Source organism: Dipteris shenzhenensis, chromosome 30 (genome assembly GCF_047967505.1).
Source record: "Dipteris shenzhenensis isolate YYH24624 ecotype China chromosome 30, Dip_SZ_1.0, whole genome shotgun sequence".
NCBI classification, from domain to species: domain Eukaryota; kingdom Viridiplantae; phylum Streptophyta; class Polypodiopsida; order Gleicheniales; family Dipteridaceae; genus Dipteris; species Dipteris shenzhenensis.
In genome coordinates this window covers 2963623-3107801 of record NC_141625.1, presented here as the reverse complement: position 1 = coordinate 3107801, position 144179 = coordinate 2963623, and the positions used below count along the sequence as shown (strand labels likewise).

The window sequence follows — 144179 nt, the reverse complement described above, 5'->3', positions numbered from 1 at the left end:
GGAGTGGGAACTAGTCGAGTGCTTTTTAGGTAAGTTTACTGCCATTCATGAGGATTTAGGAAGGCAAATGCGTGCTGGAGAGAAGTCTTCTTCTTTGAAATAGAGAAATATCTATTGGTATAATGCCAAGTACATTACTCCAAGGACAGCATCAGGCTATGGCCATCTTCAATGCATTGCAACACCACAACTTGAAGACATGGATTGCAACATGGTGGACACAAGAACAGTGCAATCATATAAGGAAAAGATTGCAACAGATGTGGGCATGGCCATGAAGTTTACATTTGGCTCTAAATGGGTAAGGTTGTCTTGGTTTATGCCTCTGCACATTTTTTCTTCTTGTTTTGAGAATATCCAGATGCACAAAACAAAAACCATGTGGTCATGCAAGTGCCTACATGAGAATGCCCTTGAGGAATTGCTTGCAGTGAATTGGGGAAGCAGGTCAGGTGAACAAAAGGGTGATTTGTTTCAATGCCATGTATGTAAGGACAATGTGGTTGTCAAGTACCACATCTCTCACCAAATGTTATATTTTGCTTTCCAATATAGGCGCTAGAAGAAAACAGGTGGCAATTGGCTCCCCCTTGACTCTAACGATGATGATAATATAGGGATAAGTTTATGTATTGGTTCTCATTTAGGAGATGTCAAGAATGTGAATGTCACATCACTGTGGACTCTCAGGGACGTGCGTGAACCCCTATTAGTCATGGAGGATGGCATGTCTGAGTCCTTTCACTTTACCTTAAATGGCAAAAAGGTAGGAAAGCGTGCAGAGAAGCTCGTGCATAGTGCCACTTTTATCCCTCGTGCAATATTGAAGATTGCAAACAATGTGGGGTGAAATTACAATTGTGGATTTGGACATTTTCCAATTAATAGTGGTGCAATTAATTTTGATGTTTTGAATGGTTTTGTTTCATGTCAATGTCAAGTTTTTCCCAAAAAATTTAAAATTCCTTTTATTTTTTATATTTAGAACATTTGGGTATATATAGGTTATAAAGTTACTTTAGTTTCAAAGTTTCACTATCATAGCCATAGTTCTCCTAGCTCTACCAAACTACCATGGATTCTACTAGGTCTACCTTCCACGATTTCATCTCCCGTACTCCATTAATTGATAGAGAGGAGAACTTATTTCTAGTATTTGATAAGAGCATAGATGTCGTAGGCACCTACTTGGGAGCCCGAGATGATTTTGAAGACCTCATCAAGTACATGCAAGAACACATCGTGAGTTTTGCATATCAACTTGTTGAGTCTACAAAAAGATAGGTCCCAATTGATTATTTGAAGTACTTGTTCAATCAAGAACCCAGGTTCATGAAGCGTTTAGATCACTTTCGAGCCCAAATCACACCCCTAGGGTTTAGGGAGGTGGACACTGATGACCTTCTAGCATGCGGAGTCATCGAAAACATAGGAAATAGGTTCCTATCTTGGGAAATTACCTTTATTTTCCTTCTCCAAGAGGGACAAATGGAAGAGGAGGCCTCGACCTCAAGCCCTGACCTTACCCTTGCCCTTTCCGATCCTCTTATTTCTATAGATGAGCCCAATATCTACAATGAAGAGCCCATAGATGAAGAAGCTGAGGAGCAGGAAGCTACATTGGCCCTGGAAGTGCTCCAGCGACCTCTTGAACCCCATTCTACTTCTCAAATTCCACCCACATCGGGCACCACCTCTGTTGACCCTACAACAATGATATGGTTTCTCGCTCCCCTTCTTGTCGATGGAGAACAATATCTCTCTCTCCATGACATAGAGGTTATGTTTGGTCTTCGGGAGGATGAAGCTCTTGGTGTCCTATGTGGATACGAGGTGGACACGACCATGCAAGAACTTGGGTTTTTGGAAGTAGATGATTCAATAGAAGAGGTTCTTGCTTTAACACTAGCCCAAATCAAAGAGGCAGAGACATCAATCTACTCTGACCTACCTGATGTTCTAGAAGAATTCTCCACATCTCACTCCAGTTAGCAGGATGCCTCTGGATCCATCCTCATTGACAAAGAGGAAGGGATTGAGCATAATGATTGTATAGTGGTAAGAAACTATGAGCTTTGAATTTCTTCTCTCTTGGTATACTTTTGCTTTAACAGAATTCTAATGTAATGTTGGACTGTTGCAGGAGGCATTTGAGGTCGACCTATTCTCATCTCGGCAACGCCTTGTTTGCAGTAGCTTCGGCCGAGATCACTCATTGGCACATTACCTTAGCCAAGCAAAAGGGTGTTTTGTGGTTATCCACAAAATGTTTTCTCCACATGGCACTGATGACCTCTTGAAGTGCAAGGCCTTGTCATGAGTGATTGGTCATGGAATGTGATGGGGGGTGGGGGGGATCATATATGAAAAAAGGGCAGGGGGGATGGTGTGCCAAGGGGCTTGGGATGTATCACATCTCCACATCTTGGGAAGGGAGGGGTTAGGGCAAGATGTGACACATGCCACATCTTGTTGTGTGCCACATCTTTCCCCCTCTCTAAGATATGTTACACAACACGTGTTCCCCCTCCCCAATATATTGTGTAGGCCACATGTTGGGGGCACCTTTCTCTTTTTCCCATTGAAACTTTCATTTGGAATATTAGAATATAGGCAAGTTTGTAGTCAAAACAAACAGAAAAGGACCAATGAAATCGTTTTTTATGTTAAATGTGCAAAATTTTATACTAGAAATATTTCCACTTCCCCTCACATTCGCTTCTCCAACCAAACATCCATTTTTGGTGTGGAAGTGAATATATGTAGTGATGCAAAAACACCCTTTTTTAGTGTACTAGTTGAATATCAAGGGGAGGTGACAAGTTTAGGAAAAAAGTCCAAAATAAGAGAAAAAGTCCAAGTTATGCAAATCTCTACCTTGAGGTCTATGACAAGTTCAAGCCAAAGAAGGACCTTTTTTAGGATGTCCTCCAAAGGCAATCCTTTTCCACCACCTAACTGAGAGATAATTGTGAATAGTCACCTTTCACACTAATATACCAATAGAAAGAGTAAATTCCATCATTAAAACTCTACAAATGAGAGATGTACCCACAATGCATCTATAAACTGAGAACCTTTTAAGCCATAATTCCCCCTTCACTACACTAGATTGCATTTTTATCCATAGGTTGCATTTTATTTTCCATGTATGTACTACCCAAGTGCCACCTATAGACAAACAATCTGAAGAAGATCAAGCATAGAAGATGAGAAAAACATAAGATTAACACAAAGACAAACCCCAAAGAAGCCCCAACAATGCCTCTAAAATGTGCATGTGGCCAAGTACTCAAAGCTAGAATGAGCTTATAAATACTCCACCCTCCACAATCAAAAAGTCAACCAAATCCCTAGATTAGGGATCAAGACTATACCCAATGCCACATCAAAGACCAAGATTCAATTGGACAACTCCCCAAATGTCATATCTTCAAGCCCAAGTGGGTACAACCGCATCCTCAAGCCAAGTTTGCAAGAAGGTCATATCTAGTTGTTCCAATGGCAAAGGCCAAACATCATAGTCAAACTATTGCTTGCAAATCCCATTCACCTTCCACTAATCAAGACCCAATAGTTGAGAGATGGAATATAACACCGTATTCAAAAAATTTAGAGTTTACTTAAGTCTAATTTCAAAACTTAACTAAATAAAAGTCAAAAAATTTTGGATATCATAGCCCCATGGTTTTTTTGCCACATATATTTGAAAACAAATATTGCAATACTGCTTGAAACTTTACACACCCACTTGCATAGAGTAATTTTGACCATTGGGCACATGAGACAATAAGAGTTATGTGAGAGAGAGGTGTGGTGTACATGTACACATTCGTGAAACTTAATATTCATCATTCAATATCAAAACAAAATAATTAAGCCAATACTTTACACACCCACTTACATAGAGTACTTTTGATCATTACACACATGACAAGATAAGAGTTCTCTTAGAGTGGTAGTATACAAATATACATATTCACCAACAAGTTATTTAACATAAACACCATCTTCATGTTAATATTTACCAATTAAAATAGTAAAACAAACTATTGAAGAATTTTGATCCTAATTTTAGATTCAAATTCATATATATGAAAGTCTCTCTATTTTACATTCTCTTCTTCTTCACCGTTTTGAAGCTTCACTACCATGGATTTCTTTTAGTCCCTCTACATCTAGAAAATCTTGAACTATTATAGATTATTTATCATGAGGCTTGTCTTCTAGAAACATGGCCTTCATTGGTGTAGTAAGTACTTGACTTGTGTGTTGACTATAGGGATTAACTACCATGTTGCTGACTAATACGTTGCTCTAGATCAATCTAGGAGGTTGACTACAGGGATTAACTACCATGTTGTTGACTAATACATTGCTCTAGATCAATCTAGGAGGTTTGAGTTGCAAGCTCATCATTGCATGCCATAGATCTAGCTTCCTTGCTTGCCCTACCTTCTGCATTAACAAGCTCGTTTAAAACATTTTGCAAGATTTTGGGTGCAGCCTATGAGTACACCTACTTCTTTGATTGGTGCTACAACCTTCACTACTCCACTTCCTTGTCTCATGAAAATGATCTCCTTTCATGGTTAGATGCTCTGGATTTGGGCATCCACTCCCTTTCCTTTTTCTTCCACTGCAATACTTTTAATTGCATTCTTGCTACTACTTTTCCTTATGAAAGGTGGACCCTGAAAGGTTATTTGCAACCTTTCATCCATTAGCCTCTTAGTGCATTGTTTCAGATTTGTGTCCTCTGATGAAGATCTACCATCCTCAATTTTAATAGATGCAAAGCTGTCGTCCTTAGATTCAAGAGGTGTTGAGTCCTCTATGACTTCTTCACTCTTGTCCATGTTAGAGCTCTCTTCCTCTACACCTTTGAAGGTAGGTATGCAACTGAAGTACGTATCAAAGTACTCAATCCAATGTGGAGCATTAATGATAATCATATCAAGACCCTTCCACAATAGAGCCTCTATAGCTAACCCTATTCCAAACAATACTACATTTCAACCTTTCATACACTAAGCTTTCTACCACATTTTCTATCAGGAGTATGCTTTGGACGCTGACAAAAAGAAAAGAGGATTTCAATTTTAACATTTCTTTCTCTTGGAAAAAGAGCCCCCATTTCTTTTGAAGAATTTGGAATGGTGGGCCATCGCCTCTATGCATAACCATTATAGGTTGCAAGATCTAGATGCCAAATGCCACCTACATAATTATGCTCGTTCTACAACACCATACCATGTAGCACCATTCCAATCACCCCCCTAAATGTAGATGTCAAATCCACAAACAATGCATCCTATTGTGCACTTGTCGATGAATAGGACCAATGTTGCTCTTTCTTGCCGTTCCATAAGATCTTGTATCATAACTCGTATAAGCTCAACAATTTCTGACACTAGAAGATACTATAGTTCATCAAAGAAGAACACACATGGGTTCTCCTAAGAATCATTACCCATTGCCTCTAGTTTTTTTGTATCAAGTCCCTTGACGATGACAAAATTTGAGCTGTCTATTGATAAACCAATGTCATAGAAGAACTTGAAATTCACATGGCAGGCTTCAAATTGCATTGCATTTTTCATGCATATACCACGCAGATAGGCATCTTCACTCGTACATCCTTTGTGGTGCTGCATCACTATCCCAGGATTTCATTCACCTCGTGGCCCAACTCTTGTCAACTATTTTGCCTAGCCCACGTGCCTTTTTATTGTCCCACTATATATTCCCGATCCACCAACTCTTCATCTAAATGCAACAAAAACATCAATGTCCCATACACCATTTCAGCCATCACTACTTGGTTGACCATTTCTTTAAGGCTCCCCTAATTTTTCCAAAGAAGCCTTCACCACTTTTTAACTTCTAGAAGATCATCTTTAGTATCTTATCGATAGAGTATCTCAATGGCCAGCCTCTAGAAAATTATAGAAATAATCCTTGTGATTTTTTGTCCCTTACATATTCAAGTGACTCAAATGATGTCATATCAGACTCAAATGCAATGCATACATCAATAATACATTGAAATATTTATTCATCACAAAACACAATGTATGTGTAATCCCTATATCTCATAATGGCTCATTTAAAATTTTTAGGATCTTAGTTGAATACCATTTACCACACCCGTCAAGCATTTGTAAAATCTATACCTTCCTAAGAGCTCTGCATGGGCCTCTTAACCTTTGAAACTTGTCACCTTCCTGCACGGAAACCATAACTCCCTTGCTTTGATAAGATCCTCCAAAATAATTTACTTCTTCTTCTTTTGAATGGTTCATTATTGAGCCTCACAGAGTCCAATGAGCATTTTGAGTCACCTTCAAATAGACAAAGATAAGCAATGATCCTTACAAAGTACTTCTTCATGCTCATAAATACAAACGCATAACTACACCATCGAATTCGCGCCTAGCAATAATAAGGATCTAATGACTATTAATTAACTAAATAATCATTTCTCTTGTCATGACATTTGTCCACAAGCTGCATGCACACTATCTGCACTCTGATAGCAAGAGCTTTAGCAATTAATTTGTAAGAGACATTAAGCATCGTGATTGGCCTCCAATCACCAACTCTTAGCCTGTCTGGACTAAGGGAACAATTTGAGTAACCCAGCATTCATGTCCTAAAAAAGACTACCGTGTTCCACTTAGGCATTCACCATACCCCTGATTGTTACAAAAAGGATCCTAAGTGGGACCCCATTCTACTAATTCCATTGGAGCGGGTACACGTGTGTACTTTGCATTCTGAACTGCGTATACTTGATAAGTTACTCTATCTCCATCTAGTTTATGCTTGGAATTTGAGGCCACAGCAAGTATTTGCACAATGCATTGCAAAAGTTGAAGAACTACTCTCACTAATGGGACTTCACAGAGGTAATGTGAAGCTCAAGCAGGACAAGAAACAATCAAGAAAGACACAAAATCTTCCTGCTAAAGTGTCCATGGGTGGAGGAAAGGCAAGGAGGTCCTTGTCCAACCACAATGCCAATAAAGAAAAACATACATTGGCTCAAAGCACCCTAGGTTGGGAGTACTAGAAAGGTTTGTGTGAGTGCACTACAAATCAAGATTCACATCCATGAATTGCTACTTTGAGAGCAAAATTGTGGACAAAGCTTGATGCATTTATAAAGTTGCTAAGACAAGGTCAAACAGATGAGCTTTATTATGAGAGATTCAGGACAACATTGAGAGAATTCATATCATTGATGGTAGAAGCATGGGGGGAGTCAAATATTACATATTACATGGTAATCCTCCTTAGGTTGAAATTTTGTGCTTTAAACTTGAGTCAGTTTATGTTTCTAATACAATGTTTTTCTTTACAGCATATTCTTTATGCACATGCACCATGGTTTGTGGAGCAATGGGGCCCTCTGTCCATTTGGAATGCTTAAGGAATGGAGAAATCACACTACAAAGAAAAGGCATAATACTTCAAGAATACAAGGCATGGGGATGGTATCACGCGAAGTAATGCACTACACGAAATGTTTGATTAGTTTTATAGATGTCTTGAGGCTAGGACTCTCAAGCGCGATAAGTTAGAGGTCTCAAGTCTTGTAAAAGCGGTTCAACATGTCAAGAAGACAAGAAGATGTGTTTCTTGGAAGTCCTCAATAGGGAGCCAAGGGGTTGCGCTTTGGTTGCTACATAGAGTCAGACAGGGGAGGCGTTGGGTCCTAAGAGAGCCCCAAATGTAAAATGTTTGATGAATATAGTTAACACTATTTTGAGTCAATTATAGATTCCAAAATTCACAAATTTGTTTGGAAATTGCAGAATTGCATGTTCGACATGGTAGGGCGAAGGAGTGAGTGGGTTGGGAGGGAGGGTGGTGAAGATTAAGTATTACTGAATAAGTGAGACAAAAGATTGGGAGGGCAGGGGGTGCACTCAAAAAACCCTAATTTAAAAGAAAAACCCTAAAGTGCACTCAAAACCCTAAAATCCCTCATTTCTATGGCACGAGTTAAACAAACTGCTAGACCCATTGGATGCCATTCAGATGCTACCCATTGTCCTCCTCACAACTCCATGGCCTCCGAACACAGTGCAAGCCCCAGTGGCTAAGAGGGCAATGATCAGCAGGGATCTGAAGGCAGTTCTCATCATCAAGAGTCCAAGGAATGCGAGTCCCCACCATCCGACTCTCATGGGGGATCCTAGGGATCTCAGCACCATGAGGAATCCCAGCATGAGGAAGGATCCAAGCATGATCAATGGTCCTCTCAGTCCTTCCACACAATTAGCCATGAAAGTAGAGAGGTCTCCCAAGAGGAGCAAAATAGTCCAGTCAATCCTGATCAACTGCCCCTCCCTCCTCCGTGGGGTCTTAGCATGGAGCATCTAGAGCAACAAGGGAGGCAAGAAAGGTAAAGACAGGAGATGGAGAGATTACAGGGGCCACAACAAGAGGAAGTATTTGGCAGGCTCATAGATATAATGAACCTTGGCCCCAATCCTCCAACCAAGTAGACCACATGGAAGAGCACCGTCAACCCTCTGTGCCTCAAAATTATCAAATATGAGGAGCCTCTAGTATGAGCTGCGAAAAAGCCTCAACATGCTATCTCACAGCCTCATGAAAAGGAAAAGAGACCAAGGACAAAGCAGACTTCTAGGCATGACAAGCCACCTCGAAGGACCCACCAGACATAAGAAGAGGACTCTGAAGAGGTGGTTGCAAGGGAGGAGAGGTGAAAGAAGTTCAAAGCAGACAAGCGGTCATGGAGCCATGTCCAGAGGCTCAGTGTAGGGTCCCCCAAAGATTAAGAGGTGTAAAAAATCAGGCATGAAGGCCCTTCAGGAGATCCGCAAGTTCCAACCACTGTGGACAACTCATTCCCCATGCACCCTTGCAGCGTGTTGTACGTGAAATAGCACAGCATTACAAGGATGATGTGCATTTCACTTTAGGTGCTATGGGAGCAATTCAGGAGGCAACGGAGCAGATGATAGTAGGTCTTTTTGAAGACATGAACTTATGTGCTATCCATGCCAAAAGAGTAACAGTGATGGACACGGACCTTGCCCTCACCAAGTGCATCTGCTCCGATCCCTCCCTTAGGCCCTAGATGTTCTTTGGATTCATTTGATGTAACTTGAATCATTTTGTAAATCTCTGCCCTTTGAGGCCAATGAATAAAATATATTTTTTTGTTCTATTACTGTTCCCATGTTATTATACATGTTACATGATGCTTTCCATCAGCTTATGCAAGTTCAGTGTGAATTTGAGTGGTCAAATTATGTTTTTTCACCATACAGTAGAAGGCAAATGTGTTCAACATTGTGCGGGGAGCCCTGAAAAGAAAAAACCCGCAATGGCACATATGGGGCAAGTTTGACCAAGTCCTGGGCTCCCCGCACGATGCTGAACACATTTGCCTTCTACCGCACAGTGAGATTCTTATTGGATTGCTCAAAAATGACCATTATAGCACAAATATTTATCTGATAGCATGCTTTTGAATAGAATAGTGAATGAAAATATTAATCCCAACAACAATTAAAGTCACAAAATACAATGACAATATAAAATAAATTTTGTAAAAGAACACAAAATGGGGCACTGTATAAAAAGTATATCTGTATTCATATAAAATAAAATTTCTATACAGTAAGGCTTCAGAGCCTTTCTCTCTTCTCTAAAACACTGAGAAGATCGGGCTTTGAATTCCCAAATACACTCCTAGATCTAAACCTAGTGAATAGAGAGTCAATGCTATTGTCGTTGCTAGCCACGGACATGGCCGTTGCCGTCAATCCCATACCTTGAAAATCGGTTCCAAAGGCATTGAGGGTAGCCGTGCAGTTCACCAAAATGACCTTGTCAGCATTGTGATTGATGGTAAATAAAACCCTCCCTTTCCCCTCCCCAACATGGGGCATGCATGCCCCCCCCCTTCCTCATCTCTGAAGATATGATGTACACTGCATGTTGACTACCCCCTCCCCCTTTGCCCCTACAACCCTCCTCAAGATGTGGCATGCTCCACATCTTCCCCTCCACAGTGCCCCCCCTTTCCCTCCCTTAAATAAGTCCACCCTCTCTTAAATAACCCTTCACATCCTTGAGCTTCCCCTCCCTTTTTATCTTATCGTTGAGCTTCTCAAATCGAGAGCCTTCCATTGTGATAGTAGCTAGCAAGGAAAATGAGGGGAATACCCACTATCTCCAAGGATGATGACCTTGAGAAGCAATAGTTGCGATGGAAAGAAGGAGCACAAAATCTAGGCAAAGAATGGAAAGAGGTTAGTAGTGTGGAGCTATGGCAATGGCAGAGGTGACAAGGAAAGAAAAACCCATTGTCTTTATCAACTAGTGCCACCATAAGGCAATGGCTAGTTTATTGAAGAGGAGAGAAAGAGCTATCGAATATTTTCTACTTATCTCTATCAGTAGTAGGGCAGGTATTATACTAAGTGCCTAAGCCCGACCTCTTCTAGGTAGGGTCAAACTTTGGGGTCATGGCATGCCTGGTAGCATTAGTAGCTATGGTAGGATAAGCAAAAATCTAGATTGAGCTTGTGACAAAAGGAGTAATGACCTTGAAGAGATTATACCCGTTGTTGTCCCCAGGGACAACATATAGAGATGCCATTGGGCTCACCTTGTTTCATTTGGCTGGTTGAGAGGTGGATGCATATCTAGATTCCTATGGGGGGCCTGGGGTTGGGGCTGGGGCTATGGCTCCACAATCAATTCTCTATCTACAATGAGATTTGATAGGGAAAGAGAGATAGATGGAGTTATGAAGGGGGTGGGGATGGCAAAAGTGGGGGGGGTTGTAGCACTAGTAGAGAGAGTGTTTGAGGGGGGTGGTGAGGCTTGGCAAGGTTGGATATTTTCTCATGAGAGGGTCCTACCTCCATTGGGCCAGATGAGTGATAGATCTATAAGAGGTCGATCAAGGAGTCATCTAAACTCTCAAAGCTAGAATACATGCAGATTGAGGTAGCTAGGAAGGCTAGAGATCAGTTTTGGAGGTTGTGGAAAATTTTGAAATTTTTTTGCTAGAGTTTGGGTACAATTGCTAATTCAATGGAATTTTGCCAAGGGGTCCTTTCTTGAGCAATAGGTGCATGAAGCCATCCTTTGTGCACAATGCCACTTCAAAAGAGGACAATAGTCGTGGAAAAACAAAGCCGTAGAAGGGTTTCTGATCCCTTCTTGTCCCACGCCAACATGGGCAATCCCATCAAGGAGCGAGGCTCGATGTCTCCAATTGCCTTGTCTACAAGGATGAATTCCAACACTCCATGAGCAAAAGTTTCACAAGCGTTGGGTTATGACTAGGCTCTTGGAAGCCCAAGGATACTATCAAGGCAAGCGATAAGTTTGGGTTACAAAGCTTCCAACTACACCAAACATGCGACCTCAACTCGTTGGGATTCATAAGGTAGTAACAGAAGAACTTGCGTCAACTCCTGATGCAATCTCACAAGAACCTACCCTCGAGCCCAACATGATGAACAATTTTGCCAGCCTAAGGGAGGCCATGATTCCACATATAGTGCAACTCAATGAGAAAGCTGCTAAGGTCATCGAGGAAGCAACATAAGAACTGACCCCTAAAAGTGAGGTAGTTACACAAGAACCTTCTTCCAGACCCATGTGCATGCTATTAAAAGTCACCTCACTTAGGGGAGCACCCATGGTGTCACCCAAATCTACCCCATCTGCCAAATCCAAGGTCGCAATACCACAAGAAGCCGTGTATCTTATTTTGAGAGAGGTCCATCAAAGTGAATGCCATAGTGCCAATACACACCTGACAACCAAGATGATGCACAAACTGAACACATGCTCTACCTAGCTGATGATGAGGAATGAAGCTATTCGGCATTCAACTCCATTGCATTCCACATAATTGACCCCCCCCCCCAAGGTGCGCATCCACAAGTCCAAGTCTAAGGTCAGTCTGTGTGGTAGGCATATCACACACATGCACCAACAATGCACAAGTTCTAGTTTTTTCACAATGCACCCACTTCATTCCCTATCAGCATTAGGTGAATACACCTAGCACCTTTTTTGCTTCTTCATATTTTGCATCCTTACACGCTGACCTTATGAGTGTATGCATCACCAAGTCTGCTGTCCACCCTGTTTTCCCTTTGGACAACACCCTTAGCATCAGTATCCCCTCTTTCCCTTCTCTACAACTTTGACAATTGTCAACCTGACAACTTGTCGCCTTATAGCTATCTTGCCAGATTGTTTCCTTACAACCATCTCGTCAAATCATTGCCGTATAGCCATCCCGCCGGATCGTTGCCTTATAGCTATCCCATGGAATCATTGCCTTAAAGCCATCTTGTCAAATTGTCGCCTTACAACCATCTCATCAAATTGTCACCTTATAGCCATCCCACCAACTCGTTGCCTTACAACCATCTTGCCATATCATTGCCTTACAACTATCCCACCAGATCGTCGCCTTATAGCCATCCCATTAGATCGTCACCTTATAGCCGTCCCGTTGGATCATCGCCTTATAGCTATCCTGCCAAATCATTGCCTTGTTCCTATCCCATCAACCCATTGCTTTAATGCCATCCCTCGACCATTGGGATACTAAAAACTATAAAAAGGCACCTTATCCCCCCAGATTCGTTGCCTTAGCAAAAACAATCAAACTTGTTATTGCATAACCATGCGGGTTAGCAGTAGCAGTAGTGACTTTGAGGGGTGTACGAGGGTAGGTTAGCCGCAAGGATGCCAAGCAAGTTGAAATTGCGATGGTCTGGTCCATTATGGATTTTTCATGATTGCCGATCGACATCGTTCTATCTTGTGGATTTGCAAGGGCACATACTTCCACATCCAGTTAATGGTTTTTGGCTTCATCCATACCATCATGACGGCAGTTTTCAGTGCCCATTTTCAATATCTAATGAGGCACAAATTTCCTAGGTTGAGGTGGAGGTGGAAGATCTATCACATGAGGACTTGTGGTAGAAGGGTTCGAGACATGATGATAGCAGTATTTTGCGAGGTCCTATCACAGCCACCATGCAACTACCTATTGGCAAGACGAGGTATTGGCAATCTAGATTGCAATTCTTGAACATTTGTTTGCATGTACCAATTGCTTGCTTGTTTTTCCTCATCGCACTTGTAATTCTCTTAAGTTCCTTTACCTTCCAACTTTCATATGCATTCAGTGCCCTTTCAGTCCTTCTACTTTGCATAGCTCTGGGGATGGCTCATGCACACTTTCTTCCTCTTCTTCCATTGGTCTACATTGATTCCCAATTGATTGATGCTCGTCTTCAACTACTATGCCTTTGGAGTTTCAACAACATTGATTGGCAAAGGGTGAATTTTCATCCAGTAGTGTTGGTTCTTTGCTTGCAACTGCCTGTCAATAATGCTATGGAATTTTTGAAGGAGCATCGGGAGCTTACAGTTCAATTGATTTATCAGTGATTATTTTTGCCCATGGATGGAGGAGTGTTTGTGTAGCTAATGTGCTTAGCGGAGGTGATGGTGGATGAGTTTGGAACTCTTACCAGAGGAGGATACAAGCTGAGTGCCTGCCAGGATGCACAGATGTGGGATTTATATCGATGGATTTTGGAGTCTGTGTTGTTGCAAGCCAAGGAATATACAATCACTCCTTGGTCTCGAGGGATGATCGCGATTGCCGAGCACTGAGTTGTGCCATGGGCCCACATTTTGAAGCAGCGCATTCATGCAGAGGTTCAAAGGGTGGCGATAGCCATGGAGAATGAATTCAAAGATTGAGAAAATTCTACAGATCCTGTTTCCCTTGCATCTTGAGTCTACAGCACCTCGACGAAATATGGCTTTGGTACTTACTCTTGAGCCTGAGGGACCTATACAGGGGGAGGGTTCTACTGGAAGAGCACCCAAGAATAGAGAAGACAAGGGCCTCATTTTAGTTAGGAGATGGTTGCTTCTCTTGCACACTTGACTCCTTCTCATGTAGGTGGAATGGGGAGTGTGTTCACCAGTGGGGTGACATCAATGTAGATCAGTGTCATGCCTCCACTTGCACCACCGGTAATGGCAAAGAGGGTGATGACGATGGTGACACTGCGATGGGGGTTTCTGGAGGTAGTCCATTGGTAGGAGGGTCACTCACACAAAGGTGGCTGGAGCAACCTCAGTGTTTAGCAACGACCATGGCGGTGACTCCGACGGTGGTGGTGGTGTCTAAGGCAGTGCGGGTGTCTACACCAGAGACATTGGTAGTGATCCTCGAGCCTCCGATTGTCTCTATGGTGTCCTCGACCGGGTTTTCTTTTTGGGCGCAGCCTCTTAATGTACAGTTGTAGTTTTGTTCTCAATTGCTCACTCAGCTTGCCATGCAATATGGTGCGGGGGGTGATTCAGCAAGGGTGACAAGTTTGGAATCTGATGTCACTCAGTTGCAGATGGACAATGAGTCCTTGTGGAGTCAGCAGGCAAGATTCCAACAACTAGAGGACAAGGTGGCAATTCTTGAAGCACAGGTGCAAGTGGCAGAAGCTCACTCGGAGGCCACTCAACAGTTGCATTCGGAGTATGTTTTGGGCATTCAGGAGGAATTGTTAAGCCGATGTACTACTGATGCACTTGCCGAGTACTTACTGGCTTTTTCGAGGAATGTAAGCGTCATCATGGAGCAGATAGTCACGCTCTTAGAGGCTCTTCAAGGGGATGTTCGGGTGGAGTGGGATAGATTGGTTGCATGCTGGCATGTGGCAATTGTTCCGCAAACATATCAGGAGCTGGTTCCACAACAACATTGACCTAGAATGTCTGGGGATGCAGGTGCTGGTGCAGATTCTAGTCAAGAATGTGGTCCGCAAGTGCAAACGATATCTGGACCAATGGGTTCCAGTACTTCCTCAGGTGGTAGTGGTGGTGAAGATAAGGGTAAAGGAGTCGTCACTCACGGAGTCTATGCAGAGTGGGGAGGATTGGCATGCAAAGTACAAAGAGTTGGTGGATGGCATTGTTGATGCGGTTGCTCGCTCTAGCAAAAGAGTGGATGTGGTGAAGTGGCAAAGGTGTTGCCCATGTCTGTGGTTAGAATTGTGTGCTCATTCCTTTAGTCTATCATTGCCTCCTCATCCTCCTTGGTGGAAAGAAGCGGATAGGTTTTTGAAGAAATTTTATAATAAGCACACTACCTTCCCTAGATTGCCGGATCCTCCTTCCTATGAGCCAATGGTAATTCAGTGACCAGCTATGCCACAGGAGCACTGGCAATAGCAGTTGCCATCCAGTTCTTGGATAGAGGAGGTTTTGCCCACTGAGCAGTGGCTTGAACAACAAGTGGTGGATTGGTCCAAGCTACATCCTTTGTAGTGGTGGTTGTTGAATATGGAGCAGGATCGTAGGCTGAAGATGTGATTGTGCAAGAGGCAGCTGGAGACTGGTGCTGCTAATTCGAGTGGAGTGGAACCGCCAACACAATTGCAGAACGAGTGCCCTGGAAACGGTGATGCATGACTGAGCAAGGTGGTTGTCATTGATGCACTTATTCAGTGTATTTCTAGTTCGGATGAAGAGTAGGGATATGGCGATGGCTGTTGGATAGCCTCACAAAATAAAAGATTGAAGATGTCCAAAATGCGGGATTCTTTTGAACAGGCAAAGTTCAAAAGTGACCGGAATGTGGTATGCTTTTGGACAGGGAAGCTAAAAGCTAACCAAAGTGCAGTGTGCTATCACACAAGCAAGTGAAGACAATAAAGGATGTTCAGACAGGCATTTAGGCTGATGACAGTTGATGTTTTTCTGAATGGATTTAGAAATGAGATGTTTTGTGATTCATGTGTACTGAGTGAAGGATTAGGATTAACTTATTGTACTTGGTTCTCTGCCGAGGCTATGCCCAAAATGATTGTTGCACATGCACTATGTAGGCATCTGACTTCTATTCCGAGGATGTGCATTGTGTGGTTCACATAGTCCATCGTGATTGCCATGTGCTATTGCATAACCATGTGGGTTAGCAATAGTGACTTTGAGGGGTGTGCAAGGGTAGGTTAGCTGCAAGGATTGGCGGTTCAATTCTCCAAGCAGTTGAGTCTTCAACGGCCGCTTTCCTAACCGTCAGACGGTTCTTCTTGTATGCATGCTATTACTAGCATTCTGATGTTGTTCTATACACAATTGTTGTGTGAGCTCTTGCTCTGAAATACAGAGTTCTTTGGTGTGTTATCTCTATTGCATGCTTTGTATTCCTTTTTCATAGAATCTATTGCACGTATCATTTATCTTTATTTCCTATAGCGTCTGTGCATAATTATGACACTACAAAACTCTACCAATTTTCTACTAGAATTTCAATAGCTCCCTTCCTCTTTCCATACTGCCTTCCCGCCACCCTTTAGATGTCCTCAGCCTCATACTCCTCCACCAACTCATTTGTTACCCACTTGCCTTTTTTCTTCCCCATGGATCCCACCAATAAGTTCTTTGAATTCAAAAGGGACCTCAGCCTCCCACCCCCAAATCCATTGCCCACCATCAGCCCATTTGAATCCCAAAGCACACCCTCCAAGACAATCAGAATGCCATTGGACATACCAAAAGCAGAATTACAAACAAAAGAGGAGATCTTGACCCAACAAATCTCTCAAGCACCACCAGCAGGGGCTGCAACCCCTCCCCCCCAATCATCCAAGAAGTGCATGCTAGCTCCAACACAGGGGGAGTACAAGGGTGTCAGGTCACTAACACACTCTTGACTTAGGGAAGCATGGCTCCAACAATTTAATACCTACGTGATCCACTCAAAGTGCATGTATGAGGGGCAAGATTATACCCTCTACTACCACAATGCGGTTGCATACCAAGCACTCAAGGAGTATGACGTACAAGCATCCTTAGTGATGACAGGTCTTAAGCATATACCTTGAAAAATATGCAATATTTTAAGATTTGTATATATTTTTCATAATATGTGAGGCCCAAGGGGGGGGTCTTTTAGATGAGTGGGAGTAAAACAAAAAATACACTAAAATATGAAAACCCATCCCCTTTCAAATGAATGTAACTTTTTCATGCATTACCCAAATTTCAAGGTGTAAAGACATATTTGAAGCTCTTTTAGTGTAGAACACAACTATGTTAATTTGAATAATTTCTATGCATGGCATATTGTTAAATTCATATCATACACAAGATTTTGATAGGTTTCCTTACTAAAGGGAGTTGGCGCCCCAGGAGGAGCTCTAACAAAAGGATCCCAATATTATATACTTCTTGAAGTACAACTTCCCCAAGGAAATGACATAGGAAGAATTTTGCATTGATGGCCAAAATAGAAGCAAAGCTACTAGGCCTCTAAATCAGCATGGTACAAAGATTCATGTTAGATATTTTTGCATTTGGAGTAGCACAAGTCCTCATTTTAATGTGTGAATGCCTTTTTTTTTTGGGGCAAAAAAAAGTAGTTTTATATTATGTCTCAAGAGACTAATAATATCAGCATGGTACATGATTCTTGCTAGGTATTTTTGCATTTGGAGTAGGAAAAGGCCTCATTTTAATCTAACACATTGAAAGGACTTCCAGTGTGGATTGCAGAAGAACTTACAAAAACTCAGCTAAAGAGTAAAGCTTTAGAGCTTGCAAAGGTGAAGGTGGCTAAAAAGGAAGGAAATGGGCTGTCTACCGAGATGGCAAGGCATTCATCAAAGACTTCAAAGCAAAACCAAATGAATGCCATTTTTTACCGCATCTAAGCTAATTAATTTTTCATAGGGTAAGGCTAAACCCATGGCTCTGTGTCTTCAATTGGGACAAGACTTGGTGTACCTCTAGGAAAGCAGTGGACAAGCTCCGTGCCCAATATTGTCCCATTAAAATCTATCCAAGGCATCTTTTGAAGAAAGCCCTAGTGGCATGCATGCAGGGACACGTGTGGGTTTGCAAACGTTTGTTTTGCATGGGGATGTTGGGCATCGATGGGCGAAATATGGCAAAAACTGGTAGGCCTCTAAATCAGGATGGTACAGAGATTCATGATAGATATTTTTTGCTTTTAGAGTAGCACAAGGCCTCGTTTTATTGTGTGAATGCCATTTTTTACCGCACCCTAAGTTGATTAATTTTTGATAGGGTCTATCCATGGCTCCATGTCTTCTAATGGGACAAGACTTTGTGTGCCTCTAAGACAATAGTGGACCAAGCTTCATGCCAAATATTGTCCCATAAAAATGTATGCAAGACACCTTTTAAAGAAAACCCTAGCGGCATGCACTCGAACACATGTGGGTCCACAAATGTTGGTTTCGCATGCGGATGTTGGGTATCAGTGGCTGGAATGGAACTAAAATTGGTAGTCCTCTATATCAGCATGGTACAAGTTTCTTGCTAGGTTTTTTTGCATTTTGAGTAGCAAAAGGCCTCATTTTCATTTAACAAGCTGAAAGGACTTCTAGTGTGGATTGCAGAAGAACTTACATAAACTTAGTTGGAGAGTAAAGCTTTAGAGCTTGCAAATGTGAAGGCAGCTAGAAATGAAGGTAAATGGGCTACCTACCGAGATGGCAAGGCGTTGATCAAAGACTTCAAAGAAAAACCAAATGAATGCCATTTTTTACTGCACCTAAGTTGATTAATTTTTGATAGGGTAAGGCCAAACCCATGGCTCCATGTCTTCAAATGGGACAAGACTTGGTGTGCCTCTAGGAAAGCATTGGACGAAGCTCTGTGCCCAATATTGTCCCATTAAAATGTATCAAAGGCATCTTTTGAAGAAAACCCTAGTGGCATGCACATGGGGACACGTGTGGCTTTGCAAACATTTGTTTTGCATGGGGATGTTGGGCATCGGTGGGCAAAATATGACAAAAACTGGTAGGCCTCTAAATTAGGATGGTACAAAGATTCATGATAGATATTTTTGCTTTTGAAGTAGCACAAGGCCTCATTTTAATGTGTGAATGCCTTTTTTTATTACACCCTAAGCTGATTAATTTTGGATAGGGTAAGGCTAAATCCATGGCTCCATGTCTTCTAATGGGACAAGACTTTGTGTGCCTCTAAGACAATAGTGGACCAAGCTTCATGCCAAATACTGTCCCATAAAATGTATGGAAGGCACCTTTTAAGGAAAACCCTAGTGGCATGCTCTCGGACACATGTGGGTCCACAAATGTTGGTTTTGCATGTGGATGTTGGGTATTGGTGGCCAAAATGGAACAAAAATTGGTACTCCTCTATATCAGCATTGTACAAATATTCTTGCTAGGTATTTTTGCATATAAAGTAGCATAAGGCCTCATTTTAATGTGTGAATGCCATTTTGTACCGCACCCTAAGCTGATTAATTTTTGATAGGTAAGGCTAAATCCATGGCTCCATGTCTTCAAATGGGACAAGACTTGGTGTGCCTCTAAGAAACTAGTGGAACAAGTCCATGCCAAATATTTTCCCATACAGAGAGCACATACATATGCTAGAAGCACAGCAATGCATATTTTCATACTACATGATGCTAACTTCTAAGCAAGGAATTATGAATTCCCAACCATGCAAATGAGTTCCGATGGGCATGATACTTTGCATGGGCCTTGATCTTACTCACATTAAGGCCTATGCAAAGTATCATACCCATCAAATACACACACATAGGCCCAAAGCTCACAAATGCATAGGCCTGAAGCTCATAAATGCATGTTTTTCAACATTCATGCATGATGCATGGTAGGAAACAAGGAAATATGCATGGTCAACCAAGCAAATGAGTTTTGATGGGTATGATACTTTGCACAAGCCTTGATCTTACTCACATCAAGGTCTGTGCAAAGTATCATACCCATCAGAGACACACACATCGGCCCGAAGCTCACAAAAGATGCGGGTCACATGCATCCTAAGATCAATAAGATAAAAAAGAACCTCAACATAAGGTTGAGGGAGGCTTACATAGCCAGAAAAAGATGATGCCCAAGTTGATCTCCTTGATGTTTCCTACCATGACTATAACAATATTGTATCTCTCCTCTCCTCTCCCTTCCCTTCATCCTTGTCCTACCATACTCCCTCATATTTCTTTTCCCTTCCCTTCATCTTAAATAGTCCTGCCATACTCCCTTTAAGACTTCTTTCTTCCTCAAATTTCCTACCATCCTAATCCTTCCTATTCTTCCATTCTAAAATATCCTAATACTAATTTTCCATTCTAAAATATCTTGCTAGAAGATCAACCTTATAGCACTATGGATTGGGCACATCAATAAGATCAACTTCAGCATCATCTTCTTTTGGTGGCATGCCCTCCTAAACTTTCCTGTCCATCCTACAGCTGCTGGATGCAGTTATAGAGGGAGATCATAATGATATCTGATCTACATGAAGCTTTGTGAGAGTACATGCTATGTTTCCCTCATAAGCCCTCCAAGTGATTTAATAGGTCTACAAGTCATGTATTTGAACAATAAAGACAGATGATGGGGTGTTGACAACAAAGATCTAAATCGATGTTAACGTCAATGTTTTAAACAATGAAAATATTGACTCTGGTACATTTTCCAAAAGCTATATCGATGGTAATATCGAAAGAACGGAGTAGTTGCACAAATTGCCCCAATTTGTATTGATCTCATGCATTTTCTATGATCAAGTTATAGGATTTTGAGACATAGTGTAATAGATCTGGTGTTATTTTCATAGATGTCTTTGAGCTCATTGTCATCAAAGAAGACACTACTAGGAAAGGGAATCTTTATGAATGGTTCTTGTGTGATTGTGCATGGTGTAAAGGTGTTATAAGGAGACTACATGCCATATCAATGACACACATAAAGAAATGGGGTCCATTCCAACCTTTACATGAGGTTGGGTGATGAGGTACAAAACCATTTAATGATGAGGTCCCTTCAACCCTTTCCTATGTTTGCAATCATGATAGAAATGCTTTCTTGTATGTGGCTTTTCTGATTTGATTCACTAAAGTCTTTTTCATACAAGGAGATGAGCTTGTTTCGGGAATCGATGACTAAGGTTACTTCAAACACTGCTTCCCAAAGACAATGCAATTCCCTACTCAAGAAACGACTCAAAGAGAATAATTGCATCAATAGGAATGGATTACAAGTTAATTCATGCATGTCCCAATGATTGCATTCTTTACATAGGAATACACAAGCACTCTACAACTTGTCAAGAAATAGATGGGTTGGAAGCTAGCACTTCTGATACCCCTTCTACTAGAGTTTTGGAATTTGAACATAGTTTGAGTTCCTCAGAGGGTTTCTCAGACATTGATTTTGGGGACCTCGAGCTACATGCTAAAGATATGTGAGACTTGGCCATGTATGATTAAGAGGATGAGAATCATATTCACGGTGAAAATTCCAGTGAGGCTTTGATTAATAAAAGGACGAAGAGCAAATCGATGCAATATATTTTTATTTCTCAATGGATTTTATTATGCGAAGTTATAGTATTATATTCACCATTGTAATATTTTTGGTATTTATCGATGCTTTTATTTATGCTGTGTGTTTTCCAGAGAAGTTATCAGCACTTATATTGATGTTTATATAGACACTTTGCTTCAATCATTAACATTAATATCGATGCCTGTTATCTCTTAGCTTATATTAACGGATCTCATTTTCATTGCAAAACAACTTAGTTAAAAGTGTTGATGAATAATGCCAAAAAAGAGGCTTAGTCATTGAAACTCAGGTTGGGTACTTGTTAACTTAGAGTAGAGAGAGAGAGAGAGAGAGTATTAAACATAATGACCATATTTTCAAAACAATTACACATGAAGACTAAAAAAGAAACAATGTGCAACTCTCCACTCTAGCATTTTGAGGCAATCCTGATAAACATGGAAAATGACTTGTGATTTAATATTAGGTTGTAAAAAATAACAAGTCTAGAATGCCTCTAGAATCTTACATTAGCCAAGTAGTGGTGGCTCCATCAAGAACTAGCATTGTTATATGACCTATAAGATAGCTCCTTGTGTCCTAACAAAGTATTGTTTGCTTCTACATGACTACATTAGCCTACATGTTGCATTAGAATCGAGCTCAATGGTTGACATGGTATAAGGGGCTAGTCTTTGTGCCATCATGAGTATGAGAAGCACAACGTGTACTGCATCATGAACCAGTGTGGTGGTTGACATGGGCTGATGGGATGGATTGTATGCTACCATGAGATTGTGAAGCACCAATGTATCCTACACATCATGAACATGGATGACTTTTTGAAAGTTAGTTTCATTAAGAAGCTAAAGTTTTATATTGGTATCAAAAGTTTTATGCCCTGGGTAATAAAAATAAATGTTTGAAACCATTTGCTAGAATTTGAAATGCAAAAAAAAGTAAAGTTTCGCTAGTATTTTCATTTTTAACTTCAAAATTCAAAAGAAAACATATAAAAGTGTACTATATTCTATCAATATTGTAAAACTAAAAGAACAAGCTCGATAAAGTTTCGCCAAGATTTTATATTAATATATAAGCATAACTTTGATAAAAACATCCATGATCACACCAACACATCAGCTTACATGGGTCAAAAGGGATGGTTTGTGTGCCACCACCTACGAAGCACCATGTATCCCACATCAAGAAGTACCATGGTGGTCCACATGATATGAGCCATCAAGCCAGTCCATGTGTGCCACTATGAGCTTATCAAGTGGAGGCTCTCACGATGCCATGTGTTTAGATTTGGAACAAGAACGAGGATGCCTACAATTACTAGCTAACTAACATGATGGACGGTAGCTAGTATGCACCTAGAATGTTTCATGATTGGCTACACTTGATAAGCGGAAGATGAAGATGAAGATGAAGATGAATATGAAGAAGTAGGATAAGGAGAGGGAAAAATGGAAAGGGGCAAAGAGTACAAGAATACATTTATTTATCGCTAGAACCCTACCCACCTAAAGGAATAAAATGGAAAATCAATGTTAATATCAATAATAATATTGATGCTAACTTTAAGAAATTAGTGTTTATTTTGATGCCTAGTGTTTTTTCAAAAGAATAAAAATAATCTCCCATCTTTCTTTAGTATGGGTCCAATACCTATCACGTGCATTGCCATGATTGATGATGCTGCTGTGGCTAGTCACGTCTTTTGATAGCTATCGGAGGTTATGTGGGCACTATGATGAGGACATTGCTCCCATCACCTAGTCAGGCCCGCCTAGCCATGTCAAGCCTCTAGAACCCACAAAAGACTAAGTGTAAGTTTTCTCTAGTGGAGTTTTCACCCTCAATGTGATGTAGTTTTCTCTAGTGGAGTTCTCACCCTCAATATAATCTCAATATAATGTAGAATGAATTAGAGATCATTTGCACATGGAGATTTTTTAGCCCCTCAATTTGTGTCTTAGATTGATTAATCTACACTCCTTTCATGTACTGTAGTCCTTATTTCGACTAAATTTGCACTATTCAATTTTGGCCTATACAAGGCCTCATTAGATCTCTAAGGGGAGGGGGGAAACATCCCAACACTTGAGTAAAAGGCCACTATATGGTTACTACACTTGTACCATTAATGAGGCTATTTAGCCAATATCTTATCACCTTATTAATCTTCAACTTTTAGTTTTATAGATTTGGTATTTAATGATTTTACCACCCCTAAGAGGGGATCAGATTTAAGTCCATAGATCCTATGTTTAGACTCATGTTAGTGGATTTTTTTTGGGGGGTTTAGGTGCTTTGATCTTTTGGGCCCATCTCTTAATATAGTAAAAAAAGGGATATCGAATCCTATGTTTAGACTCATGTTAGTGGATTTTTTTTGGGGGGTTTAGGTGCTTTGATCTTTTGGGCCCATCTCTTAATATAGTAAAAAAAGGGCATCAATATCAAGGAGTTAAAGGCTCCTACACTCAGTAGAATTACACTAGTGCTTCCTTGGGAAGGCTTATATCTAAAGAGATATGGGCGGGTAGGATATAGGCAAGCTATATGAGTGAGTTGTTACAAAAAGATTCTTTTGCTCTTTGAGAAGTTTATACCAAAATTTAATGAATTCAATGTTTAAATAAATATCAAAATTTAATGAATTCAGTGTTTAAATAGGTATCGCTTGTGTAGCCCTTGTTTGGAGCCTAATTCATTTAGATCCTTGTCTTTGCCGAGGGATACTAAAATTAAATATCAATCCTCTATGGGCCATGACGATCAATGGATGTATAAATAATTTGTTGTATAGGTTGTGGTGCAAGGCATGATTTGGTTATCCCGATTTGTAGGTTGGCTTGCTACTAAAAATTTGAAAGGTCGATACCAACCTGAGTGTATCACGATTGTGCACAAGGCTTGAGAAGAAAATAAAAAAATAAAAGTATGATTCACTAATTGTTTCTGGTGGACAAGGCGAACGTGTGGACAAGTCATAGTTATGGTTAGGCGTATGAATTCCCACTTCGTACCAAACATGGTTCATAAATGGCTTTGTGACGTTGAATTTAGCATCTTTTCCCTTTCAGCATATAGATTTGTCTAACGTTTTGGAATACTGGTACAGATTGCGAACAACCCTGGCCTTTTCAAGCACTGAAGCTTATATCTGCAGGCTCGTGCGTGTCCTGTCCATCGTTTTCTTTCAAGATGGTGCATAAAGTCCATTGGACCGCTTCTCATTGATAATTGCTGTTCGTCTACTATTCTCAGGCCTTCAGCATTGGCATAATATCGTCATGTATTCGTTCTCATGGGTGAAGGTTTTGTTGTATTCGGAAGCGTAAAACACCACGCATTTCTCACGCCAAGTTTCAAGATTTTCAGTTCTCAGCTCTCCAGGCTGCACGCTGCGCTGATCCCGCTAGATCTGTGGCCATTCTTGAAAATTTCAAACCTTGGAACTCCGCACCACCGTAGGGACACGACGTCTTCTGCATAAAGAAACACATCACTTTTTGCCTTAACAATAGATGTCGCCTTTCTTTCGATCTCAGAATCAGCTGTCAAAGTTGTGCAGATCCTCTTCTTTCTATTGGGATCCGACAAAGGAGCAAACGGCTGTTGGAGTGAAGCCTAGGCCAGGGCTGTTACACGACCAACACCTTCCTAGACGTTAGAGCAGTCAGCTCTAGAATTTGAGCTTTGAAAGCCTCAGTGAACATTATAGTAAGCAATAAGATAGGAGGAGATGTTTCGGTTGTTGACAACTTTCTCTGCTGACGGCATCGTTTCTGACTCCTCACTCGAAAGAGGATGCACCGCTTTACTTGTGAACGGTTCAAACCTTTTTTTTACACAAAGCCAAGAGATTCCTGGCATCAAGCTACTGTTTGTTGGGACTATCCACCGGTTTCTTGATTCATATTCTCCAACTCCTATCACTCTCAGTAAAGCTATGCCTCACTGTCACTTACACAAGCGTGACCCCTTCCTGCATTGTGCATGCTCAACGAACGTTTCTGTTTATCGGTGATAAAATTCCGTTATTGCTATTTAAGCCCACAACTGAGGGAATGGCGCATGAGAACTCAGAAAAGACAGCTTTTGTAAGGGACATGAAGGCCTAATTAATAATTAGTTAGTACGACTGTTACCTCAATTGTAACATATTGAAAGGTTACGCATGTGCAACGCTTTGGAGTTTGAATTCATTTGATTTCTGGACGGGTACGCGCAATCCCACAGCGATACGTCCTGGAATAGTCTTGTGTACAATGCACGAACTTATATATAGATGTTATAAAGGATACGTCGCTTGCACATTGCATGCCTCTTCTAGGGGAGAATTTCCATGAACAAGATGGCTTACGTCAAAGGTCTTGTAAAAGCTAAATTCCAGACTATGGGGTGCTCTATGCGCCTAAGGTATGTGTGCTTGCCTTCCCAATATACCAAGACTCCCCCATGTGTCTTAGTAGGCTAATTCTAGAATGGACTCTCCCTCCGATCACCGCCATTATGGATGGCATAAGAGAGGATTATCACAAAGTAAGATATTGAGGGAGGTCTAAGAAAGCTTGCAAGTAGTTCCAAGGCCGTGTTATGGAATGTTAAAATGGGAAGGGCATAAAACAAGTGAATCTCTACAATGCAAGGAACATATGAAGGGTTTCTCAAAGAGTGGCAAAGACAATATATATTTCCTATTTTCAAAACAGGGGACACGAAGGATGCAAGGAACTCAAGGACCATAATGGGGAAAAGCCTAAGGGCTAAACTCTATTGCGTAATAAATGAATGAAGATAATGGAGTTAGATAAAGTGATAAGTAATAAAGACAATGAGTTGGGTAAATCAATAAAGGGATAAAGACAATGGGGTCTGTTCACCATTACAAACAAGTTTCACATCCAAGCACTCTATAGTGGATAAACTAGTAAGTGTGAGAGTTATAGAAGGGACCTAAAAGGAAGGACAATGCACTACACTATTGTCGGAAGAGATTTCAAGGAAAGAATTTGACACACAAAGAAACTATGAGAAAGAGTAACAAAGTTACATGTGTTAGTTAGTGCCAAGGGTGCCTTTTCAACCATTTGCCATTTCCATCAACCAAGCCACACAAGGGATTACAAGGGGGTTGTCCCATATTTCAACATCATAGTACCACCAAAAAGTGCACCTCCCTCTCTTGGGTCGCCTATAACTTAAAAGTTGCCACTTTTTTTTCATCAACATGGTCGTACTCCTTCTCCAAACCTATCTCATAGATACCATTACCTTTAAAGTTTGAAAATTTCAAAACTATCAAAAAAGAGGCTTGGAACCCTTCAAAGCCTTCCCCTTAACCATTCATTTGCTAACCCTTGTAAATCTTTCTTCTTCTCACCAATATATTTGTTGCTTCTACTCTTCTTATACTTCTCACCCTATTGTGATGTTATAATCTCAAACCTTTGTTGCTTCAACTTTCCAACTTCAAATCTATTTTCAACCTCCTCTCATGACTCCATTTGAGGAATATATACACACACACACACACATAAAGAGAAATAAAAGTGAGTAGAAATTGAAGTTAGGAAGGGTCAAATGTATTTCAAATACCCAAAAATGTAGGCCAACCCCTAAGTATTGCTTTGTAATTTCAAAAATATGACAATAAGAATTACTCATTTATACATCCTTATATCCATTTAATTTTGTAGAAATCTTCTTATATCAAGGTAGCCATCTATGAGTTTAATGATTATTGATCTAATGTTTCCCATTAATTTTATGTATATGCAACAATTTTTTTATATCAAGGAATCACTAAAATGATTAAAGAGTGATATCACATAAATTCACATTATTGGTTGAGATTGTATGTAGCATGCTTGTTCATTTATCTTTGATGAAAATTTCCCAAGTACCAATATAATGATTTTTCTAAATACCAAGGAAACTTCTTTAAAATTCACACAAATAAATAATGTAAATTCAAGGAAGATATGTCTATCTTAGAGCTCTCTTAAAGATTGTATTCAAAAAATAGTTTTTAAGTTCCACTCATGATTCCACATGTAATGAGGAATTATTTATGAATATATGAAAATGATATGGATACCGAATTAAGTTATCATAGGGTACCTGATATATTTGGCATGTAGATCTTGATAAGTTTAAGAAATGTATCAACAATTCATTGTCAATAATGAAAAACCGATGGTTCTATTCAATGACAATAATGAAAAATAAATGAATCTATCCATTGACAATAATGATAGTTCCATTAGGGGAGATTTGGGGTCTCAAAAGGGCCTCATAAGGAAAGGATTAGGGAATGCTTAGTGGGCTAATGAAAGGGTCTTGGAGGGTCCCAAGGAGGCCTAACCGGCCTAACCTAGGTGGGTTAAGCCCACAATTGAGCCCACCTCCCCCCCCCATCAATGAGGGGAGGGGGCAACTTTTTGAAATTTAAATTTTCAAAACTTGAATCTCCCTCCCTCCCTCTCCCTCTCTCCCTCCTCTCTCTCCATCTCCCTTCCTCCTCCTCCCTCCCTCCCCCTCCCCCCCCCCTCCCTACTTATCTCTCCTGCTCTTCTTGCTCCTCCTCCTCCCTCCTTCCTCTCCCCTCCTCCTCCAACTGCCTTGCTCCTGTTGGATGCTCCTCCTTTCTCCTTCCTCTCCCCTCCTTCTCCAACCGCCCTATTCCCTCTCCCCTCCTCCAGCCACCCTACTTTTGTGATGGAACAATAGCAAGAGATCAACAAATGAAGCAAAAGAGAAAGTTTATTCAAGAGAGGAGAGGCCCTTATAAGGGCAACTGATGCAATGCATGTGCCCCAAAGGAGAGGATCTCCAAATTCATAAATCACTCCACTGATCTCTCAATCAAGCCCATGAATCTCTCAATCACACCTAATAGATCCTTCTACCACCTAACCTAGTCACACTAACCACCATGTGGTGACACACAAACCCACACAAACCTTGGACCCCTTGGTACACCCCATTACATCAATTTGTCCTTCATTCCCTCCCACAAATTGATGACCTCATCCCTTAGCAGTAGTACATGGGATGCTCCATGGCTTGCCCATCATCATGTGGCAACACACATGGCCCCAACCTATGACTCATCACTCCTAGGATTCTTGGTTTACAACTGGAGGATTGGACAATGACTATGTATGGAAATACCCATGGGTCCAACAAGGTAAAACCTCAAACATAAGACTAACAATCAGTTAAGGGTGGACTATCCATGGTAGAGAGCCATTACTGACCACACACACAAGCAACTTAAAAAACATATGGGTCATCACCCTTGTCAAGATTGACTTGGGTAGTGAAAGCAATGAGAGATTTAGCATCCTTTGGTTCTTCTTCTTCTTCTGTCTCTGCTTCTTCCACAAGGTTTGCTGAACATTTCTTCTTTGCATAGCACTCTTTCTCAAAATGTCCAGGTTTTCCACAAAAGTTACACTTCATCTTGATCTTGCCCTTGAAGTTGCTTTTGGCCAAATATGTCCCACGTTTTGTGTACTCATTCCTCTGTTTGATTTTCCTTTCCTCTTCCAAGAGAGATGCCTCAATTTCCACCAAACTAATCTCTGGTATATTGGTGAGAGTAGTGACAATGGTGCCATATTCCTCAGTTAGGCTTTTGAGTAAGATAACAATTACAATGTCATCATTACGATTAAACTTAATGCCAGATCACTGAGTCAGCATGCTCTTCATGGAGTTTAAATGTGAAGAGATGGATTCTCCTCTATCCAAATTTAGCTCAAAGAATTTGATGAGCAAGCTAAACTTGGAACACCTCCCCTGTGCTCCAAAGACAAGCTCAAGATGATTCCATGTAGCCTCAGGGGGGTCACTATGTATAAATCCTCTATATCACGTGCGTTCAAGGCCTATATTTTAAATCCCTTATCTATAAATTTTTTCATTAATAAAATGTACCCATTTTCTATACAAATCTGTAAATTTTTTCCAAAACTATTTTAAATAGTCCCTTATGTATATTTATTTCTGTAAATTTTAGAAATAAAAAATATCCTTCTGTTGAACTCACGTGATAGGGTTACATATGATGAGTGACCCCCCTGAGCATGTAGCATGAGCAGTCTCACTGCCATCAATGTGGTGGATAAAAGAATCACTCAATCCAAGAGCAATTATGGCTAGTGATTTTTCATCCTTAGGGAGCCATAAAGCTTCTCCTTCCCTAGTGGTTGGTTTCTTTTCTTTTCCATTAGCCACATTCTAGATCCCCTTTTTCATGAGAATAAATTTTAGATTGGTCTGCCAAGTATAAAAACCCTCTCCCTCAAACTTATCTATCTTAGTTTTGGAGGCCATAGGGAAGGTCTTACCACTGATGTGGCAATGTCTAGTCCCTTACAAAGATAGCATTCAATTCAAAAATATATCATAAATGCATCATGAGCTTTCCAAAAACTGTCAAATTCAGCACAATGCTCCAAAGGTGAGGCTGAAAAATGCTTTAGATCACTTCAAATGAGAAAGCATACAAAAGCCCAAAGATTACTGACATAATAATGAAACTTTCTAGCACTTAGCCATGTTCAATGGTTCATAGTAGAAGCAAAGATCACTGTTACCCCCAAATTGAACAGTTTGAAGTTGGAGGCCTCAATTGAAGACTTCAAGAGAAAAAAACAAAGGGCTTTCTGGTGGAATGGAAGGAAACCCTTACTGTGGAGAGTGTCTAGCATGAAGCAGAGGTGGAATGTTGTGTTGTAGGGAATGCCTTCCCTCAATAGAAATTACAAAGACAATAGATTTTCATTACATGCCTGAGTACGGAATTGAGAGAGATATATCCATATTGCTGCTACTGTGTATTACTCCATGTGCGAGAGAATACAATGCCAGCCCCCAAGAAACACATAACTGCCCCCCTGAGAACAACCAACCGTCATCCACATATGTAAATATACCCTAAGTGCCTACCCCCTTAATCCTAAGGTGTATGTGCACACATGCCTTAACACTTGGCACACCCGGTGGGTCGAATTTAGAATTCGCCTACACGAACCCACACAAGCACCAAATGTCAAACTGAATACAGTGCCATAAATAGAAACTACCCTATAGTGCATAGAATCATGTGAGTGTAAATAATACAGTGCCACCACTTTATGGCAACATGCCAGGGCTGGGAACCCATATAATATAATATCATCCACTCATGATCATACAAAATAAAAATATAGAACCATGAAGTAATCAATAGGTCCCCACTCCACCGGCACGGAGTGTGGACATCATAGGCACGTCCATGCTAATACGAAAAATATGTCGATGACGCTCCAGCAACTGCTACCTGTGCTCGAAAGAACACATCACCTCGAACTCGTATCGATGAAATGCATGGCGAAATACCATCACCATAGTACCATGAAAAATAACTCCGCAACATATGCATAAAGAACTCATGGATAGTCGAATCATCCATCAAGGAAGAATCAAGATCCGCAACCTGAACAACCTGCTCCACATGCAAATCAAGATTGTCCTCCAGCAAGGTATCAAACCATGCCGCATTCACCTCACCAAGAATATCATCCTGGGTCGGCATACCGTCATCCTCCAGCAATCCATCGAACCAAGCTGAATCCACAAACTGTCCGAATACTGGAATAACCCCGCTCATCCAAGCGGCATCCTGCTCATCCATCCGAGCATCTAGCATGTAATCCCCCTGCCCACTCATCCGAGTATCCCGCAGGGTGCACATCACATGCTTACTTGTTGTCCTTCCGGCCGCTGCAACTTCGGCCTCCGTGATTCCGTTTCCAGCTTTTCTAGCCGCTCCAGCCACTCCAGCAGCTCCAGTAGCTCCAGCCGTTCCAACCGCTCCAGCAATCCGCTGCATTCGTAGCTCCTCACCCATAGCATCCGCTACTCCCGCTGTATCCACAGCTCCTGCAGCATCCGCTGCCCCAGTGGCTCCAATTGAACCACCCGCTGTATTGCCTAATTCAAGTCCAAAACAAGCAATGTCACCATTTTGCACGAGCTCAAAACCAAGGCCTTCTTTATTAAAAGGATGTCTGTACGTGGGAGGGACGAAACTAGCTGCGGGAAACATTTTGGCGAAATCATGCATAGCTTCCAAAATCCATTTGGGTGAACATTGATACCACAAATTCCGTCCCTCCTCAAGAGCATTGCCCTTGTTCCCCTCTAATTCATCAAGATCTTCATCTCGATCATTCTCTACTGCAAGCAAAGCTTGCTGCTCTTGATCATGGTGCCATTCGCCATTGTTAACCGTCGTCACGTAATCCAACGGAAGTTGATAATCTTGTACATCCTCACTGGCCCGCTGGTACCTAGCCGCACTATTCTCAGGCGTTGGGTCAGCCCCCTGATCACAAAAATTGGATTCACCATCCTCCTCCTTCGTTAGACATTCAATCTCCGATTGAATTTGGGCTTGTAGATCACCCGCCGCCATTGACACCCATGCCAGATCTTCCACCGCCCTTGGGCAATGGGGATGTTGTTCATGCCAGACCTTGCCCTCATTTGCATCAGCAATTAGACGTCCCAATTCCCTCAGGATCTTATGCAAGCGTTTCAAATTCTTTGAAGCCCGATGGCGGAATACACGACATTGAACTTGATCAAAATATTCAAGAAAAGAATCCAGACAGACCTCCAAATAATGGCCACGACTGTTGCAGCCATTACAAACGTGAAGCCACCATTCTGATTCGCGATGGTTGTACTCGCCACAGTAGGTACAAGATGCAGAATTCGTAGTTCTATGCTCATTATTGAAACTTCGCTTGCATGTCATTCTTTGAATGTTGCCCTGGACCGTGATCGCAGATGGTCCCAGGAAGTCACCCTCTGATCGCCGACGGTATGATATGGCTTCAGCTCCAGATGGCGATGACTACCGTGGTGGGTGGTGGTGCTTCCAGCAGACGAAATAGCTCCGTTAACGGACATCTCCGCATGCTGGCGATTGGCTTCCGTTGGCTGTCGCTTGTCGCTGATGGTACTCCCGCTAACGGAACTATCGCTGACGGAAGCTATCACTTATGGAGGCTGTCACTAACGGATGCTCCCCCGACTTCCACCTTGATTCTGACTCTCTGGCCTCCAGCTGACAAACTAATACAACTGCGGGTGACAGAGGATACGGCTGCCCTCTTCACCACCCGCACAATCGTGCAGCCCACAATGCCCTCATGGTACTTCGTTGCTGATCAAAATTCCGCATGTACTCGTACAAAACACGAAGAACACCGTCTACTAGACCTGCGCCTGTTCATATCTCCTCAAAAATGTACTTCAAAGATGGACTGCTCCCTCATACTGCCATAGGTCTCTAGCACCCAAAAATCAACCGCTTCCAAAGTCACCATTGTGGAAGCTTCACTGGGACTGCAGCAACGGATCCTCCATCACCAAAGGGATTCGAGTCTCGTGATCGCCAAGTGTTGTAGGGAATGCCTTCCCTCAATAGAAATTACAAAGACAATAGATTTTCATTACATGCCTGAGTACGGAATTGAGAGAGATATATCCATATTGCTGCTACTGTGTATTACTCCATGTGCGAGAGAATACAATGCCAGCCCCCAAGAAACACATAACTGCCCCCCTGAGAACAACCAACCGTCATCCACATATGTAAATATACCCTAAGTGCCTACCCCCTTAATCCTAAGGTGTATGTGCACACATGCCTTAACATGTTGCATCAGGTTACTTGAGAGAGATGCACCTTTTCTGACTAGTTTTTCCTTGTGTTCTCCTAAAGTACTAAAGCATTGGTGCTCAAACTTCAACAGTAGAGTCCTCATAGGGTCGCCCAATAGTAGCTAGAGGCACTTTGTGAATGGTAGCTCCTACTGGAGAATTGCATGAAATTTCAGTGACAAGAAAGCGTGTCAGCATGGGCTGTAGAAGCTACTATTTCCTAATTCCTCCTAGCCAGGGATTTGCCTTAACATGAGGATACTTTAGCTTAGAGGGTAGGGGAAATGGCTTAGAGAATGGAGAGAACAAGCTTATAGAAAAAACGTGGGAAGAGAGGAGAGAAATCCTTCATCGTGAAGAAGATGATGACATGGCCCTCAAGGAGGGCTCAAGGAGGGTGAACCAAGAATTGATACCACATGATGGAGCAATAGCAAGAGATCAACAAATGAAGAAAAAGAGAGATTTTATTCAAGAGAGGAGAGGCCCTTATAAGGGCAACTGATACAATGCATGTGCCCTAAAGGAGAGCATCTCCAAATCCACAAATCACTCCACTGATCTCTCAATCAAGCCCATGAATCTCTCAATCACACCTAATAGATCCTTCTACCACCTAACCTGGTCACACTAACCACCATGTGGTGACACACAAACCCACAAAAACCTTGTACCCCTTGGTACACCCCATTACATCAATTTGTCCTTCATTCCCCTCACTCCTTACTATCCCCTCATCCTCCCTCCTGCATAGCAGCTCTCCCCTCCTCATTGCTCTAGCAGCAGCTCCTTCACTCCCTTGTGCACTAGTCGCCCTAATCTCCTCCTCCTCTTCCTCTTGCCTTGACTTGTAGCTTCTTTGCCTCCCTCTTCCTTGCTATTCCCCCCCTCTCATTGCTCCCTCTTTGCTAGCTTCTAATTTTCCTACTCTCCTTTACATTTTAGCTTGTGGCACTGATACCTCTCTTTGAGTACTCATGGAACCATTTTAGGACATATCCAACAAGTACCATGTAACCTTACAAATGGAGGCTAAATATGCAAGCACATGCCATTTGGGAATATGCAAGCACATGCCATTTGGAAACTCATCAAAATGTGCTCCAAAGTGTTCGATTGCAAGGAAAGAAGCATATTAACATTTGAGTGGATGGAACCTTGTATCCTTTAGAACTTGCCACCCAAAACACTCCTCCTTTCATACAGTGCATGAAGTTGTCTGGTCTGTTGGCGACGGACATGCTAGATTGCTTGATTATTGCAATCGATTGAACCATGCTTAGACATTGGCTATACAAGCAAGTGAGGTGTAGAGAGCCCAAGAAAAAGAACTAGCAGATTTGGGAAATATTACTATTGTGACAATGCATAGTAGTATGCATGATCTTCAATTGCAAAACAAGGGACCTAGTGACAAATCCTATGCACTGGACTTGGAGTGAAAGGAATTGGGAGAATCAATCCATAAGCTCGCTAAAAGCAAACAAACATTGGAAAGGTCTATTTATGGCCAAGCTCAACGTGCTGTTTAGAAGGAATGGGAGAAGTCGATAGAATGAGTACAAAAGTTGGGGATTGAAGGAGAGGAAAAGACAATTGTAATATATGGATATTTTATTTTAAGAAGCTTACACAACAACACAATGCATCCATAGACATGCAAAATAGTGGGCATGTCTATAAGCATTGATAAACTTAATGAAAATATGAGCACATCTATTAGCTCAATTTTTAATGCATCTATCAATGCGGTTATAAATGCGTTTAATAGCACATCTACACTATAAAATAGACGTGCATTTAGACATGTTTATAAATGTGCAGCGGAGTTTGAAATTGTACCGTAGGTTAATAAATGTGCATCACTACTTGCCAAACATTGCCCATGATTGCAATATCAATGGTATGCATTTGTCACACATGATAATATGCTTTTTGCCAAATGCACATATACAAAAAGTAAGTGAGATGAGGAGAATGAGACAATATATAAAATAGTTTTGCCAATATGTAAGAAATTTGGATGATACAATGATGGGCTACGGTGGGCTATGATTCGATCTCATCCTCAATGAGATCAACCCTTGCCAAAATATCTACTTCAATATCCAAACCAATGTGGAGATCAACAAATACATTCATCCCACTACTACTTGTGCTACTGTGCTCATTGAAATCAACATCACCAATGGCAGGCTCGTCCTCATGGGTAATGGCCTGAATATATGTATCTCCTATGTCATGATCCCTCCTCTCTTGTATCACAATCATCATCACCTCCATGGCCATGATCATCCTCTACATACTGTCCATATTAGTAGTAAATGTACCATACATCATTTTGGAACGTGATGTAATAGGTATGACATGCCACCACCTATTATTATCCACCATTGGTTGATAGACAACCTATTCAAACACAAATACAAACATGTTAATTTCCTTGCATTGAAGGTATCAAATATAAATAAGTGAGCAATTTTATATATGTGTAGAGTACCTGTTCACATTGTTGCGGTAGTACTAGTGTGTCCTTCTTGCTTTGCCAAAACTTTGTGGAGTCAATAGTTACAAAGCCACTTGCATGGTGGTTTATTCTTGCATTAGGGCCTCTTTCCACCATGTCCTTAAACCACTTGACATCCAAAACATACACAAAGATGCGCCAAAAGTCAAGCTTAATAATATCTTGGATTATGCCACAATAATCATCCATGGCTCCATTGGCTCCCTCAAAGCTAGAGATGATGCCACAATCTTGTGTGTTTCTCTTATCATCAATCCATTGTGTTGAAAAATGCTTGCCCTCACACCACATAGCATTGAACATAGTACAATACACCAAGACAAAATCAATTCAATAAGCAATATAAATTGTCGAAAGCTCCTAACTTATGCATAAAACTCTATATACCAATCTTTTGCATGCATCCTCTAGCATACTCCCATTCTTCCATTATGATATGCATCCCCTCATCTGTCTCTGCTCTGTCCATTTAGTCAAGTAGCCAATCGATATGAATATCCTTTGGAAGCTCTCTTAGATGCTTAGGGTATGGCACATGAAATCCATGGAGTATACGAAAGAGGGCCCTTTCACATACATTTGACTTTTGCTCCAACCACAATTCTCAATGGTGGAGATGGAGGGATTCATCCTCACTAGAGGTGCTTGTCGAAGATGAGGACATCCTACAAATAATAACTCAAAATGAAAGTCCAAAATGTTAGTGAAGCCAACTCTTGAAATTTTTACCCCAAAATTGTGTAACAGATCTATCAGCGCATATATACTATGAAACACATCTATAGGTGCATCTAATATACAGTATAAATGCGCTAATAGATGCATTTTTAGATGCGCTAACTAGTTTTAAACCTACATCAACTCCATTTGCTCAATCCGTCACACTTTCATTCCTTTCAATTTGTATAACCATCTTCAAGAGAAACACATCTCCAAGCAGCTTACACCTCATCTCCAAGCATACACATTCATCTCCAAGCATACAAAAGAAGAGGGATGTTGGCTCTTTCCCACGGCTTCCATAGTAAGAGCTAGACATTCTCAATATGTAGAGTTTCGAGGCTTTTTGTCACCTATAGATATATCGGTGTTGTTGTTTGTAGTATAAGTGTAGCTTAGGAACTCCGGTCGTATTCCGATGAGAGACGTGGGCTTAAGTGTGGTAAGCAAACATAGTGCATGCATGTGTGAAAGGAAGGTGCATCATCATGGTTGGGGTAATGAAGGCTTTTGACTTCATTGGGGGTTGAAGGGTTTTAGAAGGAGTTTAAGGGTTAGGGGGAGGTTTAGGGTTTAGAAGGAGGTTCCAAGGTTTAGAGAGAGGTTCCAGAGTTTAGAAGAGGTTCAAGGGTTAGAAGGAGGATCCAAGGTACAGAGTAGAGTACATGGTGGAGAACTTGTCTCCGTCATGGATCATGGAGGTCAAGGGTTGAGGAACTAAGGGTTTAGGAGTGGGAGAGGAAGAAGGTGTAAGAGCATGGGGGGGCAAGGAGAGAGAGGAGAAGGGAGGAGGAGGAGGAGGAGGAGGAGGAGGAGGAGAAGGGAGGAGGAGGGAGGAGGGAGGAGGAGGAGGAAGGAGGAGTGAAGGGAGGAGGAGGGAGGAGGAGGAGAGGGAGAGGACGGGTTGCAAGGTTGGAGGAGAGGGGAAGAGGAGTTGCAAGGTTAGGACATGATTTTGGACATGGAGTGTAGGGAAGCATGGACACTTGGAGACAATTGCTTAGAATACCAAAGTAGAGCTCAACACAATGCCCCAAAGAGTGTGGGCTTCATTCCATTATTGGGTATTTATACAAGTTGGGGAGCTTCTCTCTCTGCACGTAGGAATTGTAAGACATTCTCTCTCTACATGTAGAACTTGCATGTAGGAGTTGCATGTAGAACTTGCATGTTGCATGTTAAATGTAGGAATTGCATGTAGAACTCGCACGTAGGAATCACATGTAGGACTTGCATGTAGAACATGCATGTAGGAGTTGCAGGTAGAACTTGCATGTTGAGGATTACGAAGAGAGATTATTCCTAGCCTTATGCAAGTACAAGCGGAGCTTTGCCACTACTCTACACACACATTGTGTACTACCTAAGTCCATGTTGGCACAGAGACAACATACTCCCAGATCCATTTTATTACCTGTCCTCGGGTTATGGCTTATTGTGATCATGGAGTAAGGATAATCTAGTGGATGTGGAACTTGTGTCGCCGATCCTACTATAAAGCCTTGGCAACATATAATTTTTTCTCTGTTTCTAGGTAGCCTGTATCCACCATTTGTTCGAACAAAGATATGTGACGTGCTTCTAAGAAGATGACTCTTTGATAGAGTTAGCTTGTAATCTGAGCATTGATCCGTTCATTGGGATTGAAACTGAGTGGAGGCAAAATGGTAGTTGATATGGCTGGGGACCTCCAGAATGTATTCCAATGTTTTGCAGAAGATAGCACTTTTGCGAACGAAGCTGTCAATGTTGTCGTGCATTATTTGCTCATGCTGTTGAAGTGCTCGAATCAGTGTGTCTTGGATATTCCATTCTACACCAGAGTATGGTTGCATCATTGGCCAAATTATGGTGCGATCTTCACCCAAAGTGTGTATGTTGGCTTCCCATCTGTGACGTCATGGAACTACATAGAACTTGGGATGGGTTCTGAGACATGGAGGTGCACGTAGGTACTCTTTCAAGAAGATTACATCAAAGAGCTTGGGACGGCACCAATCAGGTTGAGGATCCAACTTGCTTACCCAATCTTCACAAAGTTTTTATATCAGGATATTTGCTCCAAAATTCCTTGATGGGGTTACCACTGGGAAGTGGTATCACATCAAAATTATACCCATCATTGGAATTCGGCATGGGAGTGCAAATTGTATTATCCAGATCCTGATATTCAAAATCAAAAACTGGTCATTTTCTACTGATGGCAGCACGGGTAGTGTCAGAGGTCATGACAGGGCAGGGAGAGAATCTGATGACATGGGGGAGAAATATGGAAGAGTGTTAGTTTTGGAAGGGGGATCAGAGGGGAGGGGGGGAAGGACTGGGCAAATTGTTTAAGCATCTTGGTAATCCTAGAGGGTAGGATTAGCAAGGGGGAAGGGAAGAAGCTAGGTGTGAGGGGCTCATAAGTTTGTGACTGTTGGGTTGGTTAAAGTGGTGAGAGGCATGAGCAAAGAGATGATGAAGGGAGTAGATGTTAGGTTGGAGCTCCAAGAAGGTTAAGAGGGTGGTAGCAGCAAGGGTAACTAAGGTTATGCAGTTGGCATTGAGAGTGGTTAGATATAGGAAGTTGAATGTGAGATAGGCCCTGTCATCTTCCGACACTTCTTTTTGCTAGTGCAATGGGATCATCAATTGCAAGGGTGGGATGTCGGTCACATCATGCCTTGCAAATAATAGTTATGGCCTTTGTAGAAATGGCAACAAACTAGCAATAACCCTAGGGGAGGACTACCCATGAGGCATACATATGCGATGAAAGCATCCGTCCTGAGTGCTATAAACCCGACATGTGTAGACATGCAAAAGATATTTTTCTCATCTTTGGACAAGTCTTGGCAAATTATGTCCAAAGTTTTTGTCCCTATGGAATATTCCAATTTGATTTTTGGATGAGCAGATATGATCCTAATTTGGAGTTGCTTCCATTCGATAAGCACTCGTGCATTGAGGTGCTCTTCCACTTGTAGAGCGGCCACAAGCTCTTGGTACACCACTGTTGTGCATTGTAGTGGGACTTCATTGGTGTTGTTTTCCATTGCCTCATTGTAGTGCACTAGAAATTGGAGTTCAAGCTTGGAGATGATTATCTTTTGGGACTACATCTCATCCATTTTTTCTTTATATTTATGGTAGATGGATGTATATGCCTCCTTAAGCTTTCTCATTTGCAAGGTGACCTGTGCTTGTTGAGGAATGACTTTAGTGGTATTGGACCATTGGTCCAAGACCTGTGCTTGTGAAGTGTTGGCCTCTTTAGCGGTAGCAAGTTGGTCCTTCAAGATTCTGCAGTGCCTCATAAGCTAAATGTGCATATTGCCAAATACTGTTGCATGTCTTCAAGCTTTTCTTAGCAATCGTGGATCTCTTCTTCTTTGTGGATTAGAGTGAGTAGAGCTTGTACCAATGCCTCCTACTGAGCATGTGTAGAGTTCAAGTAGTCATAGGAGGTCTATAGGATTTTCGTAGCTTGTACTACTATTGTTAGCTATATTTGGCTTTGGTGGAGGTTGGAGGTCACATCCTTCACTACCTTCTCTTGTGCTTGGAGAGCTTGGTTCATGTGTACTTCTTCAACATCTTTCTCATCTATTTGTGCCCAAAGTGCCCTGACCTCTCTGGCGATTCCTTGGAATTGGTCTTCGATTGCTGCTACAGTCTATCTTTCCAATTCTCATGCATGTTCCTCCTTGGCCAAGCTAGTGAATAGTTCTGACATTTGGAGCATTTGGCTAGCTTGATGATGAAGAATGATAGACAGTGATGAGGATTAGCGATATTGCTAATACAATTGGTACCCATATAGCCATCCTGATGATTTTTTAGTACTTGTTGGGGGTTGTTCCAATGGTATTTCAGTCACTTGGGTACAATAGTCATACTGTTGATCTAAGACTAGCTCCCCTTGTGGTTCATGGACTCTAGCATGGCATCGATGGGCAGTGCTGGTGTCGATGTAGCCTCAGGCTCTGGTGCCAATCTTGCCTCAGGCTCCGGTTGCTGCTATTATTGGAGATATATTGGTTGTTGTTGTGCACTGAGCTGTAGTATCTCGTGGGGCAATTCCTCAATACTAACCTCCAAAATAGGCATTTCTTCTTAGGTATCTGCATTTGCCAATGTGATAGTAGGAGAAGTTGGTGATGGCTCCCATGCTGAGAAGGGAATGTCCAACTCCTCAATAGGTTTTGGTGACTGGGGCAGAGTCATTTCTCATTCCTATAGCTCTTTATTGATGATTACAGCCAATAAGTGTGGAATTTTACATTTTTGGCATGATGAACCATCTAGTTTTTTTGAGAAGAAGATGACTAAGTGCTAGATCCAGTATTGCTTTAGCTTCCTACTCAGCAAAGCAAATGTGCGGAGTGGAAGGGATTGATTCTTGCTGTGCTTAACCCCCAAGATTATGGATAGAAATTGTGCTACTTCCTTGAGGCGAGGGTTAATGATGGTGTGAAGTAATATCCCATCCCTATGGAACTTTGCGCCCTTGGTAAGGAGAGGCTGTACTTTGAGATATTTAGCATCGACAAGCCTTGTAGGGTATTTTGCACCTTGTGTTGGGAGTGAGAAGTCCCTTGGAATGACTGTACTATTGAGGATAATGTTGAGTGGGATCTGATGTACACTGGTGGTGCCGTACTTGCCAACTTGTACATCAATGGAGTGGTAAGAATGGAGAAAGTCCCTGATGTAGTCCCTGATGTATGTGGTGATTATAGGACTTTCCTCCAAGGACTTTAGGCTCTCATACAAACTTCCCAGACCCCTTTGCTCTAAGAAAGATGTTGTTGCGAATGATTTTTTTATTGTTGTTGTTGGGATTTCATAGGGCAGCTAGGACTCAAGCATCAGTTTTGAGCCCTAGGTTGAAATCGATTGATGCTACCTGTATGTGTGAAGACGTACATATGCAGCTGAATGCTCATGATACAATCTAATGCTAACTAAGGAAGACTTGGGTTTCCCAAATCTTCATTATTGTCGGGGATGGCTTGGTGTTGAAGTAGTAGCGCTTCAGTCAGCTCCCATTTATGGTTGTGTTGAATTGGACTCCATCTAATGTTTCTAGCAACACAACTCCGATGGGATTCATTTTTTACTCGGTAGGATCCTTGACCTAGATACTTGAGTTTTCCCTTGTGTAGTTTGGTATTGTATAGCAAGACCAAGTCACCTTCCTTGATGTCTTTGACTTTAAGATTCCAATCAAACCATGCCTTTATTTTGTGTTTTTTTTCTTGTCATGGCATGGTAGATGATTAATCTTGTCTCTGTATGCTTCTCTAATTGATAGGGTCTTTCTTTCAAGGATGTTGCATGATCTCCCATGCGTTCCTTTACTGCTATGCATAGGCTTGGTATTACAAATTCTACTGGGACCACAACTTCAAGGCTATACACCAATTGAAAAGGTGTATTTCTTATACTGACCTTGAGTGTGGTTCAGTATGCCCATAAGGCTACATTTAGTTTCTCTACCCAATCAGGACGCAATGGTTCTACTACCTTGGTGAGGATAATGCATAATATTTTATTGGTGGATTGGGCCTGTCCATTCCCTTGGGGGTAGTAGGGTGTGCTTTTTCTATGTATTATCATAAAGCCAGAAAAGATTTCTTGGATGACCTCATTGACAAAATGCGTACCTCTATCCGACACAATTTCAATGGGGCATCTGAATCAAGTGATCACATTCTCATATAAGAATCTTGATGTGCTTCTGGCATCTGCCTTTCTGACTACTTTAGCTTTAGCCCATTTGATAAAGTGATCAGTGGCCACAATGATGTATCATCCATGTGTTCCCTTTGCTACTGCTGGACCTACATAATCAATCCCCCATTTTTCAAACGGTTTAGTGCAACAACTGTTGTTAGGGGATTGAAGTCTTTGTGTTGGGGTTTAGTGTTCCATTGGCATACATCACAACCTTTGACATATTCATAGGCATCTGTCCAAAGTGTTGGCCACCAATAGCCTGCGAGGAGGACTTTTCTTGATGTGGCTTCCCCTTGGAAGTGTCCTCCTGCGATGCCTTCATGGACTTCACTCAGTATTGGCATGATCTCATGAGGCATTACGCATCTTCTTAAAACCTAGTCCTTGCCCATCTTGTATATATGTGCGGCAATGAGTTGATAGGGTGCAGCTTTTAAAATTAGTTTTCTAGCATCCATTGCTTTCATTTCAAGGTGTGGTCTTCCTACCATTAAGTACCCAATGATATCTGCATACCAATCTAGAACAACATCTATATGAAATAGTGTGGCATCTAGCAAGTCATCTTCTACTCCAGTGGCTTCTACTCCCGACTTGACACGAGACATGTGATCGGTAATGTAGTGTTGGGCGCACCTTTGCAGACCACTATTTTGAACTTGAATTCTTGAAGCAAGAGAGCCTTCTGGTTATTCTTCCTGTTGTACACGAACGGTTCACAAGATAAAGCAATGTTTGATGGTCGGTATAGAAGATAAAATCATTTTCCAATAGATAGTGCCGAATTTCTTAACACTATACACCATTGCTAGGGATTATCTTTCTGTGGTGGTATAGTCGATCTTTGCATCATTGAGTTGTCGATTGGCAAAGTAGAATGGGTAGTCTTTCTTATGTTCACCAGGTTGACAAAGCACACTCCCAATTTCATACTTAGATCCATCAGTATGAACATGAAAATCAATATCCCAATTGGGAGATATAAGGATGAGTGCGTCGCACTCTTCTGTCCACAAGAATTCCACTAATAATTTGTAAAGTGGTCTGGCTATCATGGCATACTGCAAGATAAATCTTCGATAATAGCCAACATGTCCCATATAAACACATGTACACCTTTGGAATTTGTAGGAGGCAATTCCATGATGATTTTGATTTTTTCCATGTCAGTTGCAATCCCATGTTGAGAAACGATGTGTCCCAAAACAACTCCGTGGGTGAACATGAACTGGCATTTTGTTGGATTTAGGGAGATGCCATACTCCTTGCATTTGATTAGAACTACTTCAAGACATTTGAAGTAATCTTTTTTGTTCGAGTGGATGCACAAATCATCCAAGATCAACCTCTGATGGTGTTGAACTAGCCTGACATGTGCTATGGGTATTAGGTGGCATAGTATCATTAACCAATTTGGTAGGCTCTTGGTGACTTTGTTTTTCTAAAGTTTCTTGATCAAGCTTCATCTACACATGTGGCTTATAGTTTCAAAACTTCTTATGTTGGGAACTGTGGGGTAACTTTTCCACTAGTAAGGTGTTCCCAAGTAAGGGTTCATTTGCTGTGCATACTCCTTCAAGTCCATAAGGGGACCATTCAAGAGAGGTGGAATAGATTTTGAGGGAGCTGGCTTTGCAAGATACAATTTGACGATCCTTTTTTGGACTCATTCAAATTCATTGAAGTGTTCGGCCTTGGCTTTGGAGTGATTTCCTCCAGCTTTCTTCAGGATCTTCTGCTGTTATTCAACTTTGGGAACCTCAACTACCATTAGGGCATGCAGAATGGATAAGTCATTGTCAAATACTTGATCTTCAATTTGAGCATTCTCAACCTCAGTTTTGAGGTCCCAAGGAAAATCTGAGTCATTATTGGTATGGGTACCTTCTTTAGGTTCATTATTCCACTCGAGGTCAGCCATAAAGAATGGCACCTCTAGATCAATTTGTTCTTCATGTGTGAGTGGAGGATCTACCTACGTGACCCTAGCATCTATCTACGAGAAGATAAGGTCTAATGAATGGCAGTTTTCAATGGTTGCCAATGTTTGTATCCAATTATTGACATTGCTTTGTGTATCGCCTACTATGGCATGCTATTGTAGGGGAGATGATTAGCTTGAGATCATTGTTGAAGAGGTTTCATCCAACACTCTAGGCACAATTGGTTTTATTGCTCCTGTCTCCACATTCACACTGACTGCAGTGTCACAATTTTGGATTGTTAGTCTATCAGTTCCCCAATCATGGAGGATTGATGCTTCATGCAAAAAAGGATGTCCCAGCAAGATTTGATAGGATTTCTTGGGGAGATCCAAGATTGTGAATTGAAGGGAAAAGTGGACTCCTACGACCTTTATTGACAGGCCATTCACTATTCCCAAGGGTTTTGCCCGTGAATCATCAGCAAGGCCTATGTTGAAATTAGCCTTTTTCATTGGTGGGAGACCCCATTCATCGTAGAGATCCTTGGATAGGACATTTACACCTGCTCCACCATCCACTATGGCTTGGACTTCATCATATGCCTTGTGGATCAAAGGCATAGTGATGTTGCATATGTCATCTCTCTCACCCATCCGCATAGGGATAACTTCTATGTCTTCCATAGGTGGAGGGGGATTTGTGAGTTCAATCCAGCCTTTAAAACTCTCCCAAAGATTGGAACAATTTCGTAATAGGATTCCAATGGGAATTGACACAGGCCAACTTAGAATGCTAGAGAGTGTGGCTCCTTCCAGTTGGCATGGCAGTACATTATGTTGTGGATTCAATTGTTGGAATAGAGGCTCGAGTACAGTATCAATACTCTATGGGGACAAGTCAAGGATTGGATCTTGTGCTTGCTTCTTAGCCTCAAATTGAGCTTATTTCTTTTGTACCCATTGTTGAAGTGCCTAAAAGCGAGCCTTCTCCACTTCTGCATTTCAGTGTGGAGCTTCTTTTATTTGAGGCTCGGTGGGAGCTGATGTGGATGAGCTTGGCTGCTCATTGCTTAGCAAAGGTAGAGGCACTTGTGCTTTCTTGTAAAGTCATCTTGATTGAATTGGAATATTAGGGTCCTTGGTGGCCTCTTTTTGCTGGTAGGCATAGCCTCTATTTGTTGTGGGACCTTATTTTTCATGGGACAATCCACAGGCATGGCCTACGCCACAATCTCTATAGAGTGATTGAAAAGTAGTGGGGCTACCATGATGAGGGCACTGATCTGTTGATTCTCTCCACAACCATAGCACTTGATTGGTGCTTGATATGTGTTGGGTCAAATTTGATTCACATAGACTGGTATTAAACCTTCTGCACCTTCCACATAGTACACTGGGTACTCGTCTTCATACTCGAATGGCAAATCCACTTCCTTGGCTTGAAGTTGTTGTATTGGAACTATCGGAGGAGCTGGATTTGGTGCTCTTGGATATGGTCGTGGATTTGGATTCTTGAGTAATTGCGGGACTTGTGTCCAGATGGGAACATGATTCAACCTTGGAGTTGGGGGCACGTGTTCAAGTGGCGGTTGCCTATACACTGGTATGGGTGCCGACTGGTATTGTTGAGGTCAAGGCGAATTGTTGCACATGTTGAAGATGCAACTTTTTTTTTGGAGAAAAAAAGGTTTATATTATAAATAGTTCAAGTGATATACATTGATGGTTCACCACAAAATCGCATTTCTGTGTATCTCAAAACAACTAAGAGGAAAGCGCGAAGCTACTTCAGTCTGTCTTAGAGTCAGTCTCATAGTAAATAGAACCCTTGAAGTGGCACTCTTGATTAAAATTCTGGTGATGCTCTAGCTTGTGGTTCTTGATTTTAGCAAAGAACTGCACAAGGTCGTTGTCATAAATCTTCAAGGCGTGCTAACCATTCAGCTCCAGCCATTGGTCAAATTGTGTTGTGCAGTGACAAATGGCAAAGCTTCACAATGACAGGTGGCAAGGCAAAAGCAATGTGATGTAGTCAAGCTAGAGGGAGCAACAGTCTCTATGCTCATGAGTAAAATGCATATAGTGCCATGTGTTGAGCTTTGCGGTGTCAAGTTGGATTGAAATCCTCTCCACTTTTCCAGTTTTGAACTAAACTTGTTAAGTACCCATTCCCATCTCTCTTTCATTGTCACATAAAAGCCCATGGGTATGCCTAACAATCTAAAAATAGTACCTTTTTGAATCAGTTGGCAACCCAACTGCTCCAACTCATCTTGGGTTTTCCCACTGCCCGTGCAGTACCCTATTTTACTATGGTTAATGAGCGAGCTAGAGGCTAGATAGTAAATGTTCAAGCATTCCATGACTTCACTCACATCACGAGTAGTGTTCCTAGGCATTAGATTGGTATCATCTGCAAATTGTTGCATCACCATCTGTTTGCCATTGGGCAACTCAATTCCTTTTAGGGATCCCTCAGCAATCTTTTCAATCAATAGCCAGCCCAAAGAGTCAGCAACAATAGCATAAAGTAGAGGGGCAATGGGACACCCTTGCCTAATTGATCTTCTCAGCTGAAAGGTTGAGGACATCTCACCATTGATGCAAACCTTGGCTATGGCGTTGGACATCGGTAACTTGATCGTAGCAATGAAATTTGGTCCTAGAACCATGTCTGACAAGGATTGCAAAAGGAAGGTTCAGTCAAGCCTATCATATGCTTTATCAAAGTCAATTTTGATGAAGAAAAAATCTTGCTTAGATTCTCTGGTGTGCTCCCATCCTTTTGAGACATTGACAATAGCCTCCAGGAGGTGTCTTCCTTTTATGAATCCTTTCTGCACTTGTAGGATCCATCTGTCCATCTTGTTCAGAATCTTTATTGCTAAAGCCTTGGCAAAGATTTTGTAGCTACAATTAAGCATCGTCAGAGGTCTCTAGTTCTTTATAAGATCTTTTCTTTCGTCTTTTGGGATAAGTTTGACTATCCCGCTCTTTAAGTGTTCGGGGAGAGAGGAGGTGAAGATACTTTCTGCCAAAAGTCAAGTAGTTTGGGGCCTATCTAGTCCCAAAAGACCTTGTAGAACTCTACAAGTAAGCTATCCTCTCTAGGAGCTTTGCCATCTTTCATTGATACCATTGCTTCCTTGAGTTCTCCCAAGGTTAGAGGTGCTTCCAAGCTCTGATGATCGAGACTAGTGACAACCTTCTATCTCAAGGCCTTGCATCTAGCTCTTGCTTACGTAACTCCATCATTTTCCTATGTCATTTGTGACAAAATATTCTTAAAGTGATCAGCAATGTACTCTCTGTTCTCAGTGTCTGATTGAGCCCAAACATTTTCCTTGATTTCTAGGAGTGGGATTTCCTCTACCAATCTCTTCCTACGTTTAATCTTAAAGGTCTCCTTTGTTGGCCTATCTAGCTTGCCAGCCCACCATCTTCTGGTGTATAGCTTGGCAGAAGAGTACCTTAAGATTTCAAGTCTGGCAAGATCATTCTTTGCAAGATGGAGTTCCTCCTGCACTTGAGTATCACAGCTACAAGCCTGAGCTTCAAGAGCATCAAACCTTTTTTGGACATTGAGAATCCTTTGACGTCAGACTTTATCTCTAATCTTTCTTGCATGCTTAAGCACTTCCTGTGTTTTGATGATATTTCTGATCCAAAAGTCAGCCGCAGACTCATCAATGAGTCTGGGAGAGTTCCATAGCTCCTTCACTTTGTTTTGAATAGTTCCTAGCTGGAAGAGTGAGGGATCCACCTTCAACCAGGACAGAGCCCTTTTTCTTGACCCAAAATCACACTGAAGGAGAAGTGGTTTATGATCGAAAAATGCAAAGGTGGAGAACAGTGTGCATTTTAGATTAGAAGTGTCTTGGAGGAGCCCCTGGGAGAGATAAAATCTGTCTAAGTGAGCCTCTCTTCTTGAGTCCCAAATCTGCCGGTTGGACCATGTGAATTTGCCTGATCCACAATTGTCCACCAAGTGTAGAGAATCCTTCAAATCACTCCAAGAGCGCAGTTTAGATCCTCTTAAAGTGTTCCCTTTCCCCAGCCATCTGTCATTGCTTGATTCAACCATATTGAAGTCTCCTAAGAGCACAATGTCCTCTCCAAAGTTGGAAAGAGACTGCCAAGTGGTGCACCTCTCACGACAACTAGTAGGAGCATAAACTGAAACTAACGAGAAGGAAATGCCCTTGAGTAGGCACTTCAGAAGAATCCACTGATTGTCAGTGTCAACGATCACATCTAGAACACTCTGCACACCCTCCTTTGCCATCCTCATGTGTTGTGTAAAAACAAATTCTCCTCTTGTCGACACTCTTGAGTAGAGCCTCAAGAGCTTGACCTGTGGTTTTAATTTATTGTAGAGCCAGAAAAGTTGATGAGATAGAGTTCTCTCTCAACCAAGTAGCCAGAATACTTGCCTTATTAGGGTCTGTGAGACCTCGAACATTCAATGTCAGAAAGGAAATGGGTTTACTTACCATTCTTCTTTTGCCCATTTTTGGCCCTAGGGTTTGGACTACTTGCATGAGCTGCAGGACCTTTCGAAGCGTTGGCTAAACCTGTGCTCAAACCCAATCCTCACACTCGTAAGATGGAACAGGATGATTGGGACAAGGAGTTTGAAGATGAAGTAATAAAGAGTGATGAAGAAGATCTCCCTCTTCCTCGTCAGTCAGATAAAGATATAGTAGTTAAGGGCAAATCTATTGTTACAACATAGCAAGAGAAGATGCAACTATTTTCATCATGGCCATCGACTACGCAGACATGGCACCACAATCTTGGCTATGTTCAATCATTCAAATGTTTTGTCATTCATATCTAAATAATTGAATTTGGATCCACACAAATCTATGATTGGTAGTCCTTCAAACAATGAGTACAGAAGGGCATTCAGGATTAGATCCAAGGCATGGTTTAAGGAGAAGGATAAAGAAGGAGTCCACATTGATTGGGAAAGCACCATGTGAGTATACCCTACTCCTCTTCGTTTATCATTTGACTATCACCGTTGTCTTACAATCGATGCTATTAGTTTTTCTAACTTGTTTCATTCTTAGGGAGGCACATTTGACCCATTTAGAAATCCGGACAAAGAGAATGGATCTGAAGAAGAAGCGGTTTGGCTCGCAAAAAAGAGGAGGGCAAGGGATCAGGCACATGCAGAGAGATTGAGGGTGAGGAGGGTGAGGAGGATGAGGAAGGACATGCAGAGAGACCGAGGGCAAGGAGGGCAAGGAGGACGAGGAGGAGCAATAGGAGAGCAATAGTAGGATAAGACATTTAGCCATTTAGTATTTCGGCACTTTTGCCCTTTTATAGTGCATTACTTTGGTGGATTTGCCAATTTGGAGTTCGGCACTTTTGCCGTTATGTAGCGCATTACTTCAGCAGATTCGCCATTTTGGAGTTTGGCACTTTTGCCATTTTGTAGTGCATTACTTCGGCAGATTTGCCATTACTTTGTAGACCTTCTTTGCCCCATTTGTAACATTTAATCATGATTCTGATGAAAAACAATTTGTGGGGTAGGATAGTACTGAAACAAGCCCCATCAGCTTTCCCAACAATTTTTTAAAGCTTCTCTAAAAATGTCGGTATATACCGACGCTTGTACCGACACTATAGTGTCGCTATATATCGATGACTACACCGACTCGCACATCGACATTGGTGGCCATATATTATGGATGGTGACACCGAATCCTGCACCAATAGTTTCTTTTTTATGTCCACAACGATGGACATTCTGACACTTTCCACTTGTTAAAAAAAGTTTCTGACACTTTCCAACACTTTCCACTTGTTTAAAAAACGTATTTCTTCATATTTAGTGTCGGCATTAGTGTTAAAAAGTGGACCGTGTCTTGTAGTGTTTCACATAGTTATTGTAAAGGATATACTGTGATGAAGTGGTATGACTAGTGATGATCCCACATTCAGAGCTTGTGTCCCTTCGAGTCCATTGTGACGTGATGGTCACATTCTTGACATCTTCTAAATGAAAATCAACACATAAACTTACCCCTTTATTATCATCATTGTTAGAGTCAAGCAAGAGAAAATTTCCACCTGTTTCCTTCCATCACCTATATTGGAAAGCTAGATATTTTGAAAACAAGAAGCAAAAATGTGCAGAGGTAGATACCAAGGCAACCTTACCCATTCAGGGCCAAATATAAACTTCATGGCCATGCCCACATCCTTTGTAGTCTTATTCTTGTATGACAGCACTGTACTTGTGTCCACTTGAACCTTTAATTTGATGTGATGTCCCTATTGATCTATCCAAGCTGGTCATGTCTTGTTGTGGAATGGGTACTCTTTTCCCATGCAAGGTGAGAAACAGGGCAAGCTTAATGTATATGAAGGTAGCTAGTAACCATTTAAAAAGAGCACGGCGTACATATTAAAGGGCTTCATTGGAAACTCTAACAAATACAAAGGGAGCTCATATACATTTTACAAAGGGAGATTGTATGCATTTTACAAAAAAAGATTCAGGCCATATTTTGGGGAGTATTCCCTTGGGATGATCTTATAGACACATTTGTTGTACCCATGCATTGTGTGCATGTTTGCACTATTTGTCATATGGATGCATTTGTTCTATGTATGCATTATAAGGATGTCAGACATGAACGTATTATGAATAGTTCTCTTTAACTCTTAGGTTATTTTTCAACTTGATTACATCGATGATAAGTGGTGGTATGTGATTCAAGTTGCATCTTGAAGATGCCGTGTGTTTGAGGATGTGAACGTGGAGTACTCAATGCAAGAAGGGGAAATAAAGGACATGGAGGCTAGTAATTTTTAGTACGTCTTGTTGAGAATGAGGATAGTTTTAGCTCATCTAAGGATTTCTCAGATGACTATGACTTGTGGACTTTGGATTTGAATTCACAAGACACATTAGACTTGGCTAATGGATTAGAGAATAATCTAATGACTCTTTGGACTAAATAGTGAATTACATGTTCCAAATATTTTCAAATCATCCATAATATAAACATGAGCCACAATGTATCTTCAAATATTCATATTTACAGTTCTAGTCTAGAAATTCGTATTTATAATTCCAGCCCTTGTATCGATGCTTCATTGAGATTTCTTTAAAAAATGTCAAATCTTTGCTCCAACCTAGTTTAAAAAATAAACATTGATTTTGAAGTTATATCAATGCTTGTGCTATCGAAAAATTTTAGCATTTCTTTTGATACTCATATGATAATTTCAAAAAATATATCAAGTTTTTAGATTTTCCAAGTAAGAAGCATAAAAAAGTAATGCTGCAATTTATAATATTTGTAGTATTAGTTTTCAAATAAGCAATATAGATTGACTAGCCTTCGAGGTGTGGAGGAGGTGGGCATCCTTTTTTTTCCCCCTTCTTTGTACCTGAGGATTACCAAAAAGCGAGCGACAAAAAGCGAGCGAGCCAAAAAAAGCGAGCGATAAAAAACAATAAAAGATTTATAAATCCCCCATTTTAGTAGCAAAAAATAATGACTTATTCAAAAGTGCATATGTTCCCTCAATGCCAGAAGGTTAAACATGCATATAACTTTGAAGCCATTAACACTAATTTCACATCATCCATGAGACAGTTTGTATGTTTAATTTCCAAGTCATTGTTTGTATCAAAGACAAACCCTACTGCAATCAAGTTCTCTCTTTCCATTAGAGTAATTGAGATCATCTTTCCAAGGACTCCTTGCATGGATTAGTCTAGATTCCATGCATATGTAAATGCTTAGCTTTTTTAACTCTATTCACTCTTGGAACAAAAACCATGTTTCTTTGTTACTACAAAAATATCCTTCCCTAATGATTTATTCTTACCTCCCACTAATCTTACCAATGTAGCAAATTGACCACAAATTCATTTTTTGGTGCATTAAATTTTACTAGATGGTGCACAAAGACATGATAATCATCTAATTTAGTACACCTTGCCATTTGATTTGATATGTAACATGACCCCATTTGGACTTGTAAATCAAAAGATATAGGGATGTGAAAATGTCCTCTTTTGGGCCAAAATAGGGAGCGCGTTAATGCGCTCCCTTTTTGGCCCAAAAGAGGACATTTTCACATCCCTATATTTTGGCAAGATGTCAACATTTGATTGTTTTGGCCCAAAAGATGAGTTTTTAACATCCTTGCATCTTTTGATTATCAAATATAAATGGCATAATGTTACATATCAAATCAAAGCACAAGGCATGATTTAGATGAATATCATGCCTTTTTGCACCATCTAAAAAACTTATGTGCATCAAAATATAATTTTGTGACACATAACCACCTTTTTGAATACTTTGTACTTCAAGCAATTTTTTAATAAAAACTTAGATTCTTTCTTTGCTTGCTTGATTTTCCAACCACTTCAACTAATTGTTGCTCGCTTTTTGGGCTCGCTCACTTTTTCTTGCTCGCTCTATTGACTACCTCTTTGTACCTTCATGCATTGTATTTTGACAAAGATAAGTAATAGACAATATCTACAATCATATAAATTAATGAATTTGTACACAAAGCTAGTATATTCATTGTTGATCACACTAGGCTTTGCGATAAACTAATATGGTAAACCACAAGGCACGACATAGGTGCTTCAAGCTAGAACATGCTTCAAGATCACCTCAAGATATTGGATTTCCCCATTTGGTAGTGTCCACTTCATCACAATCCATAGGTATCCATGTGCCATGATTATTTTGCAAATGTCTATAAAAACATATCTCATGTAGAAAATACTACGCACTACGCGATATCTTATTACTAAATTTTCTTTACTAACTACACATCGAAAATGGTCTACCTTTTGCAAACCATCCCCAACAACCCAGATTGGGTATAGGAATTCCACTTCTAGGTCTCTGCATACCCACATGGTCTTTGTTTTATGGAGGAAGGCTGATTTGAAGCAATAAATGAATACAATGGAGGTCATGAATCAACTAGCACCATGGACTTTGAACTACAAGTAAAATTTATTGATGATTCAATATCCGATCTCATCTTAATTCTAGATGAATGCATAGGGAATGGATCAGGAAGAGGCCATTCTATAAGTTATCAAAGTTAGGAAGAAGAGGAATAGGACAGGGGCTTCCATATGCACCTTCCCTACGAGGTACTTAGCAGAATGAATTATAGGAAAAAATACTAGACTTTGTTAAGGAGCTAGAACTCCATCTCAAGAACATCTCCTTGATGTTTGAATGGAAAGATTGAAATGTGCCAGTGAGATTGTCCAAGGGATGGGTTTTAACTTTAATAGAAGGAAAGATATCTATTAGGAAGCAAATTAGAAAAAGTTCAATGATCTAATCAATCTCCATCTCTCTCACTCTATATCTACCTCACACACTTTTTCGTAAATCTCTCTCTCTAGTGAGTAGGTACATAAAAATGAAATAAGATTTGCCTAGCAGTGTTTCCCATTGATCCATTAGACATCTACTCCAAGAGAAGAAGTCCTAGAAGCTCATTCGTCATCTTTTGAGAGAGACATGGATAGTATGTCTTCTATAGCTTCCAATACATCATCATTACCTCCAAAGTATCAAGGTTTAGGTACTATAGAGAGGGGACGAGCATTTTTTGAGCGAAATCTTATGAGCATCCGAGCGAAGGAAAAAAAAAGCTTCCAACTATGCAAAAATATGACAACAATGGATCAGAAGAAAACATAGTTTCACTTAGAAATATGAAAAGTATTATAGGAATGCCTATTTTATACACGAATATTTATGTGAATCTTTGGGAATGTGAAAACATAATGGGATGGCTTTTGAAGAAACCCACATGTAGAGTAGACTTCTCTATGAAAATTCCCTTATGATCCTTCTTACAAATTTTTACTTAATAGGGGGTGACATTAAAAAACCTCTCTCAACCTATCTTCATGAAAGGGTTTCTCCAAAGAAAACTCATTGAAGCAAGCCATCAAGGTAGTTTCGTTAGCAAAACCCCTTTGAACAAGGTCTTTCAAGGTAGTTTCACTGGCGAAATTACCTTGGATAGCACTTTTAAAAGTGACATAACTTTCACATCCAATGTCCAAATATAGTCATTCAGCCACTCAAATTGATCGAAAAACCCCATTTGAGCACATCTATGGGGTTATATTTTGGAAAACCTTGCATATATAGTATTAAATATTACATGTATTTTATGAGAGTGATATATAAGCCCAAGTTAATACTTATTTACAATAATTTAAACTTCTATAGAAACATGTCCATAAATATCTTGTTATTAATGCTATAAAAACACTTGAAAGATATTGCCATATGATATAAATGTGTTTAAGAAGTAATTATTTATGTATAATATTATTATATTGAGAGTGATCATGAGGGACGTTTCTTAAATGAATTATTTTTCAATACTTTTTAAAGGTAATAACAAGGGTACAAAGGGATGTCTATGAATAAGAAGATTTATGTTATGTAAAAATGAATGAGTGACTAGTTTGTATATTTTTATGACAAAGGGATCTAGTTCTAATGAAAATAAAAGTGTGAAAACCATGTTTCCTAAAGAAATACTATTTTTAAAATCTCTTGAAAAACATGCTCGTATAAACCTGCTCATAGGTTTGTGCTCATAAAATTGACGCATCTATATAGAGAACTCTAGATCCCAACAATATAGGTGACATAGGGATAAGCCTACAACTAGAGTTATTTGGAATGAAGCACTTGGTTGAGGATCAAAATATTGATGTTAATACCACTTTTTGAATAATTTATCAAGGATTGATCTTTTCTTCCTTTGCCAATTTACTTGTATTTGCATAATGACGTTTGATTTCTCATGATTATGTGAAGGTATTTTAACCCAAATTTGCTGTGGAATTAACTCTCAACATTGTATCTCTTTTTCTATCAAAACAACGCAGTAATATTTTTATGGGAGGTATACAAAACAAGTTTATGTAAATTTTTTAGCAATTTTAGTGTCGATATAGGTGCCAATATTACTATCAAAATAGATGCCATTTACCATTATTTATATAGGTGCAAATAGCAACGAATATACCATCAACAATATTGGTGAAAATATTGACATGAATATCATCAATAGTAGAATGGTTATTGTGATGAATATATTGACAATAGCTTGGTTACCAATGCTTTGGTACTTTTTTAATGAAACATCTTCTTTGACTTAAAAAATTTCTAAGTAACCCAAAGCATTGCAAATAAGAATTAGAAATGGCCCCTTATGTAGTGCTTCAATTTTCTCAAATATTGAGTACAAAAAGCAATATGAATATCCCCATTTTTAACACATTCACACAATCTAAAATATATTTGCAAATATTGTGTTTGCAATATTCAAATATTAGGAAATTTGAACATCAGTCCGTCTTGTTAAGAAATATTTTCAAGGAGCCTTACTACTTTTGAATAAACATTGTTCTTGGATAATGAATGCATATTTTTCTTCTAAACAATCCACTAAATTTGATCTCTTTTAAGAAGGGGCTTCTATAATTGTTCAAAAACAATTCGTTGTTGCTTGTGGCATTGATTTGTATCACAAAGTTATTGAAGAGACTAGAATGTAATCAAGCAATAGAACTAGTGATGATGATCCTAGATTCATAGCTAATTGGGTGAAACACTAATTTCACATAGTTATTGTAAAGGCTACAATGTGATCAAGTGGTATAACTAGTGATGATCCCAAGGTCATAGCTTGTGCTAAGCACCATTTTCACACATTTTGGTGACATCCATAGCTTGGGTTAAAACAGTGAGCACCAATTTCACATAGTTATTATAAAGGCTATAATGTGATCAAGTGGTATAACTAATGATGATCCCACATTCATAGCTTGTGCTAAACACCAATTTAACACATTGGGGGTGAAGGGTCAAGAAATCCATGATGATCTATTATGTTTTCCTTTAACTGAACTGCATCAACCTTTGGCAAGTTGGTTTTACCCATTAGTTCCCATATAGGGGCACTTGGTGCCTTTGCAACTTCATTGTCAAGCTGTATATCTTTGTTTACACTTTTTGTCCAGCGGCCATTTTTTGCATTTCATAATGTCTCATAAGCTACTATTTCCCTTTCTTGCATTATTATCTATAGGGTCTGACACTTGAATGGCATAAATTATTGTAGTGAGCTTTGATTCTCCATAGCCAAACTAATTATCACATGTACAATAGTATTTCTTGGTTGGTGGATGCTAATGAACCTTTAATTTGAGCGCAATGAGGTGATGTCACTATTGCTCTATCGAAGCTCATGCCTTGTTGTGGAATGGGTACTCTTTCCCATGCAAGGCTACAAACGAGGCAAGCTCTAATGTATATGAAGGTAGCTAGTAAGCATTTAGAAAAGCATGGCATAGGTATTCAAGGGCTTAATTGGAAACTCTAATGAATACAAAGGGAGCTCATATGCATTTTACAAAGGGAGATTGTATGCATTTTACAAAAGCATGGCACAAGGATTTAGGCCATATTTTGGAGAGTATTCTCTTGGGATGATCTAGACACATTTGTTGTACCCATGCATTGTGTGCACGTTAGCACTTTCTATCATATGGATGCATTTGTTCTATGTATACATTATAAGGATGTCAGACATGACCTTATTATGAACAGTTCTCTTTAACCCTTAGGTTATTTTTCAACTAGATTACATCGATGATAAGTGGTGGTATGTGACTCAAGTTGCATCTTGAAGATGCTATGTGTTTAAACATGTGAATGTGGAGTACTCAATGCAAGAAGGGGAAATTAAAGGACATGGAGGCTAGTATTTTTTAGTACATGTTGTCGCAAGACACATTAGTCTTGGCTAATGGATAATAGGGAATAATCTAATGCCTCTTTGGACTAAATAGTGAATTACACATGTTCCAAATATTTTCAAATCATCCATAATATACATATGAGCCGAGGAATTCGTATTTATAGTTCGAGCCCTTGTATCGACACTTCCTTGACATTTCTTTTAAAAATGTCAAATCTTTGCTCCAACCTAGTTTCAAAATACACATTTATTTCAAAGTTATATCAACGCTTGTGCTATTGAAAAGTTTTAACATTTCTTCCGATACTAATATGATAACTTAAAAAACCATATCAAGTTTTTAAAATTTCTAAGTAAGAAGCATAAAAAAGTAATGCCACAATTTATAATATTTGTGGTATGAGCTCTCAAATAAGCAATATAGATTGACTAGTTTTTTTTCCTTCTCTCTATCTTCACTTGGTGGGCATGCATTGTACTTGGAAAGAGATAAGTAATTGCCGATATCTACAATCATGTAAATTAATGTATGTATACACAAAGCTAGTATATTCATTGTTGATCACACTAGGCATTGCGATAAAGTAATATGGTAAACCACATGGTGACATAGGTCATAGCCAAGAGAGCTATGCCTGAGAGGAGAGAGAGAATGAGCCATGGCCTAGAGAAGTATCGCTGTTTAAACTCAGTTACAACTCCATGGATCCTAGTGTGTACGTAATTCTTAGTATCTCTTGCAACTTTGCTGTATTGCTGCGTAAACACACACACTGTGTTTGTCGTCAGCTCGTTCCAAACCTTTGCAACCTCTTTGTAGCTTCCTATTGTCTCCGTCATCACCCCCGCATCCACCAACAGACACACATCCTCCTTCGTGTTGATCAGGAAATTCATTAAGTGTAAATACGACACTACATCTGCCCTGCTGATCATCTGGCTCTCATACGCCAATAGATTTCGGAAAATTCTCTCTGTGCCATCCCCCACTCGGATTCTTGGTAAACTCAACGTGGCGTTCTTGAAAGTTACGTCGCTTAGACTACCATCGTGGCCTCTGAACTTCACTCCGGCCTCATGTAGCTGTGTAGCAGTGGGTACCGCCGCAGGATAAGTATCCAGCTGCTCATTACTTCCTCCGGAATCCTTGCTTGTGCTGGTTACGATCGTATAGAAGCAGTCCAGAAGATGTTTCCCTTTCGATACCCTTAACTTCTGAATGCCGCGGGAAATGTTGGAGCCTGCCGATGAACTAAAGGGAAGAGAGCGCCAAGCGACGGCCTCGACAAAGTTTAACAATTGTTCATCTATACTTTGATCAGAAGAGCCATAGCGGTGATCCATTTGCAAGACTTTGTCCAGCAGAAACAAGGGGATCTGATTTTCAAGAAGCAGAAAATCCAGTAGAAGTGCTTTCCTAACAGGACGAGAAAATCTGCTCCTGTAAACCGAAGAAAAATTCGACAAGAATAGTTTTCTGCCCTCGTGAGTTTTTTTTTCACAGCAGTGCTCGTTGAAAAGCGAGTGCAAGATTGCTACAACAAACGCAGCATCTAGAGTCAACATGTCCCCTAACTGCTCCTGATTCAAGCCTTCTAAACCCAGTCCTTTACCGTAGCAGGCTCTAATCCGGATCTCGTCTTGAGCGACATATTGCGCCAAACGACTGAAGGCTTCTGGAGTCTGAGTTATAGACTTTGCTGCCACAAGCTTGTAAGTTTCCATTTCCAAGAAAGAATACGTGTACTCACCTTCGCGTAGCAACTTCCTGTGACATGGACCAATGGCTACAGTGTGAGGATTGAATGCAGAAGGCCGTACACAACGCAGTGGTGCGGGAACCTTCGAGATAGAGGGCTGGTTGGAGCTGGATTCCCGGTCCCGAGGTGAAGGGCGAACAGAAAGTATCCAATCGTCTACGGGTACTATCTTCACGGTAGGCATGATAAGGAATCGGGAAAGCTCTCTATAGAGGGAGATGAAAGGAGGGTGGTTGTTCACGACCTGTGAAGTTCTGATTTATAGGCTACGGGGATCTAGAGGTAGATGAGTGAAGGGCTGTTGTTTTGGAGTTGATAGTCGCTCTAGAGATAGATGAATGGAGGCGTTAAGGTCTGGAATTCTAGAAAAAGCTAGCTTTAACAGGAGGAACTCGTCAAGCCCACGCGGCGTGACATGACTTTATTGTTGAGCAGGGCGGCGAAGAACTTAAGAAAAGAAGAGCTGTCCTTACTCATTATTAGAGGAATAGTTGTGGAAAGGCCACGTGCATGGACTTCATTGGGTCTGTCTTTGACGTCTGTGTTTTGAATGAATAATTGATTCGTCTTTCTTCTTTAAATATTGAACTTTTCAAATTTTGATGTATGCTTCCAACACGACAAGAAAATCACTTCAAAGCTCGTAGATACATATCATGTCCTAATCTTTGACAATCCCTCCACATGAATAACATTTATGACTCTAAGTAATTTCAGCAAGAGCAGGAACTTTGAAGAGTACGTGATGCGAAATGTATTTAGAAAAACGCCCCCTCCAATAATGACATTTTAAAGGTTTGATAATGTCCAAGTTGCATGGTGTATCCACACCAAATCCCATTATTTGCTACAAATATTTGCTCCACATATTCCCCATGATTCACATATTCACAACTGGAGATGTCTCATGATCCACTCTTCTTCACATACTCACCATGATTCCAAAGCGCAGCCTAGCCTACATCATGGCTCTTCTTCACTTAATACTACATAGCTCTGATCACCATGATCCAAAAAAATACATATACAAATCGCATCCTAAAAAACCAAATGAATCTATTACTTCAAAATCTACATTATTTCATATTATTAAGTGACATTATTAGTATTTTCCTAAGATAATAACAAGGACTTGATTAATTAACCTACCCTAACTTCACCTAACCTTAAGCCTAACCTAACTTAATCGTATTGTCATTAGTAGTGACCTAGGCTAACCCTGGTAGCTCCTCCATCACCATCGCCTAGGAGGGCAGCTCCTTGCCACCGCTGCTCTTTAAGTCATTGCATGCCACCTCTGCCATTCACATCACCATTGTGCTCACGTCATGAGGGAGCAATGAAGGGGCGAGTGAGCTCGTAAGAGGGGAGTGGAGCGAGAGCAAGGCATGGAGGGGATGGAACCAAACAGAGGTCAAGGAGGGGAGGAAAGTAGAGCAGTGGAGCAAGCAGTAGGGAGTGGAGGGATGGAGCCGAGTAACGGTTACAGAGGGGAGGAAAGTAAAAGCAGTCTAGTGAGAAGAAAGGGGTGGATGGGAGGCAATAGGGTTTACTAGGAAGGGATGCTACCAGAGGCTAAGGAGGGGAGGAGGCTGAGAGGGAGGGGGCTGAGAGGCAATTAAGGGGGGTGGGGATAGTTTAATTTACATAGTTTTATTTTGGCTCCATCATTTGGGGCCCCTTTAAGCTATCTTAATTGATTATGTTTTTTGAGATGGAGGGGAACTTATTAATCTGAATAAGAATAAAAGTTGAGTAGGGGACCATATTTGCTATGCTAATCATTAGTATTTTCTCTACCTCCAATATATTATTTTATGTTCCCTATATATGAATCTATAAACAACAATCTTTACTTTGCCTTTTGACGTAAATGTAATATCTCCTCTTCGTAGGAGTTTAAAATACTTTTAATAAGATCTAGGTTCAGAAATCATTGAATTCTTATTATCTCTAATGCTTCAATTGTTCGCTGGAGTAAGATTCTACATATGTCAACTCAAATATCAAAAAGATTAATTCGATTGATTTTTAAATATTCATAACATACTGTCTTAATTTAATGCTTTAATGTGTGCAAATGATAGATTTTGCACTATCCAAAGTTATATATGATTAGTTTGGTCGAGAAAAAACTCATATGGGAACTAAGATCTAAGTTTTATGGTTTTTGAATCTCTTGAAACTTCAACCCTAGTAAATTTTTGAGGAGGAACTATGATTTCCTTGATAGCACATTCCCACATAAGCAAATTCATCATTCCAAATTATTGATTAGACATATTTAGCTTTTCCATGGTTTTCACCTTGCAAATAGGAGCTCCCATTAACATCGCTAAAAATCATGAAGTTAAGTGTGACACTGGATGCCCATGTTTTTTGCTCAGCTTTAGCTAACCAAAACATGAATTTCTACCTTGACTCTAGCTGGCAAGCTCAAAATTTGATGGAGCTTTTATTGATTTTTTTGTTCCCATGCATTTAGTGATTTTAGTGCCTACTACAAATGCTACATCATTGAGCCAACGAGAATGCACTGTGTGGAATGAGTTGTCTAAGTGAGTTGTCTAAGATCATTTCCTCTTTAAAAGCATCCATTCATGTGCAAAAAGTCAAAACCATTAAATATTTTGAGAAAAATACGAGTTTCTTTCAATTTTGGTGTAACACATGACCTTTGACCGTAGATTTTTGCTATACCAAATGAATGGTCATCTAATGGATTCTAGATCTTTTTAAGTTTGTCATTCCACATGTATAAATCATAATCAAGCCTTATTATTGCTGATAATCGAGAGATTTCATGTTCTATGAAAACAATTCTTAGACATTATGTGAAAGCATATAATATGTTAGGCAAAACATATTTCGAAGATGAATTGTATCGATGAGAGTAATGATACTATGGATTAACCAATATTAATAAATTTGTATAAATGTTGTGAGTGTATTAAGATACCATGGTAATAATCACCTAAGTTTTAGAAACATCTTCATTGCTTTTGCCCTCCTTTTGTCATGGACATGAAAACCACAAGTTCATTAATAGACCTTCTCGAGTCTTGTAACTCTTTCTTTGCCAATATCCAACATCCATATGCATACTCTTTGTGCTTGCATTAGTAATCAATAGGTTCCACATTACAAAATTATATTCAAATGTTTCTTTTTGGAATCCTTTTTAATATATCACTGTCAATATGATGTTTTGTACGTTGTGCAGAGATTCATGTGCAAAGAAGATATATTACTAACACCACATGAAGTCAAAAGAGTTTTATTACATATGGAATGCCATAGTGCTCCAATTTTGTCAAAGTTCTGTTAGAGTTAGCTCAAATGTGGCTAACACCACATAGTCAATATGGCCTTGATGGCTGAGATTATGAAAGTTCAAGAGCCTACGAATTTGGATGAGGCAATGGCCGATCCAAATTGGAAAGCTGCCATGCAAGAGGAGTATGACAGCATCATGAAGAATCAGACTTGGGACTTGGTTGATCGTCCAGTAAAAAGGAAGATCATTGGTACCAAATGGGTATGGAAGGCCAAGTACAAATCTAATGGATCTTTGGAAAAGTACAAGGCTAGGCTTGTTGCACAAGGATACTCTCAAGTTGAAGGCTTTGATTTTGAGGATTCCTTTGCTCCTACAGCAAGGATGACAACTATTCGGGTGGTACTTGCCTTGGCTGCTCATAAGCAGTGGCCGGTGTTTCAAATGGACGTGAAATCTGCGTTCTTGAATGGACATCTCAAGGAGGAGGTATATGTGTTCCAGCCACCAGGACTTGAGGTGCCCAATTCAGAGAACAAGGTTTGCAAACTAAAGAAGGCATTGTACGGGCTGAAACAGGCCCCAAGGGCATGGTACCAACGGATTGATAGCTTTCTCATATCTATTGGTTTCTCAAAAAGTGCTTCTGATGCTAACCTGTATGTTTGTAAGCAGGATGGCAAGTATGTGGTAATAGTCCTTTATGTGGATGACTTGATCATCACAGGAGATCATGAGAAGATGCTGCAACAGTTGAGGGAGTCGTTGAGTTCCGAGTTTGAAATGACAGATTTGGGGCTCATGCACTTTTGCCTCGGCATTGAGGTTTGGCAAAAACCTGGCAGGATTTTCATCTCTCAGCAGAGATATGCTCGTGAGATCTTGAAGGCATTCGATATGACCGAGTGTAAGGACGTGGTCTCTCCCATGGAGGTGAATGGTAAGCTCTCAGTGAGCACATAGAGATCCAGTATCACTACGTACGAGAGCTCATCGAGGATGGAGTCATAGAGCTGGAGTATTGTCCCACAGAGGACAATTGCGCAGACATCTTCACGAAGGCTCTTGGGAGTGATTTATTGTTGCGGCATCTACATCGACTCGGCATTGGGCCGAACACGTAGTTCATCTTCGGGTGAACATTGAGGGGGGGTGTTAGAGTTAGCTCAAATGTCCACCTCTCATGTAACCCACCAATATTCTGTGTACCCAATGTTGTAAGGCCCCCATATGAGGAGAAGCCATGATGGGTATCGGATATTGGGAGGGATCCCCAGTTTAGACACTGGAAGGGGTCTTAGAGTAGACCAGATGGTTATGAGACGGCTTAGGAGCCAAGAGTAGATACCCGTCTGCAAAAAGGGGGGGTTCGGGGGGCGATAGCCCCCCCGATAGCAGGGGGTCCGGGGGGCGCAGGCCCCTAGTGGGGGTCTGGGGGCAAAGCCGACTGCCTATTACAAGGCCGACCGTCAACCGACTTACACTATATAATAGTGGCCACCCCCTATCATCAGATCACCAGTTCTTCACGCTCATAGTCCTCCATCCAGCATCTGTCTAGATCATCATCGAAGCTCTGTCTGTAGAGCGCACGGGTGGACAGCCAACCATCAGTTGTATCAGCAGTTTGGTATATCAGAATTTTTGTATTCTCTCCAGCTTTCCATCGTGTACTTGCGTTTTGTTGTTATCTTCCGCTGCATATTATTTTCTTACAAGTTCCATACCTCTACCTTCATAGGGTGTTACTCGTGATGCAACTCAATAATGAATAGTTTGATACAAATCTACTAGCACTCTTATTTAAACAAGTCATGACACCTTTATGATTGTGAGTGAATAGTTTCAAGATGCTACAATGCTACATGGTACCAACAAGTAGTTGGCAATAACCAAACTAGATATTTATTATGCAGTAATCTTGGCCAATCAATTTATGGAAATTTAAACTTATGTGAGCATCATTGGAGACTAGTTAAGAGAATCTTCACCTACAGTGGGATAGAGCCTAGAGGAATTAGAGAGTAAAACCCTTAGTTGTTTATCAAGATTTTATACAACAAGTGTAGAATATATTGGTTCATGTAAATGTGCTTACACTCAGCAATATGGCCATGAAGTCTACTTGGTGTAGTCTAAGGAAAACCTACGAGCATATTTTGTGATAACGTGGTCACAAATGCTTTAGCAAAGAAACCAAACGACCATGGGAAGGTAAAGAACATAAATATGTCCTATCATTCCATTTGGCATCATATTAAAAGGAGGGGGAGATTTGACTTATCCTCCATTTCTAAGAACTAGGTCAATTGGCATAATTATTCACCAAGGCATTGCCAAGAGCTTGCCAAGAGTGATTGCCAAGAGTGAAATTCAAAACGTTCTAAGAACATCTCTCTATCATAGACATGAAAGAGACTCAAGTGAAGGGAAAGTGTTAGTTTGGTCATTTAATAAGGTTTCATGAAATGCAATGAGTGCATAGGTCTATTTATGCATACAATTTTGTAGATCTACATAAGGGTATAAACCCTATCCACTTAATATTTTATAGATATAATGTTTTCATGATGATGTTAAATGTATATTTGTAGGTGGCACGGCTCTTGTGTCTCCCAAGTGTCCTCTCCCTCTTCTTGTGGTTGCTTATAGTACCTAGGAGATAAGCTACACCACAATGTGTAATCTATGATGAGTTGATGGGATGAGAACATTGAAAGTCATGAAGGCACACAATAGACCTATTCATTTTTTAAAGGGTTAAATGATGCACATAGTAATAAACTTATTGATCATGTTTCAAATAAAGGTCTATTTTTTCATTCATTTTGCATACTTCATTCCATCAAAGTCACAAGCACGTCCACCACATCACAAAAGTTATATTCACTTTTGTATTCTTAGAGTCTAAAAGTTTTCCCTGCTCATACCTTGGCGTTTGTATTCCTCTCTACTTGATTTTCATTATTTATAGTAGTTTCACCTAGTAAGGTGTCGTATTCATTTGTGTCCAAAGGGGGCTCTTCCCAACACTCATAAATGTGCCAAAATCTACTTGCACAAGGCACATGAATATTACAAAGCTTTTTTCATGTGGTACATCCTACTTGCATAGGGAACATAAATATCACAAACCTTTGCTCAATAGTAAAGAAAGAATAAATTTGTGTTACAAAACAAAGAATTAAACTCAATGATCTTTGTTTAAAAGTATTGGCCAATTACAATTTGTTAACAAAACCCTATTCAAAGAATACATATTCACAAATTTGTTTTAAAATCTCTACGATTTTCTAACCACTCTATTCTACCATATGCATCATCTAAGTCCAACGCTAAGTCCTCTAGGGGAGATTAAATAAAGGAATCTCCTAAGTTTTGATTTCTTCCATTGGACCTATATAATTTCTTTCTCGATTGCATTAAGTATCGGAGGTTTCCATCAATAATTTATGTTACTATCACGTGAGTTCAACATAAGTGAATATTTAATTTCATTTGTTCTCACATTTTCACAGACAAAAGGGTGCCAAAAAAGGTATTTTGGGAAAAAAATACGATTTGAATAGGAAAAGGGTGCATTTCATTAATGAAAAATTCACAACTAAAGGGTTTTATAAATAAACCTTGAACACATGTGAAATATAGGATTCATATATAGGGACCCGCCCAAGCATTAAGTCTACATCAAACACTCAACCTTTTGATCTGAGCTCTTGGTGCTCATTTGGAAAGTGATCAAGGGAAGGAACTCTCTTTATGTGATCACATTGAAAGTCTTCATCTTTTCTACTACAATTACATTCCATCCCTTTCTCAATGAGCATGTTGTGACCATACTCAAACATAAAATAGTTTAAGTACCTAGTGCTACTCACTAGACAATAGACTTATAAGCTATGCATTTATGAGGAGTTGTGGATTTTGATATGGATTCACTATATCTCCATTATTTTCCATCATTTTTCTATGTTATAATAGGAATATTAAAATGATGAAATGAATTTTTTTCAAATGGAGATGTGAGCCATACCAGATCCACTAACCAATTGGCAATATTCAATAAAACAATTCTATGTGAGCAAATATCCATACAATTTCCTCACACTAAAACCTTGTTTCAATTCACACAAAGGAAAAGAAATAGTATATACCAATCATCTATAATGTCTTTGTATTTTTTTGGAACAACATACCAATAAGGTCATTACGTCCATAATTTATATCTTATCTGAATTCATCACCAGTCCAAATTATAAGTTTAATGAAAAGTTACGACTTGCCAAAGTTTTGCATTGCAGTAGTCATGAGCTACTAAAACTCTCGGTCTCCTTTACTTTGTAGGGGACTCCATCAAACCTAGATCCAACAATGTTCAAACCATATGGTATGTCAACAAATAACAAGTCTATACCCTTTTTTTTACACTAACTTTGCCAAGTCATTATAATCACCATTTATAAAATGATAGAAAATTGGTGGATGATTTTCTATGTGCTTTAACTCTAGCAACTCATCAATTAGAAAAATTGATGGTTGTTATGTCCTATGTTCTTTCACTTTCATAGCTCAATCAATAAGTTGCTTGAAGCTTGTATGCGTACTAGTGGTCTCAACAATATTCTTATCACGTTTCTAAAGAATAATGTCACAGAGTTAGCTTAATTATTTTAAGCCCTCTAATGGATGACAAGTATTGCAATGTGTGCTTGTTTGTTCATTGGATTGCATGTGGACCTACTTTCATTCAAGATAGTGAGCCCACCAAGACATATGACAAGATGCTCAAGTAGGACATTTCCTTGGAGAAATGTGAAGTAGACAAGATGAAGCTATAGAAGAATAGAGAGAGAGAGGATGAAGATCCCTCAACATTGACAAGAAGGATACACCCACCTCCAAACTCAAGAAGGCACTACAAGGGATGGCTATTTGAGGTAGCTGACTCGAAACGAATGAAAAGTGGTTTGACAATTGTGTACATCATGGGCACATCAAGGAGGAGCATATAAAGACATGTGTATCAAGTTTAGACAAGATTGTACAACAAAGTATTGTGACGTGTGTACCAAGTGTAGGCATGATCATGTGAAATGTTGATATGCCAATAAGCACATAGTGGATGTTATCCAGGTTTCCTAGGAAGCCAAGTCCAAACAAGAGTGCCCACTCAGGCTCAAGAAAGGAAGAGGAATAGGTAGATGTCAAGGAAATAAATACAGGTGGATGCCAAGATTGAGTCCCACCAAGGGCAAAATGCATTTTCTATGAGGAAGATGGTCATATCAATTTAGAATTCAAGCCATGGCTATAATATATCAAGATGGTTAAAAGCTTAAAGAGACAAGAATTTGATCCAAAATGCCAAGTAGTCCTCACAAAGGTGATTGAAGTAGTTGACATCAATGTAGCTTTTTGGGCCTAGGGACCAGTGACCATTTTAAAGAAAGCAATGCCTCCAAGCAAAGAAATTAATTGAAAGTAGTAGATCTAGATGGCATCCAAAGTTGCTAAGGACTTGAAGGGCAAATATCTTGTAATTGGGTTCCTAATTGAGCGGACCCTAGTTCATGTGTAGTCTCTAGTGGTGAGTCACGTGTTGTAGGGATCTTGGAAGAATGTTTATGTATCCTCTTACTTCAAACTAGTACATGTGAGCTATGTAAGCACAAATAGTCCACATGTGTCACCCAAATACCTCCGAGAGTTGCAATGGTGATTCCACAAGAGAATAAGGGGGAGAAGGAATGGGAGAGGAAAAAGGGAGAGGGAGAGGGGAGGGAAGGCAAGAGACAAGAGAAGGCATTAGGAAAAAAGGGAGCTCATTTCGGGGCCTTGAGAGAAATTCATGATTTCTTCAATTTTTTTCCTCTAAAACAATAAAATATGACAAAACCCCACTGTTGTACGGTGCATAATTTGGTATTTCTGACATCATTGATGCTTTTGGAGCAGGCCAAAACCCCGAGAATGATTGGCCAACCTATCAAATCTCTTTCATTTGTATAGCTAGTTTTTCGAGCCTTTCTAGCATTTTTCAGGCCTCTGGGGGTCCATTTTCAGTGCTTCAAAAGTCATTCCGAGGATTTTAGCTTACTCCAAACATGTTTATGATGTCATAAATACCAAATTGTGCATCATCTGTTAGGTATAACAAAGTAACTCAAGTATCCTCATTGAATGCAAACTCGGCGGTATTTCTTTTTCTTTGCTTTTTGTGATTTTTTCCAACATTAACGGTTGGCCCTCCTTTGATTGGTGGAGGATTATTCTCCTTCTGTGCTAAAAGGCCCCAACATGAGCTTTGATTTTTTCTAATGGAAGGGGAATGAGTGGCTTTCACTAAAGGCAAGAGCATGAAGGACATAAGGCACAACTCTTGAAAAGAAGTGCGCTTGTATTTCTCAAACTTGCATAATATTACAATGACTGAAGGCCAAACTCAAACTTTTGGCATTATATGCTTAGCACCTTTTGAAGGGAGGGCCGACCCTATGCTCTCTTACTCTTCCTAACCTGGTACCACCAGTCATCAGTAGCTATGCCACTCTTGAAGTAGTGCCTCATCAACTACCTCATGGTGGCCAGTACTTCTGAGCCCTTTTTATTTTCTATTATCTCTCCAACCCTAGTGATTTCATAAGACAGGTCTATGGAGCAAGGAGTAGTAGAGGGAGTGGGAGAGGGAAGGGACCTTACTGGTATTGGGTCTCATGACCAAGTGGAGACCTATAGGGATGTGAGTGTGCTGATGCGTCTACATCTCCTGAGTCAATACAGTAACCTCGATCCTTCCTACTCTTCCTTCCCTTACAATGGGTATGCCCAGGTGATGACCCCTCAGTCGAAGGGGCTAGAGGGGACGGCTATCGAATAGGTCTAGCCGTCGGTGTAGGAGAGGAAAGAGATGATGTTCGTACAACCCTGCCATAGTTCCGTACAATTCCGTACATGTGTATGGACCTGTACGGCCTATTCCGCCTTGTTTAGGCTACTGCTGCCGGTTGATTCCCTACTCCTAGGTTGCTGTTTGTATAGGGTTTACTCACGGGCTACTTCTATATGTTGGTTCTGAGGGTTCTCTCTTCCCCCAACCAGGTCATTCGAGAGGATCTCCTGTAGTTACACACCTTTAGGACCTAGTTAGAGCCAAGGGAGCTTCCAATGAAGCTGAGTTTCTACAGAGGTTACTGTCTTTGTATTTCGGAGGAGGGATTCATCACACCATCGAGGTACATTGAGCTTCATATGCCCCACTCACTGTGGATCTCCATCGAACACTTTTGGGTATCATCACACCGCCTCTGCATAGAGAGCGGCAGAGCAAAGGGGATCCCTGGGGAGCATCGCATTTGCATATTGTGCGACTATCAGGAGGTTAAGTCGAAGGAGCATTTTATTTTCAGGTGCCCAGTGTACTACGAGATCCGAGGTTGCTACCACTATCTCTTCAAAGACGGCTCCGGGCTCCTTTTCAGATTCCTCACCTACCCAGATCAGAGATGCCTCGCGGCCTTCATTCACGAGGGGGTGCGACACAGAGAGTACTTACTCAGGCGACGGGGCTTGGCCACATCATCAGACACCTCTCAAAGCAGGATCAAAGAGTTCTTCCCATCGAGTGACATTAATCATCCAGTCTCTAGCCGCAAACATAACAAAGACCCTGACCCAACGACCGTAGCACAACACACGAGACATCGAGGGGACACACATATCACTCTAGGGGACCTTCCATCATTGTTTAGACTCGAGATACGTCCCACGAGAGTTACGGTGGCTCTGGTCTTGCATCGAGCCTCGTCCAGGAGATCGAGACGCATGGCACCCCTTGACGGACACTAGTGTCCCATCATTGGCTACGCACTAGCCAGGGCGACATGACATATGGGCTGAAACAGGCCCCAAATTTCTTTCATGAATTAAACGTCAAAAGATGTGCTTTAGATGCTAACTTGTATATGTGCAGGTTGGACTAAGAAACCCTACTCAACTTCCTCATCCCCTTGAGCAAAACGCAAGGTGTCCTTCATAATACAAATGCTCACCCTCTCTAGCTTGTGCTCTTTTACCAACTGAGCTTCATCCATTTTTATAACAAATACTAGCTTGCCATCTGTACAATGAAAGAGAAATATAGTAAGGATATAGAAATGAGAAGAAATAAAGTTGAATGTGAAGAGGGAATTTCTCTTACCTTCTTCTCTCATCCCATAGAAATTGACCATGGCTCTCTACAAATTCTCTACATCCACGTAAACATTATTAAAAGCATTCATCTCAAACATTTGGAGCCAGATTTCTTTTTACTCTTCCAAGTCATTGTGCCACTTACACAATGGTATCCTCCAAGCTTTTTTCTAGCACATTGGTTTGTTTCTTGACATGCAAGCCTTACAGACCATGATGTTGGCAATGGCATTGTAGATATCTTATACTTTTCCTCCATAGCAGACTTTAGAAACAAAGTTGTAAGCTTCATGACTTACACCAGCAGCATCACAAGCTCCAAGCACCTCTTTGCTTGCATGAGGCCCTTGAAATCCTTCATTATCTCTCTAGCAACTTGTTTATGTAGCCCTTTTTGTATAGGGTCCTTCAACACTTCCATGACATCATTTGGCGAGGAGGAGGGGAGCGATTCTGCAGGAGGGAGGAGAGGGAGTTGTGGGGGTTAAAGGTCACTGTGCCTTTACCCCGGTTATGTACAATACTTAAACACATATATAAATGAATGAAAAAGAAGATTAGGGTGTTCTGCACCCACCAAAACTTGTGTGGCTCTCTATTTCTCTCTCTCCCTCTTCCGTTCTTGCTTCCGTTGAGAGCACTCTCAACTAGTATCAGAGCCTGGGTGATCTAGCTAAGTGTCTGTGAATGCTTGAAGCTCAGCAGCTCTGTGGGAGGAAGAAGCTCTGTGGGAAGCTTTGTGGGTGACTTACTTGCATCCGAGTGTGTAGAGACCTTGGAGGAACCTTGGAAAAGTCACTTTGGTTTTGCAAAGTGGTTTTGAGAGCCTGTTAAGTGTTTTTCAAAGAAAAAGTCGTTTTTTGAGCTTTTCCTTGTTCCATTCGATGATAGAGACTCCGTATTGACTTGTAGAGGCAACTATTGCTTGCTTTTGGTGTCCACTTCACTTCACGAGCTTGGAAGCACCTTCATTCTTGAATCTGGGATCATTTCATTGGATTTTTGACTCACTATGTCAGTTTCTACGTTTTTCTACCCGGGTGTTGGAACTCAAGTTTAGAGCAACCATTTGCAGATCTGTCTATTTCGGTGGACTCAGGAGGTCCTAAAACTTCTATGTTGCTCATCATTTGCACTCCGGTGGAGTTTACAAATAGCTCTGTTTCCAAAAACGTTTTTCAGTCCGTGTGTTGGAACCAGTGATTGAGACCACGGTTTCCAAAACCGTCTATCCCATTGCATTTCGGATGCCCAAAAACCCCTACCTGTCAGTTCTTACGTGATTCGGTGGAGGATTTTCAGAGTTATAGATCTCTGTGTATTCGATTTCGTCTCTCTGTTATGCATTTTTCATTCTAAGGTTTTGAACCTTAGATTTATGCCAATTTGCAGTGGATAAGTATTTACTCCCATTTCTCACTCATCAGTTGGGATTTTGGAGTTTCGGCAGAAGAGAGATATTTGCAGATTTTCTTACTGAGTCCGATTATGCAATGGTGCCCATGTTTTGAGGCATCTCAGGTTCTATTTTTAGTAGCGGTCATTACCGTGGGACTATGATTTCTTGAGCATACCTTATGCAAATCACTCTGGTTGTAGTTTGAGCAGTGTGCGCTCATTCGTGGTGTGCATGGTGTTGCAGTGGATGATGTATAGGCCATTTGGATGCATTACAATCCTTATTGGATGCACTGATAGACCCAAATTGCCTTGTGGGATGCTATTTTTATGGACGCTTTGCACATGGATGCTATTTTATGCTGAGGGACAACTTTGACACATTGCAGGTGATGCACTGATAGTGATATGCTCTCTTGGATGAGATGGCTTGAGTCATTTGGCACTTTTTGGCATTTTGAATTGCCATTGCAGTTGGCATTTTCTTTTGGGCCAAATTTGCTCATATGGATACATAGTATATGCACATGAGTCAGATGCTTTGAGGCATGAGTTTTGGTGATATTTCACTCTATTGTGGCATACACATTTGGGTGCACCTGGTATTTGGTGTGATTCTCTCTTGTAGGCACTAGCATTTGGGATTTTTGCTTCATTTGCATCATGGCATCCTCTTCCATGTCTGAAAAGGAGTTTTTTAGCATTAAAAAGTTTGATGGGACAAACTTATCTTTGTGGAAAGAATAAATAAGGGATGTGCTTATTCAAAAGAAGCAGATTAAACCCTTGGCAGGGATTGAAGCTAAGCTTGCAAATATGTTTGAGGATGATTGGAATGAGTTGGATGCATTAGCAAAATCAACTATTAGACTTCATCTTGCAAAGTCAGCTTATTTCACAGTAGTAAATGAGCAGACTACGGAAGATTTGTGGAAGAAACTGTGTGCCACTTATGAAAAGAAAACTGCCTCTAATAAAGTTTACCTCATGAAGAGGTTGTTTGAGCTGCGGATGAAGGAAGGGGTCTCCATTGCTTCTCACTTGAATGAATTCAATATTATTTTCAGCCAGCTTTAGGCTCAGAAGATGAATTTTGATGTGAAGACTAAGGCAATATTTCTCTTATGTTCATTGCCATCCTCATGGGATACCTTCCGTACAGCTGTCAGTAACTCTGCACCTGGTGGAGTACTGAAATTTGATGATGTTGTGGGTAGCTTGTTGGCCAAGGAGATTAGACGGAAGTCTATGGATGGCAACAAGCAGGATGCATCCTTAAATGTGTAAAGAGGCACATCACAGTTCAGGGGGAAGTTCCAAGAAAGAGGGAAGTCTCGTAGCAAATCCGTTACCACTATGGCAAGAAGGGCCATATGAAAAAGGATTGCTACAAGCTGGAAGGAGAGCAAAAGGATAAGAAAAATAATGCAAATTGGGGTGCAAATCAAAAGGAAAAGAGTCCAAGGGAGGACAAAGGAAAAGTGAAGATCGAGGAGATCAATGCAGTCACACATGATAGTGACAATGACGTTCTCTTCATGTCTAGTTTATATACAGAGTTGCTTACCACTTCAGATGATGCATATTCCCAGGATTGGATTTGGATTCTGGTGCTTCATTCCATGTTACTCCCCATAGGGAATGGTTCTCCACTTATGACAGTGGAAAGATAGGTTGTGTGCATCTTGGAAATGACTATGCATGTGACATAGTGGGAGTAGGTGACATAAAGTTTTCTTTTGCAAATGGGTCTGCATTTATTTTGAAACATGTGAGACATGTGCCTAAGTTGACCAAGAGTCTTATTTCAGTGGGTCAGCTAGATGATGCTGGTTTTCACACCACTTTTGGCTTTCAGAGTTGGAAAATCCAAAAGGGCTCTATGCTTTTGGCCAGGGGTGCCAAGTGTGGGACTTTGTATCCCTTACATGTATCAGGGGTATTTGATCATGTTGTTGCAATAACCGAGCAACCAAGCACTTCTTTGTGGCATTGCAAGTTGGGGCACATGAGCGAGAATGGAATGAAACTTTTATGCCGTTTATGTACCGCATTTAAGTTTCTCTGATTTTGAATTTTGTGAGCACTGTCTCTATGGGAAGCAGACTAAATCAGCCCATAAAAGAAGGGGAAAGAAAGAGTTTAAAAAGCTTGATTTGGTGCATTCAAACATGTGGTCCCATGCCTAGGTCATTAGGTGGGGCTGAATACTATGTGGCATTCATTGATGATGCAACTAGGAAAGTGTGGGCTTATGCTATAGCTCAGAAGAGTGATGTGTTCCAGGTATTTCAGAAATGGCTGGCCTTGGTTGAGAATCAGTCAAGTAGAACGCTTAAATGCCTACGGACTGACAATGGTGGAGAGTATCTCTCTCATGACTTTCAGCATTTCTGTGATACACGTGGGATTAAGAGGGAGCTCACATCCCCTCGTACTCCAGAGCAAAATCCAGTTGCAGAAAAGAACCATTCAAGAAAGGTTGCAATGCATGCTTTCCAATGCAAGTCTTTTTGGTGGTTTTTAGGCTGAGGCAATGAAGACTGCAGTGCATGTGATCCATAGATCACCTAGTAAGAGTTTGGATGGTTGTATTCCTGAAGAGGCATGGAGTGGCAAGAAGCCCTCTTACTCTCATTTGCATATATTTTGGTGTGAGGCATATGCACATGTGCCAAAAGAGCTTTGAAAGAAGCTAGATCCTAAGTCTAGGAAATGCATCTTTCTGGGTTATGGTGAAAGTGGAGAGATGGGCTATCGTCTCTGGGATCCAGAAGCAAAGAAGATCATACGCAGCCATGATGTAGTCTTCAATGAGAAGAAGATGCATAAGGCACCCATGAGGGATGTGGAAATGAGGAGAATCACTTTCCAGGATGTGAATCCACCTGCATATGTTGATAGACAGCAAGCTGTCCATGCACCAAATGTGCAAGAAATGGTACCACCAAGTACTCCCACAGGTATACAATCAAGGGTAGATGATGGATCATCTATTGGTGGAAATGATGAGCCAAATGTGGCTGATATGCAGGTGGGACAGCAAGCTGAAATGCCCTTGAGAAGATCATCTAGAGTGTCTAGACCGCCTGATAGGTTTGTTCCAAGGGTAGACTATGTGATGCTTACTGATTGTGGGGAGCCTTCTTGCTACAAAGAGGCTATGATGCACGAGGATCAATGCAAGTGGGAGTATGCTATGCAATTCGAGATGAGTTCACTTATGAAGAATAAGACTTGGGACTTGGTTTCTTTGCCACATGGAAAGAAAGCATTGCCATGTAAGTGGGTCTACAAAATGAAGGTCACAGGTGATGATGTGCCTAGGTACAAGGCCCGTTTGGTCGCTAAAGGGTTCAAGCAAGAGAAGGGTGTGGACTTTGATGAGATATTCTCTCCAGTTGTGAAGATGACCACACTTAGATGCATGCTTGGACTGGTGGCATCACAGGATATGGAACTTATGCAGATGGATGTCAAGATAGCTTTCTTGCATGGGGATTTGCATGAGGAAATTTACATGGTGCAGCCGAAAGGCTTTGAAGAAAAGGGCAAAGAGCATTTAGTTTGCAAGCTGAAGAAGAGTCTCTATGGTCTTAAGCAAGCGCCTAGAGAATGGTATCAGAAGTTTGATGCTTTTATTCGGTCCCAGGGTTTTAGAAGGAGTGAAATTGATCACTGCCTCTATACTAAAAGAGCTAAGGATAATAGCCTGATAATCTTGGCACTATATGTGGATGATATGCTATTGGCTAGCAAGAATACTTATGAGCTAGATGCATTAAAGGCCAAGTTGCATGAGGCCTTTGATATGAAGGATTTGGGACTGGCAGGTCATATTCTTGGTATGCGCATCACGCGTGATCGGAGTAGGAAACTCCTTTGGCTTTCACAAAAAGAGTATGTTACAAAAGTATTGCAGCATTTCAATATGGAGGGGAGGAAGGCAGTGAGTACTCCATTGCCTCCATATGTGAAACTAAGTCATACAGATAGTCCCTAATCAAATGATGAAAGGGCCATGATGGCCAAGCTTCCTTATGCATCAGCACTTGGGAGTCTTATGTATGCTATGATAGCTACTAGACCAGACATTGCATTTGCAATAGGAGTTGTTAGCCGGTATATGGCTAATCCAGGAAAGAGGCATTGGGAGGCAGTTAAGTGCATCATGAGGTACATGAAGGGTACCAAGGAGATGTGCATCTGCTTTGGTAGAGGAGACATGCGTGTACTTGGGTACACAGATTCAAACTATGCAGGGCATGTGGATAGTAGGAGATCCACTTCTTGTTATGTGTTCACCTTTACAGGTGGTGCAGTGTCGTGGATGTCTCGCGCACAGAAGTGCGTTGCTTTGTCTACCACAGAGGCTGAGTATGTTGCAGCCACAGAGGGTTGCAAGGAGGCTATATGGCTTGATCGGCTAGTGGGAGATTTGGGGATTCATACAGGTGTACCGACATTGCATAGTGATTCGATGAGTGCTATTCAGCTAGCACCGAATCCGGTCTTTCATGCAAAGACCAAACACATTGAGGTCAGGTACCATTTCATTAGGGAGGTACTTGAGAACAAGCGCATAGAGCTTGTCAAGGTTCATACAGATGATAACCTTGCAGATATGCTGACGAAGAGTCTACCTAGTCAGTGGTTTGAGTATTGTTGTGTATTGATGGGCATTGGATAGTATGCTCACTGGTGGTTCTCCCTTAAAGGCACATTGTCCTTTAAGTGAGAGGTTGTGGGGGTTAAAGGTCACTGTGCCTTTACCCCAGTTATGTACAATACTCAAACACATATATAAATGAATGAAAAAGAAGATTAGGGTATTCTGCACCCACCAAAACTTGTGTGGCTCTCTATTTCTCTCTCTCCCTCTTCTGTTCTTGCTTCTGTTGAGAGCACTCTCAGGAGCCTGGGCAGCTAGAGAAGGAGGGGAGAGGAACGAGGGAGGAGGACCCAAAAGAGAGGGGAGAGGGAGGAGGGAGGATGAGGAGCAAGACAGAGGAGGGGAGAGGAGGAGGGAGGAGGAGGGAGGGAGAGGGAGAGGAAGGAGGAGGGAGGGAGGGAGGGAGGAGGGGGAGGGAGAGAGAGGGAGGGAGGGAGAGAGATGGAGGGAGGGAGGGAGATTCAAAATTTGAAATTCAAATTTCAAAAAGTATCCCCCATTGATGAGCTCAAATGTGGGCTTAACCCACCTACGTTGGACTGGTTAGGCCTCTTTGGGACCATACCAATGACATTTTGGTTATGGGAATCTTGATGTGGACCATGCATGACTACCTAGAATATGGAGAGTGCGCAGGTATGTGATTGGGTCTTTACATGTATAATATAGGATTATGCTTTTATGACTCTCTTTCACGCACATCTTATACTAAAACATTCATGCATGCATGCAAGACTTGTTACAAGTGAGTATCGTGCTTGTCCTATTTGTGGAGGTTTGAAACCACTTGCATGATACTCCAAACATATGAGGAAAAATATTTATGAAGGTCATGCTCGATACCTTCCGCTAAACCATCTCGCATGTGGAGGTTAGCTTGATCCACCACCACCATATTTAAAGACAAGTGACTGGATTCAGGCTTGGAGGGTGAATGGAGAGGAGCCTCCTCCTGGTATGAAGAGGCTATCCATCTTTTATGAGCTTCCTTATTGGGGTCAGTTACAAATCAATGATCTCTTGGATCCCATGCATATCTTCAAGAATGTAGGGGCTACTATTTGGGCACACTTGGTTGAATCCAACGACTCGAGAGGAGTGCGAGAAGACTTGCATGCTATGAATAGGTTGCCTCGTTTGTGGCCCCAAGTGCGTGCTCGTAAAGTTGTCCTCCTGAAAGCAACATGGATCCTCTCCAAGAGAGAGGAGGCACCGGTCTAGGCAGACATCACCTCTTTTCGAACACCCACAGGGTACATGCGGTGCTTGAAAGGAGAATTTTCAAATGACAATAAGCTTAGTGGGCTCAAGTCCCATGATTCGCACAAGGTCTTACAGGTATTCTAAGCTGTAGGATTAGTGCACCGATAATCGTGATGCATTAGTGTAATTATGATTATGTTATATTATTGACATGACTTCTTTGTTTCATTCTCCTGATTATAGTGAAAGGGTGCTTACAAGAAGATGTTAGAAATGCTATATTCAAGATCAGTGGTATTATGAGATATGCTTCTTCCCTTGCAATCGAAGACTGTGGAGCACACTTTGAGGAGTCCACTATATCCCAAAGAGCATGTGCTTGCATATTCTACCTCCAGTTGTAGGTTCACATGGTACTTGTTGGATATGTCCTCGAATGGTACCATGAGTACTCAAAGAGAGGTATCAGTGATGCAGGTTAAAATGTAGGGGAGAGCTAGCAAAGATGGAGCAGTCAGAGGGAGGGAGTAGCAAGGAAGAGGGAGGAGGAGAAGAAGATGAGGGAAAGAGGAAGAGGAGAAGGAGAGTAGGGCGACAGGTATAGAAGGGGAGAGAAGGATCTGCTATAGAAGGGAGAGGAGGGGAGAGATGCTACAGGAGGGAGGAAGAGGGGAGAGATTCTGTAGGAGGGAGGAGAAGAGAAGAGGGAGCCTGGGGGGCTGGAGAAGGAGGGGAGAGGAATGAGGGAGGAGGAGCCAGAAGGAGGAGAAGGAGGGGAGAGGGAGGAGGGAGGAGCAAGACGGAGGAGGGGAGAGATGCTACAGGAGGGAGGAGGAGGGGCGAGATTCTACAGGAGGGAGGAGTAGAGGAGAGGGAGCCTGGGCGACTGGAGAAGAAGGGGAGAGGAAGGAGGGAGGAGGATCCAGAAGGAGGAGGAGGGGAGAGGGAGGAGAGAGGAGGAGGAACAAGATGGAGAAGGGGAGAGGAGGAGGGAGGGGGAGAGAGGGAGAGGGAGAGGGAGGAGGAGGGAGGGAGGGAGGGAGGGAGAGAGAGGGAGGGAGGGAGGGAGGGAGAAAGAGGGAGGGAGGGAGATTCGAAATTTGAAATTCAAATTTTGAAAAGTGGCCCCCTCCCCTCATTGATGGGGGGAGAGGTGGGCTCAAATGTGGGCTTAACCCACCTAGGTTTGGCTGGTTAGGCCTCTTTGAGACCCTCCAAGCCCCTTGCATTATCCCACTAAGCATTCCCTAATCCATTTTTTATGAGGCCCTTTTGAGACCCCAATTCTCCCCTAATGCACCATTGTTAGCATCTTCTTTGCTTCATCTCTTGACGCAGGCATGGTATTTGGTGCAGGCAACATCTTTTGGAGCAACCTATCGCAATTTAAACATACGTAGGCTTCGAATAATGATGATTCTCAAACATACATGATGATTCTCAAAACAAACAATATCCAAATAATGAGACAAATTAATGCGGGAGCTAACCTCATTAAGACCAAGACACTTGTATTCGACCACACATACTTTGCTTGCAAATTCAAGATTGAGAGACAAGCCCATAGTTTAGACATCCTAGCACCCTCATACAACTGTGTTGATTGCAACTCTCACATATTGAACTTAGACTCGGACATTACATATACATGTGATGTAGTGCCCCTAAAAATAGAATCCATCATGTCCACTATACCCTCGTCCATCGTCTGGCACATCCAAGGGACTATAGTCCTGCTCAAAGTGTGAAGGTATACGTGCACCCTTGCCACCCTCCTCATCCTATCTCAAGGTTTTGTGTAAATATAAGATCTTGTCTCAAGGTTTCGTGTCATATACGCATGCAATATTAATTGCCAACTCAAATAGCATTGACTTACCAAAGATCCATCAGTGACGTGCACCACCAATGGTGGGTATTGGTTCTCGGGCTCCTCCTCGTACATCTGCAAGTGGCGCATGACAATATGGTGTTGATATAGTACTTCTCTCTTTCAATGAGTGCAATGATAATACAACCTCTCCGTAAGCCACTCTGCGCTCCCAGGTGTTGGTGCATCATCTGACAAGCTTCCACTCGTCCCTTCCATCTGCACACCTCTAAAATCACAACATGAGCTGCAAGGAAATCCATTAAGATTCAAACAATAGCCACCCATGAGCGCCTTTCCTCTCTCCTTAGATTAAGTGCCCTGAACCATCGCTACATAGTGACACTTTCTCCTATTTTGTCGCTATATAGCAATGCTTTTAGCATAATAAGTGTTGTTATACAGCGACGCCTGGGGCTAAAACTCGAAACCATGCGTGATGCCATCTTTCACAACTCTATTGCGGAAAAAGCAAAAACCTCTTGTCCCACCTTACATTCGCTGACCTTGCTTTCCTCCTCTCTCTTCCCCACACTCCTCACCCCTACCCAGCCCCTCTCCCAACACTTGTGCTCCCTCTCCACCCTTCTCCCTCTCTACTAGTGTGAAAGGAAGTTTTTCAAGAAAATGTGCCTCTTTAAGCAATGTAGGTTCATTTTTTGTGAGATTTCGTTCTATGAGTGTTGAAGCATGTTTCTCCTTGCATTGCTAAGCCTATGTGCTAATTTTCATGCTTAATTTTCAGAGATTAAGGATAAAAAAGGAGATTTGGTGAAAGAAAGAAGACTCACCTCTTCTCTTTTTGGTATTTCTCTTCCTCCTCTTTCCCTTCCTTTCGTGCTTTCTCGTTGTTTGTAGGCTTACGCTTGTCTCCTCAATCCAATCCCTTTGGAAAGTTGCTTCTCCAAACTCCTCCTTCCTCTAACTAGTTATCTGAAAAATGGCATGTTTCCTCTTGTTTGTAGGGCCAATCCATGAAACACTGAGCGGGACTTTTCCAGGTAAGAAAGTGCTTCCTCTTTTTTCCTATTTTTATTTCCGTTATTTGCATTGGCTTGCAGCTAGCGCCTTAAGCACTAGCTATAGTGATGGGCGTAGGAACCCTCTCTTTCCCTCTCCTCTTATTCCCTCTTCTTCCCCTCTTTTCCTCTTTCCCTCCCTCTTTCCCTCCCTCTCTTATTTCCTCTTCTTCCTCCCCTTTCTTTTCCTCTCTTTTACGTATGCTTATGCTTTCTCTCTTCTCTTTTCTCCCTCTTTTCCTTCTCTTTTCTCCTCTGTTTTCCTTCCACTCTTTCATCCTCTCTTCTCTCTTTTCTCCTCTCTTTTCTTCTTTTCCACTCTCTTTTTTCTTCTCTCTTCCTCTCTTTCATCCTCCTCCTCTTTTCTCTCTTTTCATAAGCGTATGTATTTGCCTATGCTTATGCTTATGCATGAGCATATGCTCATATGCTCATGCATAATCATATAAGCATATGCTTTCTCTCTTTTTCTTATTTTTCCTCTCTTTTCTTCTTTTCCCCTCTCTCTTTTCCCCTCTTTCTTTCACTTCCTTCTCTTCTTCTCCCCTCTCTTATTTCCTCTCTTTCATCCTTTTTTCTCTTCTTTTCATAAGCATATGCATTTGCCTATGCTTATGCTTATGCTTATGTTTATGCATGAGCATATGCTCATATGCTCATGCATAAGCATAGGCATATGCTTTCTCTCTTTTTCTCTCTTTTTCTCTCTTTTTCTCTTATTCCCCTCTCTTTTCCTCTCTTTTCTTCTCTTTTCCCTTCTTCCATCCTCTTCCTTCTCTTCTTTTCCCCTCTTTTATTTCCTCTCTTTCATCCTCTTTTCTCTCTTTTCATAAGCATTTGCATAAGCATATGCAAATGCATATGCTTATGCTCATATGCTTATGCTTATGCATGAGCATATGCTCATATGCTCATGCATAAGCATAAGCATATGCTTTCTCTCTTTTTCTCTTTTTTCCTTCTCTTTTTCCCTCTTCCTTCCTCTTCCTTCTCTTCTTTTTCCCTCTCTTAATTCCTCTCTTTCATCCTCTTTTCTCTCTTTTCATAAGCATATGCTTATGCTCATGTGCTGATGCTTATGCATGAGCATATGCTCATATGCTCATGCATAAACATAAGCATATGATTTCTCTCTTTTTCTCCTTTTTCCTATCTTTTCTTCTTTTCCCCTCTTTCATCCTCTTTCCTCTCTTTTCATAAGCATATGCATTTGCGTATGCTTATGCTCATATGCTAAAGTAGATGCATGATTTCTCTCTTTTCAACTCTTTTCTTATTTTGCCCTCTTCTTTTTCCTTCTCTTTATATGCTTATGCTCTTTTCGTTCTCTTTTCTTAGTTTCCCCTCTTTCATCACTTTTCCCCTCTTCCTTCTCTTCTTTTCCCCTCTCTTATTTCCTCTCTTGCATCCTCGTTTCTCTCTTTTCATAAGCATATGCATTTGCATATGCTTATGCTTATGCATGAGCATATGCTCATATGCTCATGCATAAGCATAAGCATATGCTTTCTCTCTTTTTCTCTTTTTCCCCTTCTTTTCTTCTTTTTCCCTCTCTTTTCCCCTCTTTCATCCCCTCTCTTATGCATGAGCATATGCTCATATGCTCATGCATAAGCATAAACATATGCTTTCTCTCTTTTTCTCTTTTTCCCCTTCTTTTCTTCTTTTTCCCTCTCTTTTCCCCTCTTTCATCCCCTCTTTCATCCTCTTTCCTCTCTTTTCATAAGCATACGCATTCGCCTATGCTTATGCTCATATGCTAAAGTAGATGCATGCTTTCTCTCTTTTCAACTCTTTTTTTATTTTCCTATCTTCTTTTTCCTTCTCTTATGCTTATGCTATTTTCCTTCTCTTTTCTTATTTTCCCCTCTTTCATCCTCTTTTCTCTCTTTTCATAAGCATATGCTGTTGCATATGCTTATGCTCATATGCTAAAGTAGATGCGAGAGCATATGCTCTTTTTTCTCCTCTTTTCCTTCTCTTGCATTTATGTATGCTTATGCTCATATGCTTATGCTTTTCTTTCTTTTCCTTCTCTTTTTTCTTCTCTTTCCATGCATGAGCATATGCTCATATGCCCATGCATAAGCACAAGCAGATGCCGAAACATATGAGAAAAATGGTTTAGGAAGGTCATGCTTGATACCTTCTACTGGCAAGTTCCCTTTTCTAGCTTCATCACATGCTATTATGCATGCTTCACAAAAGTATTGCCTAACAATGGTCTCGAACCTGTATATTTCAAGGAACCTATTACGAGAGAGCATGTATTCTTCTTCTCATCATCCTTTTATTAGCTCTCATAAAGTGCAACTTCATGAAAGCTTCATGAAATGTTGCAAAGAAGTCTACACGCTTTTGGAAAGTCACATCATGCAACACCGGATCATCAATGTCGAGCATAAAGTGATATTACTGGGGGCTGGTGTTTTGGTCCGCCTTCTTGCATCCTCATATAATTTCCGTGCAAACTACTCATCAAGCTTTTTTTGATTGGTAAACAAAGAAGCTCGACTGATATCCATTGTGAGTACGGAATATTGATAGGTTCTCTATATGTACCCCTCATCACCTTCAAAGTGTAGGCCCATAGTTATAAAAGCATATGCAAGAAGTGAATCTATAACTACATCTTCTGTAACTTTTGTATCCTCGATGTCACTGTCATCATCACTGTCAACCTCTCACCTTGTTGCAATTGGATCGCTCTTCATTCAAGTCTTTTATGTGCATGTATTTTTTCTCCTCTTCTGGGTATAGCAGTAACTTCCAAACGAGCGTCAAATCTCGATGGTGTCTTTTTCTATATCTTGCCTAGTACTGCAATTTGCATATGCAATTGGACAGGTGCAGCCAAAGGTGAAGGTTGCAGTTAACCTTGAGCAAATACTCCAACTGATTCACTACCCTAGATGTTTGGCAATGAATCCCATATTGCCTTCAATGAACGTAAGGCGTCACCTATATCTAGATACTCTACTGACTCTAGCACTTCCCGCCCCAAAAGAAGCACTTCTTGTCACATGTCTGTAACTTCACGACACGATGGCCTTTCAAGCTATGATAGCATAAGGCTATCATGAACCCGTCTTTGGTCTCATCTAGCCTCACAATTGCTCCAACACTTCCAAGTACCTAGTCAACACATTTAGGACTTATCACTTTTGACAAAGTGTTAACCAAGTGACACTATTTTGGTTTCGCTATCAAAAACCAACCATGATCAATGTCTCTCTCAAGGTCATCGTTCTTTTCCATTGGAAGTTTCTCAGTAGCCATTGCAAATCCTTAAAATTTCAAAAAGCATTAGATAAGACTTCTATGCTTCTTGAGGTCCTTTCCTTAATAAAAGGCCATTGTAAGTTTACAAATTTCAAAATTTTATGCAAGCTCTTCTTAAAAAATATTAATAACAAAATTCAAACTTAGATTTGCAAACTTAGACAGTCTTTCTCCTAAGTGTTGGGACAAGTTTTGGAGATAGATCATATCCATCGACAAGGAATGGTGTGTTTGTCCCAAGGGTTGGTTTGTGGTTGTCTAAAATCTTTAACCCACCATGGGCATTGTCCCATGGTGGTGGAAACCTCGATATTCCAGGATGGTCTTTGATCCCAACGGGTTTCGTTGATAGAGGGTGTCAATCAACAGGGTAACAAGGATTGGGTTGTGGTTGTCGAAATTATTTGAACAACAAGCATTGCCTAATGAAATAGCCCGTACATCCTGGTCGTGGGAACCCAAACGTACCGAGATGATCTATGTTCCCAAGTGTTGGAACAAGTTTCTTTGATGGATGGAGTCTATCAACAAGGATAACAAGGATTGAATGGTGGTTGTCTAAAATATTTGAACCACCACAAGCATTACCTAGTGTAATGACCCCTATCCCATGGTAATGGGAACTCGAGCATATTGGGTTCATCTTTGTTCCTAAGGGTTGGCACTAGTTTCATTGATAAATGGTGTCCAATAAGGGTTGAATTCTAATAGTCTAAAATATTTGAACCACCATGGGTACTGCCTAGGGCAATGACCCCTATGTCGTGGTGGTGAAAACCTGACATAGTGAGATGGTCTTTGTTCCCAAAAGTTGGGACAATTTTCATTGGTAGATGGTGTGCATCAACAAGGGTAACAAGGATTGGATAGTGGTTGTCTAAAATATTTGGACCACCACGATTAATGCTTAGTGCAATGACCCTGTGATGATGGGAACCCGGGTTTGGCTCTGTCCTCAGGGATTGGGACGAGCAACAAGGGTAACAAGGTCTAGATTGTGATTTTCTTTAGTATTGGAACCACGACGACATTTCCTAGTGCAATGACCCCTACCCCCATTAAGTGGGAACCCGAACGTACAAGGATGGTCTTCATTTCCAAGGATTGGAATGATTAAATATACCTTAAACTAATTTCAAATAACAAATCTAAACTACGCTAATATAATAATAACTAATACTAGCCTAACGTTGAGTAATCTAATAGTAATTAATCTCATACTAATCTACTACCAAGTAAATTAAACATATTTAAATATACTTTATATTAAATATACTTCGAATATATTTCAAATTAACAAATATAAACTAAGCTAATCTACTAGGTAATCTAATCCTAACTACTAATACTACCTATTACTATGTAATTTGATACAAACTACTAATCTAATACTAACTAATCTATTATTACTAAAGTAATATTAAGAAAATTTTACTTCCTACCAGTTTCGACATAAATCGATTGAACTCTTGCATAGTTCTCTAATTATTAAATTGTTTACTATAACCATTTTAAACATGCCATTTCACAGTTTGCTTAGATTTTGCACTACATGTAGGGAATTTACGTAAAAATGAGGGAAAAGGAGGGAGAGAATCTTGCCAACCTCCATAAATTCAATACCCTTTCTTTCCACTTCCATACTATAGCCATAACTCATAATATACAAATCGATTTCGTGCAAAGAACATGCCTAAGTCCCATCTTCTTTTATAGTGTTTCTTGTAGTTTCAATCAAAAATTCTTTAGTTCTTTTCATTAATGCACTTGGGTAGCCAACGTCCAAATCTAGCAATCTCTCTAGAGTTAAAAAACCAACAAGTTTATCATTTGAATTTTTGGCAAGGACATATTTCGTGTCCACTTCAAGAATAGCAACCATCTTCACCTCATCTTCCAAAAGCAAAGCCAAGGCCTTTGCCACTGGTGTCGGCGTTGGCACAAAAGGTGGTGGCCCCCTCATAAAACTTCCAAGGCTCGCATTTAACTGTGATGGCCAAAGTATGAGTGTTGTAATTTTAAAACTCTCTCTCTCTCTCTCTCTCTCTCTCTCTCTCTCTCTCTCTCTCGTGCGTGCGAGCATGTGTGTGTGTGTGTGCGCGCGCGCGTGCATGCATTTATATATAGCTTTGGACATAACAAAACTAGAGCTAGACCTTCTAAAGACGTTAAGCTATGGAAAGCAAGAAATGTTTGGCATAGGATGGGTCAAAAATCTTGTCACACACCTTGACAAACATGCAAATGCAGTAAAACTTACTTCCAACACAAACTCATGGACAATTTGGAAGCTAAATCAATCAAAAAGCCATTACAAACACATTGCAGCACAGCATCACAACATCATATATTTGAAATGGTAAGAAGGGGTACACAATCAATCTTGCATTGAAGGCTGCCATAAATGAAAACCACTTGTTACTATCACTTCTTTGGACAAAATCTGGAAAATATGAAAGCAGGAAGAGAGACAAACAACATGCTTTAATGTGATGCCCAATCTATTCTTACATTACAAAGAGTTTCATGATGATTATCTGACAACCCTTGATTCGTTTCACAATTTCAATCCAATCAGGGAATAATAGAACCATTGATACTGCTTTAACAGGGAACACCCAGTTCGGTGGGGAGGGGACACAAGCACACAATCTGATTTTACTCTTGACTTACCTCTGTAACTGACATGCTAAATTAACACTTTGAGCATTCCCTTAGTGCCAAAATCTCGTTTGTATTTTTCACTTATATTTGAAACAAAGAGTTTTCCTTGTAAGTTAATATTCTTGACTTCTCTCTCAAACAAAGGGCTTCTCTCAGACAAGTTTCATAGACACCATGGAAATCCTGTATGTTGTTACCAGTATTTCTTTTTTAGGAGTTTTCGTTTCACTACATATTATTGGGGCGTACTAGGCCTTCTGCATTGTGTTAATCACTCTTTCTTCCTTCCCTTCTCAAAGTAAAGTGAAAACGGGTCATTCAGACAAACAGGCAAGAAACTCCATTACAAGCGTATCCATCATGAGGTTGAATGTTACGCTCAAGTCGAGGTAACATGACCTCGGAAGGGTCAATCGACATTTTTTCTTTAAAGGATCAATGTTTGTATTATGTTTGTTTGAGCTTCATGTAAATGATCAAAAAGGGATAAAGGTCAAGGTCCTTGGTGAGGGTGACATGGCACTAAACTAGGTGGATCTAAGGCTAAGGGACCTAAATGCATGAAATGTGCCTAGGGGCAAATGGTTTCATAGATATCCCAAGAGAGGGGTAAATGATGCATTAAGGAAGGACCCTAATTTGCAAACATGTGGCATACTAGATCCATCTAGGAAGTTTTGGGGCTCGTTGGGCATAAGCAAGCAAAAAAAGCTTTCACGTAAGATCGTTCTAAGAGGAAAATAGGAGAGGTTGCTACCAACGAGTTTGGCTGGGAGGTTATTAAATGTGCCTGCACCCGTGGTTCGACGTAACAGTTTAGGAGCAAGCAGATTTTCGCGTTTCATTTTGTATCAGAGCGCAGATTTTATCGCAAGAGGTCTGGGACTGGCTGGGCGTTTGACGACGGACAATAGGAAGCCCAAATTCTTCACAGATTGTAATTTGGCAGTTTGTCAGTCTGGGTAGTGTTGATGAGCTATTGTGTGGTCACAAAACTAGCTGTCGCAGGATGGCCGAGTTCACGCAAAGTTGTTGGCGAGTTGAAGGTGAGGTAGCCAGTAGAGTTATGCACGTTACAGTGAACAGCTAACCGAACAAAAAAGCACACTGGTATTACTTTTAGTTTATTGCGGAGCAATTTTGGAGAGTAGTTAAGCCCAGGTCTTGTGCCTTCATCGTGAACGTAAGCATTGACGAGCAGCGCACGACAGAGCCACTTACGCAATAGCTCGGGCTTCCAAGTAACTCTTTTCAAAAGCGAGGTGGCTGGAGTTACGACCTCCTGCAGAGAGCTACTGTGCTGTCACGGGACTTTCTTGTGATAATTTGTGTGTGATTTTGTTATTTGAAGATCTGAGCGCTGCACGAAATCCAATTGATGGCAAAGACTCAAATAGTGGAAAAAAGGACACGAAGGAGAAACTGACCAAGGCTCAGAAACGTCGTTATTTTGACAAATTTGGTGCTACATCTGAAAAACCATGTGGATGGGACTGGGTTTCCATCATCACATCCCGCACAGCTAGGCTTTCATTGGTTGCGCTTGATCGTGAGCTCGTGTGAAGGGGTAGATACTACAGTATGTTTGTGGTCATAAGGCAGGTCATAAATGCAGATTGGAGTGGACTACAGGGACTGGTTGATCTCTTCATACAGCAAGAATTATATGCCTTCTAAGCTTTGTTGGAGTATTTGCTTGTTTATTTGTCTCCATGTTTGAGTCAGTTTGGATTGCAAGAGTTTTTCCTAGTACAAGGAAAAGTGATTTTGGTTACAGTGTGATATATGCTTTGTCAGCTGTAAATTTGGAAGTTGGACTTACGAATTGTAATTACAGTTTCAAGCGGTGTTTTATTTTTATTTTTATTTTTATTTTTTAAACACACACCCATTAACCTAAATGGAAGTAGAAGAAGAAGCTTTCAGGATGGATCCCGTAGAGTCGGGAGTCCGACCGACCCCGCAGGTGTCGCGCCCAGCAGGCCATACACTATCTGGCAAAATTGCAATGTTAGAGGATGCCTTGCAGCAGATTTTAGTGCAGCAGTTACAAACAAATGTAGGGCAGTCTGAGCTCAAGAAAATGGTACATAGTATGTCTGTCAGACCATCTCGTGAGGAGAAAGGTAAATCTCCGATGGAACTAGAGTCCAATGTTCGTACGGTCGAGCCTAGGAGGGCTAAGGTGCCTAATATTGCCGATTATAGGCCAAAAAAGTATTTTGGTCGGATGTCTTACCATAGTTCGGATATCATTGAGACCTGGTTACACAAATGGGACGAGGCATTCGCCATTTGTGAAATCATGAATGGTATGAAGAAAATCTGCGAGGCCACCCATATGTTTAATAAGGCAACGGATAGGTGGTGGATAAAACAGCAAAAAGATGGAGTAGCATCCACTACTTGGGAGGGGTTTAAAAAGGAATTTAGAAAGCACTTCCTACCTCCTGACGAAGCATCCCGAGCTTGGAATCAATATCGAAACCTTCGCCAGATAAATTTATCAGTGACAGAATACACTGATAAGTTTAGAGAAAGTGTAACGAAGCTTGATGAACCCCTACCTCAGTCAATCCAAGTAAAAGATTTTATCTTTGGATTCAATGATCGGATAAAGATGGAAGTTCGGGCTAAGTATGCAAACACACTAGATGAAGCAATTGCCATAGCCCTGAACTATGAGGATGCAAAAGGGAACAGACCAAGTGGGTTTGTGCAGGTTGGGACTGAGTATGGGTACCCGAAGAAAGCTGGGTTTAAGAAGAAATGGATTAGCAAAGGGAGTGCCTCACAACCTAGTGGTCAAGCCAAGCAGGTGAAACCAGTTGAGACTCCTAAATCAAGTACCACCATTGGAATGAAAAGAAAAGTAACACCAATGGCAGCCCGGGCTTGGTCGAAGTCTTTTTTAAACCCAGAGCAAAGGGAAAAAGGAAGAAGAGAAGGCTTGTGTTTTGGTTGCTTTCAGCCTCATCAATAAAAAGATTGTCCACGAAACAAGGATCATCATATGGCTGAGATGGTGGTCTCACAATGCGACGTGGAAATGGAGGGAAGTCCGAGAGCAGAACAGATGCAGATTCAGCTAGCGGGATCTTCTCAAAGGTTAATACCTTTTTTATTGTGTGTGTCTGTTGCTAAGTTAGTAACTAGTGCACCTGATAATATCCTATCAAAGCCTGCAGCAACAGGGTATACAGCCTTTAATGATATGGAGTTAATTAAGATGAAAGCGCAAGTAGCTCATCATGATGTCATTGTGTTGTTTGACTCAGTGTCAACGCACAATGTAATTAACTCCAAGCTTGTAAAGAGGCTGAAACTAAAGACTAGCCCATCTGACTATGCATATACAGTCAGGATGGCAAATGGAAGTTCAACTGAAGTATAGAACCAAAGGGTAACCTAGTTGGAGCTTCAAATTCAGGACTATGCTGAGAAGCTTGATTTTGAGATGACTAAGCTTGCTCATGCAAACATAGCCCTGGGTAAGGCTTGGCAATCTAGGAAGAATCCAGCCATAGATTGGAAAAAGCACATTTATCAATTCAAGATGAATGATGTGATGTATGTCTTACGAGGTGAAAAGGATATACCTCAAGGACCGTTGGTTTCCGTGATGGAAATTCGAAAAGCTCAAGAAGAGTTTTTGTTTCTTTGTACAGCATCGGTAGAGCCAATTGATGATTCTTCAGCTAACACTGATGTTGCCCAAAATGGAGAGATGGCCAAGCTGGTTGATCAAATAACAGAGGAGTTCTCTGATTGTTTTAGGGATGAGCTACCTTATGGGTTACCTCCAGAGCGGAATATTCAACATAAGATTGAACTAATCTCGGGGGCAGAACCTGTAAATAGAGCTCCCTATAGGTTGAGTTTTACTGAAGAGGCGGAGGTGCGAAGGCAACTGGAAGAATATCTCAAGTTGGGACAAATTCAACCAAGTTTCTCACCTTTTGCTTCACCAGTGATATTAAGGAAAAAGAAAGATGATACTATTCGCCTATGTATAGATTACAGAGCATTGAATAATATCACTATTAAGCATAGGTATCCGATGGCTCGGATCGATGATTTGCTAGATGCATTACATGGGGCCGTAATTTTTAGTAAGATAGATCTTAAATGTGGCTACCATCAAATCCGTATTAGAGCCAAGGATGTGCATAAAACCGCTTTTAGAAGCAGGTTTGGACATTATGAGTTTTTTGTAATGCCCTTTGGACTTACCAATGCTCCAGCTACATTCGTCATGCTTATGAACGATTTACTACGTCCGTATATCGGAAAGTTTGTAGTACACTTTATTGACGATATTCTGGTATTCAATAAAAGTATTACTGAGCATCATGAACACTTAAGAGTAGTGTTCAGTACTTTGAGGAAAGCCAGTCTTTATGTAAATAAAAAGAAAACTATAATGTGTATGGTAAGACTTGAATATTTAGGATTCATAATTACTCCTGAGGATGTAGAAATGGATCCAAAGAAAGTGGCTGCGATACTGACTTGGCTAATCCCTCAAAGTTTAACCGCTTTTTATTCAATTTTATCGAAGGCATATCAAAGTATATTCCGAAATAGTATCGCCATTGACTAATCTGACCTCAGATAAAGTACCTTTTATATGGGGACAGAGTCAACAAGAAAGTTATAACACCTTAAAATAAGCTGTGGTCTCAGGACCGGTGTTAAAAATAGTTGATCCCCAAAAACCGTTTTTCCTTGAAACCGATGCAAGTGGCATTGCGGTAGGAGCAGTTCTCCTCCAAGAGGTAAGGCCAGTAGCCTTTGAAAGCAAGAAGCTTTCTCCCTCTCAACGAAATTGGCCAACTCATGAATTAGAGTTGTATGCTGTTGTCCATGCTCTGAAAACATGGAGACATTATTTGTATGGGTCAGGGTTTTATGTTGATGTTGATCACGATACTCTGAAACATTTTTGTAAACAACCTGACTTGAGAGGCTGCCAAGCTAGGTGGGCAGAACTCATGCACGAGTTTAATTTGACGATTCGGTACTGAAGAGGGAAGGATAATAAAGTTGCTGATGCGTTGTCACGCAATATGCATAATATGAGTTTCACGGTATTGGAGAGTGCTCTAATGACCGAGATTAGAGAAACTCAAAAGGTAGACGAGTTCGTCCAGAGCCTTTGGCCTAAGGCTCATGTGTTTAAACCCGGGGAAAAGGATGACCTGGCATCCAGAAAAGGCCAAACTTATGCAAGATATGCCATAAGGGATGGTATACTGAAAAGAAATGGCAAGGTAGTAGTACCTAATCAGAATGATCTCAGGCAGAGAGTCGTTCAATAATGCCATGATAGCCCATGTGCCGGACATCTAGGAGTCGAGAAGACATGATCTCGTGAAGCGAGATTTCTTTTGGCCAAAGATGAAAAAGCATATTCATGAATATGTGACATGTTTTTCGTGTCAAGTAAGTAAGGCAGAGCGGGTGAAGCCACCCGGACTTTTACAGCCTTTGGAGATACCACTAGGTAAGTGGGAGAGCATTTCCATGGACTTTATTATAGGTCTACCTACGACACAAGGTGGGTATGATTCTATCCTTGTGGTGGTTGATCGTCTTACCAAGATGGCTCACTTCATTCCAACTAGAGAGTCTGTTAGTGCCCCGCAAGTGGCGGATTTGTTTAGAAGACATATATTTCGTTTGCATGGATTACCCAAATCCATAGTGTCAGACAAAGATGTCAAATTTACCTGTCATTTTTGGACTGCGGTATTTGAGACACTAAGGACTGAGTTGGGAATGAGTAGTGGGGATCATCCAGAAACAGATGGTCAGACGGAAAGAATCAACTAAATTTTAGAGGATATGCTTAGAGCATATGTGTCATTGAGGCAACATACATGGGACAAGTGGTTGCCATTGTTAAAGTTTGCCTACAATGATAGAAAACATTCCTCTACACGGTTCAGTCCGTTTGAGCTAAACTATGGTTATAGACCTGCGAATCCAACTATAGTTGGAGTACCTCAGAAAGTGCCTAGTGCCGCGAACTTTGTGGTTCAGATGCGGGAGATGCTAGCACTTGCGAGAGCGAACATCCGCCAAGCTATGGATAGAGCTAAGGCGTATGCGGATGAAAACCGATCCGCTAGAGAATTTAAGGAATGAGAAAAAGTTTTTCTCAGAGTTCCTTCGCACTCTAAGTCTTTGACTGCAGGAGAGTGTGCTAAGTTATCACCTCGATATTATGGGCCATGGTTAATTCTAAAAAGAAGAGGCAAGGCAGCCTATAAATTAGAATTGCCACAGGGTTGTAAGGTGCACCCAGTGTTTCATGTTTCTCGTTTAAAGAAATTTTTGCATACAGGTGACTCACTAATCGAGGGTGTTGTTTTGTTTCAGGAGAGAGAGGATAATGCAAGACGCAAACCAACAAGAATCCTGGACCGAGGAACAATGCAAGATACGCAATCGGAAGATACCCACGGTGTTGGTTGCATGGCATGGTCTACCTCTATCAGAAGCTACATGGGAATCCGTATACTAGTTACCAAGAGTGTTCCCAGACTTTATCATCGAGGACGCTGATGCTTGAAGAGGGAAGGAATGTTACGCTCGAGTCGAGGTAACATGACCTCGAAAGGGTCAATCGACATTTTTCCTTTAAAGGATCAATGTTTGTATTATGTTTGTTTGAGCTTCATGTAAATGATCAAAAAGGAATAAAGGTCAAGGTCCTTGGTGAGGGTGACATGGCACTAGACTAGGTGGATCTAAGGCTAAGGGACCTAAATGCATGAAATGTGCCTAGGGGCAAATGGTTTCATAGATATCCCAAGAGAGGGGTAAATGATGCATTAAGGAAGGACCCTAATTTGCAGACATGTGGCATACTAGATTCATCTAGGGAGTTTTGGGGCTCGTTGGGCATAAGCAAGCAAAAAAAAGCTTTCATGTAAGATCATTCCAAGAGGAAAATAGGAGAGCTTGCTACCACCGAGGTTGGCTGGGAGGTTATGAATGTGCCTGCACCCGTGATTCGACGTAACAGTATAGGAGCAAGCAGATTTTCGCGTTTCATTGAGCAAATAGATTCTGCCCCCAAATACTAATTTGAGCTTGCTGAAAACTCCCTTTTTCCATACAGAACTTTCATTAATTAGGGAAAGAAAGGTCTCCAATCCCATCAAGATTTGTCACGATAAGTCGTGTGAGGTTTTAAGGGCATGATAAGGGAAATATGAGTACGTGACCAGTTATCTTATGTTGTCAGATGTCAATTGGAAGCCTACAGATGTGGAGTGTGGGGCTAAGGGCTCATTACTCTCTCCTTGGGGATGGCTGTTTTGGACATGAAGAAATGAATGTGGGAAAAACATAATCAAGAAGACATGCAGAGCATAGCCACATTGATGACGTTGCATTTGTACTTGTTAATGTCTTCCATATGGGCCGTAACATGAGACACATAAGCAGCAGATGAGTATGGTAAGCATTGAAGGAATTTTCTATCTGATGTCAATCATTCCTACATCTTGCCACATCCCTTTTACCATGTGTCTCTTGTCCATGCTAGGATCTTACTGGATTCCAGTTGTTTGCACCAAAGCTCTCGGCTGGCTCTAGCCTCTCATGCAGGCATTGCATAGGCATTTGTCCTAGCTTGCACCAGGCAGATCTACAACTTTAGCATGCATGCTGGGCTAATCAACCTTTATATTGGGGAAAACATACTCCATTGAGGCCTTGCTTGAAAGAAATGTGTACATGATCTGCCAATACCTTTGATGGGCACATGCAAATGGACCTTTTGATAAGAAGCACAATGTTTCAGTGGATGAATACTTGGTAGAGGCACTCCTCTGGATTCATTGGAACTAATGATGATATTGGACACTCACAGCTGGGTAATGAGGCTATGAAACAGAAAATGATGGTAGAATAATTCTCGTGGGATGCTGTGGCTCCTCACCCTTGTATGAATGGAACTGTATCAGCTTGGTCAATATAGGGTGTATGGAAACTTAGTTATCAGGTTTTCCAGGATGCTACAATGGTAATAATTTTTGGAATTATGGCTGGTATGGAAAGCTTGATTTGGAGCAGGCCTATATAAGAACTGGCTGAATTTGAAGAAGCCAATTGGAGGAAGATCATAGCTGGAAAATATATATCAAGGTTTGGAACTTGCATGGCAATATTTGGGAAGATAGCATAGGTATGAAGAATTGTGTCTCAAAACCGGGTGCACATATTGCTCAGGGCAGTACATCCGATTCAATGGCTTAACAATTAGCTAAAGGGTACTTGTTTAATGTGGGATGTAGTGGCCTTCACCCTCATGTATATTGGTCATGGTAAAAATAATAATACAAAGGAATTCGGGTGATGTCCCGCACTTCTGACACATGTACATGGGAAGAGTGCATCCCAAAAGCACTTGCGCCTAGGAGAACCTTGGATATAAAGGACTCTTGAGCCCTCCACAGTCATCCCCTCCCGGGACTTTTTGGGGGGCTTTGTGGGCGGCTATGGGGCAGGGACTGGGGACCCCGCACCCGGCTCACCTCCAGTGGTGTGTCTTGATTTGCCTACATGGCATCAGAGCAGGGCAGATGACACATGGCAGGCTGCACCAATTTCTGGATCCCTGGACCTATGTGCTATGCACATGTGTCACGATCTGCACGGTGGGCAATTAGTGTGGCCTCTCCGTGGAGGGTCGTGATTTGTGGCGTGATTTTGCAGTGCGACATTATTACGGCGGGCAGTTGCCAGCATCGGCGGCTGTCTGTCGACCTTCATGGTCTTTCATGCACTTTGGGCAGCTGACCCTATGCAATTAGGCTACTTGTTCAATGTGGGATGTAGTGGCCTTCACCCTCGTGTATATTGGTCATGGTAAAAATAATAATACAAGGGAATTCGGGTGATGTCCCGCCCTTTTGACACCTGTACATGGGGAGAGTGCATCCCACAAGCACTTGCGCCCCTAGGAGAACCTTGGATATAAAGGACTCTTGAGACCTCTTCCCCTCCCGGGACTTCTTGGGGGGCTTTGTGGGCGGCTATGGGGCGGGAACTGGGGACCCCGCACCCGGCTCACCTCTAGTGGTGTGTCTTGATTTACCTGCATGGTATCAGAGCAGGGCAGATGACACATGGCAGGCTGCACCGTTTTCTGGATCCCTCGACCTATGTGTTGTGCACAGGTGTCACGATCTGCACGGTGGGCAATTAGTGTGACTTCGCCATGGAGGGTCGTGATTTGCGGCGTGATTTGCAGTACCACATTAATACGGAGGGCATTTGCCAGCATCGGCGGCTGTCTGTCGACCTGCGTGGTCTTTCATGCACTTTGGGCAGCTGACCCTGTGCAATTAGTCCACGTGACATTGTTTGGTGTGCTGGTCTTGATTTCGTTGGTGCTTCAAGGTTCGTCCACAGGGGGGTGTTGGATGTGGTGGCCTTCACCCTCGTGTATATTGGTCATGGCAAAAAATAAATAAAGGTATTCAAGGGATGCCTCGCGCTTCTGACACGTGTACATGGGGAGGGTGCATCCCATAAGCACTTGTGCCCCTAGGAGAACCTTGGATATAAAGGACTCTTGATCCCTCCACAATCATCCCCTCGTGGGACTTTTTTGGGGGGCTGTGGAGCTTTGTGGGAGGGGCGGTCGGGACTGGGGACCCCACACCCAGCCCACCTCCAGATGACATTTGGCGCGTTTTTTATTCGCCTACATTTAACTTGTCTAAATGAGCTTTGGTTGGTATTTGTGTTGGTTGTGGGCTCGTCGAGTTGCTTAATTATGCCTTCGTTTCATACTTGGATGAGCAACATCCCGTGCCGCATGGACTTATAGGAGGCGCACTTCCACACAAGACACATGTACCTTGGATGCCATCAAGATAGCGATCATCAAAATGCTAAATTTCAAACACGCATTTCATAGCTTTGCAGGTTATTTGTGTGGAAGGAGACATGAAGGTCGACCTTGGTAAATCAAGGTTATGGTCGACATTAATGAAGCTCAGCTTCACTGTGAGGCCTCCACATTAGCAAAGAAACGGTTAAGATAGTCATGTCCTATGTATACTTGGGGTGCATTTTCACAGGCCCCTTGGAATCGGTAGCACAGGCTAAATTGAGCAGAGGGCATGCTTCTTGAGACTAGAGAGAATGTTTCCAAGCACACTTCCAGCACATAAACATATGTCACTCTTCTTTGACTCTCTAGTTCGACCAATGGCCCTCAATCTAATAGAACTTAGAGAGGATGAGTTGTCTAATTTTGAGAGACTACAATTCATGATGCTATCTCATATGATCCAAGAGAAGACATGTACTATTACCTTGGCAGAGTTTGTAGCCACACAGATGCCTCATTCCAAATCATCACCTATTTGGACAGAGTCAAGCACTCTGGCTAGATAGATGCAGGTTAATAAAGGCACCATGGAGTGCCCTCTCATCATCTATGCAATTCACAGCTGAAGGAGATGAGTAATACTACTATGCATGAGTCTCTAGATGAGACCTACATAAGGCATGTCTATGGATCATTTAATACCCACTAAACCTCTCTCTTTTGCATCTAACATAGCAAGAGACTCATGAGATCATCCGAGATTATCTATGACAAGCGTACATCCATAGGACATGTGTATCTCGCCCACCACCACACGTGATCAAGATGAACTTCCACAACGAGCATTTCCTCCACTTGGACGAAGACGGCTTCACCCAACTTCAAGATCCACCTCTCCCATGCAGTACAGATCTACATGGGTCACCCTAGCAGCATCTTGGGCATGTTCCAGAGACACCGAGATGGATCCCAATAATGCCCATGCGGAGCTCATAATGATCATGACCGCCACATGACAAAACAAAATATGACATGAGCTACTCCCAATACATGTCATATTGTTCCACCTTTCACTTCTCATCGATAGTTTGTTGGAGGCGTCGTAGACACCTCTAGTTCTCCCATGGAGGTGTAGTCTCAACTTGATTGCAGTTGCTTGGTCTCATAGGCTTTTTGGGCCTTCTACAAATGTTGATAAATCTCTCTCTCTCTCTCTCTCTCTCTCTCTCTCTCTCTCCATAAATTATGGCAAAACCTAGGGACAAAAACGGGAAAGTAACCCAATGGACAACAATGGACTGCAGAAAAACATCGGGGAAGAAAAATCAATGTTCAAAAGGCATCTAATCTGCAGAATCAGGACCAATTCACATGATCTAGAGGTGGCCACGGGTAGGTGGGCAAGACCTAGGATCCCTAAACAAGAAAGGAGCTGCAAAATCTTCCCCACAGGGGAGGTGGAAATGAGCAGCATGTACTCACGAGATGCAAAGCATAGGCACACATCAGAGAGGTTATGGGGACAACAGTAGAAGTTTAACAACACTACTAGAGCAGCCAGCCAAAAATATAGGAAGCTACTTAAAAGAGGTTTTGGAACACCACGACAAGGTACTAGGGCTAGCACACAACCATCTTTGAACCTGACACGCGTAAGATCATTCTTAACCCTAGATTCCTCCTCTTGTACTTCCATGTATTTATTTTAGTGCTAGCATCTCTTCTTTGATAGAACCTACTTGATTAGTGATCATCTCCTTAACTAGTTGTGGTGCTGGTGGAGATACGCTGCATTTGTGTAATACTTCTTCCATAATTTCTTGTTTGTCATTGCTCTCCATGTCCTGTACCTTCCTTTCAAGAGCGCAACTTGGAGCTTGAGTTCCTGTATTTCCTACTGCTGCAGGTAGTAGATATGCTTCTGCGGGTCTGAAATGATTCTTCGCTTTTGAATCTTCGCATAGGGGGAAGGTGATGGGAGGGCTGCAATGGTCGAGTAAGAGACCTTGTTGATTGGAGTCGAGGCAAAGGTCTTGACCTTGGGAAATTCACCTCCCTGCTGGAACTAACCTCGTCTATTAACTAGAGACCAAAAGGTCTATGGGACAGCAAGAAACCCTCTAGTACAATTGCTTTAGGGAGGGCACGTGGCAGCTCCCAAGGAGTGCAAAAGCAACCCCAATTTATTTAGAGTACCTATATAATAGTCTGAAAGAGTAATCAGCCATACATCAGTTTAAGACTGAGAGTCTTTTGGTTTTGATTTAAACTCTCTGATTAGGGCTATGCCTTCACGGTAAATTCTGTGTGGAGGCAGGAGAGAGAGAGAGAGAGAGAGAGAGAGAGAGAGAGTCTAATAACATCCAATGGAGGCCAAAAGGTCTATGGGACAGCAAGAAACCCTCTAGTACATTTGCTTTAGGGAGGGCACATGGCAGCTCCCAAGGATTGCAAAAGCAACCCCAATTTATTTAGAGTATCTACATAACAGTCTGAAAGAGTAATCAGCCATACATCAGTTTAAGACTAAGAGTGTTTTGGTTTTGATTTAAACTCTTTGATTAGGGCTATGCCTTCGCGGTAAATTCTCTGTGGAGGTTGGAGAGAGAGAGAGAGAGAGAGAGAGAGATGATATGAAATGATATGTTTGTATTAAGATTGGTGTGAGACCCTTCAAGGTCTATGGGACTGGCGATTACTATCAACTAATAGTGATCCCTTACATGTAGTGAAAGAAAATATTACAAACTCGCTAGGTGGCAAGTACTTGTTGGGCTAGTTCTCCTTCCTCATATGTCCGTCCTTTGAAGCTTTCACGTATCACAGTGTCATCATTGTATAGAGTGTTATTACCTCCACCTTGGATTTCCAACAGAGCAAATACTGTTTGGCATATGGATCGTCCAATGAAGTGGTGGAGAAAAAGACTACGTCTCCTTTGGCATTACAAAGTCCCTCTTCGACAACAGCTTTTCCTATGGCGAGTTCTCCTTGGCATTTTTCCATCTGGACAGTTACTCGCACACAGACATATTGCTTCAGCTGTTTGTCACAGATGCTCGCACTCTACTGAATCAGTGCTCCACATCTTTTGGTCCTGTCCAAATACTTCTGATCTCATTGCTCTCATCAGACAGAGGCTTCGACAGCGATTTCCTACTGTTACTTTTGGCAGATTTTTCTAGTTGTTTGGATTTCATCCCCAGAGACACGGTTTTGATTTATTTTTTGTATGGGTGCGATATTGGACCCTATGGACTTTATGGATGGATAGAAATCATAGAGTCTTTGGTGATCCACTATTTTCATCCTTCCTTTTTTTCAAACGATCTCTGCAACAATCATTCTACGATTGTTTTCAAACTCTTTTGATTGATCAGGATGTGTATACAACCTATACTGAGATCTTTTCTTGAGTAGTAGCTACTTCGCTTTTTGAAGCAGCTATGAATGTAATTATTCTATAGAAATAAAGATTTCTTCTCACAAAAAAAAAGATTGTCTGCGTGCACAGGATCTAGATTACGCTGCCTTTTTGTCATATAATGACATCTTTTAACATTGTAACGATTTGTCCCTCCTTTTTTGGGGACATTTTTTTGTAATATAAAGTACGTGGCTTTCACCAAAAGAAAAAAAATATGTTGTGTGTGTGTGTGTGTGTGTGTGTGTGTGTGCTATGTGATTCACTGGGTGATTGGAGGCCAATCATGCACATGCCAGTCATTTACAAGATCATTGCCAAAATGGTGGTTGATCGGATTAAAGGTTATTTGCATGATGGGTTGCATCCCTCCCAATATGGCTTTCTTACACGTCGCCATATCACAAATAACATTGCCAATGCTTATATTGGGATTGAATATGCCAAATACACGCAGCAAGATGTTCTACTCTTGCAGGTAGATATTGCAAAAGCCTTTGACACAGTTCAATGGGATTTCATCTCGCAAACTATGCGAGCTTTGGGGTTTGGACAAAAAATACAGCAGGTTATTTACTGGCTTTACAGAGATAGCAATGCGGCTTGCATTATTTCGGGGGATATCTCTGATGAGTGGACTCTTCGTTGTTCGGTCCGCCAGGGATGCCCTCTCAGTGCTTTACTGTATGCCATTGCTACTCATCCTATGCTGCAATATATTGATCATCTTGTGGCTACAGGATCACTTCATGGCTTGGAATTGGATGCTAATCGCAGCATGGTTGCTCAAGCTTATGCTGATGATTCTTTCTTTACCCCGAAGAATACGCCCCATGATCTTGGTGCCTTGATGCAAGCCCTCTCTATTTATGGTTTGGCAGCTGGTCTTCATGTTAATTTTCAGAAGTCTAAGCTGCTCCCTTTGCATTCCAAAGACTGGCATAGTCTATTATGGCCCGGGGATATCATTCCACCCACTCAGTTTGTTCGTCATCTTGGTTACCCTTTGGGGTGGGAACTCACTCGCCAACGACAAACTGATTGGGTTTTGGCTAAGCTTCGGAAAAAGCTTGAGTATTGGAAACTCGCAACCTGGCCTTTGCACGTTCGTCTTCGAATAGTGCAGTCCATCCTTGTGGCATATATTCAATTTTACTTGCCATTGATCATGTTCACTAAGGCAGATCTTACATCTTTCATGTCTGTCTTTATGGAACTCTTTTGGCAATCCAAACATGGCAGAAAAAGTCTCAGGCTGCTTTCGATGCGTCACATTTGTTCTCCCAAGATGCATGGTGGATTGAACATCACGGATATTCATGTGCATATTCTTGCCCACAGGGGGAAAATGTTGCTGCAATTTCTGCAAGGTGATCAGCCTTGGGCTCTTATGATTAGGACTCTGGTCACTCATATCAGTATTTCTGTGTTTGGTCATTGGCAACTCGATCACTGGGATTTCTTTTTTGGCTGCACTGATGGCACTTTGTCTGGATGCCCTTTTGTCTCCCGCTTGCTTCTTGACTGGAAGCATGTTCTTTCTCATCTGGAATGAAATGGACGGCAATCTTTGCTTGGAAATTCTTTGAGAGCTGAAAGCATTCACTGGTCGAAAGTCTTTCAGCCTCCCTTGGCTTTACAGGAACCTCAACGTTCCTACTTTGTCTCGTTTAAACACGAAGACTAGCAGCCAAACCATATGTAGAAAGAGTCTGCATAATCATGGAGAGATCACTCCGAGTATTTTTCGGGGTAAAGAAAGAATCATCAGCATATGCTTGGGCGATCATGCTATGGCTGCCACGAATGTCCAATCCATGCAATATGCCAGTGTCCAAAGGTGGTCCATATATTGAAGCATTGGATGAGTGGCTATGGCAAAAAGTAAAGCACCGAGGGGACATCCTTGCCGAACAGAACAACCAAGAGTTCAGGTTGTAGAAATATCCCATGAAAGTATGCAGGCAGCTTTACTATCTTGATATAACCAATTGATAAATTGCTATTTGGCATATTCGATTCCAACATAAGCATTAGCAATGTTATCTGTGATATGCCTACGAGGAACAAAACCATATTGCGTAGGATGCAACCCATCATGTAAATAGCCTTTCAACCGATCAACAATCATTTTGGTAGTAAATTTGTAAATGACCGGCATAAGTGTGATAGGTCTCCAATCAGCCAAAGATTCACAAATTTGTTTTTTTGGAAGGAGTTTAACAAGACCTCGCTTCCATGTGTCTGGCATTTTCTAATTTTGCCAAGCAGAGTTCACCATATGCAACAATGCATGCTTCAATAGAGGCCAATATTCTAGAAAAAACTCAACTGTAAGACCATCCCATCCTGGAGATTTCCATCTACCACAGGATTTGATTGCATCTGACAATTCCCTCTCAGTAAAAGGTTCCTCCAATTCCAAAGCTTGAGTAGTGGAAATAATAGGAGAAACATGCTGTAAAAGTAAATTTTTGGCAGACAAAACCTGCTACGAGGGAGGATCTACAGAACCAAACTGCTGAGAGAAATGATGTACACAAACAGAAGCAAGCTGTGACCGTGATGTAGTCCATGAACCATCAGGCAGAAGCACCCTGCAAATGTTTGTTTTTAATCTCTTCTAATGCAAGCTTTTAAAAAATTGTTTGAAAGAGCAGCCTTTATCTGTAAAGGCTCTTTGTCTTGCTCTAGTCTCCCACTTAGCCAGTTTCTTGTGATCATTGATTTGAAAACAATGTTTAGCTTGGCATAGTGTTGTTTGCTCATGCAATGACAATGGACGAAGATGACTGAGTTTAGTGAGGTCTTGACAAGTTAATTTAGTCTGAGCAACAGTTTCCCTCAAAGTCTTCATGTAAGACTTGCCATAACCTCTAATTGCACCTTGCATTTTAGAAACAAAAGAATCCCATGCATTATCAATATCAAAGTGGCTCTGAGAAGACAGAGAGTGAGATGCTTCAGTAACCATGGCCTTGAAAGCAACATGTTGCAAATAGCTATTGTTCACAATCAGATGTCGCCTTTGAGGCAGTCTATCATCTGGCATATCATAAAAAGATAACCTCAACCATAAAGGTGCATGATTTGAATGCACAAAGGCATAGTCAATCCACATTTTGCATGTAAAATCATCATTTTGTTGTGGAGCTACACTATACCAACGATCCAGACGTGTCTGATAAGAGGAAAGGGCATTATGTTGGAAAGTGTATCCTAGTGACAAAGGCTGCAATTCCTTCCAAAGATCTACCAAATCAAGGTGCATTAGTAATTGAGACCATGCATGCCTTTCAAGGGTTAACATATGAGTATGTCCTGATGTATTGTCACCCTGTTGCGGAGCATTATTGAAATCCCCACAGATAAAGGCATGATATCTCCATGGATATTGCTGCATGGCATCCCAAATTGCAAAAGATTGAGGTGCATAGACAGAAGCAAATTCAAAGACCTCGCCTTGAATGATGCATTGAAGAATAATCCATCTGCCTTGATTGTCATTTAAAGCAATAGCTGGCTGAAGCTCATGCTTGATCAGAAAGACTACTCTTGAGAAAGAGTGCTCCCCCGCATAGAAGATATCATAGCCACAGTAATGACCTGTCTTTCCTACATAGACATGTTGATTGTGTTCTTGGAGTGCCACTATATCAGGCTGAAATCTATTGATATACAGCCACACAGATTTCCATTTCCAACTGTCACACATCCCCTGAACATTAAGTGTAAAGCATTTGATATGAGCAGCAACTTTCAGGATATCAACCCTGCATTTCTACCTCAGGGTCAGGGCCTCTTCCCTGAGAAGAAACATCTGCCTAAGGAGTAGACAGGAAAGCAGCAACCTCTTCTTCAGGGAAGAGGGATCTGCTAGCTGTTACCTGCACCCCAAGTGATCCCAATTCTTGAATTGACCTCTGGAGAGTTTCCACTAGAAGATGCACCATTCCAAGTGCGAGGGGGTGGAGGTCGTCGAACAGAAATAACTTTTCTTGGACTTTGCCATCCATCAATTGGAGGTTTCGGTCCTTTTGCTGAGGGTTGAATAGCAAGGAAGCGAAGGGGAAGAAGTAGTCCCATTTGAAACCACTGGAGCTTTGCCTTTATCCTGATTCACAAAAAGCTGTCTATTACCTTTATTTTTACTCCCAATAGAGGCAGGAGCATCCTTAGTGGGCATTTGAACAGGTAAAGTAGCAGGAGGCATTTTATGCTGACTCATTGGACACTGCCAAGCCATGTGCCCAAATTTTTTTACAGTCAAAGCAAGCCCTTGCAAATAAGCCCCATTTCAATTTATAAAAAGCACTTCCGATGTCAACATTGTTCACTGTGACTGAATAAGACTCTGGTGTGGGATTATCAGTATCCCAAAGAATGCAAAATCGATTTGAATTGCCATTAGGCCGTGGTGGGCAAACCACTTTGCCTAAAGTCGTTGCAATTTTAGGCAAGAGTGAAGCCATACATTGCGGGAAATCTACAACTTCAACCCAGACTGGACATCGATGTCGGATCAAAGCCTGAAATTCCCTTGTGGAAGACCATGGCAAAACGTGCACCATTTGCTGCCCAAAAAAGAGGGGCGAATGTTCCAAAAGCATTTGCCTGTGAATCTCATCTTCCATAATGACCTCAAAAAAGCCCCTGGCTGCATAGTATACCTTCTGAACAAATGAGCCAGCCAATGTGCGGGTCAACCAGTTGCCTACCTCTACAGCAGGTGGCATCTGACCTAGGAAAAATAAAATAACTGCATTTTTGACATATTCTCTAACTGGATCCACAATTTCATCCACTTCAACCATCAGACCAACCGATGGAACAGAGTCTTTCCACTCTTTCCTTGTGTCTGCAAATCCTTCATGCATGACTTCATAAACCAGTTGTGCTTCAACAGAATCATGCACTGGGTCATGCTGACCCTCAGCCTGCTTTAGCATTGAACTGATCGATCCTTTCGAAAAGTTTTTTCATAAGAGTATTCAGCCATGTTTTCGGAAGAGGATGGAACCCAAAAAGGAGGTACCTGTAAAGAGATAGTAGAGAAAAAACAGTCCCAAAAAAGCAGCCCACAGAGAAGAAGAAAGTATTGTATTTGCAAAGAGAAGAAGGGGAAAGAGAGATGTAGGAATTTAGAGAAAAGAAATGACAAGTTCTGTAGAAGAAGAAGAGAAAAAAACAGTAAAAGTTCCTAGATGAACTAGATTTCAGAAAAAGAAGAGAGATTCTGGCGATGGAAAGAGTACACAAGGACCCAGAAACAGAAATCAAAATTATTGCTGTTACATGCTAAAGACTGACATAGTCTTTTGTGGCCTGGGGAAATTGTTCCAACTTCTCAACTAATTCGACATCTTGGCTATCCTCTAGGTTGGGGGCTTACTCGTTCTCAACAAACTGATTGGGTGCTTACAAAGTTAAGGGCAAAACTTGAATATTGGAAGCTTGCAACTTGGCCATTACGTGTTCGTTTGCGAATAACGCAATCCATTTTGATAGCATACATACAATTCTACCTGCCTCTCATCATGTTCACTAAAGCAGATCTGGTTTCCTTTATGTCTGCTATCATGGAGATTTTCTGGTGTTCAAAAAATGGCAAGAAAAGTCTCAGATTACTCTCTATGCATCGTCTCTGCTCTCCAACGATGCACGGGGGTCTGAACATACTCAATATTCAAATGAATATACTTGCTCAGGATCAGCCTTGGGCTTTCATGATCCGCTCTCTTTTGTTGCATATTGATACTTCTGCTTTTGGGCATTGGCAGCCTACAATTCCTTGAGGGCTGAGAATATTTATTGGTCCAAAGTATTTCACCCTCCTTTGGCTATACAAGAACCCAGGCGTTCTTACTTTCTATCTTTCAAAGGCATTTCCTCTGTGGCGGATGTACTTCAGGATTATGGCACTCTTTTATCTTTTTCTATGGCTGCTAGCAAATATGGTTTGGGAGCTCATTATCGTCCTTTATGGCATCAAACTTCAGAAATGCGTACCTCGGTTGGAACTTCAGAATAGGCTTGAGGATTGGACTCTACATTCTTCTTCCTTCTTCAGCCCGTCCTTTGAAGCTCTCACATATCACAATGCCTTCTCTGTATAAAGTGTTATTACTTCCACCTTGGATTTCTGACAGAGCCAATTCTGTTTGGCATATGGATCGCCCACTAAAGTGGTGGAGAAAGCGGATGCGTCTCCTTTGGCATTATAAAGTCCCTCTTCGGCAACAGCTTTTCCTTTGGCGAGTCCTACTTGGCATTTTTCCATCTGGGCAGTTACTCGCACATAGACATATTACTCCGACTGTTTGCCACAGATGTCTACATTCTGCCTATTCTATGCTTCACATCTTCTAGCACTGTCCACACGCTTGTGATTTCCTCGCTCTCATCTGACAGCGGCTTCGAGCGAGATTTCATGCTGTTACTTTTGGCAGGTTCTTCTGGTTATTTGGTTTTCATCCAGCTAGACAGGGTTTTGATTTTATTTTTTGTTTGGGTGCGCTACTGGGCACTGTGGACTCTATGGATAGACAGAAATCATAGAGTCTTTGGTAATCCTACTTTTCCATCTTTTGTTTTTTTCAAACGATCTCTGCGGCAATCGTTCTATGATTGCTTTCAGACTCGTTTGATTGATCATGATGTATATCTAGCTTATACTGAGATTTTCAGTTGAGTAGTAGTTACTCCACTTTGGAAGTAACTACGAATGTAATTATTTCATAGCAATAAAATATTTCTTCTCACCAAACCAAAAAAAAAAATTGTGTGTGCGCGCGTATGTGTGTGTGCGTGCGTGCACACGCACACAGGGAGAGAGATAGGTGTAAAAGCAAATGCATTTAAAAATATAAAAGAGTTGCAATGCCCACGTACCTCAAAACAATCTTCACGATGCACAACTCCCAAGCACTTTCCTGACTCGTCCACAACGGGAAGAGCGGAATCTCGATAAAATCGCATGACTACTTTTGACAACTGCGTACTTGGAAGTAAAGGCTTTAAGTCCTCAAATTTGAACATCCACTTTTCAACTGGATCCTCCAAGGAAACCTGGGTAAATAACACTTGTAAACAACCAAGAACTCGAGTGTGTTGAATGAAACATGCAGTTTTAGAATCTAAAATACTCAAGAAATATTTTCATGAGTTTGACCATTTAGAATCTAATAGGAATCTTTGGGCTAAGAGAACCAACATGTGAATCAGCATAGAACCATATGGTAAGTGGGTTTTTTAGAACTTGATAAATCATGAGTTACATTAAAAGAAATAAAAAACTTCAAGCTTTTTCCCAAATTAGGCTTTTAGTCTGTGAGTTGCATATTAAGATAGTAGTCCGTGAATTGCATATTAAGACACAACCTGACTTTCATCAAAACTGGCAAATAGAAAACATGCATGCTTTAGCCTTTTACTATTAACAAGTTGATAGCTTGTATGTATAATAACCACAGAATTCATCATTAGCGGAGTGAGGCCATCTTTCGATAGCTATATAACATGTTCTACATTACTTCCCAAACTTGAGATGATATGAACTCTCCTTGATTTGTTAAAAATATAGCTATAGAGATAATAGGATGAACAACCAACATCTAAATGCCTATAATTCTCCAGAGATCATCAAACAGTAATAGTATCACAACCTTACTACATAACCAAATACACCATACTTATATACTAGTGATCCAAGTAGCATCTGCAAATGTAGAATGTCTTCATATGTCTTCAAACTCATCCTATGACAGTAACACAAAAAATACAGTTTTTAATGACACTACAGCTACACATGGGTACAAACAATCTATCATGATAGCAAATTGACACACGCTTACTCCATCAACACTCACTAGTGCTGTAGATTTTTTTGTGAACATAGGCAGTAGATCTACACACAAAACTGCAAACCCAGGGGTATAATTTTATACAAATTTCCTTATTAGTAAGTCTTTGATAAAGCTCCAAGACAAATGTAAGCGAAGTCATGCTAAAGGCTAGCACGTAGGTATACAGCTAGTCAAAACCTAGCCTACATTTACTGTATTCAATCGACAATTGTTTTGAAAAAGCTATCGCAATTCTGTCCCCAATGAAAAGTTAGATGCAAAAATGTTACAAAAAATATGTATATACGTCCAGAAACGTGCTCAAATTCATGTTGCAAAAACAAAGCAAAAATTGCAGTTCAACCTCAATGCTCACACACGAGGTTGAAAAACCGCAAACTTCATTGGGCAAAGTAGGAAGTAGCTATTTGACATCCCTTACAACATTCTCAGCACTCTGTATGTTGTAAACCATTGTAGAAACGTAGTCTCTAACAAACCACAGAAATGAGCACACCCTTTGTCACATGAACCATAATGACAGAAGCCCCACGGCTTAGTTATGGCAAGGTGGGAAATCGGAGGGCTCGACGGTGCTTGTATAGATAGGGGCCTCGAGGGCTTGGGTCTAGGGCCACCCTAGGCCTAGGCATTTTCAAAGAGGTGCAAAGGATAGCCCAAGAGGGGTTAAATGGAAGCAGTCCATTAGTGGACACATGGCACCAAGAGAGGGGAGGCCACTTGGCAGGCACTAGGCTAGGGAGAGAGTTCTAGAGAGAACTCCAAAGTGCAAGAGAGAGAGGGAGATCTCTCACACAGAACGAGGATACACAAACTTGGAGATTTGGAGAGGAACTCGTAGTCGAGAGGAAGAATACTGAGAGCCCTCTTATGTTGTTTCATTGGCTCATCGTGGTCGGGAGGAGTGTTAACCCTATGGCAACAAGGGTCAAAAGTGCAGTCTAGGACAACAACTATGAGAGCATTGTGTGTTAGAGTAGCAGCAAAGCTCCTCTTGTAATATCTTGAGTCTAAAAGATGGTATGATGAATCTTAAAGGATGAAGATAGCCAAAATACTCTCTAGAAAAGATCCAATCATACTTGCAAAATCAAGATCTAGAGAGAGAGAGAGAGAGATTAAATCTAGAGAGAGAAATACTAAAAGCCTACACTTTTTGAGGTCCCTCCACTTTGTGTAAAGACCCAAAAGGTTCCCCCACTTTGTGTAGAGACCCAAAAGGTCTCTCCCAAAAGTGGAGGGACTCCTATCCAAAAGGTCTCCTACAAAAGAGGTCCCACCACGGAGGTACCTACAGATTGTGTAGAGACCAACATGTATAAACCTCTCTCAATGGAATGAAGCTCCCACTGTTTCTGATTCAGTGTTCAAGCTTGCTATTGTGTTCATGTGATTGATCTCCATTTGCGTCCATGCTCTCTTACACTATCGTGTTCTAGCACGCCCTTACCCTTGCACTCTCTACCCTTGTACTCCCTCCTCCTCCTCCTCCTCCTCCCTCCTCCCTCTTTCTCCTCCCTCCTCCTCCACTCTCCTCTCTCTTCCTTCTCCTTCCTTGTCCCTCCTCCTCAACCCTTACCCCTCGAATCCGCGAAGGAGACTAGCTCTCCATTCCTCAACCTTGGACTCATCCTAAACCCTGTAACCCCCTTTGAGCCCTGGAACTCCTAGTTAGTTCTCTCAACCCTGTCCCCCTTTCCGAACCCTAAAACCCCCTTCTAAACCGTTATGATCGAGCCCTCTTTCTCACCCATGCGCGCATGAGATCTGCTTTCTATGCTTTAGCCTACACCTTTCACCGGAGGACCTATGCTACACTTATGAACACCTATGCTACAACAAGCAACAACACGACTGTAGGTGACCATGCCAAACGGTCCGAGCCTCAACCTCAACAGCGCTCCTTAAATCACCAGCCTGACGAAGGACACGATCCAGAATCACCAACCCAAAGATCAACACAAAAACGACCACACTAGTGGTTCTAGACAGTGATACTAATGAGTAAATAAATGCAACATGCCAAGAAGATATGCCACAGAACCTCAGGATCCTAGAGTCTGGAGAAATCTAGGCAGAGCAATTGACTATGCAGGATGCAAGTGTAGAACACCTTGATGACCAAACCAACAAAGAGCTAGCAACGGATGATACAATACAGCTTGTATGGCCACGAGTCTCACGGTCGCCATGTCACTCGATGCTTATAACTTCTTGCAGTCAAAGGCACTAGAAAGTCTTTTTGAGAAGCTAAAATCCTTCCTACCAACACCTGCTATGACAGAATACATTTGTCCATTCATAGCATCATATAAAAGCAGAGAGTTGGAGACAGATAAGTACGGCACAATAACATATAAAGAAAAGCCACTATGCAAGATCTACCTCAATACATCCACTATGCAAGAGGCTTTCTCATTTCCAGAAGCACAAGAAGAATATCTAAAGAAACATTTGAATGCAAGATTCTCTGAGATTCAGGATTTATTCTCACCCAACACAAAGTCACAAAGCGGGGGAATACGCCATGATATGATTCTAGATCCCATATACAAAGAGGCAGCTAAGTTTTTACTGACACTTTCAATCATACAGGAGTGCGAAAAAATTATATGTCAGTAAAAACTCTTACAATCCTTTGTAGAGCAAAACTACAAGACTGGGCTCAACACATATCCTTGCTGCTAACCAATTATATATCCACTACACATAATGGCAAAAGCTACATTGCCCATCTATTGGCCATAATTATTGGGTTTGCAATAGAGCTAGAGGAAGACTCTATACCCCTCTCAACACAAGATATAGAGGACTTTCAAACATTGATATTATCGCCAGAATGGGAATTAGACCTTCCACCTACTCTCAATGTGGATAACATGGATGGGCAACAATCTGAACAAATTCAAGAGAATGACAATGTGGAACTCTACAAAGAATCCTGCAACTCAATTCAGTCTTGCTCCCGCAACAGACAGACTCGAGCGTAGAAATCCAAGAGGATACCATGCCACATAATGACTTTGCAAGTGAGCCAAATAGCATGCCTCTCTAAGAATTGTTGGAGATAAGTGCACACTAAGTGTACTATTTCCCTAGTCTACATTTGTCTAAGTCTAGTCTAGTCTTTGTGTCTTGAGTGTGTGCCATGTGGCACCTCTACAATTATCCCATAAGCACTCTTGCTTTATGTCTTGTACTTTGGCCCATATATTCATGGGTCACATCATTGCAATCTATCTATCTAGCTTGTTTCTTGTCTACACTCTTCTCAAGGTACTTCTTGTCTTTCAATCTTGTTATTATTTCACTTCTAGTTTTCTAGTTTCTAGTTCTTGCTTCCATATTCCAACATGGTATCAGAGCCATGTAGATCCCTCTTCTCTCTCCTCAGTCTGATGTAGCCATAGCCGCCTCTTCTCATATCTCTACCCCGCTCAGCTGGTCGCCATCATTTCCGAACGGGCTGCTCCTGTCTGCCCTGCCACTCTCTGCGCCACAGATCTGCGCGCCAGATCTGCACGCCATTGCGCTGTCAGATCTGCTGCACAGTTCCGCTCTCTGCCAGATCTGCATGTGTGGCACTCCGTTCGTACCGTACGTTGGCCGTCTTCGCTGGCCGTACGTACCTGCACCCGCTGTACCAGTGCTGTACCTGTGAGCTGCCGTTCCTGTTCAGGTTGCCTCTACTGCTGCAGATCTGCCCGCCATTTCTGCCCCGATTTCGTGAGCTGAAGGAGCTGCCCACGACTTTCTGAAGCTGCTGCCCGTACCTTTTCTGTTCGAAACAAAGGAGGAGCTGAAGCTGTTTTATCTCTTCCCAACCTGCATTCAGTTCTTGCTAAGGTACTGTGCATTGTCTCTTTCAGTTTGCTGAGCAGTCTTTTTTTATCCTCATATCTGCAAACTGCTGGTTCCTCCTACTTCGATGGGCTGTCACATGCTATGGCCTTGACAAAGTGGTGAGAGAACCGGCTTCTTGGATCTCTCTAGTTCAGCTTGCATCAGTAAAGTCTCCCATCTCCAAAGATATTGCTATTGCTGTGCTTCTCAAAAGCTTACCTGACACCTATGCTACTCTTGTCACTACCTTCAAGTATCACAATAATCCTTCTCTTGAAGGTATCATCAATGCTCTCCAAGAGGAAGAAAGAACTCAACAACGAAAGGTAGCTGACAATGCATTTTTAGCAAAGAAAGGAAGTTCTAAGGTAAGAAAGCCTTGCACCCATTGTGGCAAAACTAATCATATGGAGAAAGACTGTTTCAAGGCTCATCCATGCACCATTTGTGGCCGTGATAATCACCGGGAGAGGGACTGCTACTCCAAACCCTCTACATCAGCCCCTGCATCTACCTCAGCCCATGTTGCTGCAACATCTCCATCAGCAGATCCTGCTGTTCCTTCCTCATATGATGAGAAGTGGGCTTTCTGATTACTTCATATTGCTTGTCTACCACTTTGACCACCGATGATGTAGGTCAAGGGGTTCTAGTGTTCTACTTTTGGACCTGAGGAGGGAATGTCTCCAAGGTCTATCTGTTTGTTTACAGTCAGTCTTCTGTCTATCTAGTCTTGTCTGTCTGTCTATTTGTCTATCAATCTGACTGTGTTTTGTTTTAGATGGTGGGAAACTAGAGGGCTCAATAGTGCTTGTATAGATAGGACCTCGAGGGCTTGAGTCTAAGGTCACCCTAGGCCTAGGCATTATCAAAGAGGTGCAACAGATAGCCCAAGAGGGGCTTAAATGGAAGGAGTCCATTAGTGGACACATGGCACCAAGAGGGGAGGCCATTTGGTAGGCACTGGGCTAGGGGGAGAGTTCTCTAGGGTGCAAGAGAGAGAAAGGGAGATCTCTCACAAAGAACAAGGATACACAGCCTTGGAGATTCGGAGAGGAACTCGTGGTCGGGAGGAGAATACTGAGAGCCCTCTTATATTGTTTCACCCTTATGCAAAGGTCTTCATACTGTGACACTCATACTGAGTTTCTACAGCTGTGACACTCATACAAGTCATGACAAAGGCTAGCACTGAAGGGGAAGACCAATCAAAAGGTAGCTCCAAATTCTCCCCATCCAAGCTCAACCACCTGTGATGATAAATGTATTTTAACTAAGTCTCTCCTAAACAAACAGTTCTAAGCTTAGATAAAGTAGCTGCTGATAGGCCAATACACAGTTAACAGTTGTTGAAATATGAATAAGATGCAACTTGGGGAGAAACTTGACAAGGTAATATTTCCATGTCATTAATACACAATGTGCATATGTATCAAACAAATATGAGACACTTCAGACCTAGAAGAGAGCTATTAGAGCTTATAAACATTACATGGAGAATGTGCTTTAATCAAGCTAATCAGTTTCTAACCTTCATAAACAATTTCTTTGAATTTGAAAGGATGGTTGGCTAAGCAAAATGCAAGTGTTTCACAGGAGAAACATAGATAGGCTACAATAGGCTTTATTCCAAAGTGTACAAAATCGGCTGTACAGTTATGTAATGTGAAATTACACAAATAATATGTGGGGACGGGAAATTTTTATTTTATTAAGTGAGCAAAAGTTAGAGCTTCACCCCTTTCTGAAGCAAAAGCGGACTGAACATATTATAGCCAAAGTCTGAAAAAGTTTGCAGTCGAATGACAGCCTGTTGTAACAAAACCAAAAAGTTAGGCCTTTAAGCTACATGGTACAATGGCATGTTTTATACGAAAAAACAAGAACGAATTAAATTTCATATGGAATTTACCAAGTATGCACGACTGCTCAATGGGATCCCTTTCTTGAGACCTATCATATCTCTTAAAAGTTCTATTGCCAGACCTAGCTGTTAAAATATCAAACAAGAGCGTTATGAAAACATGGCAACATTATGATGAGGGAGATCTACAAGACCAAGCTGACCTCAACAACAAGCACAAGAGAAATAGAAGTCAAACAGCCCCTGCTTCATACTAGCCAACAATGCTCTCACTCAACGATTCTCTCACTCAACAAATACACAAGCTCGAAACCAGATCTAGAGTAAGTAAACATCTGTCCGCCTTGTACATCTTTGTTTTTCAAAGTCCACTAGTCATATGTTCCCCTGACTAAGGAGCTAGTTGTTCACCTGGCCATTATTTACTGCAGCCTCAATAAGCAGCTCATCTGCCTCAGCTCTTTGTACAGGCAAGATTGGCCCAGCAGCTACTGGAACCATTTCAGCCCGAAGCATTTTCACTGTATCAACACTACCATTTGCAGCAAATGCTCTCATAAGAGAGAGAAACACATGCGACTTCGGCCGCAGCTCTGGGTTTCCTTTAGCATGCTCCATCATTTCTTTCAACAGGAATAGGCCTGCAGCCAAGCCTGAGCCACACACAGCAGACAAGGTGCCATCAGAGAAAGATTATTATAGTGAGTTCAGCAGGCTAGGTTAGCCCAGCTAGTTGATGATGTTCTAAACACCAGACCTTGTTCTAAGAGACATAGAAAGCTGGAGTCCAAATATAACTAATACCTCAATTGGTTCGACCATTTAGTCAGGACAGACTACATAGAATATTTAACAGACTGTGGGAAGGACAACTTTGAAACCATACCTAAAGGCAATCTCAGTAGATAAACTTCCAGCCACATTGACAAACCTGAAGAGGAGCCTGCTGAGATGTAAGCATCAATGATGACACCATACGCAACACGATCCAGGGCACAATCTCCTGATACTTTCAGCTCGTTCACCAGGCTCATTACACCATCCAAAAGACCATGCTGGCCAAAACCCTGGTCACACAGAAATAATGGGCTGTACCTATGAATGGAGTATCCAGGGTTTATGAAACCTGTTTGAAACTTGCATGTTAAATACATTCTAAAACTAGCACAATCAAGCATACTGCAGGATATTCGGAGCTTTGTGCACTGAGTTTCAAATAAGAACAGAATGACAGGAACAGAGTGGATGACTGACATTCTGCCTGCAAATTAGGAGGGATGATGAACACAATAGAAACAGACTTTCAAGTTTAGTACTCTTATTGAATTTACAAACCAGATAAGGGATTAAGAGCCTTTTTCAAATCAGGGTACTGGCGATAATATCTTGCGGGTTAGGGAAGACTCAATATCAAAAACGTCACAGAAGTACAAAACAGGGCTGATCCAAGCAAGTATGCCACTGACAATAAACTAGATAGTATATGCTCCTTTATTAACATCATTTAGATGACAAATTCTCTCCATGAAACAGGATAGTCTAGAGTAAATACTAAGTAGACTCATACCCTCAATCTTTTGCTCTACCCTCATTTTAACTATGGCCCATGGGCAAGTTGTTTTGACATGCAAGTTGCTAGCATACAATTGAAGGGTCTATGTCTAAGCCACAATGTAATGAGCGATGCAATTTCAATGGCTTGCCCAAAAACCCACCCTACACAGTTGGCAATTAAAATCCCTTGCGATTAAGAAGCTACAAGTCCCAAGTCATATATATAATCAGCCATCAAGTATATTGCTGAGTCAATCGGAGGAGACAAGGAGGTAGGAGGTGCCAAAGGGTGTAGCCACACCTTGTCATTTAACTCTATTAGTGTTTGGAGTTCATAAGAGTTCATAGAGCTCATTTGAGCAAACTTGCCGTAATGTATCTGAGTGAAAGATGAAACAATGGTAAAATGAAAAAAGAGAAGACAATGAGAAAGAAAGAAAGAAACAAATTTTATTAGAGTCTTCGGAAGCCCGATGGGTCTATGAGACTGAAAGAAAATCTGATACAAATCACAATAAGGGTGGAGCTACTGAAACGAGCATCATCACCCATGCTGAATCCTAAGTCTGATCATACATAATCAAATCAAATACATTCGGATGTAACAATGAAAAGAAAAGGACTGAAGCAGAGCGGAATCCTCCGTATGTCATGTCGCCCTAGCTGGTGCATAGCCGGTGATGGGACGCTGGTGCCCGTCAAGGGGTGCTATACGTCTCGATCTCCTGGACAAGGCTCGACGCAAGACCAAAGCCACTGTGACTCCCGTGGGACGTATCCCGGGTCTAAACAATGATGGGAGGTCCCCCAGGGTGATCTGTGTGTCCCCTCGATGTCTCGTGTGTCGTGTTGCAGTCATCGGGTCGGGGTCTCTGTCACGTTTGCAGCTAGAGACTGGACAATCAATGTCACTTGATGAGAAGAACTCTGTGATCCTGCTCTGAGAGGTGTCTGATGATGTGGCCAAGCCTCGTCACCTGAGTAAGTACTCTCTGTGTCGGACCCCCTCGTGAATGAAGGCCGTGAGGCATCTCTGATCTGGGTAGGCGAGGAATCTGGAAAGGAGCCCGGAGCTGTCTCTAAAGAGGCAGTGGTAGCGACCTCGGATCTCGTAGTACACTGGGCACCTAAAAATAAAATGCTCCTTTGACTCGACCTCCTGACAATCGCACAATATGCATAAGCGATGCTCCCTAGGAATCCCCTCTGCTCTTCCGCTCTCTATGCGGAGGTGGTGTGATGATACCCAAAACACCGATGGAGATCCGTAGTGAGTGAGGCATATGAAGCTCAGTATATCCCGGTGGTGTGATGAATCCCTCCTCCGAAATACGAAGACAGTAATCTCTGTAGAAACTCAGCTTCACTGGAAGCTCCCTCGGCTCCCACCAGGTCCTAAAGGTGTGTAGCTGCAAGAGATCCTCACGAATGACCTGGTTGGTGTGTGGCCCGATCGGGATGGTGGGTGGGAGTACCAGAGGGGCATCTAAACTGTACTGAAAAGGAGGTATCCTATCGATGTGAAACTGTTGGGGTAAGTATGATCAAGGGCTTGCTCTATGGTGCATGTGTGCATCTAGGGGAGTCACATGTGTATTTGTGTGTGTTGTAAAGGCACATCAAGTGCTATGATGTGTCTAGATGTGTCTAGTGTGTGACCTAAGTGATGATGTAAGACAAAGGCAATCCCACTGATGTAGGGATTGATTCCCACTGATGTAGGGGCTGATTGCCACTATGTAGGGAAGGTATTACCTTCTCCCCCTTTCTATAAGAGAGAGTCCTCTCTCTCACAATCATAATAGAGAACTACCATCTTTCTTTCATTGTGCTCTCACACCTCTTGCAAGATGCATCTATTCTATCCTACGGGATCCTACAATTGGTATCAGAGCTTTAGGTTCTAGATCTAGCCTAGTCTAGCATTAGATGCTATCTCTAGCAGAAACTACTAGTTTCTCATCTTCTCCATTTTCCTTCTTCTTCCCCAAATCTTTGAGAGCTCTGTTCTCTGCCTACAAACGACCATTGCCCAAACCCTTTGAGCTGCAAACTCCTCACGTATGGGCGAACTTACAGCTGCAAGCATTTAGGGAAATTTCGTCTGTATGCGCAATGCCAACACTCACACTCCTCGACGAACTTTCGCGCAATTCCGCCTCTGTACCTACCTATCTGCAAATTCCTCTGAGCCCGTGCTGGACGACACTGAGGACAAGCTGCTGCTGAAATCTGAGCTCATTTGGACAAGAGATGGAGGAGAAAACGACGAAAAACTAGTCGGTCTTCTCAAGCTTGGCTATGGCGACCTGACGCAACATTGCGCCCCTCCTTGCTGGTAGCCCTTCTCTGGTATAAGGCCCTTCTTCCTGCATAAAAATCCCCTTGAATAGAGCTATGAGCTGTGAGAATTGCACCCTTCAAGTTCTGGTCTCTGTTTTGGACAGTTTTGACAATGTTGTGAGTTTGATGGTATATTAGATGATACTTTAGCGTTTCTGATGTTTTAAAGTGTCGAATAGCATCAGTACAACTATGGCTACAGCTTTGCTTTAAGTTGCTACACCTAGATTTGCTTAGAATACTTTCATTTAGCCACCTCTATGAAGCATGCAAGTGAAAGCATCATTGATTTGTAGTATGGAATTTGGTTGCAAGCCTTTGCTACTCTAAATGCTTGTATTTTGAAGCTCTTCAACTCTTTCTAGCCTTGTAAGAGAGTAGACACTGCCCATTTTGGGTTAGACCCTCTCATGGCTACCATCTTGAATATGGATAAGTTCAATGGTAAAGGCTTTCACACATGGCAGATGAAGATTAAGTTTGCATTGATGAGAGAAAAACTCTGGGGACTTGTTAAACCTGCTTCAACTACTTCTTCAACAGCCTCTAATGCTGGACAATCCTCAACTCCGACACATCCGGCAAGAGATCCTGCTAGAGAGGAGAAAGCCTATGGCATCATTGCCCTTGGCTTAGGAGATGACTATATTCATCACATTTCTGATTTAGAGTCTCCTTCTGAAGCTTGGCAGAAGCTTGACATTATTTTTTATGCTAGCTCTCACATCTCAAAATTGTTACTTAAGATTACTTTCTTTGAATTGAAGATGGTTAGTGGCACTCCCTTGGCTGCCCATGTCAATTATATGCGGAGTCTCATGACTCAACTTGCTTCTATCAACTCTCCAATCACTACAGATGATGCAATGGCAGTATTGCTCAAAAGCATGCCTGAAGATTATGATCATGTTACCTTGGTCTTGCCAAGGTTGACCTCCAAATCATGGGATAAACAAAAAGCCTACAGTGCATCTAAGTGTCGTTAAAGCCCCTCGAGTGTGGACGACAAGAGTGCCACGTCATCCGCATAAAGAAGAATCCTTATGATGATCCCGACGTGTTGGGGTTTGTCAATGTCCTGCCTCTCCATAGGCACACTTGTGATCCTATGCGTGTGCTAGAGGGGCAGTTAGGTGTGTTAGGTGGAGCTAGATGCTTCTAGAGGATAGGGGAGAGATTCTAGGAGCTTGGTGGCCTTTGGTATGAGGTCATCTATGATGTCAGTATGGATGAAGAGGTAGCCTACATATGGCCCTCATTTCTCTTCATTCTTAGAGACAGTTCTTCATTTGTGTCCATCTTCTTGTCTCCATTTTGCTCAGCTTGCTCTTTTCCAACATGGTATCAGAGCAATACCAGCCTCCTTGAGCCTGATCCCACCACCTCATCATCATCTTCTCCTCTCTCCTGTTGCTCACTCTCACTCTTTGCATCGTCTTTTGCTCATCAGACCTCGCGACCCTCAGCTATGGCGTCTCCCCCCTCCTCTTCCTCCTCCTCCTCCTTGCCTTTTCGGAGGCCTCTTCGGTAAAAAGCAGCAGCAGCAACCACAAGACCGACTCCCTCAAGCTTCTTCCTACCTCGACATCTATGTTCCATTTCCCGATGCTCTCCTAGCAAACACTTTCTTAGCCGGTCAAGAAATGAAATGCTGCTACAAGACGTCTGTCGATGGCTTCAGTGCCGCAACATTTCACGAGAAATGTGACTTTAAGGGTCCTTGCGTGATCGTGGGCATCACTGAGAAGGGAGTCAGGTTTGGAGCCTTTAATCCAGAGGGTTACAGAAGTACAGACGACTACTCTGAAACATTTGAGGCATTCCTTTTCTACTAGGCTGCCGACGACGGATCAGACCCAGTGATGTTGAAAAAAAGTGGGAGGTAGCGGAGCTGCGTTATTCGATTATGCTAGAGGAGGCCCTCAGTTTGGGGCAGACGGGTTGCTGATAGGACCGCTGCTAGCACCGGTGATGGGTGGCTTCTCTGGTCTTGATACGAATTTGGGAGTGGGTATACTTCCGGAAGGGAAGTCGAGATTAGGACTGTCGTATGCCAAGAGGGAAGATGGAAAGGACTCGATCTTTGGAGACGACAGCAATCTAGACCATGATCTTCAGCTTCTCAAAACTCTCATCATATTAGCTTGGCTTGCTAGTAAAGCTGCCCATGTGGTAAGACCTTGCCTTGACATGGATATTTTGCTTTGCAACAAGAAGAGGCTTCTTGTCAAGCCCACATCATCCAGGAGATGATGAGTATGTTTTTTGAGCTCCACTTATATCTGCCCTAGTTGTCAAGGTACTCTGCCTGAACAGTCCTCCAAAATGATTGTAATAAAATGTGAGTTCTTTGTCCTCACCTCTGGTCACCCATGATGTAGACCATGTGTTGTCCCCTTGGTACCTCCTGCAGACTTGTGTTTGTACATGCAGGGGAGATAACCATTAGGGGGGTTTTTTGCCCTCATGGTACCTCTTGTAGACATTTTGTTTGTACATGCAAGGGAGATAACCATTGGGGGGGGTTGTGTTCCCCACTCTGTATACCTTACACCCATGGGAACCCTTGCTAGCTTGAGATCCTAGCCATTGATAGATCCATGACCACCATGAAATGGCATGTGACACCTTGTGCTAGCTGTATCCTTGACATAGCTTGAGGCAGTCCCTTGAGGGGGGGTTTGTTGGGGTTTGTCAATGTCCTGCCTCTCCATAGACACACTTGTGATCCTATGTGTGTGCTAGAGGGGCAGTTAGGTGTGTTAGGTGGAGCTAGATGCTTCTAGAGGATAGGGGAGAGATTCTAGGAGCTTGGTGGCCTTTGGTATGAGGTCATCTATGATGTCAGTATGGATGTAGAGGTAGCCTACATATGGCCCTCATTTCTCTTCATTCTTAGAGACAGTTCTTCATTTGTGTCCATCTTCTTGTCTCCATTTTGCTCAGCTTGCTCTTTTCCAACACCATGGTCTCGCCTAAAACCGGCCTGACCCTCTGCTCTGAGCCCTCTCATCTCATATCAAAGAGTAGAAGATGGAAAGCAAATAATGTGAAAAGCATTAAATGAAGAAAAGTAGGAAAAAGAGACAACGAAAACTACAATTATACCAAAGAGCGATCATACAAGAAAGAAGAGGGCAGGGGGCACATAATCTACTACATCAGAAAAGGTACATCCTTCACAGAAAAGGTAATTACCCTCGAGGTCTATATCAGAAAGATTTAGCCTTATCGTTTTCCCAACCTCTTGCAAATTGATCTGTGGCATTCAATCCTCAAATTCTTTAAACAATATGCATCAAGTGCATGGGACATTGTACGCATCATCGTCAAGATAAGGAGGGATAAACAGGTTTTGTGGTGATGACGCAATGCAGCAGTGAAATGGTCATCAGAGACTTTGACTTACGTTCACTGCGAAAATCAGAGGAATGCGAGTTACTCAGTTCTGAAGCATTCTGCCAGAATATGTTCATTCACTACCCCCACTGCCCCATTATTGGAATAGTTTTGCCCGAGAACATTAAAATTATTACTCTAAAGCCTACATGCCCTCAATCTAGACATCCCACTTTTTCTTCATCTTAGATCCAGGTTCAGTTTGAGCCCCTCTTCAGACCATCTTTGCAAGAGAGCTTGGGTAGCATCTCACAGTCCCTCCAATACGTCAGCGCAGCAACCAATGTGCTTATTACCATCGTGACTATTTTACAGGGCTCCTTTGTGATAGATATCATCAACACAGGCAAAGAATACAAAAGAAAGTATTCAAAATCATCAGAACTAAAATCACGCCAAATAGCACATGCATCAAGAAAATAGGTGATTAAAAGGGCTGTATTGTACCTGAATTAACGTAGTGTAGGTTACAATATCTGGAAGTAAATCAGATGATTCCACCCGCCGTGCTGCTTCCTGAGCAAAAGGCCAACAAACCAAAAGTTCAGTTCCTTCGTTAAGAGACCAAGCTTAATCGTGTAGGATCTGCAACTTTTGCAACAGAAAGGCAGACAACCTTACAGGTAAAATCCTCAATTCAATAGACTAATGTAAGCAGGAAGCATGCGCATAGATCCAGTTGATGAGAAAGTTCACATGTAATATTAGCTTTAGAAACCCCCAGTGCAACCCCCTACCCCCCAACCAAAAAAAACAACGCTTGATTCTGAGCTGGCTGAAGCTATCCATGCCAAATTTCTAACTTGGCAACTTGCAAACCTTCATTTCACATTTAATCTTAGTTTTAAAACCCCCCAGTGCAAAATAAAAGAAAAACAAGCCTTGAGTCTGAGCTGGCTAAATCTATGCATGCCAAATTTCTAGCTTGGCAACTTGCAAACCTTCATTTCTCTGAAAAGCTCCAGAGCCTTGGCTAAGTCGCCTCCCCGCACACATGCTAGTATAAGTGAGTTAAAAGTAATCCGTTGCGGCTGCAGCCCAAGCCTGTTTATGTCATCCATCAATTTTAAAGCCTCCAATGGATTGACAGATCTTGCATAACCCTACATATTAAGAAACAGAACCCCATGATTCAGGCCTAGCATCTCAACGTGCTCAATCAAATCAAAATCTGAACTAGATAGAGCAATTTTCCCAGAACTACTAATGTGACAACACACAAAAACGATCTATCACTCTTGGACAATATGCCATGGAACATTCAGTCACAGGAAAGCAAATGCAAGCATTTCTTTGAAAGCCATGTTATTTCCAACGACTCTAGTTACTAATCAAGAATGCCTGAGAAAAAACCTTGATAAGTATATTGTATGTGAATATGGATGGGCCCGTTCGGCTTACTAGAGAGCGGTACCTAATCAGAACTCCACGTGCACGCAACATTTCCCCTGCACTACAAACACAGCAAGGCCGTCTACTCAGCACTGTTAACAGGTAATCGTTGTTAAACACAAAATCGTTGTTAAACCACCTAGAACATATAATGTTAACCACAAAAAGTAGGGTAAATTTTACCCCAAGATGGTGGTAAATCCAGCTTATAACTTAATGTTGAGTGTTTCTTTATGATCCAGAACAATCAATAGTATCGTGGCCACAGTTTAGAGAAACACAGACTTTACTATCTTGTAGTGATGGGGAGCTACAAATAATTGAACCATGTCATCATTATTGAATTCTAGAGGAAGTCTGTGTTTATTGGCGAAACGTTGATGCTGGGAAAGTATGCAACAGAAGTATGCATGTGGGAGAGAGATGCAAAAATGCAACTAAAGAGAGTGTGAACTACAACCAGAGAGATAATGTTCTGCAGAAGCAACTGCGATGGACTGCAAGGAACAAGTGCTGGAAAAACTCTGCTGTTTATTGCTGAGAAAACCACAGCTGGAAGATATAAACCCAAGATAGAAACCTGAAAGACTCCAAACACAGGCTGAATTGCGCCTATGAATGACTCCAAATAGGGGCTGAACTGCACCTCCTAGAGGTTCAACCAATGGTAGAACTATAACTCTGAATGAATGAATATAATGGCACAAATGGCCCAATTTATAGGAGGGACGTAGGCTGCTTACTGGCCGACCTGACCCAACACAGTCTGGGTTGGCTGGTTGGCTAACTCAATCTGGTCTCATCCACTGACCCAACTAGGTCAGGTTGATTGACCCAACCCCATTGGCTGACTTGACTGGCCCCAACCAGCTGGCAATAGCCAGCCCTAAACTGCCCTTCACCAGGCCGTTACCAGGCAATAAGCCAAGCCCTATTCTAGCCTAAGCTTAACTCAGCCCTTAATCATGACTACTTGCCCTAGCTAAATTCCCCCAACTCACTGTGTATTTTACAAGAAGAATCTACCACTGTCGTTGGGTCGGCACACCCACAAATCGGCCCTCACTCCCTATAGTACAGACAGGAGATGCCCAAAACTCTAACACCCTCTCTCAACTCTTGGATGTCGACCTAAACCTAGGGAGATGGATTTTCGATGAAGCATCTATCAGGAATGATTTTCATCCTACCATAACCTTGAATTGGTATAGTGGATTTAATTGCCAATGCAGATGTTACCTAACTGCCACCCAAGGTCCTAGAACTGCTCTTAGGATGGATGGAAGCACCACTGTCCACCATCCACTCTCGAGCCGCACCTATGGTGTCGCCTCCTTACTCGAAGAAGATGGAACTCCAATGCCCATGATCTCTACATGTACAAACGTTGGGGTTGTCGTGGCTACAGCTGAGGAGCTGGTACGTTTCTCGTTACTTCGCTCAAGGCACTTCCTCTACTAGTGATCCTTCTCACCACCAGAATGGTTATAGGACTTCAAGGTCTCACAATTCACATCGAACTTCTTTCCTTAAGACTTTCCTTCTTGTTGTTATTGTTGTAACTGTTACGCCCTTTTGATTCACCTTCAAGGTCTCATGAGCCGCATCGAACTTCTTTTCTGAAGACTTCCCCTTGCCCTAGTTGTTGTTATTGTTATTGTTTCTGTTGGAACGTGGGGGAGAATAGATGCATTGTGGCAAGAGGAGTGAGAACACAAAAGATGTAGCAATGGGTATTCTATTGATTTGAGAGGGATATCCCTCTTTTATAGAAATGGAGAGAGGGTGGCCTAAATCAATGGCACCTCTCCTACATCAATGGAGGTAACTCCTGAATCATAGGAACTCCACAATCATAGGCACCACCCCATGTGGGGACCATTGCATTACATCATCACCTATCTCATCGTCTATGGCACTAAGTGTGCCTCTTCTACACACACACACACAACCATATGACTGCTAGTGGAATGCACACATGCACCTAGCAAGCCCTTGATCACACACATCCCAACAGTTTCGCCCTTTTGTTTGCGGCCAAGGCTTTCGATCCTCTACCCTATGGAGGATGTCGAACTGCTTCACCTAGTCCAACATCATCAACACACCTCCCATGTGAGAGTGTTGAGTCTCCTAGTAGCAATCAGGGTAGCAACACACCTCCCAGAGCGTGGCCCTTTGATCTTACCAGGTACTTCTACTATCTGCCGGATATCTCTAGACTTGAGCCCGCATGCTCCACCTCGAGCGTACGTAAACTCTCTGTCCAGATCTCAACTCCTTGCTGCCCTTGTAGACAGCCTAGGGTTCAGCCCTATGTCAAGCTTAGTCTGCAGCACCTTTGCTCTTCCTTTGCCTCCTGGATGTAGGCCCAAGGAAGGGGCCCTAGCTGCTCCTTGTGCTCCCCTGTGCACTGACCTGCTGGAAGCTTGAATGAGGCCAAGTGCCTCTCTTTATATAGGGCAAGATGCCACCACGGAGTTTCAAGAGCTTCGGTACGACTGTGACAACAGGACAAAGGACCAAACCTCTAACTTTTAAGGAGTTGGGTCCGTTACTACTACAGGAGGAAGCTAGGGAGAGGGAGAAGCTCTATCTCTATAACAAAGATAACAACAACGAGGCGTTGCTGGCAAAGGATAAAGCCGGCAAAGGAGAGGGCAAGCCCAAGAAGGATGATTCTAGAGATGATGAGGATACTTCCAAGAAGAGGAAGCAAAAGAAGAAGTGCTTCTATTGTGACGAGCCAGGCTATTTTGCGAAGGATTGCAAAAAGAAGAATCAAAAGAAAAATGAGTCTGACTCACATTTAGATGGTGCAACAAAACCTAAAGCTAAGGCTAATGTGGTAATTGAAGACCTTTTTCTAGTGACATCTCCATAAGTTACTGAGGTCAAATATGCAAACCTAGAATAGTGAAGATGTCTGATATTGAGATGTGGGCCGACGGGGAGTCAAAGACCTTTGTGAAGGTTAAGGGCAATAAGGAGTGCTTGGACTCTTCCAGGTGCGTGGCTATTGATACTGACATGAATGGATTCCATGGAGTGCCCTAGGGTTTCAAGTTCAAATGGATGTTGTACTTCAGAAGGGGACAGTACAAGATTACACACAGGCTATTAGTATGTGCCTCCATGAGGTGCATAGTTTGCTTTCAGAGCAAGCACATAGGCAGTACGACGTTCTTGATGTAAATGGAGAGAAAGCAAGAAGCCGGAGAGAGTGAGATCTAAACGTCGAATATGCAATAGAATAGAGTGAAGCAATACAAAGGAGGGATAAGGTTTTGTCTAAGTGACAAACCTTATCCTTCACTAACAGCAGTTAGTGAACTAACTGTGGTTAGGGAGAAAAACCTCTAAATGAGGGAAAAGTGCCCCTAACTCACTTATTGTCATTACATTGGTCACTGGCTAAAATTTATCAATAATTCTAACACCCCCCTGCAGTGCCAATGTCATGTACAAGGAAATGATCAATCACCAAAAGGAGATAAGTTCAGGGCACTGCGAAATGCCTCAAACTTCTCATGTGGAAGTGCTTTGGTCAAGATGTCTACAACATTGTCATGTGTTGACACATAGATCATACTGATCTCTCATGCATGCAACTTCTCTCTGACATAGTGATAGTGAACCTCAATGTGCTTCGTGCGAGCATGAAACACAGGATTCTTTGCCACTACTATAGCACTATGACAATCAGTGAGAATCGAAGAAGAACCCTCCAATGAAAGATGAAGATCAGCAAGCAAACGATGCAACCAAACACATTTAACTGTCGATGTGAAAGCTGCCCTGTACTCAGCTTCGCATGAGGAAATAGCCACAGTAGATTCCTTCTTGCTCAACCAAGAAATGCAAGCTTTGCCCAAAAAGAAACAATTACCACTTGTGGACTGCCTAGTGTCATAGTCTCCAGCCCAATTTGAATCACTGTAAGCATGCATCTGCAAGTCACCTACCCTGGGAAACATCAAGCCATAAGACTTTGGGCCTTGCAAGTAATCGAGGATGCATTTTACAACCTGCCAATGTGTTGTCTTTGGGCTGTGCATATACCTACTCACCTGAGATACTGCAAATTGAATATCGGGCCATGTATTTCACAAATATATGAGGCATCCAACCGCCAACTGTAAAGTGTGGCATCTACAGATTCTCCTGCATCATACATTGTAAGCCTCAGCCCTTGCTCCATGGGAGTAAATATAGGCTTGCAATCTTACATCCTGAATCTATCCAAGAGTTTTTGAACATACTTGGATTGAGACATAATGATACCACTTCTCTCTTGAATGAATTGGATCCCCAAATAATAATGTAACATGCCCAAATCTGACATGTCAAAAGTGGCTCTCAATTCAGCCTTGAAATCTGCAATTTTATCACCATTTGGCCCTGTGAGCTAGGTCATCTACATAAAGAATGATGACCAAGATTTCCCCCCCATCCTTCTTGATGTAGAGGGTACTTTCACTTGGACTATTGCTGAAACTCTTGCTGGACACAAAGGCATCTATCTTTGCATACCAAGCACGGGGAGCCTGTTTCAGACCATATAAAGCTTTATTCAGCTTGCATACCTTACGTGCATCATCTGATACCGCAAAGCCTGGAGGTGATTTCACATACACCTCTTCCAACAAGTCTCCATTTAAAAATGTGTTTTTATGTCCAACTAATGGACTTTCCAATCCAAATATGCAGCCATGCCAATAACAATTCTGATGGTTGTCATCCTGGATGTAGGAGCAAATGTCTCCTCATAATCAATGCCCTTTTGTTAAGCATATCCTTTGGCAACCTATCAATGGACCCATTAGGGTTCCGTTTAACCTTGAAAACCCATTTTGTACCGATGGCATTCTCACCTAGTGGCAAATCCACAACAACCCAAGTCTGATTTTTCTCTATGGACTGCAACTCATTATGCATGGCTTGCATCCCCAATGCACAATATCCTTTGCTTCTTCAAAAGAGTCAGGCTCCTCTTCAAGAAGAGTCCCTGCATAAGCTGTCTCAATTGAAAGAGCCCCCCCTGCATGCCTTACTGCACTACGAGTCCTGCCACGCAATGGAGCCTCAAGCCTACTCTCCCTAAGAGTCTCAAGGAGCCAATTCGGGACTGTTTTGGCTGCGTGTATCTCTTGAATCTCTTGCCTGACAACTTCATCCGCATTCTGAGGTGGTACTAAATCAGCCGGTGGCTAAATCTGGACATGTGGATCTGGAGGAGGTTGCTGTAAATTCTGAGTTTCAGCGGGGGAACCAAATGCGATAGCAAGCAACACATCATCTGAAGAAGCTGGAATCTGAAATTCAGCATGTGTATGTGCTGAATTTTCAGAGAATATAACATCTCTACTAACAAAAATCTTGTGTGTAGCAAAATTGTAGAGACGATAGCCTTTGCTTTGTGAACTATATCCCACAAAAATGCATTTGAGTGCCTTATCTAACAACTATGTCTAAACTCCACAGGCACGTGGGCATATGCAACACAACCAAAAACTCTGAAATGGTCCACTGAAGGCTTTCTCCCATGCCATGCCTCATAGGGAGTGATTGTCTTCAAAGCCTTTGTAGGAGCCCGATTCAAAATATAGTTGGCACACATGAGGCCTTCAAGCCAAAACCTCTGAGGCAACTTCTTACTTGTGAGCATGCATCTATCCATCTCCATGGCAGTGCGATTCTTCCGCTCAGCTTTGCCATTCTGTTGAGGTATAAGCCTCACTGTAAGCTGATGCGTGATGCCCTTCTCCTTCAAAAATGTCTCAAATTCATGAGACATATACTCTCCCCCTTGATCCGTGCGAAGTGTCTGCACCTTGAGTCCTGTCTCATTCTCAACCATAGCCACAAAGTGTTTGAAATGCATAAACACTTTTGATTTTGCCTTGAGACCATAGACCCAAGTGTAGTTGGTGAAGTCATCTATGAATGTAACAAAATAGAGATAACCCCCAAAAGCAGGTGTCCTCATGGGACTGCAGACATCACTGTGAATAAGCTGTAATTTCCGTGTAGCTTTCACTACACCATCCTTCTTGAAGGGAAGTCTATGCATCTTGCCAAGGATGCAACCTTCACATGCATGTGGAGGATGCAACTCTAAAGGAGGCAATGCATCAACCATATCATGCCTCTGAAGTGTCATTAAGCTGCCATAGCTCATGTGCCCATACCTGGCATGCCATAACTCCGCATTCTGCATCAGCAATGGGAGTGCTAACTGATAATGCAAGATCGGATCTTCTTTCATATAGATTAAGCTGAAAAAGACCCCGATACAAAGTGCCAAACAACATCAAGCATAGTCATTCTCTTTGTCTCTGACTGCGCACTTGTCATCATCAAAAACAACCTGAAATCCTCCTCTATTGAGTGAGGACACTGAAAGCAAATTCTTCTTTATCCCTGGCACATAGAGAACATCTGAAATTCTGAAATCTCTGCCTTCAATGGATGTGAGAATAATGTCTCCCACTCCACACACTAAATAAGAAGAATTATTCGCACAAGTCACCTTCTTTTTGGTCAATGGAAGTGATGTGCTTTGAAGCACCACTGTCAAAATACCAAGTATGAAGTGTCTCGTCGACACTGAGAGAGCATGCATCCTTTGAAGGATCATAACCGCAAGTCAAGAAAGCATATGGGTCATCATCATTAGTAGCGATAGCATCTGAACTACCCACTAAAAAATCTGAAGTGCATTGGTATGGACGCTCGTTTAGTAGCTCCACTACCACAACTTGTTGTATTAGGATTTTCACAGTCTCATAGACCCATCGGTCTTCCGAAGACTTTAATAAACTTTCTTTCTTTCTTTCTTCCACAAAGTTGACTGCAACATCTCCCCCATCATGAGAATGTGCAGCTGATGCATCTGACACAGCCATACCGAAATCCCGTTTCTTCTCTTTGGCTATGCACTTCTTGCATTCTCCAATATAATGACCTGGCTTCTTGAAATAATGACAGATGCCCTTCCTTTTCTACTTAATTGTATCACCCTTTGCCTTATTAGAGGGCTGTCCTAAATCAAGTTTATGCTGATTTGTGGGCTGATTGGCATGTGGCCTTTGCTGCCCTTTACCCTTGGGCTTGAACTTGGAGAGCATGGCATGCTCGCCAGCCCCGGTTGCCATATTTCTACGAGTCTGTTCCTCCTGCAACAGAAGTTCTACCAACTCGTGAAAAAAGAGAGGATTGCTGCCTCCCCTCAATGACAAATTCAGCGAGGTGTGGAAACAAAGATAGGACTCAGGAAGAGAGTTCAGAGTGGTGGTGATCATCTCTGAATCCGAAATGACTTCATCAATATTCAGCAATTATTCCCTCAAGTCCTGAAGCTTTGTGAGGTGAGAATTCATGGAATCTCCCTCACCCATATGCATATGGGAAAGCTCTCACTTCAGAAAGGAAACTTTGGCATCATTTCTTGCTGCAAACATACTCTCTAGTATCTCCCAAGCTGCCATAGATGTCTTGCATGACCGAATATGAGGTATAATGAACCTCTTGACAAAAAGAGAAATTACTGAAAGAGCTTGTGCATCTCTAGAGTCCCATCTTTTATGTTCTGCTGTGGGAGCTCCTGGAGCGGCTACTCCAACTACTTGTGCTGCATTTGCACCTCTACCCCTGCCTCCACCTGTAGGAGTGACAGGTGTAGCCGCTGTATCTGGTCTTGCTTCATCTCCATTGACATGATCCCAAAGATGTCTGCCAACCAAGATATTGCGAACCATGAAACTCCACAAGGAGTAGTTGGTGCCATCCAACTTATCCTCCTATGTGAGAACTCCGAACACCTCATTGGAGTTGTTCTAAGCCATTTTCACCAGATAATCTCAAAAAATAGAGCAAACTGACAAAATAAAATCCCTTCCTGGGATGTAAAATGCACAAGCAAAATCTGCCCACAGTGACAAATACTGTCACAACCTATCAAAGGCTCAAAATGCACTTCAATTATTCTGCAAATGCTCTCCAATGTCACTCAAAATGAGTCCAAAATTGCCTGCAACAGTCCCAAAATGCTTGTACACTGCCAAATTGCATCAGAATGCCAAAAGCCCCAATTTCTTCAAGGAAATTGCATCCAAAAGAGGGCAAATTGCCTGAAAGCCCCAAAAATGCAAGAAATTGCAGTGTAAAGCAAAAAGCCCCAAAAATCCCAAATTTTTGCAAGAAATTGCAACTCAAAAAGGGGCAAACTGACTGAAAGCCCCAATTTGCACTTTATCTGCAAAAGAACTAAATTCTACTGCCAATGTGTGCAAATGAGCACACCCACAATCTCAAAATGCACCTGCTTGAATCCTCAACCAATCAATGGCTCAAAATGCACGAGAGTAAAATATCTGCAAAAAAATCCCAAATGCTCAAATGTGACTCAAACTGAGTCCAAAAAGCCTGCAAAGCTCCGAAATCGCTCTTCCACTGCAAAATTGCAATCCAATTGCAAAAGCCCCAATTTCTTGCCAAAAATTGCAACCAGAAGAAGGCAAATTGACTGAAAGCCCCAACTGTTGCAAAAATTGCAATGCAAGTCCAAAAGCCCCAAACTCTTGACAAATCTGCAATCTGCCTGCAATACTTGTCCAAGAATGTATAGAAGCCCCAGATTTTTGAAAGAAATTGAGCTAAAATAGGGGCAAATTCAACAGAAGCCCCAAATTTCACCAAATGCCCAAATTTTCACCAAATGTGGTCACAGTTGACCACCCACCTGCTAGAAGCCATAGCCAAACAATGGCTTCTTGCACAATGCACCTGCAAGAACACAAAAACCAACTGTACGAAAACAGCCGTATGGCTATACAATGCAACTGACTGGAGCTGTACGGCGTTGTATGGCTGGCTAGCACAATCAGTACGGAATAGTACGGCAAGTACGTGTACAAGTACTGCAGATTTTCGTACAAACAACTGACGCAGGTACGGCAGATATGCACAGTACGGTTCTCTTCGGTACAGTCGCACGTGCAGATGTTGGAGTGTAAGAGATCTGTACAACAGTACGGCGCTGAGCAGCGTGTACCGACAGGTGCTAAAGCTGTACGGCAGATGGCTGTTGTACGGCAAAAGGAGTTGGTCGGGATAGTGATGCTGGTACGGACGTCGGCTCTGCTACGGACGACGCTAGTACGGAAGCTGTACAGAACAGCCAACTATGGCTGTACGGAAAGATGCGCAGGTAGGGAGCTTCTCACGCTTGGGCTGAAGCTTATGGGTGAGAGCAGGTCCGGGAGCTCTAGCTAAGCTTGTGGGTGAGAGCAGGTCCGAGAGCTCTAGCTGCTCTGATACCAAATGATGTAAATGGAGAGAGAGCAGGAAGCCAGAGAGAGTGAGAGCTAAACTTCAAATATGCAATAGAATAGAGTGAAGCAATACCAAGGAGGGATAAGGTTTTGTCTTAGTGACAAACCTTATCCTTCACTAACCGTATTTAGTGAACTAACTATGGTTAGGGGGAAAAACCTCTAAATGAGGGAAAAGTGCCCCTAACCCACTTATAGTCATTACATTGGTCACTGCCTAGAATTTATCAATAATTCTAACAGTTCTCGTATGTACTTGATGTCATTAATTTGTGCCTTTATAGCATGTTGTGGAGAGAATTTGCTCTTCATGTGTCTCAGGTAATGCGAGATTGGAAGGAAAGGGCCTTCTTCGAAGGTGGAAAGGAAAGTGTGGGTGCTCGAAAGCAGATTGCTGGAAGGTGATTATGGACAAGGTGTATTGATGCCAGAAGAGCACTTGCTTGAGAGTTCAGTGAGAGTTCATGGTCCAGGTTATCTAGAGATATTCTTGTGATTTCATTTCTCGAGATGGTTCTTTTGTTGCACTTTGTCGATGAAGCCAGTTGTCACCTTGCACCCAAGTAGAGGGGTGCATGTGACAATCTCTCTTCTGAGCATTGTCTGTTTACTGTTCTGCACATCTATGTGAAGCATGCTAAGTAAAGAAGTTTGTGATTCCACACACACTATGTGAGCTCTTGGGCTATTCTATCAGTCTTCCGATGTGAGTACAAAAATATGGCTAAAATGGAGATCATATTCTTTTTAATACTCGGAACATACAGCACTTCCAAAAGAGTAGCTGCATCTCTTGAGACTGAAGTGATTTCAACGTGGCCAATCCCTCTCATGGGATAAGAGGCATTATTGGCACACGTGACAATGCCTCCTTAGGTGCATCATATAAGGATTGAATAACTTTTTGCAGCAAAGAGAATTTGAAACTAATAAAGCTTCATCATGCTTCGACGGGTCATATTGGCAAATGACAACAAGTGCCCACTCATCATGAGTCATATTTGCTGCCTCATGGCTGTGTTCATGGGCATCAGAGCTTTTGTAACTGCAAGTCCTTGCTGCTGCTGCTTCTTTTTCTCCGAAGCAATGCACTTTGGACACTTGGAGATGTCATGTGCTCAAGAGGGAATAGGAAAATATGGCACATCAGAGCTTTTGTAACTGCAAGTCCTTGCTGCTGCTGCTTCTTTTTCTCCGAAGCAATGCATTTCTGATGCTAGGAGATGTCATGTGCTCAAGGGGGAATATAAAAATATGGCTCAAGGGGGAATTGTAGACCTCTTGTAAGATAAAGCAATCAAGGCATTTGCTTGAGCATTTGTCTCTTCCCATCGAATTTGATTCGGCGTGGGAGGCGCTGCGGTAGCAGTGGTAGAGGATCTAGATTTAGCAACAGTAGCACCACCCATGGAGGTGCTGGTGACAGCAGGTTCTTGTGTCTGAGAGGCAGGTTGAACCTTTGATCCCACAACAATACTTGGCAACCAACAAGTGATGCACCATGCACGACCACATAGGATAGTTGGTGCCATCGAGCTTGTCCTCAGTTGAAAGCATTCCAAGCAAACCATTGCTTGCCATTGCAAAAATCCCCAAAAAGAAATGTGCTCTGGAAATACCAGAGCCTCAAGACTCACCCCGCTTCAGGCTCAGCTCTAGTTCCAGTCTCAGCTCCCTCTACATCTACGATCAGTGACATACTCATGCCACAGGATAGAGAGGGCATAGCAGGTGGGGAGAGATCCCAACCGAGAGCAACCCCTGATCATACGGTTCCATGACACTCAGGCACGACTTTCAGCTCTATGACGCAGGTCAGTCCTTCGAGACCAGCCAGAGATCTCTATGGATGAGGACCTCACACCTCTACAGGTTGAGGAGAGGCGCTCTTTGCTGCAGCAGTGGGATCAGGCCCGAAAGGAGGGGAAGTGGGCAGTGGTACAAGAGGGACGACTTCTTACAGGCCCCCGTAGGGCACCTACCCCCTCCCCTACATAGGGAAGCGGGGTCTCTGAGACTCAGATATCTGAGACCCAGTTCTGCACCATTTAAAACTGTAATGGTACCTTATGGTCAAAACCTCTCGGAATCCTATACAGGCCACGACATAGTCTTTTATACAGAGACACATCAGAGTCCAGAGCGCCCTCTTCCAATTGTCAGCGGGTATACATGGGAGTCTACCTACAGAGATGAGACGAGGGGTACAGGAGGAGTTCGAGGTTCAGGTGGAGTTGCAGTCCTTTTCAAATCCACACTTCAGGGGACCATTTCAATAGAGCAAAGAGATACACATTCCAGATTTCTTTGGATCCGGATTCGACACATGGACAGCCGGGATCTGTTTGTCGCAGTTTGCTACTTCCCCCCTGAGACCTCCCACTTTGCCAGAGATATCCGAGGTGAAGATAAGACATCCCCATTTGCTGCCCTTTATCAGTCCATCGTTGACTTCTCTAGCCGTGGAGAAGTCCTTCTAATAGGGGACTTAAACACGAGGACAATGGCCCGTCAGGTACCACTTCATGACTTCAAAGATGATTCCACTCTACTGCCAGATATTGACCTTGAGGAGGCAGGTATGCTACCGGTTTTGACTAACAGGCGAGGTCCATTCTCATCTTATGGGTAGGCCGTTTTAGACCTCGGCAGGATACATGATCTCATTATCTATAATGGTCTTGACAGATGGCCTGCCTCAGGTGGTTTCACATGCTTTCCGCATGGGGGGGGCTCCAGTGTTGTTGATTACATCATGGGATCCCCTGTAGGGTGTCTTCACATCTCGCACTACTAACTTCACTGTAGCACCTCTCCCCGCAGGGGCTGATCATACATACCTTTTCTTTAGCATCTCCACCTCCCTTCGCACAGCACCTCCCACCCCACTCAGTGCTTACTCCACTTACCATGATATACGCTTTGATCGGGATCACTCACCTTCTTACTCTGGCCGTCTGCACATACTTCTCGCTTATATTGACTTCATACCCCTTTTAGAGGATCGTGCTGCCCTTGTCACCTGCTCACTACACGAGGCTACCATTCACGCTTTCCCCCACACCACCCGCTCCACCTATCCACCACCCCCTGGAACCGTACCCTGTAATAGTTGGTACAATGATGAGTATAAGGCTTTACGCCGTCAACTCAGATTCGAAACCAAAAACAGTCTTCCGAGCGCACCAGATACGCTACGTGTATACCGTAGACTGGTACAGAGGAAGAAACTAGACTTTGTTCGTCAGAATGAGGAGGAGCTACTGAACATTTTGTTTAGTGGAGATTTCTAGAAGGACGGTCCCCTCCGCCACGCACTGACACTCAGATCTGGTTTGATTATGCACGCACACTTTATGACATCCCAAATCAACCAGTCCCTAACCTCACACATGCCTCGTCCCACATCTTGCACCCTCTTCACTAGAGGAGGGATAAAGGATGCCGCAATGAAACTTCATAATTGAAGCGGAAACGCGTGAAGGAGAGTAAGACTAACCACAGGAATGGTGGGTGTGAATCCAGAGACGAGGGCACACCACAACCCTCAAGAGTATATTAGAATAGGCATTAGGGTGGAACCGGTTCAGAGTGAACCGTGTTCACACTGTAACCTGTAATAAAAAAATGTATATGAGGTGGCACAAGGCCTTAACCCCAACAACCTCCCACCTGAAGGCAATGTGCTTTAAAACAAAAAAAAAAAAGGAATTACAGCAAGTACATATAAAATGTACAGGGCCTATCCAACACCCATCAGTGCCCTGCAATGTGCAAACCGCTCTGCTCGCAAGGTCTTAGTGAAAAGATCAGCAGGGTTATCATCAGTATGGATTTCGACAAGTTCTAACAACTTGTCATGCAATACCTCACGAATAAAGTGGTACTTAACATCAATGTGCTTGGTCTTCTGATGAAAGACCGGATTCTTTGCCAACATAATAGCACTCTGGCTATCACAATGCAAAGAAGGAATATCCCCTAAAAAACCCAAGTCTCCCACCAGACATGAAAGCCATATGGCCTCCTTGCAAGCCTCAGTGGCTGCAATATACTCTGCCTCCGTGGTAGACAATGTTGTGCATCTCTGTAACCTGGATATCCATGAAATGGCACCACCTGTGAAAGTAAACACGTAGCACGTGGTGGACTTACGATTGTCTACATGCCCTGCATAATCTGAATCTGTGTATCCATGCACTTGTGCATCTTGCTTGCCAAAACATATGCACACATCTTGAGACCCCTTAAGGTATCTCAATATACCCTTAATTGCCTCCCAATGCCTCTTACCGGGGTTAGCCATATATCTACTGACCACTCCCACTGCAAAAGCAATATCTGGTCTAGTAGCAACCATGGCATACATCAGACTGCCACATGCAGAAGCATAAGGAACCTTGGCCATATTAGCCCTTTCATCATTTGACTGAGGGCTGTCCTTTTGGCTGAGTTTCAAATATGGAGGCAATGGTGTGCTCAAAGCCTTCCCCTTATCCATATTGAACCTCTCCAGAACTTTGCCAATGTACTCTTTTTGAGAAAGATAGAGTAAACCCTTTGACCTGTTCCTCACAATCCGCATACCAAGAATGTGATTTGCATCACCAAGATCTTTCATATCAAAGGTTTTGTGCAGTTTTGCCTTCAAGGCATTCATATCAATAGATGACTTCCCAGCAATAAGCATATCTTGCCTTCAAGGCATTCATATCAATAGATGACTTCCCAGCAATAAGCATATCATCCACATAAAGAATGAGTATAAGAAGACTACCATCTCTTGTCTTCTTAGTGTAGAGACAATGATCATGATCAGACCGTCTGAATCCTTGTGCTTTCATGAAAGCATCAAACTTGTGATACCACTCTCTGGGTGCCTGCTTGAGGCCATAGAGACTCTTCTGCAATTTGCATACAAGCCCTTCTTTTCCCTTGACTTGATATCCCTCTGGTTGCTGCATATAAATATCCTCGTGAAGGTCTCCATGAAGGAAGGCCGTCTTCACGTCCATTTGGACAAGATCCATGTCCTGACAGGCAACCAAAGCTAAAACAGTCCTCAATGTAGTCATCTTGACTACAGGAGAAAAATTTCATCAAAGTCAACTCCCTTTTCCTGCTTGAACCCCTTAGCAACTAATCTTGCTTTGTACTTGGGCTTAGCATCCCCTGGAGTGATCTTCAACCTATAGACCCATTTGCATGGTAGGACTTTCTGGCCTGCAGGCAGCTGCACTAGATTCCATGTCTGATTCTTCTCAAGAGATTGCATTTCTGAAGCCATGGCTTTCTGCCAATTCTTTGCGTCTTCCCTCTTCATGGCTTCTTTAAAGCACGAGGGCTCACCACAATCTGTCACCATGATGTAATCATCAAGTGCATTCACCCCTGGAACAAACCTATCAGGCATCCGAGACACCCTGGTGCTCCGCCTAACCCAACCATCTTGATTAGGTGGCTGATTTACTTGCAGTTCCTGCATATTTTGGGGCTGTACAGCCTGCTCTGGAAGCACATCTTGCTGAATCTCAGGCTGCATTTGTGGTTCTTCCTGTGGAGGATAATATGGAGCATTAAAAGCCGGAGGTGGCTGCTGATTTTGACCATTTTGGACAGCATTTTGATTGGCATTTTGTGGTTGTGCTGAAGGTCCTTCCTCCTCAAAAATGACTCTTCTCACTCCAATGGTATTGATAGGCTGTTTTTGCATCCTATCTTCTCGAAAAATCACATCATTGCTCCTCACAATCTTGTGAGATTCACAGTCCCACAACTTGTAACCCATCTCTCCATTGTCACCATACCCAAGAAAAATACACTTGCATGACTTTGGGTCTAATTTGCTGCGTATTTCCCTTCTGATATGCATAAAGGCCTGGCAGCCAAACACCCTGAGATGTTTGTAAGAGGGTGGCTTTCCGGACCACACCTCCTCAGGTACCTTCAAATCCAAGGCCCGGTTGGGTGACCTATTGATGAGATGTACTGCTGTCTTAACAGCTTCTGCCCAAAAACCATGGGTCAATCCTGCTTGTGAGAGCATGCTAAGAGTCCTCTCTTGAATGGTCCTATTTGCCCTTTCAGCCACGCCATTTTGTGGAGGATTGTAGGGAGCGGGCAACTCCCTCTTTATCCCCTTCTCATCACAAAATGTAGTAAATTCCCTTGAGAGGTATTCCCCTCCAATATCAGACCTGAGGCATTTGAGCTTCTTTCCTGTCTGATTCTCAACAAGTGCCAACCAAGTCTTGAAGACTTTGAACACATCACTCTTATGCTTAATGGGATAGACCCGTATCTTCCTTGATGCATCATCAATAAAGGTGACAAAATACTTGACACCGCCCAAAGAAAGATTGGGCATTTCACATACATCTGTATGTACTAAAGTTAGGACTTCTTGCTTAACATTTCCAGCCTTTTTATGGGCTGATTGCTTATGTTTGCCATAAATACAGTGATCACATGCTGAAAAATCAGAAAAATTAAGTCTCGGCAAGTAACCCAAAGAAGACAATATTTTCATTCCTTTCTGGCTTATATGGCCCAATCGGCTATGCCACAATGAAGTGTGTGGCTGCTCGGTCACATGGATTACATTAGTATCAACACCCTCAACATACAGTGGATACAAGGTGCCTGATTTGCAGCCCTTGGCCATAACCATATTTCCCTTAAGCACCTTCCACATAGAATGACCAAATTGGGTGAGATACCCTGCATCATCAAGTTGCCCAGTGGATATCAAGCTCTTCCTGAGCTGTGGCACATGTCTCAAATTGTGCAATACAAATTCAGAACCATTTGGGAAATTTAGATGCACGTCCCCAATACCAACAACATCACAGGCATAATCATTCCCAAGTTTCACGCATCCTTTCTTCCCTGCATCATACAAAGCAAACCACTGCTCATGAGGAGTAACATGATAGGATGCACCTGAGTCTAATAGCCAATCCTGTGCATATGAGCCATCATTGGCCACAAGAAAAGAACTATCACCAAAGGAGGCAACAAGTATGACATCATCATTATCTTCATCACTGCTAATCACTGCATTGAGCTCCTCAAGTTTAGCCTTGCCCTTGGTGTCTTTGGCATCTCTTTTCGCATCTTTGTCCTCTTCTTTTCTTTCCTTATCCTTGCCTTTGTTTTTCAGCTTAAAACAGTCCCTTTTAATATGCCCCTTCTTATGGCAATAGTGGCATTCAAGGTCCTTCTGAGGACGGGACTGACTGCGAGATTTCCCTTTATTTTGGTTTTCCCCTCTATTTTGCTGCCTACCTCTGCCCACAGCCAATGCACTTGCATTTTTATTTTCAATGCTATTCTTACGCCTCACCTCTTCCTGCAGAAGAGCGCTTTCCACATCTTGGCATGACAATCATGTGAAAGCAGGGGCTGAATTGCTTATGGCTGTAGCAAAAGTATCCCAACTGTCAGGGAGGGTACTCAAGAGAAAAATGGCCTTCACCTCATCATCAAAATTCATTTTCTGATTTGTGAGTTGGCTGAATATAGAGTGAAACTCATTTAGGTGAAGTGAGAGGGCTGTCCCCTCTTTCATGCTTAGTTTCATAAGCCTCTTCAACCAAAACACTTTACTAGCTGCACTCTGACTCTCGAAAAGGGACTCAAGTTTTTTCCATATGCTATAAGCGGTGGCTTCATTCTCTACATTGAAGTAGATCTTCTTTGAGATGGTCAAAAGAATGGTACTCTTGGCCTTCTCATTCATGGTTTCCCACTGAAGGTCACTAACTTCATCGGGCTTGATCCCTTTATACTTGATAGGCATATTTTGATCTTTCTGGACCAACACATTATATATTTGGTTCTTCCAATAAGAGAAATTTGCATTCCCCTCCAACTTCTCGATGTTTCAGTAGTTGCCTTCGTTGCTTGAAGACATAGTGATAAGCTGAAGTAGAAGCAAATAAATACACCTAAGGCACAGAGAGCCTCAAAGTCACGTGCTGTGACTTAATGCAATGTTGTCCACTCTCCAAAACTGATTGCAAAATCTCGTCTTTTGTCACTGCATTTGACACATAGACATGTAAATCCCCTTCCAAAACTGTTTACAGCGGCCAATAACACCAATTTGAGCAAAAGCCCTTAGTTTTGGCGTCTATTGAAGAAAATTACGGCAAATAGGCACCCACAAGTGCTTACAAGCACTCTAGCGTCAAAAGCCCCAAATTTCTTGCATGAAATTTCTCCAAATTCGGAGAATGCACCACAATGTGCACCCAATCCTCAAGTTTCTGCCCAGAATATGCAGTGGTGCTCCCAATTCCAGCTGACCAATGCCGGGCCAAAAGAAAACGCGGGGTTCATCGAACCTTCGTCGAATGGGCCAGCCATGAGATGGTTTGCTCCATAGTTGAAGCGAGAGGAGCAAAGCTGTAGACGTTTTCTTTCGAACGGGGATCCACTCCTGTAGCATAGAAAGTGAAGGCTCTGTGTGTTGCTCTGCTGCGCAGCAGCACTTGCGGCAGCCGATCACTTGCCTTACTCCCCTGAAGACCTCGAGTCAGAGAGCAGGCTCTCCGCGCTATTTGACGCCTGGAACGTGGCTGATAGGGCTCCGCTATTTGACGCCTGGAACGTGGCTGATAGGGCTCCGCTATTTGACGCCCGCTTTGCAGACCTCACGAACGAAGAGTTCAAATCATCGAGCTTCTTCGGTCTGAGCCGTTGCAGGGCATCACAGGAAGCGGCAGCAAAGCGTGCGCAAAGCTTGCTTCATGGGGGGTGCGTAAAGCCTGCTTCACGAGCTATATGCGAAGATGAAAGACTCGCTCTGATACCAGTTGAAGCGGAAACGCGTGGAGGAGAGTAAGACTAACCACAAGAATGGTGGGTGTGAATCCAGAGACGAGGGCACACCACAACCCTCAAGAGTATATTAGGATAGGCATTAGGGTGGAACCGGTGTATATGAGGTGGCACAAGGCCTTAACCCCAACAATAATGGCCGAGCAAAGGATCATGAGGGGCTATGCACTGAGTTCATTGCATATGGGATTAACCTCCTAGCCCCGATCTTAGCAAAGCTTTTTAATGAAGCTGTCTGTTTGGGATTTCCACACACTTGGACCATTAACACTATCTCACCCATCCACAAGGCAGGGGATCCCATGAGCCCAGAGAACTACAGGACCATTATGATTGGACATGTCATATCCAAGATTTATGCATCAGTACTTGACTCCAAGGTTAGCAGACTTACAGAATGTCGAGGACTTAGAGCAGCAGGACTGGCCGGATTCCGGCGTGATCATGGAACCATGGACCACATCCTCACACTCAGATGTATCATCGAGGAGGCGAGGTCACGAAAGCAGAGGGTTTATTGTTGCTTTGTGGATTTCCGCAAGGCATTTAACACGGTTCCAAGAGCCCGCCTCATAGGGCGCCTACAGGACTTGGGCTATGACCAAGAGATCATTTGGGCTGTCATGGCACTTTACGAGAGAGTTTCTGGCATTGTTCGGACAGGATCCGAGTGGACAGACGAGATCATGAGCACCATCGGGGTCAAACAAGGGTGTACTTTGTCGCCTATCTTGTTTGGCCTCTACATTGACGAGCTTGAGACAATGATGCAAACACAGGGGGGTGTAGGTTGCTCTCTTGCCGGCACGCTGATCCAGATTCTACTCTATGCAGATGACGTGGCTCTCTTGTCTTCCTCAGCAGAGGGGCTTCAAAGACACCTAGACACACTACAGTCCTTTTGTGAGTCTCATGATTTGCAGATCAACTTGGGTAAAACCAAGGCCATGATCTTCAATACATCTCGATCCATCATGCGTCAAGAGCAGTTCACATTTGCGGGGTCATCTGTTGAGATAGTTTCATCATACACTTATCTTGGGATTATCTTTTCTGGGCCTAGCTTCACTATGAGACCCGTGATGCAGGCACGCTTGAGTCGAGGGTATGCTTCATTGGCCAGACTAGAGAGGCAGTGCTTCCGCTCATACTTTCAGGATCCATGCACCAAGGGGTTGCTTTTTGACTCCTTGGTTCGCCCAGCAGGGATGTACAGCAGCCCTTGTTGGGGACCAGGCTTGTCGGATACAGAGTAGGCCCGTGTGGAGCGGCTACAGGTTCTCATGTTATCACGGATGATTCGTGGTAAGTCATCCGTTCCTCACCAGATCATTCAGGCTGAGTTTGGGTCACCCCCTTTACAGCTAGATGCTGCATTTCAGGTCATCACATATCTGTACTGAGTTAGGGAATATGGGGATTATACCTCCGGGCCTAGCAAGCTACCATGGATAGCTCTTTCCTCTTCTATGGCACTTGCAGCAAGAGGAGACCATAGGTGCTGGTATGCACGTACAAAGAGATGGTTTGAGCGATTGGGACTCAACATGGATAGACTACCTCCCTTCCAGTACAGCATGGATGCTCCGTTTTCTCCCCTCTTATCACACGAGGTCATCCAAGTTATCCATGAGGATCTATTTTAGCTACACATATTTCGGACCTGGTTGGGACCGAGTGAACTCCCAGTGAAGCTTAGCTTCTACAAAGATCACTTCTTCCATATCACAGCGAAGGGTTTCATTGACCCACCAGGATACACGCAGATTCACGTAAATGCTGAAGTTTGATGCTACACTTTGTAGAGCCCTCAAAGGTAGCCTCATTTATATGTGTACTGCGAGGCCGCACATTGCCATACTACATCACTAAGTCTATTTAGCATGCCCCACAATCGCATGCATTGGAATGCATCTAGAAGAGTCCTCATGTCAATGGTGCTCTCACTTTTGGTGTATTCTATGCAAACTTTAAGCTGAGTTGCATTCATTGGTTCAGATTAGGTGGGAGACTGTCTAAGGTTGTCACTTACTCTTTAAAGCTAAGATTCAAATTCTCAACTAGAGAATGATCGAAAAAATATGCTACATGTTTGAATAACTCCGGAGTTTTAGAAGCACAATCATAGAAACAAGAATATATATTAACAAGTATGCTTTCAATGAAGTACTGAAGGAAGTACAAGAAGACTAAAAGAAGTTCCAAATCCACCTGCGTCAGCAAAAGCGTTGAGTAAAGTGCGGAGATGCACCTCTGTCAATGCTGGCTTTCCTGGAGCTTTCCCTTTCTCTATGGATTCTACCATCTCAAAAGCCTCATCCAACATCCCACACTCGCCAAGTCCCTTCATCAGGATCATACAACATGATATCAACAAAACATCACAAACGTTGGAATGGCCAAACTTCTTGAAAACGACCTTCATCATCGATTGCAAGATTCCTCTACTAAATTGAATTCTCACATTTTTAACAGCTGCCCTTTCTCGACTTGAGTTATGCAGCTAAATACAATGCAAGAGACTAGGGGGAGGAAGAATGGAATAGCTAAACTTCTTGAAAAGGACCTTCAGCATCGACTGCAAGATTCCTCTACTAAATTGAATTCCCTCATTTTTAATTGAGTTGCGCCGCTACATACAATGCAAGAGACTAGGTACGGAAAAGATGGCGCTTGCACTGGAACCCAATGTCACAGGTCTTGTACTAAGTTCAGTAAAACCCACTTTTAAGAGAATGGTATAAGTGATGCTATCGACTCCACAGCTCCCTGGCTGCAGCATATTGTCATACATAACAAATGCTCGAGTGACATCGCCACAATGCACGCAAGCTGCCAGCGCGGAATTCATTACTACTCGATTAGGTTTGATGTCCTCCTTTATGGCATCGTCCAACAATTGAAGAGCCTGCAACAGACCGGCAGTTAGCAAGTAGAAGGAACAAACCTCCGAACGGATCAGCATCCAATGAGAGCTCGTTTCTTCCCACTCACTGCATCAAGTTGACGCCTCTTGGTGAGTTCAACAATTCTACGAGACAGCAAGCGCTGGCGATAGTTTTTACTTTTCTTCGTCCAGAAAGGGAAGACTTTTTCGGTCGCAGCGGTGTTGCCGTCCTTTTTCTGCTGTAGGAGTTGCTCTTCGGGGCGAAAGCAATAAATATCCAAGCTTTTGGACTGATGAAAACAGCGATGGAGGTGAATTGAGAGAAAATGAAAGAGAGGAAGCGTCTAAATGAGAGAAGGAAGCAATGCGATGGGATGCGAGAGAAGAGGAGAAAGCTTACAGGGGGGGAAGAGAAGGAATGGTGGCGAGAAGGCTTGAGAGAGGAGGTGAGAGAGTCGAGGTCGTGGAGCGCCATAGCCGGAGCTGCAGAGCTCGTTTGACATTCAACAGAACAAAGCCTCCTCCTCTTTCTTATCTTCAAAATCTTTTGAATTAATAATCTCTGCCCTTTTTGCACTTTTTCCTTTATCCTCGCTTTTGCCCCCCTTCCTTCACCCCCCATGGAGGCTTTCGCCCCCGCTTCTCGTGATTCACCCTAGCCAGCCACGATCATCAGACTGCTAATTTATCTCACCAGGAGATGGAATATGCCAATAATGGACACACACCTTTGGTGTCTATTTGCAGGTGTTTGCAGGCCCATCCCACCTTTTGGAGGATGGCCAGCGGGTGGTGTAAACCCTACGTCGGGTTCACACCACCTTCCCCACCATAGAGGAGAATACAAAGCAAGAGGATGGCCACTAGGTGTGGTGGTTCACACATAAATGAACTTTTTCCAAACCTCTCACACTCACCATGCATCCTCAGCACACATTACGAGTTGATTCAATACAAGTTGATTCTGTTTGTCCATGTACTTACCTCTGTTAATGCATTTGTAACTTAGTATTCTCCCATCATCATACGGTTCTCTTGCGACAGCTAACCCCGACCTCTGAGTGTTAATGTTGCCATCTGTTCCATCACCCGAGCACATCATACTTAGGACTACTAGAGAGGGCATCTTCACTAAGCACAGCACCGGGTTGTGTTAATACTGGCCACCTTTTCTAAGTTAGCCAACGAGTGAGGGAACTGAGGCATCAACAAACACCAACGATGAAAATGAACCAATTTAAAAATGTCCAAAAAAAGTAGTATCATTTGAGAGTAGGCAAAGAAAGGTGGTGTAATGCAACATATTGAAGTAAACTACATCCATAATAGAAGGAAATACCAAACCTACTTCAAGAACAAAAAATTATACACAATAACCTTGAACACGCCCAGCCCCTGG

General features: G+C 42.1%; 2 protein-coding genes and 1 pseudogene across 6 annotated transcripts; 1 reads left to right on the top strand and 2 right to left on the bottom strand.

Moving 5' to 3' along the window:
• Nucleotides 1–57344: 57344 nt before the first annotated feature.
• LOC147881610 (putative UPF0481 protein At3g02645) lies at nucleotides 57345–58900 on the bottom strand. Its single transcript, XM_087401896.1, has one exon. The coding sequence runs from the start codon at nucleotides 58781–58783 to the stop codon at nucleotides 57407–57409; it is 1377 nt and encodes a 458-aa protein (XP_087258022.1). The 5' UTR covers nucleotides 58784–58900; the 3' UTR covers nucleotides 57345–57406.
• A 26213-nt stretch (nucleotides 58901–85113) lies between these two features.
• Nucleotides 85114–143470, bottom strand: LOC147881608 (pentatricopeptide repeat-containing protein At5g10690-like). Of its 5 annotated transcripts, XM_087401592.1 has the most exons (14): nucleotides 143181–143470; nucleotides 142888–143070; nucleotides 142619–142801; nucleotides 142105–142237; nucleotides 121676–121770; nucleotides 121264–121425; nucleotides 120770–120838; nucleotides 113958–114093; nucleotides 113438–113679; nucleotides 113075–113152; nucleotides 112901–112972; nucleotides 106346–106522; nucleotides 85333–85497; nucleotides 85114–85290 (listed from the first exon to the last, which is right to left on the bottom strand). In XM_087401592.1, exons 1-14 carry the CDS (start codon nucleotides 143400–143402, stop codon nucleotides 85204–85206), a joined length of 2004 nt encoding a protein of 667 aa, XP_087257718.1. In that variant the 5' UTR covers nucleotides 143403–143470; the 3' UTR covers nucleotides 85114–85203. The 5 variants fall into 5 exon arrangements, with proteins under 5 accessions (XP_087257718.1, XP_087257717.1, XP_087257719.1 ...); XM_087401591.1 differs by having other exon boundaries at nucleotides 85114–85497; XM_087401593.1 differs by having other exon boundaries at nucleotides 85114–85497; nucleotides 121724–121770.
• On the top strand, nucleotides 118153–120431 carry LOC147881609 (uncharacterized; annotated as a pseudogene).
• Nucleotides 143471–144179: the final 709 nt, after the last annotated feature.

Excerpts from the sequence above, each read along its gene's own strand:
- LOC147881610 (XM_087401896.1), bottom strand. The coding sequence starts at position 58,783 with ATGCCTACCGTGAAGATAGTACCCGTAGACGATTGGATACTTTCTGTT.
- LOC147881608 (XM_087401591.1), bottom strand. The coding sequence starts at position 143,402 with ATGGGGGGTGAAGGAAGGGGGGCAAAAGCGAGGATAAAGGAAAAAGTG. Across the intron at positions 143,071-143,180 it reads ATTCCTTCTCTTCCCCCCCT|TCCAAAAGCTTGGATATTTA; the intron begins GTAAGCTTTCTC and ends TGTTTTCATCAG. Across the intron at positions 121,771-142,104 it reads CAACGCTTTTGCTGACGCAG|GGGAAATGTTGCGTGCACGT; the intron begins GTGGATTTGGAA and ends TTTGTAGTGCAG.